Source organism: Gossypium hirsutum, chromosome A06, assembly GCF_007990345.1.
Source record: "Gossypium hirsutum isolate 1008001.06 chromosome A06, Gossypium_hirsutum_v2.1, whole genome shotgun sequence".
Lineage (NCBI taxonomy): Eukaryota > Viridiplantae > Streptophyta > Magnoliopsida > Malvales > Malvaceae > Gossypium > Gossypium hirsutum.
Genome location: NC_053429.1, coordinates 362,030 through 506,208, shown reverse-complemented (window position 1 = coordinate 506,208; position 144,179 = coordinate 362,030). Strand labels below are relative to the sequence as shown.

At 30.7% G+C, this 144,179-nt stretch overlaps 12 protein-coding genes, 2 long non-coding RNA genes and 2 pseudogenes across 20 annotated transcripts; 12 read left to right on the top strand and 4 right to left on the bottom strand.

Annotated features, from left to right (window-relative positions):
* Positions 1–11,652: 11,652 nt before the first annotated feature.
* LOC121230259 (protein WALLS ARE THIN 1) lies at positions 11,653–15,199 on the bottom strand. The gene is made up of 5 exons (XM_041114736.1): positions 14,890–15,199; positions 14,391–14,453; positions 13,784–14,309; positions 12,682–12,833; positions 11,653–11,908 (listed from the first exon to the last, which is right to left on the bottom strand). Exons 1-5 carry the CDS (start codon positions 15,111–15,113, stop codon positions 11,713–11,715), a joined length of 1,161 nt encoding a protein of 386 aa, XP_040970670.1. The 5' UTR covers positions 15,114–15,199; the 3' UTR covers positions 11,653–11,712.
* Positions 15,200–40,971: 25,772 nt separating this feature from the next.
* Positions 40,972–42,071, top strand: LOC121230258 (uncharacterized). Its single transcript, XR_005928201.1, has 2 exons — positions 40,972–41,389; positions 41,693–42,071. It is a non-coding gene; the product is annotated as an uncharacterized lncRNA (long non-coding RNA).
* Positions 42,072–47,387: 5,316 nt separating this feature from the next.
* On the bottom strand, positions 47,388–50,721 carry LOC121230257 (protein SHI RELATED SEQUENCE 5). The gene is made up of 2 exons (XM_041114735.1): positions 49,677–50,721; positions 47,388–49,466 (listed from the first exon to the last, which is right to left on the bottom strand). Exons 1-2 carry the CDS (start codon positions 50,233–50,235, stop codon positions 49,102–49,104), a joined length of 924 nt encoding a protein of 307 aa, XP_040970669.1. The 5' UTR covers positions 50,236–50,721; the 3' UTR covers positions 47,388–49,101.
* Positions 50,722–67,287: 16,566 nt separating this feature from the next.
* LOC121230683 (uncharacterized) lies at positions 67,288–69,803 on the top strand (annotated as a pseudogene).
* A 1,643-nt stretch (positions 69,804–71,446) lies between these two features.
* On the top strand, positions 71,447–73,291 carry LOC107942255 (LRR receptor-like serine/threonine-protein kinase ERECTA). The gene has a single exon (XM_016875881.2). It carries the CDS (start codon positions 71,788–71,790, stop codon positions 73,045–73,047), a length of 1,260 nt encoding a protein of 419 aa, XP_016731370.2. The 5' UTR covers positions 71,447–71,787; the 3' UTR covers positions 73,048–73,291.
* A 13,719-nt stretch (positions 73,292–87,010) lies between these two features.
* On the top strand, positions 87,011–88,686 carry LOC121230255 (B-box zinc finger protein 21). The gene is made up of 3 exons (XM_041114734.1): positions 87,011–87,372; positions 87,465–87,836; positions 88,386–88,686. Exons 1-3 carry the CDS (start codon positions 87,181–87,183, stop codon positions 88,572–88,574), a joined length of 753 nt encoding a protein of 250 aa, XP_040970668.1. The 5' UTR covers positions 87,011–87,180; the 3' UTR covers positions 88,575–88,686.
* Positions 88,687–89,945: 1,259 nt separating this feature from the next.
* On the bottom strand, positions 89,946–92,342 carry LOC121230256 (uncharacterized). Its single transcript, XR_005928200.1, has 2 exons — positions 91,538–92,342; positions 89,946–90,224 (listed from the first exon to the last, which is right to left on the bottom strand). It is a non-coding gene; the product is annotated as an uncharacterized lncRNA (long non-coding RNA).
* A 2,801-nt stretch (positions 92,343–95,143) lies between these two features.
* On the top strand, positions 95,144–101,521 carry LOC121230254 (kinesin-like protein KIN-7F). 4 transcript variants are annotated; one of them, XM_041114730.1, is made up of 16 exons: positions 95,147–95,292; positions 95,432–95,491; positions 95,657–95,712; positions 95,907–95,997; positions 96,108–96,475; positions 96,616–96,705; positions 96,798–96,898; positions 96,984–97,097; positions 97,192–97,273; positions 97,370–97,437; positions 97,518–97,583; positions 97,673–97,797; positions 97,894–98,230; positions 98,338–99,555; positions 99,657–99,946; positions 100,862–101,521. In XM_041114730.1, exons 5-16 carry the CDS (start codon positions 96,301–96,303, stop codon positions 101,181–101,183), a joined length of 2,988 nt encoding a protein of 995 aa, XP_040970664.1. In that variant the 5' UTR covers positions 95,147–95,292; positions 95,432–95,491; positions 95,657–95,712; positions 95,907–95,997; positions 96,108–96,300; the 3' UTR covers positions 101,184–101,521. The 4 variants fall into 4 exon arrangements, with proteins under 4 accessions (XP_040970666.1, XP_040970664.1, XP_040970665.1 ...); XM_041114731.1 differs by having other exon boundaries at positions 95,902–95,997; XM_041114732.1 differs by having other exon boundaries at positions 95,144–95,491; positions 95,902–95,997.
* A 4,318-nt stretch (positions 101,522–105,839) lies between these two features.
* LOC121230253 (probable LRR receptor-like serine/threonine-protein kinase At4g36180) lies at positions 105,840–109,518 on the top strand. The gene has a single exon (XM_041114729.1). The coding sequence runs from the start codon at positions 105,842–105,844 to the stop codon at positions 109,394–109,396; it is 3,555 nt and encodes a 1,184-aa protein (XP_040970663.1). The 5' UTR covers positions 105,840–105,841; the 3' UTR covers positions 109,397–109,518.
* A 2,924-nt stretch (positions 109,519–112,442) lies between these two features.
* On the bottom strand, positions 112,443–115,979 carry LOC121202949 (V-type proton ATPase subunit c2). Of its 2 annotated transcripts, XM_041114727.1 has the most exons (4): positions 115,903–115,979; positions 115,669–115,785; positions 115,303–115,588; positions 112,443–112,975 (listed from the first exon to the last, which is right to left on the bottom strand). In XM_041114727.1, exons 2-4 carry the CDS (start codon positions 115,745–115,747, stop codon positions 112,843–112,845), a joined length of 498 nt encoding a protein of 165 aa, XP_040970661.1. In that variant the 5' UTR covers positions 115,748–115,785; positions 115,903–115,979; the 3' UTR covers positions 112,443–112,842. The 2 variants fall into 2 exon arrangements, with proteins under 2 accessions (XP_040970661.1, XP_040970662.1); XM_041114728.1 differs by lacking the exon at positions 112,443–112,975 and adding an exon at positions 113,019–113,846 and having other exon boundaries at positions 115,669–115,962.
* Positions 115,980–116,651: 672 nt separating this feature from the next.
* LOC121230252 (protein DECREASED SIZE EXCLUSION LIMIT 1) lies at positions 116,652–121,751 on the top strand. Its single transcript, XM_041114726.1, has 13 exons — positions 116,652–116,805; positions 116,889–116,951; positions 117,045–117,116; positions 117,203–117,259; positions 118,198–118,370; positions 118,933–119,015; positions 119,126–119,207; positions 119,673–119,739; positions 119,988–120,070; positions 120,182–120,273; positions 120,683–120,789; positions 120,996–121,059; positions 121,276–121,751. Exons 1-13 carry the CDS (start codon positions 116,693–116,695, stop codon positions 121,372–121,374), a joined length of 1,155 nt encoding a protein of 384 aa, XP_040970660.1. The 5' UTR covers positions 116,652–116,692; the 3' UTR covers positions 121,375–121,751.
* Positions 121,752–122,068: 317 nt separating this feature from the next.
* Positions 122,069–126,940, top strand: LOC107942262 (protein RCC2). 2 transcript variants are annotated; one of them, XM_016875888.2, is made up of 16 exons: positions 122,069–122,724; positions 122,835–122,896; positions 123,019–123,086; positions 123,168–123,289; positions 123,457–123,562; positions 123,656–123,707; positions 123,944–124,061; positions 124,191–124,221; positions 124,316–124,339; positions 124,484–124,608; positions 125,019–125,100; positions 125,507–125,629; positions 125,718–125,771; positions 125,869–125,938; positions 126,299–126,332; positions 126,420–126,940. In XM_016875888.2, exons 1-16 carry the CDS (start codon positions 122,535–122,537, stop codon positions 126,752–126,754), a joined length of 1,596 nt encoding a protein of 531 aa, XP_016731377.2. In that variant the 5' UTR covers positions 122,069–122,534; the 3' UTR covers positions 126,755–126,940. The 2 variants fall into 2 exon arrangements, with proteins under 2 accessions (XP_016731377.2, XP_040970659.1); XM_041114725.1 differs by lacking the exon at positions 125,507–125,629 and having other exon boundaries at positions 122,074–122,724.
* Positions 126,941–129,650: 2,710 nt separating this feature from the next.
* Positions 129,651–133,101, top strand: LOC121230251 (protein IQ-DOMAIN 32). Its single transcript, XM_041114724.1, has 5 exons — positions 129,651–129,894; positions 130,679–131,044; positions 131,128–131,361; positions 131,461–132,733; positions 132,866–133,101. Exons 1-5 carry the CDS (start codon positions 129,808–129,810, stop codon positions 132,883–132,885), a joined length of 1,980 nt encoding a protein of 659 aa, XP_040970658.1. The 5' UTR covers positions 129,651–129,807; the 3' UTR covers positions 132,886–133,101.
* Positions 133,102–133,653: 552 nt separating this feature from the next.
* Positions 133,654–136,332, top strand: LOC121230250 (zinc finger CCCH domain-containing protein 6). 2 transcript variants are annotated; one of them, XM_041114721.1, is made up of 3 exons: positions 133,654–134,067; positions 134,816–135,025; positions 135,192–136,332. In XM_041114721.1, exons 1-3 carry the CDS (start codon positions 134,008–134,010, stop codon positions 135,345–135,347), a joined length of 426 nt encoding a protein of 141 aa, XP_040970655.1. In that variant the 5' UTR covers positions 133,654–134,007; the 3' UTR covers positions 135,348–136,332. The 2 variants fall into 2 exon arrangements, with proteins under 2 accessions (XP_040970655.1, XP_040970656.1); XM_041114722.1 differs by lacking the exon at positions 133,654–134,067 and adding an exon at positions 134,169–134,560.
* On the top strand, positions 135,411–136,332 carry LOC121230249 (zinc finger CCCH domain-containing protein 6-like). The gene has a single exon (XM_041114720.1). It carries the CDS (start codon positions 135,571–135,573, stop codon positions 136,105–136,107), a length of 537 nt encoding a protein of 178 aa, XP_040970654.1. The 5' UTR covers positions 135,411–135,570; the 3' UTR covers positions 136,108–136,332.
* Positions 136,333–137,211: 879 nt separating this feature from the next.
* Positions 137,212–138,386, top strand: LOC121230248 (probable methyltransferase At1g29790; annotated as a pseudogene).
* Positions 138,387–144,179: the final 5,793 nt, after the last annotated feature.

Below are 144,179 nucleotides of genomic sequence, written 5' to 3'. Positions count from 1 at the left end.
AACTTTCTCCAGTATAGTTCGATTTATGCGTTCTGCCACCCCATTCTGCTGTGGTGTATCCCAAACAGTGAAGTGTCGCATAATGCCCTCATCTTGGCATACTTGTAGAAATGGATCGTTTTTGTACTCAGTAGCATTATCTGATTGAAGTCGTTTGACCTTTCGACCAGTCTAAGTCTTCACCATCTTCTTCCATTTCAGAAATGTATCCAAAACTTCACTTTTTCTTTTCATTAGATACACCCATACTTTTCTTGAATAATCATCAACAAAAGTAACAAAATAGTGTATACCTCCCAAAGAAGACACTTTGGTAGGTCCCCACACATCACTGTGAACGTAGTCCAGAATTTCTTTCGTATTATAAATTGCTGGACCAAATTTTACCCTCTTCTGCTTGCCTAGAACACAATGTTCACAGAATTCCATTTTGCAAGAATTTGCACCTTTCAACAAGCCTTGCTTCGCCAATGTCTGCAAAGCTTTTTCACCAGCATGTCCCAATCGCATATGCCATAATCTGGTAGCCACTGAATCTACATCTTTTGTAGAAACTGTTGATGTTGATCTAATAACTGTACTTCCATTTAAAAAGTATAAGTTATTTCTTCTTGTGCCTTTCATCACCGTCAGTTGCCCAGCTACTACTTTTAGTAATCTATCTCTCAAAGTGATTGTGAGCCCTTTAGATTCTAGGGCCCCTAATGAGATTAGATTTTTCTTCAGGCTAGGTACATAGCGAACATCTGTCAAGACTTGGATTGAGCCGTCGTGATTCTTCAATTGGACTGTACCTACTCTCATTGTCTTACAAGCACTATCATTGCCCATAAGAACAATTCCATCTTCTAGCTCTTTAAGACTAGAAAACCAGTCCTTATTAGGACACATATGGTAAGTACATCCTGAATCCAAAATCCACTCATCCGTTTGACATGTCATTGCCATGCCAACCAAGCTAAAGTCTGACTCCTCATCATGCTCCGCTACACATGCATTAGAAATAGCCTTGCCCTTTTGTAGCTTAGGACAATTCTTTTTCCAATGCCCTTTTTCACGGCAAAAGGCACATTCATCTTTGGCAGGTCTCCCTTTGGACTTTCCCCTTCTACTAGATTTGCTGCTGTGTGAACGACCTCTTACTGTTAAGACTTCTGCAGTTGTATCTCTGTGATCTTTTTTTATCTTTCTTTCGAGTCTCAGATCTATACAACGCACTACAGACTGCATCAAATGTGATCATGTCCTTCCCATGAAGCAATATGGTGGTAAGATGATCATATTCATCAGGAAGGGAATTCAACAACAATAATGCATTGTCTTCATCTTCAAATTTCTCATCCAAATTTAGCAAGTCTGCTAAAATTTTATTAAATGAGTTTACATGGTCATCGACATACAGGGTGCATACGTGAATTGATAAAGTTTATTTTTCATATAAAGCCTATTTTCAAGACTTTTCGTTAGAAACTTTTCTTCCAGTGTATCCCATAGCTTCTTCGCTGATGTCTCCCTCATGACAGAGTACTTCTGCTCTTTGGCCAAACATAGGCGGATTGTACCACACGCTTGTCTATTGATCTTGGCCCACTCCTTGTCATCCATCTTGTCAGGCTTTTCTTCAAGGGCTATATCTAGCTCATGCTGACATAAGACATCCAGGATCTCACATTGCCACATACCAAAATTATTGGTACCATCAAATTTCTCTACTTCAAATTTTGCATTTGTCACAGTAGTCCTTGCTGATGACGATGCTGCTGCCATTTTTCTCCTCAATCCCAACTACTGTATACGTGAACAGTACCGTATACGTGAATAGTACCGTATACATGAATAGTACTATATACGTGAATAGTACTGTAAACGGTCGTATTCCTCAAGTACGAATCTGGCTCTGATACCAATTGTTATTCAGAAGCTTGTGAAAGAGTAAAATTATTGGACTAAAAAATTACACTAAGTTCAATTCCCAGAAAAGAGAGGTAGATCACGAGGATCACTTAAGTACCAAGTCTTTCCTAGCCAGAATATCCCTCTATCGTAATTTAATAGCACAATAAATCACTACAACCACACTCACAAAATATGAACAATAAATAGTAAAGAACACCAGAATTTTAACGAGGTTCAGCAAATCTTGCTTACGTCCTCGGGCACTATCAAATATATTTCACTCCAAAACACAAGTGAAGCTTTACAAATAGGGAGAGAGAACAATACCTTAAGTAGAGAATGGCAAATGTGGGATGATTAGAATGAGCAATGGTTGGCCTATTTATAATTGAGGTTCAAGGGCCACCTTGCAAAGTCCCTATTCACTTAGGGACCAAAAATTGCTATTATCCTATGCCCAACACTAAATAAATATTTGGTGTCCATAACTTTGACCTTTCCAAGGTATGAGTAGGTATGGGAAATATATGGGCAAAGTATGGGCAAGGAATGGGGTATATTCTAATAAGCATGAAATAAATCCATGTCAACCTAATAGGTTGAAACTTTTTTTATTAAATTCCCAATAGTTCTTGTGGAAGTGTTGTCCAAACATCTGGAATCAGCTTCCATACCGTCTTTGTATGTACATGACAACTAAAAGCAATTTCAAATTATTTGAGTCGTTGACTTGTATTAATATTCTAAGTTTGAGTTGATTAAAAAAATCAAATAATTTAAATGGTAATTATTTATTTTGAAATTTAGTCGATTGAGTCTTAATGTAGTTAATATCGATATTATTGTTAGTGTATAAAGATATAGATTCGGATACACTGAAATGCGTTTCTCCTCATTTTTAAAAGTTAAAGAAGGTTATAGATAATTCTAGACATTATATCAAAAAATTAAAATTTAAAAAATTTAATCAATTTTTACAATTCAAGTTAGAATTTTTTCATCCTAGTTATTATATGGTTAAAGTTATTTATATAAAGTGAAAGTCGGGTCATACATACCATTAAACCATGTATCATTTGCTTCTAATTATATAGTTAAACCACAAAGAAAATAATGTGAAAGGTGTTTGATACTCGTTGGGGTTAGAATTTAGAGAAGTCTTGCACATAGGGTTAGATGGTTGAGATACCCAAGAAAGAATGCCAATAAACCCAAATTAGCCCATTTGGTCCCTCTTTTTATCTGCTCGTATTGTGGAACATGTAATCTAATATAGTAAAAGTATTATGGAAGTCTTTATATTAAGAGTTAGATTGTATTTTATCTTTTTTATTCAAAGGATGGATAGATCAAAGAGTAAATTGGTCATTTCTTTTAAAAATTTCTTCCCTTTATATGGTTAAAAATTGGCGTGGTTGACAAATTAACCAAACAGTAAAACATGGAATGCCACGTATACCTCTTGTTGATGTACATGGGCCCGTTTTTAATAGTAAAAATAGATTTATATTGTGCCATGCAATGATTAAATATAAACTTAGTGCATTAATAAGATCAAAGAAAAATAAATAGAATAAAAAGAAACTAAATTGATATTTTGGGCGTGATTTAAGGAGTTGAAAATAAAGATAAAGTAATATATTTAAAGGTAAATTACATCAATTGCCTCTAAACTTTGATTAAAATTATAATTGTTATTAAAATTATTGAAATATTATATTTTGTCACTCATTCGTTAACTTCCTCTAAAAGGATGACGTAGCACGTTAATTTAAAGAGTTAATAACCAATTTTGTTAATAATTTTAAAAATATCAAATCGATATTTTAGTTATAGTTTAAGGGATAAATTAGTTATTAACCCTTTAAATTAATGTGCTACGTCATCCTCTTAATGGAAGGTAGCGGATGAGTGACCAAAATGTAACATTTCAATAACTTTAGTGACAATTATGTAACTTTTAAAAACTGGGTGACTTAAATATAATTTTAATCAAAGTTTAAAGACAAATGGTATAGTTTACCCTATATTTAAATATAATATTAAGGGAAATAATAAATTTAGATATGATATTTTTTCTCCAAACTTGAAAATTAAATATTTGGATTAAATTTAACGTGATTGTTGATATTAATTAATAGGTATATATATACTGATCTATAAGGAAATTGTATGAGTTTCTAATTTTTCTCTTTGTATTGAAATTAAAACATTAATTTCTCCATTAAAAAAACTAATTGCAATAAAATTAATTAATTTCCATTTTTATAAAGAAATTAATTAATTAATTAATTTATACTTTCATGGCCAAGGTATTCAACTTAGTGATAATATAATAAGACGTTTTAAGAAGGGTTTGTAATATGTCAAATTATAATATTTGCTCAATTGTTCAAATACGGCTAAAAATTCCAAAATCCATAATAATTATATGCTTAATAATTGCTTCAAAATAATTAGGGGAGATGGTTTAGGTTTTTAAAGAATACTAAGGATAATTGAATATTAGTTGGATTGTTTATATAGGAAGACGTGGGTTTAAGTCATTCAAGTGAATTATTCTCCTATTTAAAAGTTGGAGAAAGGCTATGAGTAGTTTTAAGTATTGTGTCAAAAAGAGCAAATTTATAATAATAATATAAAGATATAGATAAAAACGTATTAAAATAAAGATTCTTTTAGAAATGAGATCTCTATATATAAAATAGAGATTTATTGCAATAATATAAATATATAAAATATTTATATTAAAGGAGGAGGAGCTAAAGGATCATGCTTAGTGTTGGAACCAGTTTCTGCATAATCTATGGTTTCGATTAGCATCCTTTCTTGATTGAATTCATGTCCCGACATTTCTTTAGCTTCATTTGATTTTTTCACATCCTGCAAAATATAATCATATATACAACCTTAATCTAATTATTAATTATATATACTTTTTAAGAAGCAAATTTATAAAGATAATTAATTAATCTTTTTTCTCCTAAAAAAATGGCAATTGTTTAAGAAGACAACAATATTCAAAATTGTAAGCAGAGGTGAAGCCAACAATTCATTATTAGAGGGGTCAAAATAAAATTTTAAAAGTTTGAGAGATCAAATCTAAAATTATTGTTAAAAAAAGGCTCAAATCGAATACCACATAACTAAAAGGGATATTATGCCCCTTAGCTAAGGTGGCTAGAGCCACTGTTTGCCCTTCTAATTACGCCCTTAATTGTTGGTATTGATGCTCGTTCAAAAGTATCTCTTTTATTTTAAGATTAAGAATCTATCAAAGGAGTTTATTTTTCTCCCTAAAAATATATTGTTATATTATTCTATTTTTAGAGTTTAAAAACTTTAACGGTAAAATATCAACTAATATTATATATATATAAAACTTGAAAGATAGAGAAGAAACCTGAGGAAGTAAATTTTGGAGGGAAGAGGGGAGTAATTCCTCATTTAACTTGAGGTTTCCTATATAAAAATATATAAATACATATCAAAGAAGTTTTGTCTAAATTAATTAACCAAATTGTTAAAAAAAAAAACTTAAACAGGTAAAATATTGCCCTTACTTGTTGTAGGAACAGCAACACAAAGTATCAAAAAACAACATAAACCCAAAAAAAGTAGCATGAATCTAATATTAGAACTTTTGTTCTCCATGCTAATCATTAACAACAACCTTACAACAATGAGAAAGGAAAAAAGAAAATGGGGGATGGCAAAGGATAGCATTTGAGCTTTGGTAATTGGTAGTTTATATAGAGAGTATTGCTTTTACATTAATATCAAATTAAATCAATTATATCCTCTTTTAAGATTTATTTGAATGATACTTGTTTAATATGTAATTTGTATTTAATGTAGATTTGGATATACATTCTTAATTATGGATATCATAATTTTATTAAAAAATAAATAACTCTATTACCATACATATTACAACTATTTCAATATTGGTAACTTTATGAACACAAAGTGTATAAAAGGATTATTAGTTTTGTCATAAAAAATATTACACATTTTATTATACAATTATTGTTATGTTAATATTGCAATAAATGATATTATATCTTTCTTTTTTTAAAGAAATCAAATCGAAAAAATAAACTAACTACACATAAAAACTTTGAACGAGGCTGTTGCTTGCTTTAACGACCAGAGTAATTGCTAGAACCTATTTTGGAATATCTTCAAACACCTTCAGATTTTGTCTTGTATCAAAAGCCATTTTAACCAAACAATCAACAATATTATTAGACTCCCTGGGCATGGGTTGCATGCCCCAAACTCCAATATTGGCTAAACGTTGATGAATTTTTCTAATAAGAGTAGAGTTCGAATCATTGAAGGAAGTAACTTGACTGGTCTTGATCGCCTCCAAACAATCTGTTTGAATCATCACCCTAACAAATTACTTATCTTGGATAAGAGTTAATCTGTTATAGCCTATGATCCACTCGCCTTTTTCATTTAGTAATACTCCTCCAGCTATAACAGTTCCACAGCCTACATGTATTGCACCATCAGTGCATAAACTAAACCAATTATCTAGGACTACTGACCTCAATTATCTAGGATCCATGGGTCCTTCCATCATCTAATACTATTCCCATTACCAATAGACCAAAGCAAATTTTCTTGGAGAAGGGGCCAAACCTTAGAAAGGGCCCTCCAAAGGATAGAACAATGTCCCCGAGAAATACAATCCGACATACCTCCTTCATTCCATACTTGGATCTAAGAAAACAAACCCAGAGAGCGTCCGTTTTAGAACCTAAACTACACCCCAACTTTATCATACTATGTCATTTTTAACTAAACACGCATTTTCAAGATATTATAAATGTTAATTATTAGTTTTATTTTTTAAAGTCAGACTCCTAACAATATTTTAAAACAACTATTTAGAGTAGAAAATGAATGTATAAAACATTGACTTCATAAGTTCATTTTTAAAAATTCTAAATTTTTTTATTATTTTAATGAATATCAACAATTAATTTAAATTTATTTTGAACATTCATTAATTTATATTTATTATAATACAAATTATCTTAATTCTACAAACCTACAATAATTATATTCATTATCTTACTATATTCTAACATTTATTTCATTAAATCTCATATATATCATTACAAATATAAATAACAAATGCTATGAATTATATAATGTTTAAATAAAAACTTGCTAAACATATGCATGTTACCAATTTTATCTACCTTCTTTTATTTCAATGGAAAGTTTAATTAGAAATAAATGCTCGACATTGACTTTCTAATCACTTCTTATAAAAATCTTATTCCATTATTTACTTCGTATTTAATAATTTAAACAAAAACATATCATATTTAATCAGTAATAATATCTTAACTAACCATAATTTTGGGTTAATAACCCATAATTGTGTTTGAAATGACATTTTTATTAATTATTTAATACTAATTAAGTTGTAAACGTTTATATTAAAAATTAAATTACATTTTGATCTCTCAATTTCATCAAATAAAAAAAATGTTTTATTTTTAAAATTTTATATTAATATTTTAATTAAAACTATCAAATTATTTAAGCTAGTGAAATAATATGAAAATTAATTTTAAAATTTGAGTATAATAAAAAGGACTAAAATTAAATGTTAACTGATAAATGTCATATGACATGTCAGATTGCTTTGTAAGCATATTCCAACTAAAAGCAAGCATGGGTGTTACTTCTTTGTACCTAATATTGGATGAATGCTACATGGTTTTTAAAATTGGATAGGTGATCGGTTGAGTCAGTTTAATCGATTTAAATTTAACTCAATTTTAAATAAATAAATTATTAAAAATATTATAAAATTATATTCGATTGATTTTTATTTCAATTCCATCAATTATTTCATATTATTTTAGGTTGGTGTTAATTTTCAATTTAACCGGTTTGTTTAGCTTGATTTTAACAATTATGGTGTTGGATACAGTAACAAATCAATGTACATTCCTCAAATCAGTTTATCATATTAAATTGTCTTTTTCTTTTCTTTTTTCTTTTTGGTTCTAAAAGAGTTTTTCAAATATGTATGACTCAAATTTATCTGCTCTAACTTGGAATTTAGTCATATTGTCAACAAGATTTTATCTTGACTTGTTTACTTTTTTAAATTTAATTCGAACTGATTTATTCGACTCAAATTTCATTTCACTCGATTTAATTTGAATAAAAATTGAGTTAAGACGATAAAATAAGACTCATCAAATCGAATAACTTAAAATATTTTACTCGATTCAATCGAATGCTAACTCTTAATTTTCAATTTCAAGACCTCAACATTATCATTAAACAAATGTTTCGTTTGGTCCTAATTATATAATTAACCCCGAAGAAAATAATGTGAAAGGTGTTTGATACCCAAGAAGGAAGGCCTAGAGACCCAAATTAATATCTGCTCGTATTGGACCATTCAATCTAATGGCCTATGCTTTCTTTCCCTAAGGAGTGGTTCTGCCCAAGCTGTTCTGCTTCCATGTGTCATTGGCCGAGACTTTTATGGGCGGATCGTGAAACGTGCACGGTCTCCGTCGAAACTTTACTTTTTGTGAAAAATTTCACTATATATGGAAATTAAATATATGATTATTTACAAACTATTGGTTGAGATGGTAATAAATTTTGAGAGTACAAATTTTAATATTGAAAAATATATTTGTAGGATTAATTTATTTTTTAGTGCTTTGACTTGATATGGAACAAACTCAAGTCTATTGCTTATAATTATTAAAAATTCAAAACTACGACAAAAATTTTCTTTTGTGGGGTTGGTGGGTTAAAACATGGCTATTATTATTAGATAATCAAATAAAAGTACACGAAAAGAAAAAAAGGCATTTTGATAGTTAATAAAAATGACGTAGAATTCTGGAATTGTGTGGTATCGGGAGTATGGTTGATTCATAGAAGAAGAAGAACTATATTGGGTAGTAACTCGTTAAGGGTAAGTCCCTTATCTCATATCTTTTTAAGTTGGTTTGGAATGTTTATGTGTATTTCATTTGGTGCAAAAGAAATGGTAGATTTTTTGGTGAACTTGTAACTTCTGTGAATCATCTATTAGCAAGAATTCGGAAAGTGGTCTGTTGTCGTCTTACCGAAAAGCTTACTAATTCTTTGGATCGTTATAATATGCAATTTTGTTTGATTTAGAATTTGCTGAATTGATTTTTTTTGTTCTTTGATTCTTTGACTTGTTGTACAAAACATTGTTGTTCTTCGTTCTTTGTATCAATTTTACTGTTTCTTGGATAAAATACAAATACTTATCCAAAAAAAATGATGTAAATAAATATTGAGAACATTGCAAGTAAAAGTATTATATAAAGGGCCATGTATTACGAGTTATATTGCATTTTACCCTATTTACTAAAAAAATGGACAAGTTAGTCCCTATACATTAAATCAAAAAGCAAACTAGTCTTTTTTGTTAAAAATCTCATCCATTTCTACTGTTAAAAACTGGTGTGATTAACAAAATAACAAGGCAGCCACACGTGGCGTGACACAGGTACGTCATTTTGACATACAAGGACTAATTTACTCATTTTTTTAGTAGAAGGGTAAAATGCAATCTGACTCTTAATACAAAGGCCTCCATGATACTTTTACCATACATGGCACTTTTAGGAAGGGAACTCAATTTGATTCTTGGAGACAACATTGTTAAGAGAGATAGCCATAAAACTTAAAAATATTAATGTTTATGAACCATAAAACAAACAGAAAAAAAATTAATACTTTAAATTTAAACAAATGGTGTGAATTTTTTATTTATTTATAAAATCAATTACATAGTTATTCTTGTAAATATATAAGAATATATGCACATATATAATACTAACTATATATATTTTTCTTATATGCAATTTTTTGATACAATGCATAGAACTACCTATAACCCTTTCCCAACTCTTAAATAGGAGGATAATATATTTTCAACACACTCGAATCCATGATCTCTTACACTAACGACAATACCGATATCAATCAAATTAAAACTCAATCTTCAAAATAAAGTTAAAAACTATGTAGGATTTGCAGTTAATTAGGACAATGCATCGAGACAAAAACTTTGTGTAGACAAAAGAAAGAGTAATTAATTAATTGGAAGACAAGAAAGATAAGTAAAAGTTCTAAGAGAAACAAAATGATGCATATTCCATTCACATCATTAAAGCATATTTTGATTGCTGAAGAAAAAGAAAAGGGGATTATTGCCTTTGAAAAAGATTTTACTAATTAATGTGATAATTAAATATTCCCTAATGATGTCAATCTCTTTAATATTAATTAAAGCATTAATCTTGGGATCCCTTCACCCACCTTTTGCTTTTAACTCTATTTTCAGTACATAATTTAAGAGGTGGGGGATGAAGGATTTGAACCAAGACACTTCTAATTAAGTCAATCTTCTTAAAAGGTTCTTTAGTTCCTTAATTTTGGCAATTTTTTGCTTATCTCCACTAAATAAATAATATATATTTTTTATATTTCTCTAACATCTTTTTGTTTTAAAATTTATAGTTGAAACCCAATGCACCTATTTTGCTTTTCCCCTTGGTTGTTTCTAAAAGCTTTATGGGTCATATCACTTACCTATACTATATAATATAATTTAATATGAAATGATACTGTATTATATATTATATGTTTGTCATTTCTCATTGCATGTCATTTCTTTCGCTCCCTTCCAACATAATATATAAATTTAGTTACCTTCCAAAATGTAGGGTTTGGTGCTATGCTGTCGGTCTCTAATTTATCTTTATTATGAGCATTCATATATTTCCAAACAGCTTGTTTGGTATGATGGGAATTTGTTTAACTTTGGGTGAAGTATCGTCTGCTAATTGAATTTGATAATTTTTTAAATTTAATTTTGTTGATATATTGGATTAAGGGATGTAGAAATCGAGGGAGAGGATGAAGAACTAGAGAAGAAAAGGATTAAAAAAGGGGGTCTGGATTGTCCTCCTCTAAGAATTTGAAATTGTTTTTTAGGGGTTTTCAAGTCGATTTTTCAAGTTAGATTTTGTATCAGACTCTGAATCGGATTATTTTTGTTATCATTATATAACAAAATTTTAATTTTAATTTTATTTACATTCATTAAGAAATTTGTTAAATTTTAGGATTAATGTGGATTAAAAAAAATTTAGAGACTAAGGGCATAGACGGGACAAGCTCCCAAAATGGTAAAATTATCTTGTAACTTTTTTAATATTTTAAAAATTACAAGTAAATATAATGGTAAATTTGCACTCAAAAAATTATGATTCATTTTTTACTTTTTAAAAAAAAATTTGGCTTCGTCCCTCTTAGAAATTAAGTTGAGAAAACCTATCAAATTGAAGGATTAAATGTTAATTTATCATTTTAATTAAAAAAGGATTTCATATTATTTAAGTTCGTGGGTCCATTTGGATACATGCATGATGATGATTTTGAGCAATTTAACTTGATAATTTGCATTATCTTTTTATCTTTAAAACAAACCATAAGACTAACATATAAAAAAGCATATGGAGAATTTCAGGCCCCCCATAAGCCATCATACACAGCTGTGACAGTGATCATCATCATCTTTCAAAAACCCTCTCTGCTACTCAGAGAACAGCCATTGACGACTAAATTAAAAAGGAAAAAGAAAAAGAAAAGAAATTAAAAAAAAATCATACACACACAAACTTTCTGATATAGGGTAGTGCTTGGTTTTTTCCCCATTTGTTTCTTTCATTTTTTGCAGCAAAGCAGAATGGTTGAAAGTTTAGGAATTTTCTTTAGGGGTCAAACATTTTCCGTTGAAGGTGGCAAAAGTGGCTGAGTAAGGGATGTTTTGATATGGCTCGATGCTCTGCTGTTGCCGTGCTCCGCCGTTGACGATTGAATTGCGGCTTTTTCTTGAGCTGCGAATTTTCTTTCTTCGCTTTTACCCCATAGCACTAAATATAATCCCGTTATGATCAGCACTGCCCCTATGATACTGTAATATATAGTGTTTTACCACAAGGAAAATAGTGTTAAATGGATGAAAGATAATTAAAACAAGCAATCAAATTGTAAATACGAGTCTATATATTATATGGATAATTTGGACTTAACTAGTTGGTTTTAAATATGTTAAATTTAAGTTAGCGATGTGATCGGTATAGATGTTTTAAATTAACGACTAGGTTGTAAGGACGTAGTCAAGGGCCTCAACTTTTCTTGATTAAATAGTATAATTATAATTCTAGTATCTCCTACATGTATATTGTTCAATTTAATCTCTCTTAGTTTTTATTTAAATGGAATAGTTATAATTTTAATTTTTTCCAAAAGTTCAAAAAAAATCAATTTAAGCCATTTTAATACAAATTTTTTAAATTTTGGATTCCTGAATTTTTTTAGTTTTATCTCAGTCTCCCATCACTTGATTCTTAACTTCGCCCTTGCTAGGTTGATGGGAGCACTTAATTTTAAATGTGTGATCAAATTTTAAATAGTACCTATTGTAAAGATAATTTGGATCTAGCGCATTAAAAAGACAAATATCAATACTTTTTTAAGACATTGGATCTGAGTTGCCTATTTTTCCACATGCTTCACATTATATTCAAGCTAGCAGTTAACTAATAAATAAGTTGAGAGAAGGATCTAACTGATGTGATATTGGTACTTCGAAGATTTAAAAAGTACTGTAATAATTGGGGGATGTATAGTGTAATTAAGCCATTATTAATTGTTGAAAAAGGAGAAACAAAAGGACCCACTTACCCTCCCAAATAGAACTCTTCGCCTAAAGCAAGGGAAGACATAATAGCGACAACAAGAGTCTGAACAGGTTGATAAACAGCAACGAAGACAGGGCCACCTCTGTCAATGCACCATATTTGTACAGCAAATGCAATCCCCGATGCCACCACTCCCTGCACATTTCATTTCCACACCAAAAAATTTTTGGGTCTTAAAATACTATGCACATAAAAGATAGCTTTAGGCATTGCTTTTGTTATGCATGTACAATAAAGTAATTAATATGCACAAAGATTCACACTCTACAAAATAAAAGAAAAAGCCAATCTGTGCTAAGAATTTCAACAAAGATTATTTCTCTCTTCCCCATGTGCCTAAAATGTTTATTTTAGTACCATTTGGCCAATTTCCCAAGTAGCTAATGGTATTTGATAACCATCTTTTATGTTAAAAGATATATTTGGGTGTTAGAACCATTAATTGGTCGGGTGTTTATGTTGTTAAAAGTGTGAATAGTATACATAAAAGATAGGGTAAAAGTATAATAGAGTAATTGAGAGTTCGATTGCATATTTTGTATTTTTTACTAAAAAAAAGATAAATTAATCCTTATATATTAGATTAAAAAGTAAATTGATCATTTTGTTAAACATCTCATTCATTCCTATTGTTAAAATGGTCTATGTACGTCAATTTGAAGTACATGTATAGTATGCCATGTGATATTGTATGGCTATTCTATTAGCCATGCTAGTTTTTTACAGTACAAATGGATAAAATTTTTAATAGAAAAGACCAATGTATTCTTTGATCTAACATATAAAAACTAATTTATCCATATTTTGAGTAGAAAAAGTAAAATAATCTGATTCTTAATATAAGTACTTTGATAATTTTACTTAGAAATATATATTTAGGTGCTCAAAAAATCTAAGTCGTGACATAGTAAGTAACTATTAGGACCCGAAAACATTGTTGGAAAAGAGGTTGCAGGACCAATAAACTGGTCACTTGGCATAGTCCTCCGAAATAACTTAAACGTTAGATTAATAATCTAAACGTATCCCGAAACACAAATTCCCATTAAGAAAAGAAGAAAATTGCATAAATGGTTTCTACTAACCGCATAGAGAATAGTGAAGAGTTCACCACCAGAGTGAAAAACCCAAGCTTGAGCATCCCTTTCAAAAACCGCAGCAATAACAAGGAACTGAATGAGACCAAAGAAACATGTATAGGACGTAACCGAGAGTCTAGCCGGGTACTTCTTCAGCACCGGTGCTTGTAACACTAGCCAACCAGACCAAGACAAGCAATGACCGATCAAAAACAAACAACCAAGTGTCCAATTCTTTCCATTTGCGTCACCCAAAGAAACAAACATAGGTGGTGTGGGTCTATTCAATGGTGGTCTTGGACTGTATATGGTTGGACCTTGGTATAATGTTATCACTGATGCACCAGTCACGCATAAGGCTGTTCCTATTACCTTTGATATCCCATCTTTTCGATCAAGCCTCACTTTTTCTATCCTAAGCAAAGCAGCCATTAGAAAAGTAATGGCGGGGACTGAGTTTTGTATTGCAGATGCAAAGGTTGGTGATGTGTTATCCAAACCAAGCAAATAGAAACCTTGATTTGCTGTTATCCTGAAAAATAAAAATAGGGTTAGCTTTTTATGTTTTTCTTTTCCCATTGTTCTTTACATTTTATGTGTGTTTAAAGCATACCCGACAAGAGCTAAGAGGAAGAACTGTAAAAGAAAATTTAGTGTAATGGCTGGTCGGTCCTTCCTGTGGAACAAAGAAGAATCAAGTTAGGGTTTTAATTTAAAAAGCATATCATGCTTGTAGGTAAAAGTATTTGCTCTATATTAAGTGAAATTCCATTTTGTCCCTTTATTTAAAATTAGATAAATTAATCCAAATTTATTAGATTAAAAAGTAATATAATCATTTTTATTAAAATTTCATCTATTTCTACTATTAAAAGTTAATATGATTAATAAAATAATACCAAATGTACCTTATTTTGGCATATATGAATTAATTTTTAATAGTAAAAATGAATAAAATTTTTTATAGAAAGTCCAGTTTGTTCTTTAATTTAACTTATAAAGACTAATTTATCTAATTTTTAAATAAAAAAGACAAAATATAATCAAACTCTAATATAAGAGTTTTATAATACTTTTACCCATGTAATATATATATGTATATTTGTATTTACTTTTCGAGGAAATATGCAAATGGGAGGAGGAGAAGGAAAGCAATGATGTTTCTGTAGACTGGGAAGACGAGTTTGCTAACGCCCATGTTAAGGGCAGCTCGAGAAACAACATGGAACCCTGCATATCCGAACTGCAAGGCCAACATGGCCATATGCAGCTGGAGTCTTTCGGGAACCGAGCACCACATCCTCTTAGAGACGGCTGAACCACCTGCATCAGCCATTGAAGCAAAGGTCTTGAACTAAAAGAAAAAAAAATTTAGGGATTTTTACGAGAGAGATTAAAGGGAAGTTGAGGATGGGGAGCTAGGGAACGAGGTGCTGGTATATATATAAATACATTTGAAGAGTGGGAGAGAGAAAAGAGTTTTGGTCTAATTTTGTTTTTGGTCACTCTACTTATAATTTGAATCCTTTTAAGTTTTATAATAGTGTTGGTAGGTTTAAATTAATAACATTGTTACTTGCTACTGTTTACATAATGATGAAGATTTCCTTCTAAAGTAGTATTAAGTAATTTGCTGACATGCATACATATTATTTGTTCAAATACATATTAATTAGATTTTCACGTGATTCTAATTGTATAATTTTATTAATAACAACTAATAGTATTATCAATTTAGATTACCGATAATATGTAAGAATAGTAGCAAGTCAAATAGCTACATTTTTTGCTTTATTTAAATTTGAGTTCACAAATTTACTTAAAAATCTGAATCCATTTATTATTAATAAATTATCCTAGTATTAATATTAAAATTTAAATTTAAATTAAATACTATTATCAGTCCAATACCCAAATCTACAAAAAAAAATGATTTCAAAATTTCCAAAGTAAGTCTTTGAATATTGAGGTCCACAAAAATCCGGATTCAAATCCTTTAAAATTCTTTATCTATGCAATATCAAAAATCAAAAAGTGGATTCCTGCGTGTCCATTTTACAATCCATGACGATCAATCTTTTCGAAATTTATGGTTGTTCTCTCCACAACATCATCTCTGGGGTTCAAACCTAAGTTTTTTATCTGAAAATACAATGTGTCTTATCAATATATCAGCACTTGTTATTTGATCCTCTACTTTAACTTGACATAATTTATCATTTACTTTTACAATGTTATTAGTAATTCTAAATTGATAAGAATGTTATTTGCAGCTAATTAAATGGTGACACAAAATTTTATTTTAAAAAAATCTTAAACATTCAATTCACATATAAATTTATTATTTCTTAAAAATGATTGATTGAATTTTCACGTAACTCTAATTGTATGATCAAATAATAGTTAAAGATATCTACTTATAACATTGTCATATTAGATAACATTGTTATCAATTTGAATTTAGGAAAAATATTATAAAAATAGAGAGTTTAAATTATACCAAATTAAAAAAGATGGATTAAACCTCAAATTTCAATATATTAGAAGGACTAAAACTAGAATTATACCAAGAGATTTTAAAGTGGAGGGTGTGACCCACAATGGACCTAAAAAGACGTTATGTCAACTGGTGATAGCCCTTCAAATGTTTTTGGGTTGTCTCCCACATTCTTTTCCCTATTCCACACTCTCTTCATTAGCTGACATGACATTAATTGAAAAAAAAGTAAAGAAAAAGAAATGATTACTTACTATACACTATTATCTAAGAGGTTTCTGTTTTGGCTCCATGCCATTAATGATGATAATTGAAGGTGAGTGAGCCGCCATTGATAAATAACACGCACGAGGGGTGAATGATGGGTACACACCCCATGCGCCTTCATGCTCCATGAACCCCCCTCACTATTCTTTGTAATAAAATATTAATCAACCCATGTATTGAAGAATTCGGCAATTGGCCGTAAACTTCTTTTTCAACTATTTGGATCTTGAATTTTAAATATGGTTAAACTCAGACTTATAAAACGAGTTAAAACACTTATAATTATACTAAAAAAGAAAATATCCCAACATTTATCACCTGTATATAATCTCTAAGAGATCACAATTTCTTACTACCAATCCCTACCATTTAATAATCAAGGTTAAATTATGGTTTTGGTCCTCCCATTATGTTAAAATTTGATATGTAGTTTCTATAGTTTTTTGGGGTTCAGCCTAGTTTCCGTAGTTTAACTTGATATAATTTTATTTTTTATACTTTTATAATATTATTTGTTAATCGTTTAAAACTCATACTCTTTTTTGGAAAATACCTTTTCTAGCTCATTATGCTGACATAAATCATTTCTTATTAAAAAGAATGTTTTTAAGAAAAAATTACATCAGAATTTAAATTGAAATAGTTAATGTTATTAATTATTTAGATTGATTAATGACATTATATAAGTAGATACCAAATTATGCCAAATTAAGGTATAAGAATTAAACCTCAATTTTGAGCTTAGTAGAGGGACAAAAATTATAATTTGATAAATAATTAACATAACACAATATTGTGGAAAAGATCTATTGATTTATATTATTATTTTTTGTGTTTGACTAAGTTATTGTCATCCATCAATCACGTTTCTCATTCCTTTTACAAAGTGAGTGTATTTATGTATTTTTTATATTTTTTGGTAAACTACACCTAATGTTATTAAACTACTAGTAAGTTTATGTTTTAGTAATTCAAGTTCAATAAGTTACAAAATGGCCACTGAACTATCTGAAAGTTTTCATTTAAGTCACTAGGCTGTTAACATCACTATTGAATGGCCTTCTTAACTAAAGTATTATTTATTTTATTATTATCAATTTTTAATAAATATATTTATCATATATTTTTTCACCCGTATTACAGATATACTTATTTAATACAATCTAATTGTGTGTTTCTTTAATTTGCTCATAGAATAATCAAAGCAGTCTAATTTTCATTTGAAAGCCAAATAATTAACCCAACAACAAAGTTGTCAAACAATTCAAGATAATTAGCTCTAAGGCTTTTTCCAAATGAGATTAGGGTCCACTAGGTGCTTGCAAAAGAGAAGTTAAAAAAGAGAAAACATTTAGAGCAAGTAGAGGACCATGGTATATATGTGTGTGTATATATATATATATAAGAGTAGGTGCCATTGCCAACATGAGGAATCCAACTTTTCAACAATTTGTAACTTTTCTTTTCTCTTTCTGTTTTGTAAACAATTAAAAAAAATCATATGTACTAAAGAAATGATCAAAAGTTGTTTTAGTGTAGAGCAGGTTAATTACCATAATTAATTGAATTAAAGGGTCTTTAAACATAAAAGATGTTGAACCTAATGAAGTGTTTGCACTAAAAAGTTCCCACTCCCAAAGTATGCTCAATTCTGGGCTTTGTTTATGATCTCATCTACTTTGCTTTAAGGGACATGTTGACCCCTGCCAATTGAGACCACCATCATTCTAGATTTCAAAAAAGGAGGCTTGCCTTGCCCCTGCAAATATATAATTTAAGTTAATTGCATTAGATATCCTTAAATTATTAGTTAAATCTTGAATTGATCACAAATTTCAAAACCTTTTAATTGAATGTTTCTTTTCAGTCAGGTGCTTCCATCAGTGTAACATGTGATTTCATAAATGTTCCATAAACTTAATGTCAAAGCCGACGATTAAACTAACAGAAGGATGGAATAGTACTTTAGATTTCAGTAGTCAATTGGAACTTTTTTTATTTGTCTAAATTTAACCTCAAAGCTGATTACTAGACTAATGTAAAGGTTTGATTGGTATGATATTTTAGTTTTGAGGATTCAATTGGAATATTTGTGATGTTTAAGAATCAATTTAAAATTTAGCTCATATTTTAAGGGACTAGTGTTGCAATTTATCTTTGATTTTTCTAATGTCTAATCTTGAAATTTGAGTCTTGTGAATAGAGAAAATAATATTAAAGATGTTTTGTCCCTCCATTTAGGGGTTTAACATAGCTCAATTTCAAATCTAGTCGAGTCCAATTTAATCACCAAATACCAAAAGGTCTAAGACCCCAGAACAAACGATCTGAGTCTAACTTGACTTGTATAAATCAATCAAATACTAATCTAACCATTTAGGGGTTTGACACAGCTCAATTCTAAATTTAATCAAGTCTAATTTAACTACCAAATACTTAAGACTATAATAAAAAAAACGATTTGAATCTAATTCAACCTACAAAAATCGATTAAACACCAATTTAATCATTTAAAAGCCTGGCATAATTCAATTTTAAATTTAATCAAACTCAATTTAACTATCAAATACCAAAAAATCTCAACTCTTAGTCTCACTCAACCTACACAAACCGATTATATAGAAACTAATCAATCTAGTTGTGATTTTTTTTAATAAGAGATAGGGATAAAGATTATTTAAGTAGATGATTGACAGCTAGCTAAAATAGATTTTATTTCCTCGGGAGAATCTTCAATGCCAGACTCTGGTCGAGGTCTGAGTCGATTCGTTTGACTCAATACCACCCTCCTTTTTTTTTTTACTTTAATAAAGCATAGTACTAATTTCATTGATGGCAAATACAATGGCCATATATATAATTAGTTTATTTGATATTATAAAGTTTAATTTAGAAAAGGAAAGTCCATAAAACATGGGATCTCTTTTGAGTCTACGGAGCACAAAGATGGAATATCCCAATAATTCAAGATTAATGGTAGGGCATATGAAAAATGAAAGTGCACATTTATATAGTGGACTTCTATTTAATCTATTATTATGCCTATAAATAGAATAAAAAGAGAATGTTACACATATCAAACAATGTTTTTTTCCCTTTGGGAGTATTAGTTGGTTTATAAACATTTTTAAATAGAAAAATTTTAGTTAAATTTGATGAGTTTTGATAGTGACAAAATCATAACATGTGCACTAAGGATAGTTTGATTCATTGGCTAATATGATGTATATATATATATTTTTTATTTTGGTGTAATTATATAAAATAAAATTTTGATTTTAATTTAACTATACACATTAAATTTAATTTTGCTTTTAATTATATACGTTTTTTAATAAATAAATAACTTCATTCATTTATTTATTTATTTTCCTATTGGATAAACATATTTATTTGGATTATAAAATGTTGCTACATTGACATTTAGTAGTTTGTGAACACATGTAGTGCATTGTACATCATCATTTTAATGACAACAAATAATGGGACTATTAGTTTGAACCTACTAATAATATTATAAAAGTAGAGAGCCAAGTTATATTAGATTAAAGTTGAAGTATTAAATCTTAACTTTTAGTATAGGAGGACTAAAACCATAATTATACATATTCTTTTATCTAACAAGTTTTACATGAAATAAATCCGATTGAAGGTAGTAAAAAGTTATCATCCAAATAAATTAGATAATCCACCAAATCACTGATATTTTCTTTTTGAGATGAAAAAACATATATAAAATATAATTGATTTAAACCCCAAATCAAAAGTCAAAATCTTAGGATTAAGCATACTTATGTAATAAACTTATAAAAGAATAACAAAAAATCATATAAGTTATGTGAGTGAATGTGATAGTGCTTTTGTTTCTGTTGGGTCTCTGATTTGCTCCTTCCATGTTCTATTTGAATGAGAACGAATTTTTTGCTTGGGTCGTGGGGATGTTACGACCTCATGGACAGTTATTGTTTTCAACCTTTCAAAGTAGTGACATGTTTGATAAAACAATAGTTGGTGTTTGGTTAGAACTCTTTAACTCTTTAATTGATCATATTGAAAAGTTTAAAGTGTAGAAAATGTTTATCCTTGTCCTTACCTATTGAGAGAGCTTTAGAGCTGTTGGAAGATTGGTTTATGAAAGATTTTATGTGATAAATATTCAAGATTATTAATTGGATAATTTTAGCCTTTAAATAAGTATTTCAAGCTTATCAAAACACTTTTTGCTAATCACGTCGAAGGGCATATTTTGATCAACATTCTTCTTTAGTTGTATGGGGTGTGTTTAGACGCTCCCTTTTTAGAGATTTGTTATAGAGAAAATTTGTATGAAATAAGGTATAGAGGGAGAGTGATTTATACAATTAGAGCCGATATTGGGATTGTAATTATTCTTTGTGTAAAAGGTAGATTATGCTTGAGTCAATAGGTGATCCGAACAATTGGAAAATAAAATCATTCTTTGACCAAAGCTATGCAGATGTAGGAATATTGAAGAATCTGAACTGCGTTAACAAATATCGTGTGTCAATTCTCTCTTTACTTATCTCTTTGACTCACTTGCGCTTTGAATTTATTTTACAAACTCTCTTAATTTTGTCCAAATTCCGTTCCAACAAAAAATAAGACGAGGCTGCTTTTTTTAAATGGTTATATATCAAGTTTTGTTGTTTTACGAGTAGTACATACATCAATAGTGGAACAAAATACAAGCCAAAGGTCCTTTCAATTTCAAATCCCATCATATGTATGTATTTTTTTAAAAAAATTATATAACAAATAAAAATATAAAGATACCCTTAAAATAATATTTATTGTTTTATAAAAATAATAGATTTTATTATAATTTCACAATTAAGTGAGATTTAGTTTTCATTAAAAGTTTGTAAAACTTTTGATTTATTTGTCCAAAAAATATTTGCTGATAATGGATCAATGCAAGCATGCAACATCTCCTTAATTAATACAAATTATTAGTTATAATAATGTTTGCTATGACTTTGAAATTGGTCATGACATAGATGACCTTTTTTCTTTTTTTTGAAATTTCAAAATTAGTGAACTTTATTGGGTGACATATAATTAATTGCTGTTAAATTTCATGATTAACAAAGAATATGATATATATATTGGGGGGTCTGAAATCATTCTTTTTTCACACCATGTAACAATGATGTTGAGCACTTTGAAGACAACGTGAAATTACATTGTTTTTTTTTCCTATGGTAATGTGTCTCATCACTAATCTGCATGGAATGTTATGCCCGGAATTTCGTTTTTAAGGATTAAAATTAAATTAAATTTTTAAATGATTAAAGTGTAAATTCATGATTAGATTATATTATAATTTTATAAAATTTAGAGGAGTTTAGTATAATTGTATTGTTTTTGAAGGCTAAAATCACCGCCTATCCCGGTGTCTATTATTTTGTGATCAACCCCCAAATTTTATTCAGCTTTTTCATTAAATAAATATTTTACTATATTTTGTCTTTTTAAAAAAAATATTAAAGTATCTTTCATTTCGTTTTATAAAACATAAAGATTAATATTTTCAAAGTTCGTGGTTATTTCCTACGATAATATAATCTTCAGCGTTCGAACTAAAATTTTCCCCCTAAAAATGCAATATATATTACTACTACACTCAACGGTTGTTGGCATTTTGACTTATTAAGTTACATTCAAAAGTATAAGATTCATTTTCTAGATTGGTTAGATCTAATTAAAGTTTTCGGTAGTAATCTAAATTCGAATTTGATTCAACTTAACTTAATAATAAAAGGTCAAGAATCTAAAACAGTTTAACTCAAAACAACCTGAACTCGAAATGACTCAAATTTAAAATAATTTAAAAAAGTAATCCAAAATGACTCAAACTCGAGTGTTAAACCCAAATGAAAAAATATTAAAATTACTGGTACAAAAATGATCGACCTATAAACTCGACTAATAAACACAAATTATCTAAACCCAAAATCACTAGAAAATTTAAATTTTTAAATGACATAAACCTACCACTCGATTGACAGGTGCCTGTTTTTAGCTCATTAAGTGACCCAGGGCCACTAAATTTACAACAGTGAAATGCAACATTAACGTAGGATATCAATCAGCAATCACCAATATACCTATTGACGAAAAAACCAATCTAGCAAGGAGCCGAAAAGTATGGGAAAGCTAATCTCCCTGTAAAAACAAAGATCAATTGCAGTAAAAGCTACTATAGAGTTGAATCAGGCCATATCTCATTTGGCTTGGAGCTAGTCACTGTGATGCTATGAAACAGAAGCCTAGCTAGGTCAAGTGGTGATCCTTTATGCACGGCACTTGGTTTGTGGCTTAACCTTCAGCATATGAATCATTTAATCATATTCAAGTTTGGGAATATTTGTTGAACTGAATTTCACAAACAAACTTCCAAAGACATAATAAGTTAAAGAGGATTTTCAATAGGTGTATCTCTAGGGGATCATCAAAGCTTGGAAGTTTGTATTAAACCTTACTTACAAAAGTAGCAAACATTTTTTTCCCTTCACTTTTTCTTTTTGGACCCTATTTGTTTTTGGATATCGAAAACAACAATAATGCCAATGTATCCGATGTCATAGCTTTGATGAAATTGAGAGATTTTATTTTATTTTATTGGGTAAATTGCACTTAAGATCACTAAAATTATTAATAAGTTTATGTTTTGGTCATTCAATCTCAAAAATTATAAAAATGGTCATTAAACTATTTGAAAATTTTCATTTAAGTTATTGAACTATTAGAAAGTTTTTATTTAAATCACTGGGTTGTTAAGTCGTTTTTTTTAAAGTCTAGCTAGCAAGTTCCAAGCGATGATTTGACGATCGATACGGTGGATCAATACCCATCAACGAGTATAAGAACATACCTTAAATCTAAGTCAATCTGACGGTCAGTGTCGGAGATCAGAGAAGAAAGTTGTTTGGATTTTGGCCTACAGATTTGTGATGTTCAAAGTTATTTCATGAAAAAATTGATCTATAAAAGAAAAGGAGGAGAACTTTTGATTGGTTCAGACGGTGCAAACAGAGAAAGCCATACATCAACGATTTTAACAGCCTAGTAACTTAAATAACTTTCAAATAGTTCAATGATGATTTTGTAACTTTTTTAAAATTAAATGATCAAAACGTAAATTTACTAATAATTTAGTGATCTTTTAAGTGTATTTCACCCCTTATTTCACCCTTTTTTTTAGATTTAATTAGAACTAAAAACTCAACTCTATGCCTTTGGAAAAATCTCCTTAGCTATATATGGGTTGGCTCCTTTTGGGTTTTGCACTCGTTAGAGGATAAGCCACTACTACTAGTGATGCTTTTTATTGCTTTTGCTTGGCGCTTTTAGCACATAAAGTTATTCCACCCACCCACACTCACACTCAGATTAAAAATTTTCATGACTCAAATTTGGTCATGGCTTGCTTTCGAAATATATATATATTTAGATTTAAATTTAATTTCACTTGAATCAACTGCCCACGTAGACATTTTAATCCAATATCCATAAACCGGTCTAGTCTTAAAATAGTCCAATAAATCTGTTTCAAGGTAAAAATCATCTTGTCCTAACAGAATTTAAGCTAAATTTATTAAATCATGTAAATTATTCAACTCAATTCATGAACATATTTATTATCGGTGAGTTATGATATATAAATTTGTGTCAAAGTAAAATTTATCTTGTCCTAATACGATTTAAATCATATTTATTGAAACATGCAAGTATGGCATATATTTGGTAAAACTATGAACTATCTTCTTGTTTTACATGCTTTTGTTGACGGCAATCAACATGATTGATGGGTTCATGTAATTTTACAAATTACGTAATACTATATAGTGTAATTATTAAAGGAAGATCAATCCCTATTCCCATTCATTACCATTAGGCATCGATCCATGATTGAAAGGGATGTTCCCTTGACCGGTTCAAATATAATCATATATCGAATAGTCATTAATTGAGGTGTCAATTTCTTTTACCATTAATCAAACACAAAATCTAGTATTAATAGATCGAATTTAATGAATTAATTGAATTTTAACTGTTTCATCATCATGTGATAAGATAAAATTTTAGTTTAAAACCTTAATTTTTTTATTAATTCAAATAATTTTTTTTTATTTATAGAAGGATATTCTAACTTTTGATACAATTTCATTTATCCTTTCATCTTCTCCATTAGTAGCTTATTTTCATTGATTCTCCACGTAATTTTGATATGTTCTACTATTAATAAGAAAGCATTTTAAGCAAGAAAGAGTTTCCATCTTACACACGACCTCCTCAATAATAAATTAATTCAACCTTTTTCTCTGTTTAGAAATTTACATTCCGTAACATGTTATTTTTTGGTAATTGAAGTTGTCTAGAAATAAAGGTTGGTGCTTGCAATTTGGAATCCATCCTCAAAGATTTACAAATAAACGATCTTTCTCTAATTAAGTGTTGGGACATAGCCGCACTTCTATAAGAATTCCATCAAAACTTTTAGCAATACATAAGTAAATATGCTAGACCAATCTTTTATTAACCACTTCCAATTATTCCAATACTGTCTCAATGGCCTTTGCGATGGGCTTATTATTCTGCTCGATGCTTCTTGATTATCAAATGCTTCCACGAAATAGTCATAAAGCTCATTCAGTTGATGAATGACACCCATTGAGTTGGGCTCCACTTCCTTGAAGATAACTCCATTTCTAGACTTCCAAATCACCCACAGAACGCAAGAAAGTAACGAGTAGAAACTTTTTACCTCTTCAGCATTGATATCCTTCATTTGAAGCGATTCAAAAATCCAATCTAAGAATGAATGAATGATCAACAATTGAAATTGTCAACAACGTAAAAGAGTAGTGGTTAATCTTGTTAACATTTCAATGTCTATTTGAAGCCATTGGAAAATCCAATTCAAGAGTGAATGCATGATCAATAATCGAAATTGTCAACAACATAAGAGAGTAGTGGTTAATCTTGTTAACACTTCAATGATCAAGGTTCAAACTATTGATGTAATTTTCCCTCCCAATTCATAATTTGGTAAAAAAAAGATTTTAAAAATTAATTTTATTAATTAATCAATTAAGTCAAATAACTTAATTAAATTTTAATTGGATCAAACACACCCTAACGATCTGCTATTCCCTTCTTTTTGACTGAAAAATCTTCCTTGATGATTACACATTAAGTCATCAAAATGGACTAACTTGCTATTGGAAGTAATATTCTTTTAATAAAGGAGATGATAAGTTAGGATTATTAATTTAATACTACCATACTTTGGAATAAAAATCTATATGTCAATATCACTTTAGTTACAATTAACTTCTAAAGATATACTATTCTGAAAAATAAATATATACTAACATTATAAAAATATTTTTTTATAATTATATCAATTTCAATAAAATTAATCATTATATGTATTAAATTGAAAAATTAATTCAATTCTAATTAATTAACTATAATTAATCATAATAAAATTGATGAAAAACTCACACATTAACACATTATGAGACTCGAACTTAAGATTTCAAAACTCACACGATTTCAACATAATCATTAAATCGATTTAACGATATAGTCACTATATTTAGGTTTCTTTAATTCTCTACCACTCTGTTAACAAATTGTCTAGAGATTTAGTGAACAAATATCAATAGGTCACTCTCAAATGTCCAAAATTGTTTGCCATTATTGAAACCATTTTATTAGCAATCACTCTCATCCAACAAACATATCTCTCTTCATATATAGAATCAATTTTGACACGCACCATGCCAGCTTCTACCTTCCCCTGATATATATACATATCAATGGAACTTTCAAGGCTGTTATCGATGGCTTTGAAGGGTCTTATCTACAATTCTTCTTGTTCCCCTGTTTTAGGCAATAATGGAAGCTGATTTCATGATTATGGGGCATGAGAAAATTGAAAAACAAAACTTGATTCCTTTCGGAAGTTGGACCCCCAATGCCCAAGGAATCAAATATGTTGGAAATAGACTTGTCAAGGTGTGAGTAGAGGTGTTTATGAGCTGAGTTCATGTTTCGTCAAGTCAAGTTTGGGTTACGCCGGATTTAATTTTTATCGAGCCTATGTATGATACTAGTACATTTTATATATGCTCAAGCTCGGCTTGCCCAAAATACAAGTTTAAAATTTTGCTTTAATCTGTCTATATTTGTAAATGACTAATCCAAGTCCATTTTAAACTCATCCATGTTTTTTAAAAATATATATTAATTTAAATTTAATATTTGATCTTTAATCTTTAGATTGCTTTTCTTTTATTAAAATTATAAATTTAGATTAGTTTAACATTTTTTAATATTTCTATGGTATCTATCGTTTGAGTCTTAACTTGACTGGCATAGGTATTCTTGCCAATGCAGGAGTACGTGAGTTCGAGTGAGCTGAAGCGCATTATCCTCCTATTTATGGGTTGGGGAGGGGTTATGGGTAGTTCTAGGCATTGTGTCAAAAATAGTAGATACTATCAAAACCTATAATGAGATTGTTCATATATATATATTTATATTGTATCTTGAGCCTTGAATGTTGAAGTCTAAACTTGATTCATATTTTAAGCAGGTCTAATTTTTTTGCTCCAGTCCATTTTTCGAGTCTCGTACTTTTGTCCAAACCCTCTCATATTTTAAATGAGCTTTTGAGCTTTGATGAATAACCCAACTCATAAATAATTCTAATTTTAAGGTATAGGACTTGTATTTACCTTAGAAAAGACGGGGATTCTCTTATAAGATTTATATGAAGTTTGTATTTTTAGGTTCAATAGGTAGCTTTTCAGGTATGGTTTTTCAAAGATCCATATTAGCTATATAAGTTTGTAGACCCTTAAACTTGAAAACTTGATTCTATTAATTTGGATTTAAATTCGTCCAATTTGATTAACAATAAAAAGTCATCAATCTCAACTAAAAGTAACTTAAACCCAAAATGATCTGAACCCAAAATAACTTAATCTAAAAAATTTAATTTGCATCAAAATCATCTAAAATTAACCTAAACACTTTTAAAAAAAATGGGAACGGTGCACTTGCATGAGAATTTAAATCTTATATAATCTAGGAACATCACAAAACACTAATCCACTAAACATAAATCATGATAATATTATTGATCTTATAAACAAGTTTATAAGTTAAAGCAAACAATTGACACAAATACGATATTATCTGAATGGGCATGGATGAATACCTTATTATATAAAGGTATTTTTCGATCCAAGATATATATATATAATATGGTGACAGTGCCACAGCTTCCAATATTCCTAATGAAACCATCTTTGACACTTTGGGTTAATATTTCAATCTCTTTCAATGGGGTTATTGGTTTCCCACTTCAACCACTTTTAGCAATCCACGTTCATGGGAGTGACAGTCTCCATTACCATTTTCTCTTTAAGTTGCACTAAGTGTGAAAGTAAAGGGGACAATGGGGCACCCCCCCTCCCTCCAAGGACCACATCAAATGCCAAATATTGTCCAATTTAAAGGATCAAGTTGATCAAGCATAGCCAAAGCTCAATGGTTCAATATGTTTATTTGAGAAGATGGTAATGGAATCTTTTCAAAGGTGACAAAGAAGATACCTAGTTGGTCATTGTCAAGATACTCATCATATTTGGGGTTGGCGTGGGTCTAACAAAGAAGAATTCAGTGGGCGACATAGCTGTGGCCATTGGCTCTCTAGAAAGGGATCAATTTCTAGGCATGATGCTGTATTCAAAACCCACTCGATGTTTTCTTGGCATTTTCGGTTACCATTTAGATTAGGACTTCGAGAGGGCATGATTAGTCTTATCACATGCAGTGAACGAACTTAGCTTATACGATTGTTAAAAACACGACATGATACATTTAACGATGTTAATGTAATATGATGGACAACAAAAGATAATGTCAAGTGGCATCAATGCTATTGAAGACATTTGGAAATTATATAAGTTCAAGCACCCGCGAAGCAAGGAAATTGAAGACAAAAGACAAAAGAATAAATTTTTTAAGGGTATTAACTTGTGATTTCTTTAAAATCAAAAGAGAATATATAAAAAAAATTTGGTTTGGTGGGGGAAGACTATTGCCAGCCCCTCCCTCCGCCCCTAGGCTTAAGAGATGATTGTTACGATGGAGATAGTTAAAAATGTGGTTCTAATATTCCTACAAAAAATAATTATTTCCATCGTTAAAGGAGACAGATAAGCCTTGGCAGCCTCCTTAGCAAAAGGGTATAATAATCCTTTTAGTCTCTTTGAAATTTAATTATTCAATTTAACTCCTTTTTAACTCTTTATTTACATGAAAAAAAATTGTATATTTGGCCCCAAAACATTAATAATTCAATTACAACAAGTGTAGTTCATGGGCTAGGTCGGGTTGGGTTTATATGAATGGCATTAAAACCATACGTAGTCACCTAAGTTCGGTCAAGTTCGAAATATGAGGTTCAAATTTTGCTCAAACCCACTAATATTTGAAATGGCTAACCGAAGTTCGCTTATTCCTACCCATGTTATTTTTTATTTTTCAAAAATATGATTATTTTATTTAAGGTTAAATTCTAAAAATAGTTCTTGTACTTATCGATTTGTGTAGATTTAGTCCCTCTACTTTTTTTGCTCAAAATTGGTTCATCTACTTTCGAATTACTCCTTTCAGTCCTTCTATTAACTTTTTCTGTCAACTCTGTTTAAAAATTAGGTATAGTCACAAATTTAACCCCTCAACCTTTACTGCTTTTGTCAATTTGCCCACTCCTTTCTTTTCTTTTCTTTTTTTGCATTAATTGTAAAAAAATTATAAAATTTTATAAAATTTTCCCAAACATTTGAACAAATTAAAGATAGAAAAAGAACCAAAACTTACTATTAATCACTACTACTAAAGATTTTAACTCGTAATTCTTATTCAACAATAAGTACAATGTATATTTGTAAAAAATCATGATGAATCTAAGCTTAGTGACTGATGTTGTGACTAGTCCCTCTTTTAGTGTATCTAAATGACTTTGATGTATCCAAGAGAAATAGTAAATATATTTGCAAATAGCAAATTAGCTAAAGACTTGCCTCATTGAGTATTGGAGGACTTCATCTCTCCTCTATAAGATTCTAAATACTAAAATCTACTCTCTTGATTACCAATAAATTTTATTCGCTAAAACCTTCTACCAATTATGAATATTTACTTCATTAATTCCTTTTAAAATTTCTAAAATTACATGTTAATATGATGGTAAATTTACCGTTAAGCTTTAGGGACTAATTTGCAAAATTTAGGGGACTTCTCTGTAAAAAATAATTTTGACTAACAATCTATTTAAAGTTATAACGGTCCAAAAGCTCCTACAAATATAATAACTAGAAAAATAAGCCTATAAGGCCTAAATCTATTGCCCATTATGATATTGAGTTTTATTAATCCTTTTAATGACCCAAACTATATGGGCCCTATAAGGCTAGCAAATGATTATTCATTATTTTCTTAGTAGTCCATTTTTCTATAATATTGTTTTGTTGGTAAAAATATTGAATTTCCTTAGGGAGAGAAATTTTTTATAATGTTTCATAGTAAGAAATTTTATTTTGCTAAACATGTTTTTAGAGATTTTAAATTACATTATGTTCATCAAATGAATTCTTGTTTAATGAAAAAAAAAACATATTTTAATTTCATTGGTAATATTATAGTGAACAAATAAATACTGAATTTCGTTATCTATTCGAGTTCAAGCAATTAGAGTTATTGAGTTAGTTGATCGAATATATTAATATTTGGGTTTGAACAACTTGTTAATTTAATCGGACATTTTATGTATAAATATATTATTAATGTTTTGATATTAAATCACTTCTTCACTGAAAAAATAATTGTATCTGAAATGAGTTCAAATTTGAGTTTATGTATATAAATCATGTAAACCAGCTCGAAAGCTAAATTAGGAAAAAAAATCAGGGCATATTTGCTTATTTTTTAGGCTATTGCTTGGTGGTAAAGATGAATCTAAGAATAAAATTTTGAGTATGGCGACAATTTGAACTATGGATTCAAATATTCAATTTGTTTTTTCTTTATACAAATTTAGAAAATATTTGTATTTGAATTTTAAAATTATTATCCATTGCAAATTCGAAGTAGATGTATATAAATACATCATATATCTATTATATGAATCCACATTACTTATTTGAATAACAGAGGTGGATTCGAAAATTTGAATTTACCTTATAACTCATTATTTTATGTATATATAAAAATGAAGTTTAGCGGATTTGAATTTAGATTTTTGTGAATTCGGATATCCAAAAAAATGATTGGAAATTTTGAAATGGGATAATTTGATTTTGTACAATGTCATATATGAACTTTTATTTATGCAATTTTATATATGAAAATTTAATTTGATTCTGTTTTTACAAATCACTAAAAACATTATTGAATTAGCGTCATTTTATGTTGATGTATCGCATACACAAATAATTATATTAATCCAATATAAAAATAAATGCATGTGTTCATTTCTTTAAATGTGAACAATTGAATAAAAATCAAAGTTTCATATGTACATATAAACCACAATTCAAGTTTTATGCATATATTAATTGCAACAGATTAAAATTCATATATCAAATTGCACATTGAATCAAAGTTTGTGTATAATTTTGAAATTTATCTTTTTTAAAATTAGTTTTTTTTTTACATATTCAAATATTTGATGGATAATAGTATTTGATTCAAACTCAAATATGCATAGTAATGCTAGAATCATTTGTGGATAATAAAAAAAGTTAAGATTGTTATATAGATTTACCAATTCAAATTCAAATAGTTTCAATTTGAGTCTTGAACTTGATAAGTTTTTTCACATTGGAGCCTGAACTTTTTTACTTGTCCAAATTAGGCTTTGAAACAATTGTTCTCACGCTAAGGTTTGAATTTCTTTTAGTCCAATTTAGGCCTTCAACTTGACAATTATTCCTACATTAAGGTCTGAAAATTTTTTATCTAAGTAAACCTCTAAACTTGACAATTGTTTCCAAATTGGGGCTTAAACTTGTTGACACCATTTTTTTGACGGAAAACGGGGTCAACTTGGATTTTGAAAATGGAATGAAAACGGAAGTCGCCACCAATCTTTTTTTTTGATGAGGTGTGATCGGGTCACCTCGTAAAATGGTTGTTTTTAATAAACAATTTGATTTTATTAAAACAACGAGTTTGGTCTACGAAATCCAAAAAACGGGTACGGGAGTCGGTTACGCACGAGGAAGGATTAGCACCCTCGACACGCCCAAAATTGGTACCCTAGTTAATTATTTAATGTCTTTATGTCGAAAATTAAAAACTCGAAAAGAATTTAAAAATACGATCCTTCTTTATATTGCGTTATTTTTTTAAAAAAATTACTTGGATAAATCAAAATGAAAAATGCCTTCTTATCTCGAATTAACAAGATGTCACATCCAGTAAGTTAGGACACAACACCTTGTATTTTTTAGAGTAAGCTTGCCTTTTATTTTTTATTTAAACCTCATTTATTTTAATTTTAAAAGGATATTCGATTACTTAGAATCAACGAGAAAAATCGAAGCTCAGTAAGTTAGGGCACGATTTTCTCGAATTTTCTAAATACGGAATATTGCCTTTACTTTCGAAAAATCCTCATATCGAGAAAACCACGTGTCATATCCAATGCGTTAGGACACAACATATTGAAATCCCGATAATGAGTTTTTATTTATGTTTTGTATTAAAGAGCATTCTCGAGTATTTAGATTCAACAAAAAATTAGAACCCAGCACGTTAGGGCCCAATTCTCTCGAAGATCCCAAGTATCGAGTATTGCCTTTATTTCCAAAATTTTCCTTTTTTACGAATTTGGGTAAAAATTGATGTGACGGAATAACAATTACGATAATGCGAGTAAAAATAATACGAGCAAAAATAACAAAAATAAATATATAAAAAATCAATTATATACAATAACAAGTAAATAAACAAAAAAACTAAAACATTTTTTTAAAAATAATAATGGACACATCAATAAATAAATAAACATAAAGTAAAACAATAATGATAATAAAGAAATGAATAAAATTTTAAAAATTTAAAAATGTATGTATGAATTTTAAAAAATTTAAAATACAAAAAAGCTATGTAGGTATATATATATAATGAAAATATGTATGTCTATACGTATATATATATGTGTATGTATAAGAATTATAAAATATGAAAACATAATTACATATATATAAATAACATGCGCATGTGTGTATATAATGATTTAAATCAAGTAATACAAATAATAAGAAAAATATTAGGTAAATAAAATATACACATATATATAACTTAAAATAAATAATAAAGGAAACTCCCCTGTTCTTTTTTTTAAAACAAAAAAAAATAATAACTTAAATGAACTAAAGGATGAAAATTAAAATCAAACCAAAAATCCGGGGGTCCAAACTGTAAATATATGAAATATGTGGTAAAGGGACTGAGATAAAAGGCGCCGAGGACATGGGGGACCGATTGCGCAATATTCCCTGTTTGAGTAAAACAAAAACTGTATTGAATGTGCCGCAGAAATGGAGGGACCAAAGGTGAAAAATACCCATTATGGCAATAATGTGCAGATTTTTCTCCCTTGAATGACGCAATTTAGAATCTTGTATAAATAGAAAAAGATAAAGCCCTAAAAAGCATCAGCCTCCATTTCCCTTTTTTTTAAAAAAAAATTTGAGGATTTCAAATCCTCTCAACTCCCATTCCTCGGCCGTTCCGATTCGCCGCCACGGCCGGTGGCCGGCGTCGCGCAAAGGGGGCTCCCGATCCGCACGTTGAAGCACCTTTAAAGGTTCGAGCCTTGGAAAAGGAAATCGAGGAGAAAACAAGATCTTTGGCCCCCTCTCAAGCCCGAATCCGACGACGGCAAAGGACCAATCGCCGGCCGGTCTAAGGGCCGATTCAGGTGCACTCCCTCTTCCCTTTTTTTTTATATTTATTTTCCTTATTCAAATGAAGTTGCAAAAAAAAAGATAAAAAAATAAAATGAAAATGAATAGAGACCGGTAGAGGCTTAACCTTTTGAACTTCTATTTTTTTTTTGTTTTTGATTTCTAATGTGCGTTTTTTACAAGGGAAATTCCCCCCGTTACAAATGATAGATTTCGGCTTTTAAAGCCAATATATTTTTTTCGTTCCTTTTGTTTATTACTTCCCCCATCATTCGCATGCTTTCTTTGCTGTTGTGTTTGTTCTTGTTGCAGGTGGTGGGCACGGTGGAGTGTCAGACGCGTGGGGCGTGGTGGCCAAGGCAGAGGTAGCATGGGGCGACTGAACCTTGGGGACAGAGGGAGGAGCGGCTAGTTTTTTTTGTTTGCTGAAAATTAGTTAAGGTTGTGGGCTGATTGGGCTTTTAGGGTTTTAATTTGTTTGGGTTTAAATTTTGGGTCAGAGTTTGGGTTTGTAAATGGGCTGTTACTTTTGGGTTTATTATTTGGGTTATTTTGTTGGTATGGGCCCGGGCAAAATGGGCTCGTACAGCTGCCCCTCTTTGCTTGTTGTCGTGTAACGAGAACGGAGCAAAGACTAAGAAGGCCAATTTTGCCCGGTCTCACCGAGTCTTGATTTTATGGTGCTTATCTTCTTCAAGTAACCTCATTTCAATCCACTGCGTCTTCTTACTTTGATCCACTTCACGGCAACTTCAGATACGCCTTGTAGCTTCAATCTACTTTGTTACGACTCCATGGGGATGAGATTTGTGTTTTTAGTCTGCTCCACTACTGCTTAGGGAGATAAGACTGGATGTGATCTACTCCGCTACTGCTTAGGGGAACAAGATCTGTAATCTTCACTCTATTCCACTGTTGAATGCAGGGAGATAGAGTTATCGGCTTCAATGTACTCCACTGTAGTCAGGGAGGTAAACTCTGCCATCTTCGATCTTCAATCTATTCCACTGCCAAATACAGGGAGATAGAGTTATCGGCTTCAATGTACTCCACTGTAGTCAGGGAGGTAAAATCTGCCATCTTTGATCTGCTTCGCTGCCAAATACAGGAAGGCAAGATCTGCAATCTTCAATCTATTCCACTGCCAAATAAAGGGAGATAGAGTTATCGGCTTCAATGTACTCCACTGTAGTCACATGGAGGTAAAATCTGCCATCTTCGATCTTCAATCTATTCCACTGCCAAATACAGGGAGATAGAGTTATCGGCTTCAATGTACTCCACTGTAGTCACATGGAGGTAAAATCTGCCATCTTCGATCTTCAATCTATTCCACTGCCAAATACAAGGAGATAGAGTTATCGGCTTCAATGTACTCCACTGTAGTCACATGGAGGTAAAATCTGCCATCTTTGATCTTCAATCTATTCCACTGCCAAATACAGAGAGATAGAGTTATCGGCTTCAATGTACTCCACTGTAGTCACATGGAGGTAAAATCTGCCATCTTTGATCTTCAATCTATTCCACTGCCAAATACAGGGAGATAGAGTTATTGGCTTCAATGTACTCCACTGTAGTCAGGGAGGTAAAATCTGCCATCTTCGATCTTCAATCTATTCCACTGCCAAATGCAGGGAGATAGAGTTATCGGCTTCAATGTACTCCACTGTAGTCACATGGAGGTAAAATCTGCCATCTTTGATCTTCAATCTATTCCACTGCCAAATACAGGGAGATAGAGTTATTGGCTTCAATGTACTCCACTGTAGTCAGGGAGGTAAAATCTGCCATCTTCGATCTTCAATCTATTCCACTGCCAAATGTAGGGAGATAGAGTTATCGGCTTCAATGTACTCCACTGTAGTCAGGGAGGTAAAATCTGCCATCTTTTGATCTGCTTCGCTGCCAAATACAGGAAGGCAAGATCTGCATCTTCGATCCACTTCCTACCAATATAGGAAGATAGGACCTATTTACGCCTAGTGTTTAGGATGACATGATCAGAATGAATCAAATGCTCCTAACTAGATGTGTATGTATTATATTTGTAGAATGTCATGAGAATGATCCATTTTTAATGCTTAGGTTGTCGTTCCTCATTGTTCATCAAGGTTCTATCACTGATGCCTTCTTGTTCAGCCAGTACCTTTGACAGAAAACCTAAAGAAATAGACGCTATTTAGACTATCATTTCTCAAACGTTTCCAACCCTTAGGTTTGGTTAGTTCTAAACAATAGTCCTATTTCAGGTCCTCGTATTATTTAGAAACTTTCAGAGTAATATGCAGAACTCCTTCTGCATGTGTATTGTCAGTCCATTAATCGTTATTTCAATGAAAAATGCTTGAAAAAGATTATCAAAATGGACAAAATGAAATTTTGTTGAGAGCAAAGCTCTAAACAAACAAATCAATCAAGATAGCAAATTTTGCTGAGATACGAGATGAATAAGATGAAAAAGATTATCACAATGGATAAGATGAAAATTTGTTGAGAGCAAAGCTCTAAATGAACAAATGAATCAAGATAGCAAATTTTGCTAGAATACAAAATGAGAATAAATTAATCAAGATGATGTATTTTGTCAAAAATACAAAAAATGAATAAAATGGAAATAGGTGCCCCAGATATCGTAGCATGAGCTTCTCTGCCCCAAACTTCTTAAGGACCCTTTTGAACTTGATATGTGTTTAGAAGTCCTAGAAGGCTTTGTTGATGCCCCAAGATGTAGCATCTCTCCTTCTTATTAATTCAGAAAGGGCAAGACTACCGCATGCCCCACCTTTGAACAAAATTTGAACTGCCCATTCATGGGTTTTCAATTCAAAACCCTTTGGTCTCAAGGCGCCCTTTGCGAGTTTTCACCTTGGCCTCTCCTTTTTCTTTTTCTTTTTTCTTTTCTTTTTTCATTTTTTCATTTTTCTTTTCGTTTTTTTTCCAAGTGAAGTATTTATTTCTTGAATCAGAATTCTCGAGATTAGGCAGGTTCTTGCCATCCATCCTGTCAATATCAACGCTTTTTCAGATAAGGCCTTCCACATAAGGTCCTTTCCAGTTTGACATAGACTTTCCTATGAAGTCCTTCTGCATGGGAAGGATCTTCCTCGATATTAGATCCCCTCATGGAATTCTCTAGGGTGAACCTTTTTTGGTGAGCTCGCATCATTTACTTTTGGTACATTTGACCATGACGGATAGCTGTTAACCTTTTCTCTTCAATTGTATCGGACCTGGATCCATTCTACTTCATCCAACTTCAACTTTGACAAGGCTCGAAGGGAAGGAATATCAACTTCGATGGGTAAAACTGTCCCTATTCCATATGCCAATGAGAAATGAGTTGTCCTGGTAGAGTTTTTTTGTTTTTGCTTTTGTTTTTATTTGGTTTTTATTTGTTCTTTTTTTTGGGCCTCCACTAAACTGTTCATTTTGAGGGCAACATGGTGTTAATCTTGAACAAACTGCAAACTTCTGATGTCGTGCCGTTGTTCAAATTCAATGCATTGTCTAATATGATCCTTTTTGGCATTCCATATTGACATATGATTCTTCAAGAAATTTACCGAGTGTCGACTTTATGATATTGGCATATGAAACAACCTCTACCCACTTGATGAAGTAATCGACGAACACAAAGATAGATCGATGACCGCCAGAAGCTTTTGGCGAGGTCGGCCCAAATAACATCCATGCCCCTCATAGAGAAAGTCCATGGAAAATTCATAACATGAAGAGATAAAGGAATCACATAAATCTTGTCTCCGTAAATTTGGCACTTGTGGCGTTTCTTGGTATAACTGGTGCAATCCCCTTCCATGGTGGGCCAGCAGTACCCAAATCTCATGATTTGCTTGGCCATTGCAAAACCATTAGCACGTGTTCCTCGTCCAAGATCTTCTTAACCTCAAGAGCATCCACTTGTCTAAAAACATCTTTGAATTCTTAGAGTAACTCAATGACGTCTCGCTTTGTCTCTGCAGTGATACAGGCTCTAATCTTCACCTTTTTCTCTTCTCCTAAGCTCACAATTCCCCACTGAATTTTTTTTTGTAAGGTTGGATCTATTTTTCGACTTGCCTTACCATCCTTAACAAATCAGGAGATAAACTACAGTCTTGATCATCTTCGAAGTCTTGAGGATCTTCTAGACACATATCTTGCTTGAAAGAAAGTTCTGAGTCAATAGCAGTGTCGCTCATATCATTGATATCTGGAGACCTATTCTAGGGACGAAGGAAGTCTCAAAGAGCTAACGAATCAAAGGGTAATTACCTGGTGGTATGAGCATGAATGAATTGGAAGGAACAAAAGAATATTTGCCAAAACAAGACACAAAGATGCATTTCGTTGAAATAAAGAAAAGTGGACATGTGCCTTTTCACAAAAGGATTTTCTATTGCTCCCAGGCTTAGAACAATAAGAGCGTTCCAAACATTACTCTGAAATGGTCCTAAAAATTACAAGAATCTCCTCCATGGTCCAGTTGTTTAAAACGCCTCTAGGGATGTAGAAACAAATTCAAGATAGGTTTTTTCATTTTTTAGTTCTTTTTCAAAGGCATACACATCTTCACCTTTCGAACCATCGATATGTTCAAAGAATTCCAATCCATCTGGTTTTGTACTAGAGTTCTAAACTCGACGTACTTTTGGATTTTAGGAAATTTATTGTATGCAATGAAATGTAATGTTGATGCATGAACACGTATTTTTGGATTTTAGGAAATTTATTGTATGTAATAAAATGTAATGTTAATGCATGAACGCGTATTTTGGATTTTAGGAAATTTATTGTATGCAATGAAATGTAATGTTAATGAATGAAGAGATACGTGCAATGAAATGTAATGCAGATGTATGAATGCAAAAAGAGACATTGATTCTTGATTCAATTCTATTAGAACAACTTTACTAGAAAACAAATCTCTTTACATAAAGCGGATACATATACGGCTTTGCCCTCATATGCGGAGACATTCGATCATTTTCTTCGTTCGAGCGTTAAGATAAGTCTCACGAACTCTTCAAAAGGGACGTATCTTATATCTCCTTTTTACTCAATCCGGGCCGTGACTCGTTGCTCACTAAACCTCATGGTGCTCGTTGGCTTCTCTTTTAAGAAAGTTCAGCGGCGCTCGAATAATCCTTGTCACTTTGAATTCTCGGGCAACGGAGCAATGGTTGTGTAGTCCTCCATTAAACTAAGATCCCTCTCTTATCACGTTTCCTTAGACCATATTCGGACAACCGTATTATTATCCACTTTATCAAGAAACTCATTTCCTTATGACAAGCTCTCTATTTAACAACCGAACGTGAATCAACACCTCTTTTTATGATGAAAATGCAATGCAATCATAACAAAAAGAAAACAGGTTAGTACCAAGCAAAAGCAAGCAAGAATAAATAGAACACCTATTTGGGTGAATACTAGGGGTTCGAAGTGGTTCTACCTAGGGTGGGCTCCTAAGGTTCACTACATGAGGTTTGGTTCTAAAGTAAGGGTACCTGAACCAGCAGATTCCTCGATCCTCACCCATTATAGGCTCATATGGACCGAGTTCAGTTCAGGGGAATACATTTCCCTATGGCCATGCGGAGATGAAAATCTCACGAAGACATAGGTACGGATGTATCCCGGAAGCGATTCACTATCCCATGCGGAGGTGAAAACCTCACGAAGGCGTAGTTTCTCACTCCCACTTAAAAGGGTATGACCAGCGGTCATGCAATGCAATGTGCAGAGGTATAAAATAAAATACAGAGAAAAAAAATATAACTCAAAACAAAAGAGATGCAATGAGAGGATCGTAAATTTAAATCGAATTTTCCACTTTCAACAAAAAGACAAGAAGTAATCAACACGTGGCTTGACTCTCTTATCTTCCCCAGCGGAGTCGCCAAGCTGTTGACACCATTTTTTTGACGGAAAACGGGGTCAACTTGGATTTTGAAAATGGAATGAAAACGGAAGTCGCCACCAATCTTTTTTTTTTGATGAGGTGTGATCGGGTCACCTCGTAAAATGGTTGTTTTTAATAAACAATTTGATTTTATTAAAACAACGAGTTTGGTCTACGAAATCCAAAAAACGGGTACGGGAGTCGGTTACGCACGAGGAAGGATTAGCACCCTCGACACGCCCAAAATTGGTACCCTAGTTAATTATTTAATGTCTTTATGTCGAAAATTAAAAACTCGAAAAGAATTTAAAAATACGATCCTTCTTTATACTGCGTTATTTTTTTAAAAAAATTACTTGGATAAATCAAAATGAAAAATGCCTTCTTATCTCGAATTAACAAGATGTCACATCCAGTAAGTTAGGACACAACACCTTGTATTTTTTAGAGTAAGCTTGCCTTTTATTTTTTATTTAAACCTCATTTATTTTAATTTTAAAAGGATATTCGATTACTTAGAATCAACGAGAAAAATCGAAGCTCAGTAAGTTAGGGCACGATTTTCTCGAATTTTCTAAATACGGAATATTGCCTTTACTTTCGAAAAATCCTCATATCGAGAAAACCACGTGTCATATCCAATGCGTTAGGACACAACATATTGAAATCCCGATAATGAGTTTTTATTTATGTTTTGTATTAAAGAGCATTCTCGAGTATTTAGATTCAACAAAAAATTAGAACCCAGCACGTTAGGGCCCAATTCTCTCGAAGATCCCAAGTATCGAGTATTGCCTTTATTTCCAAAATTTTCCTTTTTTACGAATTTGGGTAAAAATTGATGTGACGGAATAACAATTACGATAATGCGAGTAAAAATAATACGAGCAAAAATAACAAAAATAAATATATAAAAAATCAATTATATACAATAACAAGTAAATAAACAAAAAAAACTAAAACATTTTTTTAAAAATAATAATGGACACATCAATAAATAAATAAACATAAAGTAAAACAATAATGATAATAAAGAAATGAATAAAATTTTAAAAATTTTAAAAATGTATGTATGAATTTTAAAAAATTTAAAATACAAAAAAGCTATGTAGGTATATATATAATGAAAATATGTATGTCTATACGTATATATATATGTGTATGTATAAGAATTATAAAATATGAAAACATAATTACATATATATAAATAACATGCGCATGTGTGTATATAATGATTTAAATCAAGTAATACAAATAATAAGAAAAATATTAGGTAAATAAAATATACACATATATATAACTTAAAATAAATAATAAAGGAAACTCCCCTGTTCTTTTTTTTAAAACAAAAAAAAAATAATAACTTAAATGAACTAAAGGATGAAAATTAAAATCAAACCAAAAATCCGGGGGTCCAAACTGTAAATATATGAAATATGTGGTAAAGGGACTGAAATAAAAGGCGCCGAGGACATGGGGGACCGATTGCGCAATATTCCTTGTTTGAGTAAAACAAAAACTGTATTGAATGTGCCGCAGAAATGGAGGGACCAAAGGTGAAAAATACCCATTATGGCAATAATGTGCAGATTTTTCTCCCTTGAATGACGCAATTTAGAATCTTGTATAAATAGAAAAAGATAAAGCCCTAAAAAGCATCAGCCTCCATTTCCCTTTTTTTTTAAAAAAAAAATTGAGGATTTCAAATCCTCTCAACTCCCATTCCTCGGCCGTTCCGATTCGCCGCCACGGCCGGTGGCCGGCGTCGCGCAAAGGGGGCTCCCGATCCGCACGTTGAAGCACCTTTAAAGGTTCGAGCCTTGGAAAAGGAAATCGAGGAGAAAACAAGATCTTTGGCCCCCTCTCAAGCCCGAATCCGACGACGGCAAAGGACCAATCGCCGGCCGGTCTAAGGGCCGATTCAGGTGCACTCCCTCTTCCCTTTTTTTTTTATATTTATTTTCCTTATTCAAATGAAGTTGCAAAAAAAAAAAAGATAAAAAAATAAAATGAAAATGAATAGAGACCGGTAGAGGCTTAACCTTTTTGAACTTCTATTTTTTTTTTGTTTTTGATTTCTAATGTGCGTTTTTTACAAGGGAAATTCCCCCCGTTACAAATGATAGATTTCGGCTTTTAAAGCCAATATATTTTTTTCGTTCCTTTTGTTTATTACTTCCCCCATCATTCGCATGCTTTCTTTGCTGTTGTGTTTGTTCTTGTTGCAGGTGGTGGGCACGGTGGAGTGTCAGACGCGTGGGGCGTGGTGGCCAAGGCAGAGGTAGCATGGGGCGACTGAACCTTGGGGACAGAGGGAGGAGCGGCTAGTTTTTTTTGTTTGCTGAAAATTAGTTAAGGTTGTGGGCTGATTGGGCTTTTAGGGTTTTAATTTGTTTGGGTTTAAATTTTGGGTCAGAGTTTGGGTTTGTAAATGGGCTGTTACTTTTGGGTTTATTATTTGGGTTATTTTGTTGGTATGGGCCCGGGCAAAATGGGCTCGTACAAAACTTTTTTTTTTTCAAGTTATTTCTTGAAAGCCCTAAAATTCAAACCCAATGTAAAAAGACATTTGCCAAATTCAAACCCAATATAAGAACAATTACCTCATTCTGTATTTAATCCAATTCAAGATACCTGACTCGCGCTAACAATCCGTAACCTATATGCCAATATCAAAATGGTCACGCCATTGTTTCAGCAGTTTTGACTTTGGGTGTAGGCTGCAGTGCATGCAATGTGGTTAGCTTTACATGCAAACAGAAAAGCAGGCCTGGCCATCTTTTTTTCGGCATGGAAAATCCCAACCATTTTGCCTTCTTCATGAAAAATAAACAAAACTGAGTTTTTGGACCACAAATCAGCCACAACGCCAATAAACCAAAAGATACTAGCAGTAGATTTCGCATGCCAATGGCGAAGACGATATGTCATATGCCAAAACCCTTAGTTCACAACCCTATTTTTGTCTACTGTCGGAAACCCTAGATGCTATTGTTTGGACACTACTGCCCTTTTTTCTTTTTCGGGTTAATTCTATTAGACATCACCAAATTATTACTTCCATTCTAAATTGGTCTTAAATGTCAAAAACGTTCTAATTAAGTCTTCAAAATTATGGGTGATTTCAGTTTAATTTGGTCGGGTTTTTAGATTTTTTGAACCGTCCATGATAATTTGATTTGATTTAGTCATGTTCTCCGTTTTCTATATTAATTTTGAGTTTTAGAGTTTTTTTTTAAAAAAACTTATTTTTGACAAAAATAACTATGTTTTTATAATTTTTAGATATTATTTGTTATTGTTTCAAAATCCTTTTGATAAATATTTCTATAAAAATTTAATTTTTCAAATAAATAAAAAATTTCAATAACTCTTACATAGTTTTCTTTTTAAATAATTTTTATGTAGAATTTTAAAGTGATTTTTATTTAAATAGAAAATATTTTCTTATACATCATAAATATTAAATAAAAATAGAATTCAATTCAATTTGAGTAATTGTTGTTTTTTTAACTTATATTCTATAAATTGTTCAAACACTTCGGTTTTGGCCGATTTTTGATTTTTCAGTTTTTTCTTACTCAACCCTTCTCAAAATATTAGTTTTGTATCAGTCAAATCCTTCCATTAGCCTAACCATTAAATGCTAATTTGGTTCTAACTTGAACCATATTGTAAAATATGTGTGCACCTACCATATAAATAATTTGAGTCTAACATATTAGAAAACTAAACAATATTACTAAAACTCATGATAGCAATGTCTGTTTTAACACATCGTATCCAAACAATTCATTCTATAGGTACACATATATTTAAACATGCTCCATGTAAGAATTAAGCTAACAGTAAAAGCTTAAGCCAACAGTGAGACAATCGGAAAATACTTGATCAATATTTATACTTTAAAAATTCAATAAATACTTTAAATTAAGAATCGAATCTAATCATATTTCAAGGATGTCAGTGGAATCAACCACTTCTTTTCACCGTTCCTCATCACACGATAAGGATAAATAGGGACCAAAGGTCCAAAACCCATCTTTTATTCTTGCAGTTTTGGATTCAATAATTAAGGAAGTTTCCATAACAAAATATAGCAGCAACTGTGGCAATTGAGGATCAGTGAGTATCCCAAAAACACTAAGTTTAGCTTTGGTCAGCTAATGGGCCTTTTTCGTTTTACTCAAATTATACAGCTATATGCCTATATACATATATATATATATGCTCAGCTAAGATGATATATCTCCAGTATCACAAAACATGTTGACAATAGCAAACACAATATTTTCTTTTCTGATTTGGTATTTGAGTGTACATGATTTTCTTTTCTTCCACTTTAGCATCTGAGTTTAGATCTAATATTCATTTTAGTACTTTAGCTTTTTCAGTTTGATATTTAAGGATTTTTTTTAATTAAGCACCTTAGTTTAGTTTCAATATTTTACTTAATAATTGAGTTTTTTCCTTAAATAAATACCTATATTTTTTCCCTCTAAAGCACGTATGTCAAATATTCATTAGACTATATAATAATATTTAGTCTAAGTATGAAATTAAACACTAAAATTAAATTTAAGTACCAATTAAATATTAAAATTAAACTCATTATAAGTTAGATAATTATCGATTAATGGGTCTTGCCCTCTAATTTAAGACAACTAAAAGACATTAAAACACACGTTCAAATCAAAATCAAATATTACATAGTATAATAACTTTTAAAAGAAAAACTTATGTATAGTAAAATTTAAAGTAAAAAGATATTTAAATACAATCAACATAGAGTTAGAAATTGATATATAAGTACTTTAAGAACCTCTGTGAACAGATAATATTTTGATTTTTGTGACTTAGTGGGGGCAATGGAAGTCTTATCAATGAAAAATTAGGTACCATATTCTCCGGATGCATCTAATTTAGGGTAATGAGAGTCGATTCCAAGTGTCAATGTGCAATGAAAGCATGCGGCAGCCCACATGTGAATGTCAATTCACTATCGGGTCAATGTTAAAAAAAGTATTCCATATCCCACCAAATGTTAATCACTACATATCAATTTAATTTCCTCTTCAAATCCATTCATAATATTTTAGAAAAATATCAATTTATAGTATGTTTTAATTTAAGTTTCGGGTTTATTATTTTAAGGGGTTTTTTTATCTTTTTCGAATATGGTTTTAAAGCATCATTTAATTGGAGTTGATAAATTTTCTAATGATTCGATATTATTTTTAAACAAAATTTTAAATGATAATTTTGTGAGAAATTCAAGTTCTTTAAATAATAGATTCAATAAAATAAAAATCTCCCATCAAGACGAATTGTTTTTTTTTTTTCGCTAGATCCAAATCCACAACAAACAAAATTGAAGAAAAATAAAAACAAACAACACAAAATAATGCCAGACCAGCTTGTGAACAGAAACCAAAACACAGAAACAACACAACACACAAGACCCCCCAAAACTCAATGAATCGTGTGTAAAACATGTTTATCTACTAAAGAATTGTAAACATTTGTACTAAGTAGGGTTGGAGCTCATACCCTACAGAATATAGGACAATGTGGGCAACTATATTACCATCAATTGAGAAAATATTAATTCATTGAGGGGTCAATCAATTAAGAGCAAATGATGTTTTAAAAATTTTTCCCAAAAAAGTCAAAAATTCTTCAATAATTACAATTGATAACAATTGAAATCTTTATTAATTGATTTATAATAAGTAGTTATAAATATGCCGAATTTTCTATTTTTATTTGTTAATGAATTAAATTGATAAAATTATCATAAATTAATTCTAGGCTACATAATCAATTAAGTATGGCAGCTTTATAGCTAGGGAAATGGCCTTGGGATCTAAAATTAACTAATAATTAATATTTCGTGTTACTAAGGTTACGATAGGTGGGGGGCACTACGCCCTCTAAGTTAATTTTCCTTTTTCTTTTGAAAGGTCTTTTCATACAATGCCTTTCTCTTTAATTGAATTTTGCTAATAAATGAGGTTAGTAAGATAATTAATTCAATATTTTATAACAATAATATTGGGTTATCGAAAATATAATATTGTACTAAATTTAGTAAAGAGAAAGGATTATATAAAACTGTAATTTCATATCATTCATGTTTCATTTTAATAAGGGAATGACAAATCAGATTTTTCTTCCTGATTTTTAGTTGGATTTGAATTTTTTTAGGAGAAAAAAGCTGTAAATCAGGAGGTTGTCATTCCCCTATTAGAAAGAGATAGGGATGATATAAAATTACAGTTTCATACAATCCAATAGACATTTTATTTATAATTTTTGTACCAAAAAGAATTATTTATATTTTTCAAGGATGAAAATATATATTATTAAATATAGTAATCTTAAAACGACACTTGTTTGCAATATCATGTATTAATTTACTCTTTATGTTATTATTTGAAACTTGAAGTATGCAATTATCTTATATATATAGCATTAGTTTATTATTTTTTAAGAGATTATAAATATTTTTTTAGAGCAAAGAAATTATAAATACAATTATAGGTAGATGGTTATAATTAGAATCAATTATTATAATTTATGATGAAATTAAAATTAATATAGATAGAACTCATATATACAATATGCATATATCAAGTATGGAAAGTGATTTTATATTGGGATGAAAATCAATCTAATCTATAGCATTTGGATGATTTTTTGAAATATAAGTTGAGAAATCGTGGTTATTCCAATGAAAGTTAATTTTATTTTTATTAATTTATAATTAATTAAATTAATTTTAATTTTTTATGATGCAAAATAGTGAAAATATCTTAAAATTTTATATAATAATTATTTTAAAAAATTCTACATAAGAGTTTTAATTATTTTTATTTACTTGAAATTAATCATTTTAAAAATATTTATAAGCCAAAAATCCATTAAATAAAGCTTCCAAAAATTTAAAACACAAAATTTGTATAGAAAATGAAAAAAAACCCAATTATTATTATAAATAGTTCGAAAATTTTAAAAAACTCGATCAAATCAAACCATACTCACCTTTAACTTTTATTATATTTAATTTTTTCCAAGGAAAAAAACAAAAATAATGGAGAAATAAATCTTAGTAAATTATGTTTTGATAATAAGAAACAATTTAATTTAGCTTAATTATTTTTTTCATTATAATAATTTCTTGTAGTAATCTAGCAAGCAAAGTTTTCAATAATGACCTAATTACAACAAGGAGCACTATGAAAATAAGAGAGTAATTACCCACGCCTAATACTATTTTAAATTCTTCCATTGAAATAATCATTTATAAGTTCAAAAAAAAAAAGTAATTTGGTGGTGAAAATTACAGCAAACTAGGTAAAAAAATTTGTCAATTTTTTGGCCAAATTTTAGCTTAATGACAAACAGATCTAGTAAAGTAAATTGCAATCCTAGCATTCATGCTAATGGAAATGATTCAACATCCACAATTGTCGAGCAAAACCAACCTTTTTATTTTGATTTTACTATCAAATATTATTATTCGGTAAATATTTAATGCACCGTTCGTCAATATATACATCTTATGCATCATTCGTGGATAGTAAGATGATATTTCATTACTCATGAAACAAAAAATAGTACATCGATCACTTAGAAATAAATATTAATAACTTTGTTTAAATATAAATATGAAACCCGAAATTTGATATAAAGCTTAAATTCTAAACCGTAAACTCTAAACCAAATAAAATTATAATAATTACAATTAATATTTAATTATACTTAAATAAAGTTATTATTTAGTTATAAGTCCTCCATTATTTGTTATTGTACCCAATAATAATGTGTTGTGTTATTATTTACTAATGGTATATGAAATTGATACAATAATCATACATAAATAATAATAATTATTATTATACAAAACATTGTACTCATTCTAGTTAACATGGTTTTCCCAATTACTTGGGAGTTAAATTTTTAGGCTTTTTTTTTATTTTCTTTTTCTTGTCATGTAAGGAATTGGTAGATGAAACAGTGTAGGTAAGGGAAATTGGTAAAATGGATACGTAATCTTGAGAAAAGGATTAGCGTTGAAGGTTTGGGCATGGAGATCCCAGTCTCAAACCTATTGATTATCAACGCATTGCTCGAGCTGCTCACTATGTACCAAATGGTGGACAAATTGGGAATGATTCTCTCAGGAACCTCCCTAAGACGATTAACAATAGACTCAATACTAATACAAAAAAATAAATTGACTATTTAATTAAAATCAATTAACTATTGCTAATGAACTTCATATGTGTTTAATTCAATTAATTCATATGTTCACTAAAAAATGTAATATTTAACAAATTTCAATATTTATAATCATTCCCCTATTATCTTTAGCAATGTGACCCTTTTTTATTCTTTTTTGAGAAAAATGCACAAGGAGATGATGCTTCTAGGTCAAGTAGGCTGTAAATGCATTAATTCCTCAATAATATTTTCTTATCTTCTTCTATAAAACTCCACGAATCTTTTATTACATTTTTTTCTTGTTTTCCCTACGATCCAATAATTATTATTATTATTATTATTATTATTATTATTACTAGATTTAAGCATCAATACTGAGGACAATGCTAGCTATTATTCATTTCATGATCATAAAGAACCATCATGTTCTGACCCTTCCATAATCCCTCCTAGAAATAACAAACATTTATGTTTATTTTATAGTTTAAGAAGATTACTTTTTCTCGGATTATTTTTCGAGTTTGAACTTAAATTTTCTTTCCTAGACATGTAATGTGTATGATCACTACCTTCAACACTTTTTAATTAAATAGATTAATATTTGATATTCTAATAATTTATAATTATACACACCATTAGTAAATCAAATAATAACATTGAAAATAAAATTAATTTAATTTTTTTTAAATAATGACTCATCATCTAGCTCACTGATAATCTATAGAATTGTAAATTATTAGTGCATCAAATATAAATCTTTACATATATATTTTATTTTTTTATCTGAAACTCTTTTGTATCTACTAATCACATTAGACATCTACTAAATCAGAAATTAAATCAGGTCAGATTCTAAACGAGGAGCAAAGCTAGTATCGGATAAATCTAGAAGGCTAGCAAAACAGAAGCATCTCTATAGATGTCCATTTAACACCTTGCGTACCTTAGCCTACTATCATTAGTCTCAAACTAAATATAAACATAAATCACATGCATATATATAATTTGCAATGGAGGGTCACACCCATGCACGTCCTATTCAAGTAGCTTATATATATAAATGCTAAATATTTGTGAATATATATGCATAAATACATATACATTCTCAAAAAATATATATTTAATGCAATGTATAATCCTATGCCTAAAACCTAATATTTCTTTTCTCGTCCCATTTTCTTTGCAACCAAACAGATTCAAGAAAGCAAACACATTCACATGTTGCACTAAGTACACTCAAATCAAAGAAACATAATATATATTTATGTAAAGTCATTGAAAATCTGGATTTAAATTGAAAAAAAAAAAAACATCCCATGTTATCATATGGATTCTATTTTCATTTAAATTATGAGCTTTCTAAGTTTTGGTAGATGATAACATATTTCGGAGAGACAAATGCTCGTTAAAATCAAGACCTTGGATGTGGGAAGAATTGCGTACCGGCAATAAAAGCATTGATCGGAGCTGGGTAGACCGAAGGATCGAGCATGTTCGTGCCTATATTACTTGAAGTAGCCACGGCTGTCGTCGTCGTATCGGCCATGAGATTAAGTTGCTGTTGTTGTTGAGAGTTTTCTCTGCTGCCACTGCCGCCACCGGTGTAACGAGATTCAGGTCCTTGGTCATAGAGTATACCTTTAAACACATGTCCGGCAATGTTCACCGCCGTTTGATAAGCGAATTCTTCATCAACATCGTCCATAGCACTTACTTTCACGCACCGGAACACTGCTTGTGAGCTCACTTCCGGTGGGAATTGCCCCAGTTCCAACCCTAATATATATATAAAGAAAAAGCAGACCTTAATAAATAAATAAATAAAACAGGAACCCGAATATTATGGAAATTCTTAGTCAGTTTTACCATCAAATAGTGGCTGAAATAATGGAATTTAAAAATAAAAAAAAAAACAGGTGGGGATGGTGAGCTTTTGTCTACAAAAATATCACCATTTTTAGACCATTCTCAAGGTTTCTTTTTTACCTGAAGTGGTGGTTGTGGTGGTGGGTGATAAACGAGTACAAGCAAGTGAAGGAACATCTGTTACAACAACACCACCTTGATTCTCTTTCTGTCTTTTAGGGATCTCACCACGAAACTGATGTTGTTCTTCTTGTTGTTGTAAAGTTGCAAGTTGTTGTTGTCGTTCACGTCTTTTAGCAGCAGGAACCCAAGTACTTTTAACATGTGTTTGACACTGAAACCCTCGGCTTTTACAACAAGTTCTACACCTTAAATGTAGACAATCTTTCTTAGCTTGGTTACCACAATCTTGACAATTTATTCCTCCTTGTCTTAACCTTGAAGATGATGATTCATCGGATAAATTAAACCCACCACCGATAGTTCTTCGACTAGGACCCGTCCCAAACGGGTAGGTGCTGCTCACCACGTTTGCTTGCTGCGGTTGCTGATAATAGTACTGCGGCCATATCTCGAACCCTTTGTTGTTACTGTTGTAGATCTCTTCGTTTCTATATAAATGTAAGCTTTCTTCTTTATCTTCTTGTTTGTTTCCAGTTAAATAGAAGAAACCAGCCATTTGTTGGATACAAAATCTATCAATTTGGACCCAAAATCCATAGCAAAACACACTATCAAATACCCCTTTCAAACCCACCCAAGATCAACTAGTGGGTTTTTATGGGGGGATTTAAACAACAACTGTTGGGGTTTGGGTTTTGACCTGATCTTTCTTTGTTTTGTTTCTGGTTCTGTCTGAAAACTCTGAATTAGTTGAATTTTAAGTACAAAGGACCTGTTTTTTTTTGTTCTTCTAGGATGTTTTTTTGAGGTTAAAAATATGATTTTTCTTTCCGGGTAGAAATAAAATAAAGAAAAACAAGGAAGGTTTTTTTTTTTTGGCTTTCTCTATCACTTCAATTTACCCACCAATAATGGCACGGAATTTAAGCCACTGCAACGCCGCCATGAGAACTGCCCTCCGCCCTCTGCTACACCCTTACCTCATTTATGACAAAAACCAGCTCCCTCTCTCTCTCTCTTCCTAAATTATAACCAAATATATATATAATTTTGATTTTAATCTCTCTTAATCTATTTATACTATATTTAATCATTTTAATTAATATTAGAAATTTTTAAGTTTTGGTCATTTAACTTTAAAAAATTATAAAATGGTCATTAAATTATTCAAAAATTTTCATTTAAGTCACTAGACTATTCCAAAGTTTTTATTTAAATCACTGGACTATTAATTTTTTTTTTTTAAAAAAGTCAAGCTAGCAAGTTGCAAACGACAATTTGTCAATCTGACCGGTGGATCAGTACCCATCAATGAATAGAATAACATACCTTAGATCCAAGTCGATCAAATGGTCTATGTTGGAAATTGGAGAAGAAAATTGTTTGGATTTTGATTCTCAGATTCATGATATTCAAAGTTGTTTCATGAAAAAAAAATCAAATTGTAGAAAAGAAGTGAAAGGAGAGCTTTCAATTGGTACATGTGGTGCAAATAGATAAGGCCATACAACAATGATTTTAACATCTCAGTAACTTAAATGAAAACTTTCAAATAGTTCAATAACTATTTTTGTAACTTTTTGAAGTTGAGTGATCAAAACGTAAACTTACTAATAGTTCAGTGACCTTAAGTGTAATTTACCCTTAATATTATTATGATGACATTTTTGTCTTTTTCATACATTTATATTATTTTCAAATAAAAGAATTAAAAATTACAAATCCTCAAATTGAACATGTGTTTAATAGTATTAAAATACAAATTTGTTACCACTTCACCTATATTTATTATTAAATAAATTTTAAAAGAAAATATTTTTAACATATAATATTTTATTTCACTCACATCATGGGTGTAGTAAAATCTAGCTTTAATAACATTATCAACATTGTCGATTAAGCCTTAGTTTAATTGACACTGTTGTTATTGCAATAAATAAGTTAGTTGTTGTTGTTACAATAAAAAAGAGGATATGAGTTTGAGCGTGTTTATATGCGTATTATCATCTGATTTAAGAGTTTGGAAGAATTATAGATAATAATAAAAATTGTGTAAGAAAAAAAAACTAACTACGAAAAGAATCCATGTTACCGTTTTAAAGCGGTAGTTAATCGCCTTATAAATTTGGAGCTACTAATAATATTAGATCTAATTATTAATTTTATTATCCCTCCACGGTACGAAAGTTAAGAAGTTAAATCTTTTTACGTTAATTTATTAAAATTTATTTTTACGAAAAAATTAAAAGCTAGTCTAATTGTTAACAGCAACTATTAATTTTTGTTAATTTTTTACATATAAATAATTGAATTGTTAATTTTTGGGTCAAAAATTTAACGGCAATGTTTAATATTGTTACTCAATTGAATTAATTTTTTTATTTTTTATAATGTGAGAATCGAATTTCGAACAAGTTAGAACTAGATCAATATTGTTATAAAAATTGAAAAACTTAAATTAAAGAAGAATTATATCTGAAATTTAAGACTTAAGAGGGACTAAAAAAGAAATTAGACCATGATAAACATGTAAGAACATGAATCTGTTCCAGTGGGCAGTTCTCTACAGTTTCTCTTCCAGTTTCAATGAATCTAATCAAATAAAAGTTTGAATCTCCCCTATTGAACTTTCATCTTATGGTTCAGGTTTATCCACGTGGCACGCATAAATTATTCGTCCTTTTACCGGAAAACCCGCATGTACTTTTCTGACTTTTCCTGTAATTAAGATTTGATTTTTTTCTTTATACTATTTTTTAATTGATACTCATACACATAGATTATGAATCATTTAATTATTACAATATATTTCAACATATTACTTTTATTAAATTAAAAAAAATCATTAAATATATATATCTTTATTGAAAAAGATAAATTACGCCCAAAGTCACTAAATTATTAGTAAGTTTTTATTATTTACCTTCAAAACGTTACAAAATGATCACTGAACTATTCAAAAGTTTCTATTTGAGTCACTAGGCTGTGAAGTTTTTTTTTTAAATCTAGCTAGCAAGCTTCAAATAATGATTCAATAATCGATACAGAGTAAAAGAATATACCTAATACGTTAGATCCAAGTCAATCTAATTGTCAATGTTGGAGAAGAAAATTATTTGGATTTTGATTTGTAGATTCATGATGTTTAAAGTTGTTTCATAAAAAAAAACTAAATTGTAGAAGGGAATGGGAATGAGAGCTTTCGATTGGTGCAAGAGGTGAGAATAGAGAAGGCCATACAACAACGGTTTTAACAGCCCAATAACTCAAATGAAAACTTTTTAGTAGTTCTGTGACCATTTTATAACATTTTGAAGTTGAGTGATCAAAACGTATATTTATTAATAATTTAATAACCTCGGGTATAGTTTACCCTAAAAATTATAAATAAATTATAAAATTTTTAAAAGAATTCAGGGGATGGTGTGGAGCAAGGAATGCCATGCCATTACACTTTAACAAAATCTAAGTTTAAATACCAAATTGAGAAAAAAAAAGTTACCACGTTTTGAGACTAATGTTAACAAAAAAAAAGTTAAGGAGCAAAGCGGAAAACATTAAGAAGTCCAGGGGCTAAATGTTAATTTATCCCAAAAACAATAAATCATATTGGTGACAACTTTTATTTTCTCCACCCTGTCTCCAGAGGGAATTTGTTTTCTTTCGTCAATCTCTTTATTCTTAATTATTCCAAAAATTTCTCCATGTAAATCATTATTTGGAAATCACATTTTTCACAATGAATTTTGCTTCTAAATCTTTGAATTAATAATGTAAATTTAGAATTCAAGTCTTTTCACAAAATTAATTTTCATATTTTAATTATTTTTATTAAGGAATACATGCATAGCACAATGGAATAATGTTTGAATTTTCGTTATTCTTCATGTTATTATTTTCATGTCACATGACACGCCGTAAATTTAATAAAATATTATTTCTAGGTTCACATCCAGTCAACCTAGACACGAATTTAAATTTATAAATTAATTCTTTTAATATCTCATAAATTTTATATTTTTATGATCATTTTATAATTCATATTTAAGATTTGTGATTATTCTTTTTAACAATATTATTTTTAAGATTTTGACTTGCATTTTTCTTTAAAATCGTAATGTGCCTTACCATACGTACAATACTTGATATTAGTATTTCATTACTTCTAACAATATCCCATTCGAGCATAAGATAAATAAAACTATTTGGCAAATATATATTTTTTTATTTTAAAAGGTAAATTCATTAATTCATTGAATGAATGAAACCATACAACTCAAAGGAAAAATAACAACAATCGTCGTCCTAGATAGTGAATGGCAAGCTTCATCAACATAACAAAAGCTTTAAACTCAGTATCAATAGAACATTATGACAAGTTGCAACAGCCTATGTCACAACTCAAGCACGGCATTTCTGAAGTGATTGCAAGCACTTAATACGTACGGTACGAAAACCAGCCCTGGGTGGTCCAAAGCGGCAAGCAAAAATCGACAAAAGTATCGAGCATTCGCCAAACTAGAGAGGATGATAACAAAATCATCCCTAAAATCAATTGCAAAATAAAGATTACATGCATAAACAATACCAAAAAACAGACTAAAAATCAATTATTATTAAATCAATAATCTAAACAATTCAAAATCCAGTTATTGAAAGATTGCTTTCAATATCATTAATTCACATTACAAATACGTGTGATAATTGTTCAACCTATTATTAATACACTCTTTCTTTATCATATAAGTAAACAACTTGTGAAAAAGCAACCAAAGACAATTTTGTTGCTAACTAAAATTATTAATTCTCATTACTTCTACATCCACATTGAATTTCATTTTCATTTCATACGTGTATTTTATAAGATGTCAATGGAATTTATTGATATAATCTCTTCCATATATACTCATTACGCTTCTCACTCTCATATCTTGCTATATATGGCTTATAAATTTCAATATAAAATTAAAATCTTTCAAAAAATTTAAAATTAAATTTTAGGTTCGAGTTATTAATCTTATATAAGTGTACAAATTCTTTTCAAAAGTAAAGCCAAAAAAATTATTTTAAAGGTAGAGATGAATAGTAAATTTTGGAAGAGTCAAAGTACAGATTTTATCATCATATTAATTTATAACTTCATAAAATTTGAAGGGGCTAAATAGTAGATTTACCATTTTTGGCTTATATCGGCCCCCAATTCTCTTCTAGATTTATTTTGGTTAATTAATCATTCATTTCAGTACTTGTAATTATTTATTTTTTTTAAAGGGTTAGCTAGATATATTCTATTTTGTTTGTTTTATAGTTTAAATTTAAATGGAAAATTATTTAGTACATTGTAAATAAATTTTTTAGACACCGTGAGTAGTAGGGTTATAAGGATAATACATGTCCTATTTAGGGTGTATTAAAAACTAAAAAATAATAATTAAAAAAAATTAAGAATATGTGACTGTTTTTTAATTCCGCTTGTGAAGTAAAAAAATTGTATTTCTAGTGGATGAAATAATTACCTATTAAAAATTTGATAAATAAAGTACAGATAACTTGTAGAGTTTCATTTTAACTACATTATCAATGTATTTAATAATAATAATCTATAATTATGATGTAATTTTAATTTTTTGTTTAAAAAAACATTTTCCCCTTTAGGATAATTTCGGTACAAAATCTAAACTATGTCACACATTTTAAATTAATCTTTAAATTTTAAAATGTTTTAATTATATTATTAAATTATTGATGTTATATTAATTAGGTCCTTCAATTATTAAAATCGTTAATTTAATTATTAAATCATAATATATCAAATCTTACGTGATATAATTTAATATAAAAATTTTGAAGAAAAATAAGACGTTATCCCATAACTTTTAAAAGCATAAAGTAAAATTGATAAAAGAGAGAGTGAGCGGTAAAACTTTTGTAAAAAGCCTTCAAAAATCTAAAAATCAAAATTTTTACAATATTTATTTTTCTTTAAACTTTTTATTTAAAATTATATCACATAAGATTTGACATTTCATTTAATGGTTAAACTAATAATTTTAGTAACGGAATGACCTTATTGATATGATTTCGATAATTTAATAATATAATTAGAATCTTTTAAAGTCTGATGCCGAATTTAAAATAAATAAATCAATAAAATAAAATAAAATAATAATGCCTAAGTAACTAGAAAAAATTTAATTATTAATATTATCAAACAATCACGTGGAAACCGCGTGAAATTAGCGGCCCCTAATTATTGGATTTAAAACTAATTAAGTATATTATATTAATATTAATATGAATTATTAAGAAAAAAGGTACGGACGGCGGCTTTTGTCCCCCAATCGTACACCATAAGCCGCTTCACTAAACAGGCTTTTCCCATGCCTAATCAAACCTTTTTTTTTCTTTTCTATATAATTAAGTTAAAATAATAATTTCTAATAGCATTTGACAAAAATTTAACATCCTAAAATGTTTCCTATTTTTCTAATATTTAAGGCTTAAAATAGATGTGTTTATAGTTGGGGTTATTTGTCAAAATTCAAAGCTTCGTGCAATATTTGAAAACGTATGGATGATAATATCAAGTTCGAAAAATGGACTTAGGTAAAAAAAGAATTTTTTTTTATTTAATTAGGTTTAATTACATTTGTATTCACTCAAATATTTGTAAGTTTTTTTTTGTTATTCAACTCTGAAAAGTTACAAAATAATTATCCAATTATTCAAAATTTTCTTTTTTGGTCACTAATTTTAAATGGCTAAGGGAAAGATGACGTGTCAGCTTTTCAAATTTGGCATAATAATAACATTAACCCTTAATATTTATATATTGTATTAATTTAGTATTGATTCTAAAAAAAATTAACCTTTAATGTTTACACATTGTGTAATTTGGTCTTCTTCTTTTTTTGTGATCCCTTCACCTAAAAAACTAAAATAAATAAAATAAATCTATCAACTAAATTTGATTGAAAATATACAAAAAAATAGAAACACCCAAAAATCCAAGATAATAATTTTCATCTTTTCTCATTTTCTTAAAACCAAATCTTTAATGTCACAAAAAAAGAGAGTAAATCTATAAAAAAAAAAAGAGACCAAATTACACAGTGTGTAAATGTTGAGAGTTAATTTTTTTTAGAATTAAGATTAAATTGAAAAAAGTTATAAATATTGAGGGTTAAAATTACTATTATGCCAATTTTAAAAGTTGTCAAGTCATCTTTTCATTAGTAATTTAATTGCAGATGACTGAAAAATAAATTTTTGAATTATTGCGTGACCAAAAAAGAAAATGTTGAATAGTTAGCTGACTATTTTATAACTTTTCATAGTTAAGTGACAAAAAAAATCCTAATAATTGAGTGATTACTAATGTAGTTTACCCTTTAAAATATAAATCAAGTTCAAACTTCAATATTTAAAACTCGACCATAAGTCAGTTTTGTCCATTTTCAAGTTCATAATACTAGTGTATTTCAAAGACCACAAGGAGCATATTCGTTTACCAACAGTCAATTAACTATTTTATTTTTAATTAGTAATAATATAAAATTTTAATATTTATATCTTAATTAATTTAAATTAATTAGAGAAAAATAATTATGACATAGATATGATATCATCATTTTTATCATGATAATTTTAATTTTGACCCACGATAATTTTAACTTGACACCTATCACTTTATGATTAAGTCGTCAATTTTTTTGTCAACAATATATAATTTTAATATTTATCAATTAAAATATTAATCAATATATTTTAAGTTGATTGTAATTAGGGGCCCGAGACAATGATTAATCCCATTTTTTTTTCTTTTTCTTATTTGACTCTACTTTCCTTTGTTAGCTTCTTGTCTTCATTTTCTAATACTTGATTAGATAGTTAATTATTTGATTATGTAAGTATGAAACATGGAGCTCCTAACTTCGATGAAAAATATTGGGGGCTGATCTCTTTGGTCATTTTTAAACCCTAAATTGCCTTTTTTTTTTGGACAACAATGAAAAGAAATACTACAAAACAGCCCCTCTTCGAGGTACGATGAAAGCTACCTTCTTTTGTATTTTATTTTATTCTCTTGAACTAAATGAGTTTTTTTTTCTTACAAAACAGCCCCATTCTTTTTTCTCTCTTTTTTTTTCCTTTATATGTTTTTTATTTTCGGTCCTCGTTTTTTAAAATATTTAATTATGACGGTAAAGATATCATGGAGGTCCTTATATTGGTAATCAGATTGTTATTTGCCTCTTTTGCACAAAAATGAGCAAATTAGTCTTTGATGTTAGAGTAAAAAGCAAACCATGGTCATGTGGCATGTACATCAGTATGAGGTACATGTGGCATGTCATATCTCACAATTTGACATTCTATCAGTCATACGTATAGAATTTTTAATAGAAAAGATTAAAATTCTCCTTTGATCTAACATACAGAGTTTAATTTGCCCAAATTTTTATTAGAAATGACAAAATATAATTTGACTCTTAGTATAAGGACCTCCATAGTACTTTTATCATAATTTAAACAAAATAATTAATAGTATTGAAAACAAAATATAATCCTAAATTTGAACATAATAGAGAGACCAAACAATAATTTAACTATACAAATTTATAACTAATTGAGAATCTAGTTTTGGAATAATGGTGTAATTAGAAAAATAGTTAGGCTAGTTTTTGTTGCATGGTTCATACTTGAAAAAGTTTTGGGACTTCAACCCAAAAAAAATTTAGTTACACCTAATTAATTATATTGGTAATTTTAACCCTAATCAAGTAGACTCGAATTTAAATGTTCAAAATTGCCGTATTCAATGATGAAGTTAGAGGGGGCTGACAGCAACCTTCACCTCAAAAATAATAAATTTATTTTAAAACCCTTTTAAAAATTATAAAATTACAAATTAATATAGTAATAAAATTTTATTTTAATTTCTCAAATATTTATAATTTACTTTCAACTTTTCTGACTTCACTCCTACCCGTACCTAAACTTTTGCCAATGCTAATCGTCAGCTACCCGCAAGTGTTATAAAGTAAGGTTTGAATAGGATTAAAGTTAGGTTTAGGGTTTTAATTAAACTCATTGTCAAAAGGTTGTTTGGGACCTCATCGAGCCATTAAAAGAGAAACTAATTAATCTTGCAAGTTGGACTAATTTAGGTTTTTCTTTTTTGACAATAGTTGTTTAATGTCATATTAGGGAAGTTTATATTAGGTCATTTTCAATTGAGTTATCATTATGACGTGTCACTTCTTACCATTATTTTGTTTTTTGCTTCTCTCTTTTACTTTTTTTAATCACATCAAATATGTGGTTATGATTAACAAAGGGAAAGGATATGTAAATTATCTCTAAACTAATTTATTTCTTACAATAATTGTTATGTTTTTTTTATTGTACTCGAATAACAATCTTTTTTTTATTTTGATTTTTATTCAAATACGTATTTATTTTCAAATAAAAAATTACTATTTACTTAATGGTCTAGAGTTAGCACCTTTAGTCAGATCAATGATAAAAATTCAAACACATGTCAAAATCAAATTTGAAAATGTCATTTATGGGTTAATTTCACCCCATATTAAACTATGGTTTCGATATTTTAAAAAGTTTTAATAAAAATTTTAAAGTATCAATATTGTATCAACCGTGTCCTTCTATATTAATAAACATTAGCTTGACTGTTGACTGTTAGCTCGGATTTGACGTGGGGAATCTTTAAAATGCATGAATCAAATTTAAAACAATATGTACCTATTGCCTAGACATTTTAGATCTTACCTGTTAAAAAAGGAGAAAGAAATAGCCCCTTAACATTTAATGACACACCTTCTTTTTAACGTGTCATATCTAAATTATCTACTCATATACACATTAAAATTTGATCCACATATTCGAATTGGTTTTTAATGCCCAAACTAACGTTAGGCTAATAAAAAGGACTTGATTGATAGAACTTGGTTATAGTTTGAGATATTTGATGAAATTAACTCTTTATTTATATATACTTTATGTTAAATTCGAGTTAGTATTTAATGTCTAAACTTATATTAGACTGATAAAAGGATTTAATTGATATCATATCGACACTTTAAAGATCCCATCAAGATATTTTGAAATGATATAAATTAATGTAGAATTTGAGTCATATTTTGAGAATATCTAGTGAAATTGACATTTACCCTAGGATAACAAATATTCTAATTACAAATTACTAGAGGGATTAAAGTGGATGATATAGCATCTAAATTTGAGTAGTAGATTGATGATCAACAATGCTCCATAGGCATTTCCTAGTAAATTAATTAACTTCACATCATATAAATAAGATTACATAAATTCAATTTTCTTTTTTTTATAACATATTATAATTTTACACACCAGATTATATATAAATAATGAAATCATCCCAAAATAGATATAACGTAAGGGATAAGTTATATACTAAAAAGTGGAATGGTACTTCATTTATTATTCAATTATTTTATGAAATATTATTTTTATAAAATATTATAAAGTAAATGTACTCTTGTATCTTCTTTTAGCCTTTTACCGACATCCAATTTTTTTTAATTTCTTATTCTCCTTTATTTTTCCTTCTGTTCTTATTTAATTCTTTTTACCAAATTTATGGAATGAAATTTAAAAGAAAGAAGAGCTAGAATCAAGTAAAAGTATAATATATTAGAAATCGGATTTTACCTTTTTTTTATTTATTTAAAGAATAAAATGATCATTATATTGTAAATTTTATTTATTTTTATCGTTAAAATTGACGTGATTAAATATTTTTGTACAAGAATTATTTTTCAATAATAAAAATTGATAGAATTTTTGATAGAAGAACCGGTTTACTATTTGATCTAAAATACAGATATTAATTTACTCATTTTTTAATAGAAAAAAGGCAAAATATAATCTAACTCCTAATACAATGACTTCGATAATACTTTTATCATTAAAATTATTAGAGTATAAATTAATTTTTTCGAATTGAATTTAAATTAATAAATTTAGATGAAATAAATGAAACATTTGAAATTATCAAATCATTTCAACTTTAGATTTATTTTTTATTGGATTGATTTTGGTTTTTGCGTTTGAATTTTTTTAAATGATATGTGGAAGTCTCCATAATTCTGTTCCATTTCCATTTTACTCTCCAACGGCGCCTGCTTTTATTTATTTATTTGACATTATTAGTACATTAAGTAATGGTAGATCCGGTAGTCATCATCAAAGCTCACCAAATTATATGTCAAATTCTATCTTCGACTAGAAACTTTAGTTTGAATTTTTTTCATTCTCTTAGTAAGGTGTGGTAATTTGATGTGTGCATATAGAGATATTGAAATAATAAAATACAAAGAAGTTAGTTTAATTTATATTTGTAAGATTTTACTTCAATAAGAATTCTATTATTAAATTCGTAGTACAAATAATGATTTAAACACAATTTTTAATTTCACTCAAACGATGAAAATAACGTTTTCACCGATAGGTAATTGAAAGAAGTGGGGTAAACTTCTTTCCTAGCGTTTGGACTAAGTTTAAATTTTGGATTCATCAATATTGAAGGGCTTTACTCGAATACCATCGTGACCTTAATAGGATTCAACCATAAAATGAATAAGCACACATGATTATACATTTTAAAACAAAACAAATTTTTCTATGGAAGAAAATTTATCTAATTACTTGAAATCACATCAATAATTATTTCCACATAAAATGTCACGTCAACATAATAATGGTTGAGTCCGTCACTATTCATGGACACTTTAGCATAGTAAAAATGGATGATGATTTTCATTGGTCAATAAGTTTAATTGATAAAAATTTCAAGTTTGAGGACTTATTAGGTATGTTTTTTTTAAAATACCTATCACTCATATATTACATGTATTCATGATTCTGACATTACAGTTCATACTTACGAGAACAAGATATCAATAGATTAATTGGGTTTCAAGGAGTAAAAAAATTAACTAATACATAATCGACATATGGTATCTCAGAAATGACCAAATACATCCCTTTTAAGGTCCTCAAACAACAAAACAGGACAACTCTCTCCTCTTATAATTTCAGCTATCTCCCTTCTTCTTCTCAAACTCAAGATTTTCTAGAAAACTCAAATTCTAATTATCTTTACTCACAGCTCTTCACCTACCTTATATCGACAAGAATAAATATACTAGTTTGACCGATATTAGAACACAATTAATTGTGGTAATTTTGGGTATATCATTATCATTCTGATTAAATGTTTTTACAGTAATATCAATTCCAACTTTTTTTCTGTTCTTTTCCTTTCATGGGCGGTGGGAGCTGACTAATCATCTCAATGGGACAAAGCTAAAAAGCTTAGCTTAGCCATATTCATTTAGCCAAAGACTATAATTATTTGTAGTTTTCTACCTGCTCCCTTTGAAAGAGAAAACAAAAACAAAATATAAAATTGGAAACACAAAAGTGTATTTCATCAAAGCCAAATTTTTTGTTGTACAAAAGACCAAACCATTTGACCTAAGGAAGACCTATCTCTATGATCAAATACAAACTGTAATTTCACTGTATTTCTATCGGATTTTGAACATTTTCTTGACCCAAAATCTTTTTAAAAGGGAAAAAAATGGTTATAAAATTAGTATGGAAAAGAAACATGAAAAAGTCAAATTCTTGTTTTAGACCTTGTATTATATTTAGTTTGATGGTTTACTCTCTCTACTTTAATTTAATACGTTTTAATCCTTCTACTATTATTAATATGTTATGTCTTAGTCCCAATCACTAACCAATTAAAAAATTTAGTTATTCACCTTAAGTGAATTTAAGAAAAAAAAATCCTTAATATGAAATTCTAAGTCAACCCCGATTTAATTTTTTTTTAATTTAATGTCATGTTAGTAAATTCGACTAAAACATAATATTAATATCAGTGAAGAAGTCAAATTATATTAAATTAAAGTATTAAAACTAAATTTCAAAGTTGAAATTAATATAAACACAAACCTAAGCAAATCCTAAAGTTTAAAACAGCACCTTGAGTCACATCAATAAGGTGAAGTCAGGAAATTGTTTTATGGGAGCCAAAAATGAATAATTTTATTTGAAAAGATCAAAAATGTAATTTTATTATTATATTAACTTGTGATTTTTTAAAAATCAAAAGAACTATATAACACCCTCTCCCTTTGCCCCTACACTTAAATTATATGATTTGCAAATTTGATTTTTTTTTTATAATTAAGGTATCTTCTTTATCTATTTTATGGTACATGAAAATTAATATTTTCGAGGTTCATAGCTATTCCTTATAACAGTTTCATTTTTAAAGTTTGAACTTAAATTCTTTTCATGAGAATGCAATGCGTTTTATCACTACACTCAATATTTATTGGTTGTGAGTTTAATCCAATTTTTTTTTATTTTTATTACATGTGTTTTCACTCATTTTAAAGTTGAAGATTAATTTTATTAGAATCAAATGTAATATTTAAATAAAACCTTCCTAATAACAATAACTCTAAAATTCAAACTCGATCGAATATTTGAGAAAGACTTATTCATCATCACAAGCATATTTTACTTTCCAATGAAGATTCAAAAAAGGTGGGGGAATACGTGAAACAAGCTGCATAATAAAAACCACTGAAAAACTTTCTCCGATCATCTCAACATATTCATTGTTTGAACCTCACACATGTAGGGGTCCTCTCAGATATAGAGAAAGGTGTCTGTCTCTCCTTCAATTAGAATAAATCAGAGCTGAGCCCTACCCTATATATGTATATATAGCCCTAACAAAAGCCGCCCAAGTTCAACCAAAAAGGATGGCCGGGGGAGACACTTGGTCCAATTTAGGTGAAGATTTTTAAAGTGCAATCGGTGGGGATGTAATATAGATTTATAGCCTTTATCAATAGTACTTACTCTTAACTTAAATTTCTTATTACATCCTCAATTAAATTTAAATGATTAATACAATGAATCAGTACTCATCGATGAATAAAGGAAAAATTTTATATCTAAATCGACCTATAGTCAGTGTTAGATATCAAGAAAGAAACTAAATTATAAAAAAGAAGGGGAATGAACGCTTTCGATTAGTGCAGACAGTGTGAATATAGAAGGTCATACAACAATATAGAAGGCCATACAACAATGATATTATCAGCTCAGTAACTTAAATGAAAATTTTCAAATAGTTTAATGACTATTTTGTAACCTTTCTAAAGGACAGTGGTGGATTTGGCATGTGCCAAGGGTAAAACACTTAGATGTAAACTGAATGACTAAACTATGTCTAGATTAGAAATCAAATCTATAGATTTTTTATGTACGTTCGAGTGAGGTCTTGGAGGTTTTTCATCAAGATATAGCTAGTGAAACTCCATCTCAATTGATGTAATTTTTTTTCACTAAATATATATACTTATCCGAAAAAAACATATTATAATATTGTCTATTGATAATTTAAAATGTAGTTTCACAAAAGACATACAATTCTATCATTTTGGGCCGTAGGGGAGACTTGGTAAACTTCAGACTAATATGCTATGGTCCCCCACTTCGGCCTTTGTAAATAAAGAGAGAGAGAGAGACATGGGGGATGTGGGATAGGGTTAGAGTGGACCCACTGGGCTTTTTGCATGTGATGGGCATGATTGAGATGATTTATACATAGGGGTGCATTAGGTTTTTGCCTTTTTTAAGAAGATAATTTTGATACATCATCTTAAAAATATTCGAGACTTCAAAAATAGAATTGGAAAGACGAAATAAATGCGTTTAACCTTGTTAAGGGTTAGTTGATTGTGTTAAATAAAGTCTGTGAAGTGTTATATGTTAAGAGTTAAAGTAGATTTTTTTACATGTGTAATATTGTTTAAAGAAACAATAAATTCACAAAGTGAAAGTCCTTTAACGAATGCATAAGAAAGCAAACTAAATTTGATTGCACATGGATGGATTCAAACCCTATGCTCTAAAAATTTAAAAACTTTTATAGGTGATAATGCTACCATTTGATATACTCAACCTCCCCCCAATAAGGGTGCAGTAAAAAAATTATTATTTTAACTTCCCTTATATAATTAAAAATTTACAAAAATATTCAATGCTTTACTTTTGGATTTTGTTGGTAAAAATATAATGGAAAATTTTGTATTAGGAGTTAGATTATATTTTATCTCTTTTACGATAGATCAAAAAATAAAATAATCATTGTCAAAATTTCTATCTATTTCTACTGTTAAAAACTAATATAATTGACGAAGTAACCAACTATTTACACGTGTTGTATGATATGTACTCATGTTGACGTATAATGACTAATTTTTAATAATAGAAATGAATAAATTTTTTAACAAAAAAAATTAATTTATTTATTTTTTAATAGAGAAAACCAAATACAATATACAAATTGTGACATAATTGTCTCAAAAGAAAGGTTACCCACAACTTGTTATCACATGCCTAATCTACTGCTAACTTTTTTTTCACACAAACCCAAAGGCCCTCTTTAGCTATTAACAAGAGATGCCTCATAAAAGAAAAGGGGAACAACAAAAATTTCCGTATTTCTCCCGAAACACAAAAGCTTTTTTTTTCATTTTCCATCTTTTAAAAAGGTTGATACTACTACCACGATTCCTTTAAAGCAACACTCAAATTATTGTAGGGTAAATGGGGCTCATCAACGTATCTGGAGTTGGTCGGTTTGATCAGAATTTAATAGTTTTTTTAGAAGTAACATAATTTTTTCGATTAATTATTAAAATGACCCAACTTAAAAATTATGTACGTTAATGACCTATGTTTTACAATGCATATCAGTGTCGCTATTTCTATTGGCGGCACTACCCCGTAATCACTGAACAATCATCAGCTTTTTTAAAAATATATTTTTGGGTGCCATCAGATATATTAACGGTACTGGACTGAAGTGTGAGTATGTAAAATATTCAGGGGTTGATGATTTTTTAGGGATATATTTGGGTTATTTAAATACGAATTATATATATATTAAGTTTATTGTTTTTTTTTTTAAAATAAGAAGGGTTTCTTTTTATTATTCTTATATTTTTATGTGTTATTTAAATTTAATTTAAAAATGGGACAAACTTAACATGCAAATAAATCAAAATTTTGAAAAGTATTTAATTTGGTGCCGCCATACCTTAAGGTGACACCCTTTTTTCAGCCAATCTAAAAAAGGTAATTGCTTCATTAGGTTCTTAAACGTTTTAGATAATCATACTTTAGTCTAGTGTCGCCAATTTATCTGGCCGCACCCAAAATATATGTATTTTAAGTCTAATGATTGTTTAGTGATGACGGAGTGGTGTGGCCAATGAGAATGGTAGTATCGGTGTGCACTGTATGAAACGGGTCATTTTCGTATAAAATTTTACATCTAGGTCATTTTCTTAATTAATCAAATTTTTTGGATCAATTTAAAAAAACGAATTTAAATGAAATAATTTTAAAATATTATTATTTAATATTAATTATAAAATAATAAAATTATATTTTAAAGTTTTTTATTAAAAAGTGAAACGAATTATTTAAACAAATAAAATAGGTGGATTCAAGTTCGAGACCGAAGTTTGTTCCCAATAAGACCCTTAATGCCTCTTAGAAGTTTTGGGCAGGTTTGCGCAAAATCCAGTATAAAATTGGAAGAACTATCATGAAATTGGGCCTTTAGCGATAGGTCCAATATTGCCTAATGGAATCTAGCTACGAGTTATATTTGCAAAAATAAGGTCTTGTAAATTTGATATTTTGATCATTTATATTATATAAATTTGAACACACTTAAACATTCGTTGTTTTTAATAATATTTATAGTATAATCATTCAAATATTTAAAATTATTAAGTCCTTGAAGTGGTATAATTATATATAATTTTATTGGGTTGGTATTTGATATAATAATATTATTATGTCATTCAATTTAACCCTTTCGATATTAATTAAAGATTACTAATCAAGAAGTGATAAAGCTGCTTTTAAGGCCATTACCTTCTTTCTAAAAAAATATATCTATTAGTATTTGTAATTTACCCGCTTACATACCTCAAGATATTCCCTTTTTTCTTTCTATTAATGCATATTGTCTATTATTTTAGAGCGTTTGACCCAATTCTTTAGGCATTGTGTAACATCATTGAAGAATATATATAATTGCTACTATGACCCATTTCTTTCAAAACGGTAAGCTTCTCCATGCATTCAACTTAATTAACTATTGTGGTACTTGTCCCTAAAGGCGAAGCCCCAATGAGATTAACAAACTATAGACCAATTCGTCTTGCTCCGTGGTTAACAAATGTATTACCAAGGTAATTGCCAATAGATTGCAAAACTTACTACTTTTTGCACATAAGTAGCAGCCAGTGTTCCTTTATAAGAAGGTAGGACCATCATAGATAATGTGCTACTATCACAAGAGATAGTGAAGGAAAGCTTTTGAGTCTAAAAATTGAGATTTTCTATTAGACACCTTACACGCCATGGTGCTTCTTACACCTAAATCAAAATTAAATTAAATTTACAGTATATCAAGTATGGTTAAGCAACAGCTGATATGGAAGGTTATTTGATGGAAATAACCCATACACTTATGAATGATGAGCCTTTTTTCTTGGATGTTGATATAAAAGATATGATTGATAAGTCTTTCTTTGATGGTTTGTGTTCACTTTTGGCAAGTTCACCAAATAAAAGTTATCAAGATCAGATGACCGAAACAATAACAATTGAAACTCAAGATGCAGGACTTGGAGAATCATATGAAGTTGCAGGGTCTTGCAATTTGGATGAGCCTTGTACTTTAAACAGTGAAGACCGAGAAATTCCATGCAATGAAGATGTTATCTTCTCCAAACAGCTACAAAACAATGCCAGTTTCCTTAACTGGACATGAAAAACCCGACAATCCTTTATTTGCACACGTAAAAGATAGTGAGGATTTGCCGTGTGTAGAGGGTGTAGCCCCTGAAGGTGATAGTTTTGTATCCAATGGTTCATCCAATAGCCACAATAGTTGTCCACAGGTGAATCCTTCTTCAATTAAACAAGAAGTGGATGCTTTACGCGCGATTGTTCATCATCCACCACCAGAAGCAGAAGAGTTACTTATTGAAAGTGATGAAGATGTTCCTTATTTCTCAGATGTCGAGGCAATGGTATTGGTATGCCATCAGCTATTACTGATCATGTCACTTTAATTATTGTCATCGTTATTTGATCCTAATTTTATTCATGTTTTTTTTAACAGATCCCTGTGATTGACTTGGATCCAGATGACCAAGATTTATGTGACTGGGAAGGTAATATAAATTCACATCAATTCGATATTGGCTTTAATCTCAAATGTTGCCTTGTAGATGAAGAATCCAATATTTCCTTCTCTCCGTGCAGTCGCTAGATATCAGCACGAAGATAGTAAAAGAGCAACTATAAGGCTAGAGCAGTGTCCCAATTCTTACATGCAAAGGGCCATTGCATCCAATGGAGCCTTTGCTATTTTATACGACCGTCATTCCAATCATTATTAAATTAAGAAACCTGAGGTATTCTATCCTTTTACCAATTACCATTCTCATTAATGCTGCCTTTTCCAATATGAATGATATTTTCTAAACACTGCCATGTTGTTATACGGATATGTATATGACACCGGTATGATTAGTCTTTTCTAAGTTTTTTTCATGTATTTGGATGATATTTGGACCTTGTATACCTATATCCGTGTGCCGGACATAGGTACTTCATGTGAAATGAAGACTCCGAGCAAATATGGGAGATTATAGGGTAAACGTATCATAGAGGTTCTTATATTAGAAATCAGATTGTATTTGTTCTCTTTACTCAAAACATGGGCAAATGAATCTTTGTATGTTAGATTAAAGAGGAAATTGGACATTTTTGCTAAATAATTTTCCAAATCTATTGTTAAAAACTGATATGACTTATTTACGTATACTTTATGTTGACGTATAGGAACCAATTTTTAATAGTAGAAATTGATAAAATTTTTAACAAAAAGACCAGTTTACTTTTAAAGCTAATATACATGAACTAATTTACCTATTTTTTAGTAAAAGAGAAAAAATGTAATCCAACTTCTAATATAAAGTCACTGTCCTTTTGCGGATTATAATTTTGATGGATTAAAATTTCTTTAATACTTTAATCTTTTTGATTGTGTAGATTTTATTTGGTAGAACAAAAGAAATTTTCATTGTTGACATTGACTTAGGAAGACAAGGATGTGCTAACAATGTGTAAAGGCAGCACGTAAGATTTATCATGTCTTTATATATATATATATATGCATGTAGTAAAATTATCATAGAGACAGATTATATTTTGTTCCTTCTATTTAAAAAATGAGTAAATTAGTCTCTGTATCTTAGATTAAAGAATAAATTGGTCTTTTTGTTAAAAATTTCTTTTATTTCCACATTTAAAAACTGGTTTTTGTATGTCAAGTACGAGTGGCATGTCATGTGGCACGTCATATGCCACCGTCTAATTATTCCATTAATCACATTAATTTTTAATAGTATAATTTGAATGAAATTTTTAACAGAAAAGATCAATTTGCTCTTATACTAACATATGAAGACTAATTTACCCATTTTTTTTAAGAAGAGAGTAAAATACAATCTGACTTCTAATACTTGTATGTATGTACATAGGCATGTATAGTCAAGTCATTATTCCTATAAATAGCTATATCATTTGAATGTTTTGCCTATTAACATGTAATAGGCAATTATCAACATGGAAGAAGATGGATCTTTCCATCTTAAAAACCTCGGCATATGTTCGATATCGATAAACAATGAAGTAGCTCCTGGACATAGCCCAAGTCTAAATTCTGGATGTTTGATTCAGGTACTATTTTCATCTTCCTTTCGTAAATATATGCGGTAATATGTATCGAACATTGTGACATACATATTTTGATGCTGCAGACCTTTTTTTTTCTCGAGTTCGTCAACAATTGTTGAGCTGTTAACGATGATTTTCTCGAACCAGACATGTGTGAAGCAGCATTTGAATAGCGTGGCTGAAAAAAGGGTAAGCTTGTGAGCCCTTTGTTAAAGCTTTGTGCTTTATGAACAAAGATGATTTACAATTGGAGCCATTGCTCACCTTTGTTTTGTGGTTAGTTTCATGTAAATTACTGATCACTTTTTACTCTTGTAAAGTATATAATTTGACACAATGATAAATTTAACCTTAATGTTTACTCTTTTTTTTTTGGTTTATTTGACTTTTTTTTAGTTAAATTTGGTCCTCAATTTTTAAAAAATTAGTATTTAACCTTAATGTTTATATATATATTTTTGTCTATTTGGCTCTCTTTTTTTAGTTAAATTTGGTCTTTAACTTTTAAAAAATTAATTGTTAAGTCATTTACCATTTACGAAAGAGTAAAAGAGTTGAATTGCTATTTTTTTAATGGAAATATTGGCTAAAGGGTTAATTATTTAAATATGATAGTCTGCATAGTAATTTATTTATATATTTTTTTTAATTTTATGAATTTTTTAAAAATATATTTTTATATTTATTAAATTATTTGTTGATATGGCATATAATATAAACAGTGTCGAGCTAATATGAAGTTTAACGTTTTAGTCAACATTTTTATTAAAAAATAATTTAAATTTTTTAAAAGATTAATAATCAATTTTAACTTAAAAAAATATAAACATTCATCATTAAATTTATATTTATGTCATATAAATTCACTTATGGTCTTCCAAAATTGCACCGAAGTCAATGACAAATTCACCACAATTTGAGACTTTCAAACTTGTAAATTTGATTCAACTTTCATAATGAAAAATTAAAATTTTGAATATATTTAATTTTAATCTAAAATTATTTGAGATAGAAATAATTGAGTATTAAATTCGAATGACAGAACTTGAAATAATCTTAAACTTGGCACGATCTGAATAATTTACCCAATTTAAAAAATCAACTAGCAAACATGGAAGTTGAAATATTCTCAATCTTTGTATTTTTCGTGTATTTGAAATTTAATTCATTATTTTTTTCTCAAAAATTTAATCCCTCTTAACTTTAATGACATAAACAATTAAACTTGTATATTTAAATCTAAAAAAATGAAAATTTTAAATTCTCAAAAATAAAAATAAAATATCTAAATTTCAAATATATAAAGAATACATTTAGCGAAAACCCTAATGGCTAGAGTAAAATTAATCAAATTAGAAATTATATGAATTCAAAATAAATATGTTATACTACCTCAATGAGTCCCCTACACGTATCCTTAACATGCGAACTTCATGCTATACACGTGTTCTCGTTAGATGAATTTCACACTAAGCGAACCTCAAATATCGAACAGTGAAATAGCAAACTCTCACTAAGTCATTTTTATTAAAAACGCATAGAACCTTGAACCCATTAATTATCTAACCATCTTAAAATATCATATCATCAATCTAAAATGTCATATTACCGCCACTAAAAAAAAATTGTGATCAAGATTTGTCTCGCATATGTAAACTCACTCACAAGATCATTGAATACTCATCCAAACTTTTAGAACCTTCTTCCCCAATTATTCTCACTTCTAAACTCTCTTCACCACCACCATATACTAAGACTCTTCACCCTAAATCAAGATGAACCGCCGTCATCTCCATCATTTAAACGTCCTTGTTGGTTCTACTTATCAACAAAATAAAAAACTTTAAAACTTAAATTAACCCGAATAAAATTAATTGTATTCATATTGACCCCAACCAGAACCAATCCCCTAAGTGTGAGACCCTACAAGATCTAGACCATGTTCAAATCACAAATCGTAAACTCAGGAGTGCACATGACATGAGATTCACCAAAATAATATATTTAGTATATACTGATACACTCAGTATCAACCGTTACTTTCGAATCTTGAAGAAGATTGTTCATACAATATAATATTTACACATATATACATATATATACACACAGACAATAGCCGTACGGTACAATCAAAACCTCTCCATTTTTCCCAGTTTCCCTTATTCAACCTCAGATCCAAAAAAAGATGTTTAAACCTATTGTTTTCATGTTCATATTCACAAAGCTGTTCTTTTCTGCAAATTCCAAAACACATCCAGCTGATATAAAAGCACTCAATGCTCTCAAAAATGGCGTCGACCCTCGTTCCATTACACCTGGATCTTGTTTAAGTTCATGGGATTTCACCATAGACCCATGTGATAACATCTTCACCGATCATTTCACTTGCGGACTCAGGTGTGACCGAGTCGTTTCAGGTTTGGTCCGAGTCACTGAAATCACCATTGATCCTGTTGGTTACTCTGGTTCACTCACTTCAGTTCCATGGAACCATCTTCGTTATTTGAACACGTTGGATATATCAGATAATTCGTTTTCCGGGTTGGTTCCGAACGAGTTCTCGAATTTAACTCGTTTGCGTCGACTCGGTTTGTCTGGCAACTCATTCGCCGGCGAAATACCTTCCGTTCTTGGCTCACTTCATCAGCTTGAAGAACTTTACTTAGATAACAATCGGCTCCATGGAGCTATTCCTTCAAGTTTCAACAACTTAACAAAGCTGAAACGACTCGAAATCCAACGGAATTATATCTCCGGCGAGTTTCCCGATTTGGGTTCACTTAAAAATCTTTACTTCATCGATGTAAGTGATAATAATATCTCCGGTGGAGTTCCGTCGACGTTGCCATTATCGCTTGTTGAGCTTTCGATGAGGAACAATAAATTAAATGGAAATATTCCCCATGACATCGATAAGGTCAGGTTCTTACAAGTCTTGGATCTCGGTCACAACATGTTTTCCGGCACCGTACCGTCAGTTTTGTTCCGGCATCCGTCCTTGGAACAACTCACGCTTTCTTACAACGAGTTCTCGTCATTACAAGCACCGGCAGTCGACATAACTTTAAACAGCAACTTGATAGCTCTCGATTTAAGCTACAATAAGCTTCGAGGTTTGTTGCCGACTTTCATGGCGTCGATGCCGAAGCTGACGGCTTTGTCTTTGGAACATAATGAGTTCACGGGCATGATACCGGCTCAGTACGCCGTGAAAGCTGCTGTTGCCGGGAATGACAATACGTCGTCGTTCGAGAGGCTGTTGCTCGGTGGGAATTACTTGTTCGGACCGATTCCGGGGCCGTTGTTGGGTCTTAAACCGGGTTCTGCTGACGTCAGCCTGGCGGATAATTGCTTGTATCGTTGCCCTGATGCCTTCTTCTTCTGCCGCGGCAGGGATCAGAAATCGGCGGTGGATTGTAAGAGCTTCGGTCCTACTATTCCTTAAGAGATCGACTAACATTTGTATTATATTTGGCATTGTTCTTATTATTAATGGTTTACAATAGAAATTTTAGAAACACAGTTTTGTACCTTTTGTATGCTGTTTTACATTTTTTGAACTAAATCTAAAAATCAGAGTTGAATCCAACTTTTAAATCAAATTAAAGCATAGAACATTGGATCCATCATTAGAAACCACATTAATAAAAAAAGTAGTCAAGATGACACAAATGAACTTTTTTAGCTTACCTCGTCAGTCACAAGTGTAGAACCTTTTCTTGCATGGCTCACATGCACATCATCAATCTCTATCCATTATCGCTCACCCAAAACTTATTGTGCCTCCTCAATAGTCCATCATGATGGGACATGTACCATACATGTATTAAAATCCCAAATTAAGAGAAAGTCACTTACACTTATAAATACTTCGCTCTAGCCTAGAGGAAGAGGTTTCTCCCTTTTCTTCTCATTTGGCTCCTTTCACCTAAAAAACCTAGATCAAAGACACCACAAACCCAGCTTCACAGCCCTCTGCATGCCACCCTTGAATCGTCACTCAAGCCTTCTCTTCCTTCTTATTCTCAATAAATTCTTTTATTTTTATTTTCAAGAATTTAACCTAAAAAATAACATTATAAACAACTTAAAATCAACAAAAAAAAATTAAAATCATTAATAATTAAAATTACAATTTTAAATTTCAAAATTAAAATCACTATATTTATTGAACTAAAAAAAGAAAATTAAAAGTGATTTGAAGCATATTGGTAAAAGTATAATAAAGATTTTTGTCTTATAAATATATTTGCTTTTTGTCCTCTTTACTTAAAAAAGAACAAATTAATTCATATAGGTAAGAATAAAGAGCGAATTGATTATTCTATTAAAAATTTCATCAATTTATATTATTAAAATTCGATCAAATACATTAAAAAGAAATACACATTGCATGTCACATGTATCTTTTCTGATTATTCTGTCAATCACATCAAATTTTAACAATAAAAATAGATGAAATTCTTTAATATTTTATTTATTTTTGCAAAATGCAATACGAGTAGTGGAGTAAAAGGCCATGGGAATTGTGCTGTTTTCAGGATTGGGTATGCATTTTGAGGTCTCAACCATTGCTTTGGGAAGTTGAAAAGCAATAACTTAGCTTATTATTGCAGAATTTTGCGGTAATATTATAGTATTTCCACCATGTGGCTTTTGATGCTTTTGCTCGCAAAGTATAAATGGGGTAGATATCTATAAATACTTTTTTTACAATATTTAAATATTTTAAAATTTCAATAGGTTTATTTATTGACATTAAATTTGAGTTTTTTTAATACAATAAATAAATGGGAGAAATAGCGCAATCAAATAATTATTTATGGAAATAGCACGAAAATATTGATTGGGGTATCACGTAATGTGTATGATAAATCTCAAAATTATATATAAATGTTGATTTAATGTGTAATTTATATATGAATTTTGATTTGGTAAAATTATATACAAGAAATTTTAATTGTAGTTCAAATATATATATAAAACTTCAAGTTTTAGTCAACTATACATATTTATATTAGATAAATATGCAATATGTATACACTTGAAATAGTTCTATATTGATAATAATGTTACTGATTTGTGAAAATTGAATAAAAAAATTATGTATAAAATTGCAAAAAAAATTCATATATAACGTTGCACATTTGACCAAAGTTAATGTATAATTATTTTCGTAGAAAGACCTCTTTGACCCTTCGAAATTTTGATATTGAGAAAATTAGTCACTCTCAAAAAATTTAGAGCAATTCAGTCGATGTTAATTTTGAAAGTAAGTAACTAATGACAATTAATCATAATGATAATATTTTTGGTCAATTGTACATATTTTTATTGGTATAATAAAAATTTTAGCCTTCAAAGTTTACGCATTATGTCAATTTGGTATTGATGTAATAAATTCACCTCAAAATATTTACACATTCTATTAGTTTGGTCTTCATTTAACAAACTTAGCCTGCAATATCTACACATTCTGTCAACATTTGCAGAGAATATATAAACATTAATGGCTAAATTTATTATTATATAAATTAAAATTATATATAGTTGACGAAAAATATTAATAGTCATTAATTTTTCTTAAGTACTCACTTTTAAAATTGACATAAATTAAATTATTTTAATTTTTTTAAAAGAGACCAATTTACGATAGAAGAAGTGCTTTTATCGAAATTTTAGATGACTCATTAGGGCTATTCTATGCATTTAATTTCCTTTTTAAGATTCTTTTGTACGGTGATTAATGTTTGCATTTAAGGATCCAATTCCATGGTAATGTTTTATTAAGGTAAACATTTACCAAAACGTAGTGTTCATTGATTGATTGCTAATTAATCAATGCTTCCATTCATAATTTTTCATTAGCTCTTAAATAATAGGAAAAATATGTTTATGCGTGTCAAAATTATATCATTATCATTACAATAACAACTATATTAATTAAATTAAAATTTAATTTAATAAATTTGGTAAAAAGTTCATACTTAAAATGGAATGTTTGGTAAATAATTGGATAGTTAAAACATATGAGTAGTCCATAAATTATTGGGTATGGTTTTTATTACTCAACTATGGATTCTTTCTCCTCAAATAAGAAATAAATAAATTAGATTCATTCATACAGAAAAAGCACTAAAATACTACTACTAATGGTAACACACATTTATGAAAGAAAAGAAATCAATCTTATAAAAATAATGCGAAATAAAACTTAAGAAGGGTCTTTAATGCAATGTGCCAGCAATTAGAGCAATGCACATGAAAGTTGTACATTGGAAAGAGTTATTTTTTTATGCAATTCAATCTCACACTCACACCCATCCATTTAAATTACCACACACATATAATTTATTAATTGAATTGTGACTTTGAGAACGAGGGGAACACTCCTAGCCAAATTAATGGATCAAATATTGGGGTTCCATGGGAAAGAGCTACTAATGTTTGTATGCACGACTGTTTGCAAGATTTTAGGTTGGAGTTTTGTAGATGGAATAAATAATATTAAGAGAATTTTATTAAGAGTTTAATTTGGCTCAAATTTTAAATTTAATTGAGATTTAATATGATTATTGAATACTTTAAACATTTATTATAATATGTGCGGAAAATAGAGGGTTGGTAGCAACCTTGGCCCCAAAAATGAAAATTTATCTATATAATCTCTTTAATGTGTATGAAGTCACAAGCTAGTACAATGATAAAAATACACTTTGATTCTTTCCAAATTTTATTATTCATTTGTGCCTTTAAAATAGTTTTCTGACTTCACCTTGGACTCTAAGTTGTGTTATTTATTATTATATAAAGCTTTTGATTGAATTGGTGTCACATATCAATCTAATCTCAACTTAATTGTAAAATCACCAAAAGTCTATTCCTTTTACAAAGCAACACATATTATTTTAAGGGAATTTATATCTTTTTTGTATTTTAATAAATCTAAAAAAATACATATACATAACAAAAATTATGAGATTTAAACCCAATACATCATAATATTAGCTATCTAAATTCATCATTTAAACAAAACTTATATATAATTTTTGTAATTTTTATTAAATTTATTACATAAAATTTCCCATGGTTTAATAGTTATTAAGCAAGTCTAAAACAGATATGTGAAATGTCAAAGCATGCTAGGGTATTTGTAGACCAATTCACACGAGAAATGCAAATGTATCAGCAGTTTTCTCGCTTGGCAGGGACTGAGTTTTTGGCAATGTTTACCCTTTGCCTCAAGTAATAAAACCATTACCATGGATAGCCTTAAATGCAATAATTAAATGCATAGAACTGCCACACTAATGAGTCATTAAAATTCTGAATGGGTTAACCCGTATTTACTTGATAATTAGGATGTTCACCGTCTCAAGTATGGTCTGAGTTCGAGTTACGCTAGTCACATTGCTATTAAAATTTTACTTTCTTCTTATAATTCACCAAATTTTTTTTAATGGGTTAATTATTGAACTATCAAAATATTTTATTGTAACATATTTAATTATATCAGTTTTGAGTTTGATTTATGCATAATTTTTAGTCTTTACCTTTTATTAAAAAAAAAGGGTAAATTACACTCAAGATTATTCTAAAATAGAGTTTGTCTATTTTGGTTATTTTAATTTTTTTCTTAATTTAGTCACTCTGATTAAGATGATTTTTCGAACTAGTTACTACTATTAAAAATTCTATTAATCCACTAACAAAATGCTAATGTGACACTCTAGTCAATTAAATTAAATGATGACACGTAGCATTATTTAACTTTTAATTAAAATTTGAATCTTTATAATTAAAACACTTCTTTTTTTCTTTCTCTTCTCTTTGTACCTTCAAAAATGGAGAAACATTTGCAAACAATCTCTAAAATGTTGATTTCACTATCAAAGAAGACCTCAATAGGCAAATGGATTCTTAAAAATAAGGTTCTTGATGTGACAAATATATTGATTCTCCTTTTTTTTTCTCCTTATTTTCTTGGCAACCAAATAGAAAAAAGCCATTTAATCAAAGAATATCCAAACTGTAAATGCACTGAAAAGTAAAGGTCGAAATTTAAAATCCACAAAATTGATTCACATAAATATTTTGAAATTAAAATTATCAATTAAATAGAAAATGCGTAATTTCATATATGATCTTCAAACTTCATCGATTTAATTTTTTCAATAAATATATATTTATATATATAAAGGTATGACAAAGATCAAAATAAAGAATAATGAAAAATATATAATAAAAAATGCCATAGATCCAGGGTAGGGTTTTGATTTCTTCGTAGGTACAAAAAGAAGAGAAGAAAATGGTATTTTGGAATAATTATAGGGAGTTCTCCAAACTTTAGTTAAAAGTAAAAAAAAAAAATAAAGGGTGTTACGTGCCGTTATTTAATTGGTTAAAGTGTCACGTCAGCGATTAATTATTGGATTAACGAAATTTTTAACGGCAGTGACTAATTCATACAATTATCTTAACTAAAGTGATTAAATTGAGAAAAAAATTTAAAATTACCAGAATAAAATAAACTTCATTTTAAAGTGACGTTAGTGTAGTTTACCAAAAAAGAAGGGATTAGGAAACACTTTTTTTAAGTGTTCAATAAATTTTAGGGATAATATCAAATTTATACATTAACTTTGGCCCAATGTGCAATTTGATACCTAAACTTTGATTTGGTGCAATTATGCACATGAAACTTAAATTGTGATTCATATGTATACATGAAACTTTGATTTTGATTCAATTGTACAATTTAAAGAAATAAATAAAAATACGTTTATTTTTATATTGGATTAATGTAATTGTTTGTACATGCAAAATATCAACATAAAATGGTGTTAATTCAATAATGTTGTTAATGATTTGTGAAAATTGAATCAAATCAAAATTTTATGTATAAAATCATAAAAAATCAAAGTTCCTATATGATATTTCAATTTTTATTGAATCAAAATTCTTTTATATTTTTAATATTTATCCCTAAATTTTAAAGTTGAGTTATTTAAATTTTTAAAATTGTTGAAAAAGAAAAGTCGATAATGACCAACTTGTTACTTAAGCTACAAAACATTCAATAAATTATTTATTTAGAGCGTTAAAAAATCAATTAATAATTTAAATTTGAGAGTAATTATTTGTAATTGTACATATGTGATATGTTTGGTAATTATTGTAAATAATGATTTTCATAAAATTAAATATAATTAAAGTACCTCAATTACACCCTCAAATTTTTTATAGGATTTAGAATCGGAGAAATATGCAAGTAATTAGTCGAGATAGCTTTCAATTTTTTTAGTAAACCTTTATTCTTTCTTTTTTAGATATAATTACACACTACGGAGCAAATACGTTTATCGAATTAACATTGCTTATAATTACGAGGCAATGATTTTTTTTAAGGGGGAGAAGGTGAGAAGGGAAACAAAGCTGCATGAGGCATGGGTCAAAAACAAGATCTCAACTCTTCTCGAATGATAAAATTCGAATACATATAGATCAATGATCATGGAAGTTAATGAGATACTTAACGCTCAACTTAAATCAGTCTTAGTTGCCAAAATATATGAGAGAATATTTGGTATATTGTTAATGAAATTTTTAAACTTCAAAATTAAAAAGTTGATAAGTGTTTTATAAAGATATTATAATAAACTATTAAATATATATATATTAAAAAAATTAAGCAATGTTTTTTAACACTGCTTGTAAAATTAAAAAATTAAAAAATATACTACCGGTGTATTAAAATTCAACTATAATATATTAGTAACAATATTCATCAGTAATGAAGTCTGACTACATAATGTTAATGCTGTATATATATCTGATAATTGGGCCATCATATTGGCCTGCAAGTAGTTCTTTTGTTTCTTCAAATTCAACTTTAGTTTTTAGCCCAACATTTACAGTGTCTAGAGTTTAGATTAAAGCTGGATTGGATATTTGAGCTCTATCATAGACTTACTCATACGTCGGGTCACTCGTTGAAGTCCGAAGGCTTGCTTAAAAAATAGATTTTGATAAAATTTAATTCCTATTTTTTACATGGGCAGAAGCTTAGGTAAAATTCTTGAACTATTTTAACTCAAAATTTTAAACTTTGGCCACTCAAGTTTTTAAAATATATTTTGACCCTCAACATAAAATTCTTGGCTTGATTCATAACTAAAATTTGACCTAAACCAAAATAATAATAAAACGGTAAACTACAGCCAAAATCATTAAATTATTAGTAAGTTTACATTTTAGTTTTTGAACTTCAAAAAATTACAAAATGGTCATTAAACTATTCGAAAGTTTTTATTTAATTCACTGGATTGTTAAAACCACTTATGTATAGCCTTATTTGTTCACATCGCCTGCACCAAACGAAAGCTCTCATTCTTCTTCTCTTCTACAATTTAGTTTTTTTTTCTCATAAAACAACTTTGTGGGTCATGAATCTACAAACCAAAATCAAAACAACTTTCTTCTCTAATATCCGATATTGACCATCAAATCGACTCGGATCTAAGATTTATTATTCTATTCGTCAATAGGTATTGATCAACTATACCAATCGTTGCATTATTGCTTGGAACTCGCTAGTTAGGCTTTTGTTAAAAAAATTAACAACCTAATGATTTGAATAAAAAATCTCAAATAATTCAGTGACTTTAATAAAAATTTTCGAATAGTTCAATGATCATTTTATAATTTTTTGAAATTAAGTATCTCCAACATGAATTTACTGAAATATTTGGTGACCTTAAATGTAATTTACCCTAAAAGAAATTCTAAACCATATTAATCCAATTCAAAACCAACTCCATCTGCCGTATACCCTTTGAAAGCCTCTAATAAAAGAAATGTCAACCCCTATCCCAAACTATGAAACCATTTCAAATTGTGGATCAACATCCCTCGAAAATTGTCATCTTCATGCATTTGCTTAAAGGAAAGAGGTGGTTAACTAAATCATATCATTCTCGTATATATACATGCTTTTAAAGTTTAGAATTTACGATTTAGAATACATATAACATTGTTTTCCTAAACTTTTTTCAGTCACAATCATCATTATGGTTAAACTTTTTTGAAGGTTGTGTGAGTGGTCCAACACTTCACCATCATCATCAAAAAGTGGGTTTGGCTTAGATCTGGCGTGGGATCTCTACTCACTGTGCCAACTTAATACACCCTCAAGCTTAGCTTCATCGATGCAATAAAAGCTCACCTAACCCATATTTACACACTTCTGGCTTAGAGATTTGGACTTTTCCAAAGCTTTATTGTGATTCTACATTAGATGCAACAAGAATGTTGGCAATGTCTTTTAAAGATGTAATTTAGACATTTTAGCTGCTCAATTATTTAATTCAGTCTTTGTTTCCTTTAAGTTTTTTCACTGTGGCAGAGTTTGATATTAAGTTTTGAGGGATTTGATTTTTTTTTTTAAATTCAGAGATGTAATTAAAGTTTTTAAAACTTTTGTAAGGCTTAATTGGAATTTTAAAAAAATTGAAAGGTTTAATAATAAATTTTTAATTTTTAAGTATCGTCGTTTTGTAGAAATCAAATCAGACTGTCAGTTCAACTAGTTGAAATGAGTGGATTGTTTTCCACACTTCCATCATAAAAGTTGAATTGAAAAATTAGAGAAAAATCCAATAAAATTAGTTGCTTTTCAATCAAAATTCACTTAAGCCTTAATTTAAGATTAGTTGGGAGTGATGTATAAAATTATTGTCTTTTGGGTAATAAGATAAGAGAGTAAATTATTTTTAATAATTAAAGTATCATCTATGGGAAGTTTAATCCTTTGTATTAAAAATGCAATATACCTTATTATTGCATCTGGTGGTATTGATTCTTAAAAATTAATGTTGATTCCGTATATAGAAGAATTCGGAAATTTAATTATATTTCTATTAAAAAAAGGAATGATTGTACTTAAATATGTTAAATTTACGAGACATAATGATAAATTTAACCTCAAATATTTAATCTTTTTGCTAGTTTGATCCTAATTTTTTTTATCACTTCGATCACCAACCTTCAAAATATAAGTCGGTTTTTTTTTTTAAAATGAAAAAGTTGATTGGACTATGAAACTTTTAATGGTATTAACATAATAACTTGCATAGCAATCCATATTTTCTTCATAAAAATTTTCCATGCCAATAATAAAGTACATATAAAATATCACACGGACTGCTGAGTCAGTATTATTAAAATTTTAAAGCTCATCCAAAACAAAACAATTTGTTTAAAATTTGAAAGCTTTCAAAAAATTAAGACTAAATTAACAAAATAAGTAAATATTATGGACTAAACTTTCTATTTTGCTAATTTATAACCAAAACAACTCTTGGAAGACACAGATGGGTGTGTAGTGGGGAACCCCACTATCGGTAGAAAACCCTTCATTTATGGGGGGCAAATGGGTAGTAAATCCCTTATCTAACGCATCCTATGTATTAGTATGTTCATTATTAACCTTGAAACAAATAATTGAGGATCACACACCTCTGAGTCTTTACTGCTACCAAAGATCCTTTGCTCCCCATACATATATGCACACTCCTATCCCATTATTTTATTTAACTAATTTTTAGAATATTCTTCCTTTTTTAGTATAATCATAGGTATTTTCATCTATTTTGTGATATGAGATTAGTCTTATTCAAACTAAAAATAATATTTAAATAAAACTGTTCTAACAATAATGATTTCAAAACTCGAATTTGACCCAAATATACTTAGATCAATATCTTATAAGATTAATTATTTTGGGTCTCTCAATGAACACTTTTGCTTCATCTACCAACAAGTGATTGAATGGTAAGATACATTACACATTCTAAAGAGATAATATAAGTTCAAACTTGAGATGATATTATTATGAGGAATAAACATAAACTTTGAACATAAATCATAAAATGAACATATAAAATAAAAAATTTGCTTCGTCTAATAATACTTTAAAGAATAATATATTTTTTTAGTAAAGAATAATAATTTTTAAAAAAAAAACTTAGCTTCATCCCTACATATAAAATTGAGTTATAGAGAAAATTTTAAACTAATAAAAATACCATATAACTTGTACCATTACAAAAATCATATCTATTAAAATATAAAGAACATAATAAAAAATTCAACCCTATATGCATAATTATTTATGTTGAATTGTCAAGCTCATAATTATTTATTGATAAACATATATATATTGTATGTTATCCTACATGCTACAACTCAACCCTCCACTCAATAATGTATATCCTTAAATCTAAAACTTGTTTAAGCTTTTGATAAATATGAATATAAAATTTGAGCATGTTTGAGGCATGGCATCATCAAACCCCCATATACCCTGTTTTTTAAAGTTTTTGTACCTACCCCTCCCCTCTACCTATAGCAAAATTAATTTAAGAAATATAGTATAATTTCAGAATCTCCAACATTCAATTTAAATAATAATTTTTGAATATTGAATTTGAGATTGATGTTAGTAGTAGACAATGATTTTGGTGGTAAAAAGTAAATTAATTGTTCTGTTAAAAATATTTTATAATTAAAAATAGTTCTTTGTAAATTAAAATGTGGTACACGTGATATGTCATGTATCATTATTTGGTTATTCTGTCAGTCATATTAATTTTTAATAATAGAAATAAATAATTTTTTTATGAAAATAATCAAATTATTTTTTAATCTAATATATATTATTTTATTTATTTTTGATAAATGAGGCAAAATGTAATCTAAAATATTTTTATATAAATTTTGGTCTTTCAATAATAATAAAATTAATGAGAATGTGAAAAGTTGAAACCATTTCCAATAATGGAGGCACGTGGGAGGTTTGCTTATTTATCCCTTTTTCAAAGAGAGAGGTAGAGAAAAATATCTTCTCTGTGTAGAAGTTATAAAATAATACTAATGGATGGATAATTTTTTATAATTTATATTTTATAGAGTCAAATATAAATAAATGGTTAAATTTTATTTTATTTTTTGTTACATTTAATTTATGTATTTTTTTCAAATTTTAAAATTTTAGTTCTGATTAAGTGGATTATTAAATTCATTAAGTTCCATTATTTTTAAAATTTTATGTAACAAATATATTATCATATGTATAATGTCATATCAACTTGTTATTTTTACATATTACTTATTGATAAGTCAATTAATGGAGTTAGCTATCACTTTGTGTTAAAATTTGAAAAATATAAAGATTGTGAATAATTATATTAAAAAAATATAGACTAAATTTATAATTTTATACATAGTACACAACTAATTGCAAGATTTTACCAAATGAATTCAATTGTTGCAATTTGGGTCATCTCTAAAATTTTAAAATTAAAAAAAATTCCAACTAAACTTATAATTTATGCAAAGTATAAAAATTAATAATAAAATTTGACTACAATAAAAAGATATTCTTGATGAATACTCCAATATTTACCCTTTAAAGTCATAATAATAATTATTTCCAACTGATATATTTTATATATTAAAAATAAAAAAATAAATTATCGGTTGTTATTATATTTAATATACAAATAATATAATTGTATACTGATTTAAAAAATTGCAAAGAGCAACTACTCGCTGGAGTGGAGTGGCAGCCCATTAGCTGACAATTTCTTCATGACGAGGCTAACTGATCACATGAACAATCCAGACTCTTCTTTCGTCTATTTCTTGACCTTTTTGGTACGTCTGAATATGCAGTCAAAATTATTCGTGATTATTTCATTTAATAATATTATCTTTAAATAAAAATATGTTTAGAAAAAATTTAAAAGGATGAAAATTAAATTATAATTTTTTAAAAATTCTAAATATAATTCCTTCCAACATTTTTTAAAAGAATTAAACAATTTTTTTCATTTTTTAAAATATTAAAATATAGTTTTCTGATAAATAAATTTATAATCCAATAATTTATAAGGGAGTAAAACTGCAATTATCTACTTTTTAGGAGGCTAGAGCATCCTTTATATTCCCACCTCCCTCTAATTGGAACTCGAATTTTCTTTAAGAATATAATGTAGATTATTGTTACGTCTAAGATTTGATGAGAATTCATAGTAATTTTTTACCATTAGAAATAGATTGCTTTTTATCTTGGATCATAGTAGGTATCGTATTGGTTAGAGTTGTCAATTTTTATTTGAATTTAAAAATTTAATTAGATTAATTTAAATTCAAATTCGACTTAATCATAAAACTCAACAATCCAAATAAATTTAAACTTAAAGACACACTAAACTCGAAATTGATATGATTCAAAATTATTTGTACTCAAAATGATACGAAGAGGTAATTTAAAATAATTTAAACTTTTAATGATTTAATCTAAAAAGCATAAAATGATCTAACGAAAGTGATCATTAAACAGATTTTAAGAAAAGCGAATTTTTCTCTCCACATTCTAACTGGTCTTATGAAAGAATTTTCGCTTAGAACCTGTGTTTCTCATGCTGTCCTATTAAAAATACTGATGAGATATGATAGGATAATTAGATAAACTTAACCTCAACATATGCTTTTTATGAAAGTAAAATTTTAAATTTTGTTTTAAAAAAAATGTAGAACTAAGCTAATAAAGCCTTTACACTATAGTCAAATGTTGAAATTTTGAGTTTCGAATATTCATATTCGAGTTTTACTATGTGTAATTATGTATATATAAATTTTGGTTCGAATTTTTTTTTCATTCTTCTGTTTGTTGTAATAATTTATTTTATTTTAGAAATTTATTTGAAGCAATATTTAAAAAAAATTATCATGTCATCACCATTCATGGATAAAAAACAAAAGAGGAATACTCATGAAATTTATAATAAAAAATAATAATAAAGTCAAGATTACATGTTGTATTTTCGTTGGCTAAATAGAATAAGATGGATGATTTCCTTTTTCTTTTTAAAGGTGGAGATGATTAATATGTTTGAACGAAAAGAACCTATATAATATTTATTTATTTCAACTTTCCAAAAGTTAAGTAATCAATTTCAATCCTCTTAATTTTAAATTATTTATCAAACTTTAAAATATTTTAATTTAGTCTTTAAAGTATTAATATCTATCTAAATTAAGTTCATCTATCAGTTTAATCATTGGCTTTGGTGTTAAATGTGTAACTTAAATTTAGTGTTGAGCATGCATGAATCAAATTATAAGCACATATATATCTATCGTGCATACATGTATATCCACCATATGGATGATTTAAATACGACATGAAAAAAAAAAGAAAAAGCCTTTATAAATTTTGTTGACATTGTTAGTTCTTTTTAACACATTAATTCCAATATGTATTTGTGATAGGTATACAAGTGTTTACAATTTAATCTATGCATTTTAGATGCGTTCCATGTTAATTCCGAATTGCCATGGCAATGTTTTAAAAATTGGACGATGGTCAAACTTATAATGCCACCAGTTCTTGGTTTAACTGGTTTGACTGTCAACTTAACCATAATCAAATAGATAATTAATATTTAAAAAAAAATTATAAACTACTTCAACTTTCTATTTTTTATTCTAATTTTCTTTTTTTAAAGGTTCTTAGCAAGTTGCTCAAATGTCAATTTAATCTCTTTGTCTAGACCAATCTAACCAATTGGTTATTAGTGCAACTAGCCAAATCTAGTCTAGTTCAAACAATATTGCATTTAACTCCTAAATTAACGACTAGACTGATGGAAGAACTAAATTGATACTAATCTTTTGATGATTCAATTAAAACGTTTGAAGTTTAGAGGCAAATTTAAAATTGCGTAAATTATACCCAAGATCACTAAACTATCAGTAAGTTTACGTTTTAGTCACTAAACTTCAAAAAGTTAAAACATGGTCAATGAACTACTTGTAAGTTTTCATTAAGTCACTAGGCTATTAAAATCGTTGTTGTATGGTGTTTTCTGTTCATACCGCTTGCACTAATTAAAAGCTCTCCTTCCTCTTCTTTTTAACAGTTTAGTTTTTTCATGAAAGAACTTTAAATGTCACGAATTTACGAACTAAAATCCTAACAACTTTCTTCTCTTGATCTCTGACACTAACCATCAAATCGCATTGGATCTAAGGTATGTTCTTCTACCCGTCGATGAGTACTGATCCACTATATCGATCATTGAATTGTCGCTTGGAGCTCACTAGTTGGACATTTTATTAAAAACAAATAGTTCAATGACTTATATGGAAACTTTCAAATAGTTTAATGATCATTGTGTAACCTTTTGAAGTTTGATGACCAAAATGTAAACTTATTAATAGTCTAGTGACCTTAGGGATAGTTTACCCTTTAAAATTTGAGTTTCGATTCAGAGACCTTTAATGCAATTAACCCAAAAATTAAAAAATAAAACAAAACTCACCATTCAAAATGAAGGCAAACCTACCCATATTTCTGTGTCTCTCTCTATCCTAACATCGAACCCCAATTCCCAACTATGAATATCACCACCCCAACCCCCCCCCCCCCCAACTATATCAAACTCAACCCATTTTTATATACTCTCTGAATATGTAACCTTATAACCCTCTCTTCTATCAGCACCCCAAAAAAATGAAGATTCAGTGCGACGTGTGTAACAAAGAGGAGGCCACTGTCTTCTGCACCGCAGACGAAGCCGCCCTTTGTGACGCCTGTGACCATGGTGTCCACCATGCCAACAAGCTAGCTTCTAAACACCAACGTTTCACCCTTCTCCATCCTTGTTCTTCTTCTAAACAAGTCCCTCTTTGTGATATCTGTCAGGTAATTTTTAAACAATTTTATCACTGTCTTGAAATTTTCGTGTTAGAATTTAATGTTTCTATTGTTGGGTTTTTTTCTTTTTTTCTTTTTAGGAGAAACGAGCTTTCTTGTTTTGTCAACAAGACAGGGCGATCTTATGTAGGGATTGCGATGTCCCTATTCACTCAGCAAATGAACATACACAAAGACATAACAGGTTCCTTCTTACAGGTGTTAAACTTTCATCAAGATCAGCTACTTATAATACAACATCATCATCATCCGACGGTGGTGATTCAGTCCCTGAATTCAAAGTTAACAACCCCATCTCCTCCATTTCGCCACCAAATTTCAATCCATCATCAAATGAAGTTGATGGTTCAACAAGTAGTATATCTGAGTACTTAATTGAGATGCTCCCTGGTTGGCATGTTGAAGATTTACTTGATTCATCTCCATCTCTATCTACCTTTGGTTTCTGTAAGGTTTGCATTCATTCTCCACCGTTAGATCTTTTTGATTGATTTACTTTTATTGAGATCTGAATAATGGGTTTATTTTCTTTGGTGTAAACTACACCACAAAGTGATTAAATTATTAATCAGTTATAAAATAATCATTGAGATATTAAAAAAATTTATCTAATTCACTGGATTGTCAATAATTTGGCTAACAAGCTTGAAGCGATAATTTAAAGATTTGTCCGGTGAATTAGTATTTATCGATGAATAAAAGAATATTTTAGATTTAAGTTGATCTGACAACAACGTCGGGATCAGAGAAGAAAGTTGTTCAGATTTTAATTTACAAATTTATAACGTTGAAAATTACTTTATAAAAAAATAAATTGTAAAAGAAAAAGGGAAGGGAGTTTTCAATTGGTACAAACGGTGAAATATAAAATGTTATATTGTAGCGATTTTAACAATGCAGTATGATTTAGATAAAATATTTTGAATAATTTAACAATTATTTTGTAAATAGTTTAGTGACTTGAGTTAGTTTACTTTTTGTTTTTTCTTTCTTTTTGATAGAATGATGATGGGATGTTGCCATTTTTTGATCCTGCACAATCTCTTTATCATCTTCCTCAAATGGAAGGACCAATTGGGTTCAACGAAACAACCATGAAAGGTAACAAGAGATGGACAAATGATGCTTTTACAGTCCCACAAATCAATCCTCCTCCTACTGTTGTAACTAAGAGATCTAGGCCTTTCTAAAAGGAACTTCAAGTTGTTATTTTTGCTTGTAATTTTCCTTGCTTTGATGTTTTTCATTTTGTATTCTTCTCACTACTTTGTAAATATCAATGAAAAAAATTCTACTTTTTTTGTTTTGTTTTGCTTAATCTTAGTTGATGATTTATCATTGTCTGAAAAAACTGTTGAAGTGCCAACAGGACAATCAAAGGAACAATCAATCAAAAGCCCTTTTGGTAGGGAGAGACGTATCTTTGTAAGAGGGTACAACAAAAGAAGAGGAAAGGTGACCATGATTGTGATCAAGATAAAGAAAGGACGGGTATACAAAAAGGGATGGTCTGGATTTTTGTCTTGAACTAAATTGCAGGGTCATGGCGGGCACAAGCATACCCCCTAAAGACTAAAAAAATGGATTAGAAGTCGCTGCATTTACTTTAAAAAATTGAGTAAATTAATCTTTCTATATTATATTAAAGAGTAAATTATTCATTTTTGTTAGAAATTTCATCCATTTTTACAGTTAAGAATTGGCCTGACTGATGAGTAATCAAATAATTACAGGTGTTGTACCACGTGTGCCTTATGCTTACATATAGGGACCAACTTTTAACAAAAAAATGGATAAAATTGACCTTTTTTTTACCTAACGTATAAAAACTAATTTGCCCTTTTTTTTTAGTAAAAGCGGTAAAATACAATTCAACTCTTAGTATAAGTACCTTTATGGTGCTTTTACCGTGTTTTTGTTATTAATCGTAATCAAATTGAAATCTTTTAATAAATGAATTAACAAAAACTTTTATAATTGACCTATGAATATATAGGTTAAAATATGATATAAGTCTTTATACTATTTACAAATTTGGAATTTGGTTAATGTGCTTTTATTTTTAGGAATTTAATCTATTTGCTTTTCATATTTGAAAATTTAGGTCCAACTATTAACACTATTAAATTTGCTTTGTTAAATTTATCTTGTAATTTAGTTTTTTTTTGCAATTTTCCTTCTTTTTTTTTACCCTTCCACCTAAAAAGCTTAAAAAAATCAATTATATTTGATTGAAAATTTTTAAAAAACTGGAAACACCCAAAATTCACGATAATAATTTTTATCTTTTCTTATTCTTTTAAAAATTAATCTTCAATGTCACAAAGAAAATGAAAATATCAAATTTCATAATATATTGATGTTGAGAGTTAAAAAATTTTCAGAATCAAAACTAAATTGACATGATATATAAATATTGAGAGTTAAAATTGTTATTATGCCAATTTTCAAAAACTATCACTGTTAGTCCGTTAATGACTAAAGAAGATAAAATTAAAAAATTAGATGACTATTTTATAATTTTTCATAATTTAGCAACTAAAAAAATAATAGTAGTTAAATGATCACTAATGTAATTTACCCTTTCGTATATATGCTTTGCTTTTGATAGCACAACGTTTTTGTTCATCCTCAAGACCGAAAAGAAGATAATTTTAGGATTTACATTAATTATAGTCCTCTTGATTTCATCGTTTTGAACGTGCTAGTAAAATGACAAAAGTTGTTGTTGTTGGTCAATATGGGACCAAAAGGTTTCATCTTTGTGCCGACCACCCACATCATAACCTACCTTAGCTAACTTAAAGCAGATCCCTGTCATATGTGCCACCATCTCTGCCCTGCACATGCCCGAGCAGGCTGTATAATTAGGTCTAACAATGGATTGGGCCAAAACTAGTTTTGGACTTATTGAGGACCATTACACTTCTATTTTTTGTGGATTACATCTTTTATTGAAGGACTAAAATATGAATGTGTTAAATCATTATTTAGGTTTGAATTTGACAATAATTCTTAATTGGGGTTTGAATTTCCTTTTTTCAAATTATCCATTGAATATGATAATTGTTCCTACTTTAGAGCTTGAACTCTTTTTTTGTCCAAGTTAATATTTAAACTTGGTCATTGTTCTTATATTGGGACCTAAACTTAGCAATTGTTCTCAAATTGAGGTCTGGACTTGGCTATTATTTCTTCATTGAGCCTAAACTTTAGGGTTTTAAGGGAATATCATGGACTAACTTGGAAAAAATTAAGGCTCCAATATGATAACAATTGCTAATTTCAAGGCCTAACTTATACCAAAAAAATAGTTCAAGCCCTAATATTGGAGCAATTACTAAGTTTAGGGTCTAACTTGAGAGCAAAAATAAGTTCCGACCTCAATATAAGAATAATTGCCAAGTTTAAGTCCAAAAAATAATTTAACCCATTACAAATTTAAGAGGAAATTATTTTCTTTTGTTTTAATTTAATTTTAGAACTCTTTCATCCATTCATAGTTTCTTATTATCTAATAGATTATATGAAAATCACAATGTGACACCCATTCAATCAGTAAAGTAATAATATAAATATACTATTTTATTATTATTTGATATCTGTATTGGACATATATATTAAAAAAATAGCATTCAATGATATGAAAAACTTGAGATTTGATGCATTATTTGAGATTTGAACTTAGTAATTGTTCCTACATTAAGATTTAAACTATTGTTTACTTAAATTAGTCCCTGAACTTAGCAGTTGTTCCCACGTTCCTACATTGAGGCCTAATGCAGGAATAATTGTCTAATTAATGCCCTATTGTAAGAACAATTGTCAAATTTAAAGACTGACTTAAATAAAAAAAAATTCAAATCCTAATACGGAAACAATTATGAATTTGGGGTCCAAACATTTTTGAAAAGTTTGAACTTGTGATTCAAGTTCTATCAACACAAATTCCAACATTTAAGTGCAATATAATAGGAATTTTCTTGTATATATTCAAGATCAAGGTAAGGCAATCAAACATTGCATACAAATAGAAGAAACCTTTTATCACATATATGACATTGATTATTATGCAATTTGTGGAAGATAGTAGACATATAAAGAATTTCAATAATATATATGTATATATGAAAGAGAAATATGATGCAGAAACCTGAAAATTAAGCAGCATGGGGAACTGGAGATGCATATGCACCACCTGATCTAGGTGTAGGGTTCCAAACACCATAATCCTCTACAAAATAATTAGGTTTTTCATACTCCTCTATACCTGCTTTCCCCTGCAACTCCTTGTTTTTGATCTCATTGAAGGAAATAGATGTTGCTGATGAAGATGGTGACAATGGCGATGATTCATCAGTTGCTATTATGGTGATCATCGATGTCATTATAATAACCATCATTGTCACAATAAAGATATGCATCACTGACCTCTCACTTAACCTAGACATGCTTATCTTATGTCTTGCTTTGGCCCTTGTGAATTGCAACCTTTGATTTCATCTAATAAGACTTCAATATCCTTTTTAAAATGTATGTCATATTTTTCATTTCAATGGTAATGTGTATCTACATGTACAGGGTTAATTCACTTTTTAAGGTCAAAATTTGGCAATTTTTCCCATATTAGGGTTTGAGTTTTTTTTGTCTAAAGGCCCTTAACTTGATAATTGTTCCTACATTGGGGATTAAACTTTTTTTATTCAAGTTAGACCTTGAACTTGACAATTGTTCCTACATTAGGGCTTGAAATTTTTTGGTCCAAGTTAGTCCTTGAAAGACCTAGAGTTTAGACTCCAATTTGGGAACAATTGCCAAGTTTAGCCCCCAATATTGGAACAAATGCCAAGTTCAGAGTGGATAAAGAAAAGTTCACGCCTAATGTGGTAACAATTGCCTAGTTCAAGCCTTAATGTAGGAACAATTATCAAGTTTAGGGTCTAACTTAGATCATAAAAAAAGTTCAAGCCCAAATGTAGAAAAAATTGTCAAGTTTAGGTCCTAAATATTAATTTAACCTGTATGTATATAATTTATGAAAGTTAAGAGTTTGTATCGTGTCAACCTCAGAAAAAACAATAGCAATGCTCAGAGTTATATTGATTTTCCTTCTTATCATGCCCAATAGATGATTGTAGTCATCGTTTTTGCATGTGCTAAATATTGCAAGCTAATATTTTGTTAGGTAAAAACACTTAGATCTCTCAATTTTGATATCGAGTAAATTGATCTCTTAAAAAATTTGAGCAATTTAATCTCCATCAATTTTAAAAGTGAAAATTTGAAGACAATTAATCATAACATTAATGTTTTCTCTCAATTGTATATAATTGTGATTGGTATAATAATAAATTTATCCCTTGGTGTTTATATATTCTACGTGAACGTTGAGCTCATGTATAAATGTTGCCTGCTAAATTTGTTAAATCAAGATCAAATTGATAGAATGAGTAAACTTTTAGGGCTAAATTTGTTATTATACCATTCAAAATGTGTACAATTGACAACAAACATCTATGTTGTAATTAGTTCTTAGTTGCTAACTTTCGAAATTGATAAGGATTAAATTGCTTTGATTTTTTTTAGAGGAACCAATTTATTGAATATTGAATTTGAGAGGAGCTAAAGAATTTTCTTTTACCATTTTGTTATAATTTTTATATTCCATTGTTTAATTATAATTTTAAAATTAAAATAAATTTAGTTATAAAATTTTTTTATGACATGTCATTAACTTATCATTTTTAGTTATTAATTAGGGTTTTTGTACCAAAAAATCAACCCTTTAAGATTGTGGAGGTAACCTTGGAAAGTTGACAAGATTATTAGAGTTGTTCAATAGTAAGGATGTCTTGAAGAGTATAACTTCTAGATCCAAATTCAAACATTGTTAAGGAGTCCCCTTCTTCACATTTTTTTTTGAAACACACAAATGCTTACCCTTTCAGTTGAACAAACAATGCCGTGCAAGTAGCTCTCTAGTTATATAAATGTTTGGTGAGTGTAACTTCCATGTAATCTCCACCATGTCCACCATCTTTGTATCTTCTCTCTCTCCCATTATTCACTAACGTGTTTACATAATTTCTCTCGTTCCCATTACTTATTACTTTCAGTATGTTCACTCCTACTTATGTTGCAACCCCCTTTCATTGAAACTTAAACATTCTTAAATTTTCTCTATAACTTTCTCTTTACAATAACTATAACCATTATAACTTTCATCGTTCTTAATCATCCAACGTTGTACTTAATTTTCAAAATCTACTCTAATCTTTATCTTTGTCATCTCTTTATGATGCTTTATTTCATTGGTTTATAACATCTCCTAATCAACCCTTAACCTTTGACAAACAATATTCATTGGAAGAGAATATTACTATGTCTAAATTCACTCAAATCTTAATATTCCATTGCCAATACTCAAAGTCAAGTTTCTTTCTCCCAAGCATGTATAGGTTGTCTTTAAATTTGTTTTGATTTATATCTTTTTATGTTTGAACTTATGTGAATATATTTCAATTATCGATTCAATTACAGATTGCAATCATCACAACCCTTAAAAAGCTCTATCAAATTTAGTTTATGTACTCTTTTTACATTTGAAATTTAGTTATACTTTTTTTTCAAGGAATTTAGTTCCTCTAACTTTTGAATTTAAAAATGTAAGCACAATTGTTAATTGTTAAATTCAAGATCATAAGAACGCCATTTTTTTTTTGTTACATGGTTACTAAATTTTAATTTCAAAATGTTACAACAACAAATTGAATAGAATAATTTTAATAGTGTTAACAGTTGGACCTAAACTTTAAAATTTAAAAAGTAAATGGATTAAATTCTTGAAAATAAAAGCAGAAATTTCAAATACAAAGAGTACAGGGACTTAAAACATATTTTAACAAAAAAATAAAAGGTAAAAACACCTCTTTGGTCCTTCTCAATTTCGATATCGAGCAAATTGGTCACTCTAAAAAAACTTGAAGCAATTTAATTGCTATCAATTTCAAGAGTGAGCAAATAAGTGCAATAACCACCACGTCAATGTTTTCCATCAATAGTATATAATTTTAATTGGTATAATAACAAATTTACCCTCACTTGGGGGCTAAATTTGGTAAATCAGAACAAAACTGACAGAATGTGTAAATGTTACAAGTTAAATTTGTTAAATCAAGACCAATTGACAAAATGCATAAAGTTTGAGAGCTAAATTTATTATGATGCCAATGAAAGATATGTATAGTTGACAAAAAAAACATTAACGGTTGTGATTAATTATCCTTAGTTACTCATTTTTGAAATTAACAGAGATTAAATTGCTCTAACTTTTTTAGAGAGACCAATTTACGCAATATCAAAATTAATAAAGAGTATTGAGGTTTCTTTCAATAACATTTGAACTGGGTCGACTGGATAGACCAAGAATCGGCTAGAGATGGTATTGAACTAGTTGAATCATGAACTAGTACACACCAATTGAATCAAATTAAAAAACAGTTAAATCAGATTTTTAAAAAAAATATATATTTTAATATTTTTTATCGAATTAGTGATTTAACCAATTTGATTAATATTCCGGCTCTAAAAATATCGGTTTCTTTTACCTAAATAAAACTACGGATTAGATCAACAATGAGATAAAAATGGGATGATGGTGACAGTATTCAAAACAAAGACTATGCGGGTCAAAAAGGTAATTTCGTCAATGTTCCTATTTTAGTTAAGAGTTTAGCGGTTATATTTGAAAGGTCGGTACCGTTCCAAGTCAGAAAGAGAGGCCGAAACGAAGAAACCAACGGCCATTGCAAATTTGCCTTGGCATTTGCCATTGCCGCCTTCTTCTTCTTCTTCAACTCTCTTTCTCTTCTTCGTCGTAACGCACTGTTAGAGTCACATAGAGATAAAGTTTAGTTAATTTTGTTTCTTTTTTTCTCTTTTGATTCATCCATTTTTAGCGGTTTCTCGCTACGTTTGTTTTCTTGGATCATTTTTACTCACTACAAATGTTTTCCTCTTTTTAATTAAAGTCTCATTCTCTTTTCAGTTTTTTTTCATTTTTCTGAATTGAAAGCTCGAAGCGCTTCGTTTGAATTGAAGCTCGAAGGTGAGAGGATCTGTTTGATTATGTTTGAATTTTTGAAATGGTTTCTCGTTTAGCATTAATGTAGATGTATAGTTCTTACATTTTGATTTGGAAATTGGAAGCATCAATGGAGAACATGTAAGTAATTGAAAATTTGACTTGAGATTTCATGCTTCTGAAATGCAGCCCCGCGAAACAGAAGGCTTCGAAGCAGAGGAAACGACGCGATTTCTGGTTCTAAGGTGATTTCTCTTTGCTTTTGTATGCTTGAATAGAAGCTAGAAGGTGTGAAGATTGTTTGAATCGCATTAATTTTGTTTAGAATTTTTGAAATTGTTTCTCATTCGAATTAACGTAAATGTATAATTCTTACGTAGATCAATGGAACATACAAGTATTTGAAATTTGACTCGAGGTTTCATGTTTTGAAGTACAGAAAAGGCTTAGAAGCAGAGGAAACCACGCGAATTCTGGTTCTAAGGTGATTTCTCCTCGCTTTTTGTTGCTTGAATTGAAGAAGCTCCAAGGTAAGAGGATTGTTTAAATCGCATTAATTTCATTTTTGATGTTCGAATTTTGAAATTGTTTCTCATTTAACAGTAATTCTTACGTTTTCTTTTTTTTTTTAATTTGGTAGGTTGAATGGAACATACAAGTATTTGTAATTCGTCTCGAGATTCCATTTTTTAAACTACAGCAAAAAAGGCTTCGAGGATACAGTGCGTTTGAAGGATCTTTTTAGGCAGGTTTAGATGGCATTGAAAATTTGATTATATTTTTGTGAAAAAGAACAAAAAAGAAGGGTTGGGATAAGGGAGAAACTGGGAACAATGAGTGAAGATTCAGAATTTCAAGAGCCAGGAGAGAAAATTTTCGTTTCTGTTAGAGTAAGGCCATTGAACGATAAAGAGAGAAAATCTGATTGGGAATGCATTAACAATGACACCATTATTTTCAAGAATAGCTTGCCTGAACGCTCTATGTTCCCTGCCGCTTACACATTTGGTACGCATTTCCCCTGTTTTTTATTTTTCCATTGGGTTAACATAGTAAACATAATTTGCTTGTCTTTTCATTGTCAAACAATATTTGGAATTGAGATTGTCTTCTAATCATGGTAATCTTCACAATTTTATTGTGAATAGACAGAGTATATGACTGTGACTGCCCTACGAAACAAGTATATGATGAAGGAGCTAAACACATTGCACTTTCAGTACTAAATGGCATCAATTGTAAGTAATCTTTGTTTCTATTTCATGGTATGTATAACTATTTAATAAAATGGATGTTATTAGTGATGGGTTTTTTCTTTTTTTACCTTCAGCAAGCATATTTGCATATGGGCAAACAAGTAGTGGAAAGACATATACAATGAGGGGAATCACTGAATATGCAGTAGCAGATATATATGATTACATTGAAAGGGTAAAATGATAAATTTTGGGATCAATTTTTTTCTTACTATAATGTAGAATGGAAAATGACATTTTTGTTCTGATCAATATCTTAGCATAAGGAAAGAGAATTTGTGGTGAAATTCTCTGCCATGGAGATTTATAATGAAGCTGTGAGAGATCTCCTTAGCTTGGATAGTACCCCACTCAGACTCCTAGATGATCCAGAGGTCAAATTTCTTTTTCCATTCTTTAACCTTTACGGTCGCCTTTCTGCATGAGCATTACCTTACCAATACTGATACCGCCGTTTTCGATTCACAGAGGGGAACCGTTGTGGAGAGACTAACCGAGGAGACCCTAAGAGACAAGGACCATCTTGAGGAGCTCCTTTCTATATGTGAAGGTGAAGTGTTTCTAAAACACCGTTGATCTTGTCTCATATTCTTTTGTTTCACTGGATGACATTTTTATATGCATTTTGGCATATATACTTGCACAGCTCAAAGGCAGATAGGAGAGACCGCTTTGAACGAAACTAGCTCGAGATCTCATCAGATTTTACGGCTAGTAGGCATCCTGTACTTGAGTATAAGCCTTGTTTATCAATGTTGTGCTAGTCTTACAGCTACATTTAATGATATTTGCAGACGATTGAAAGCTCAGCTCGTGAATATGCAGGAGCCGAAAATTCAAGCGTTCTTTCAGCTTCCGTGGTATAATACAGTTACCTTCTTAAAACACTAAGGCAGTTGTGTTGTAAGTTGAATAAGTAATGAAATTTAACTTGGGTTTTCCTATACAGAACTTTGTTGATTTAGCTGGAAGTGAGCGTGCCTCTCAGACCTTATCTGCTGGTACAAGATTGAAAGAAGGCTGCCACATAAATCGGAGTTTATTAACTCTCGGAACTGTGATTCGCAAACTAAGGTTAGCTTTCTTTTTTTCTTCAATTTTGGCATCTTTAACACATATGCACAGCATAATATTGTTTATGACCATTTTACAAGGCACTATATTTTGCAGCAAGGGAAGAAATAGCCATGTACCTTACAGAGACTCTAAGCTAACACGCATACTCCAGAATGCCTTAGGAGGCAATGCCAGAACAGCCATCATTTGCACTATGAGTCCCGACCGCAGTCATGTCGAGCAATCGAGAAACACTCTCTCGTTCGCGAGTTGTGCTAAAGAGGTAACAACTAATGCACAGGTCAATTTAGTTATGTCAGATAAGGCATTAGTAAAGCAATTGCAAAGGGAATTGGCTAAACTGGAGAATGAAATGAAGAGCTTGGGCTCAGCTCCAGTCAAACGTGATACTGCTAGCTTGCTAAGAGAAAAAGAGCTACTCGTTGAGCAGGTGATTGCAGGAACTTGTATGTTCAACGCGGGAAAATAAGAACATGTCATAACATACACGATTTACTCATGTTAAACCGTGCTTTTTCTCTGTTTGAGAATCTACAGATGGCCAAAGAGATTGAAGAATTGACTCGACAACGTGATCTAGCTCAATCTCGAGTTGAGAATTTGCTTCTGTCGGTTAGAGAAGTTCAAATGCTAAAGAGTGGAGAATATTCATCGAATTCGTCAGAAGTGACCAATGTTCCATGTACGGTTGATTACAGCAATCATAAGGATATTGTTACACCTAGTGTGCCTATAACCAACAACAACCACCAATATGATGGGCATCCAGAGAACTCTGAAGAGGAATGTCATCTCGATGGCATTACTACGAAGTTCGTTGAGCCTGATCCAAGCAAGGGTTGGGACAAGGTTGCTCAAAGAAAAGATGAAAAGTTCGAAGATAACTGCAAGGAAGTTCGATGCATTGAATTTGAAGATTCGAGTATTGAGATGAATGAAAAAGAAAAAGTTGCCTCTTTGAATCCTGAGAAAAATGAAGGGAAACCAACCGTTGAAACCAATGAGTTATGGATCGATCTTGTGGAAGATGGAAAACCGGCCACGAAGGAGGCTGTTATCAAGGAAATCGAAGCTGATAATTTATCAGCTGATCCTGAGGAAGAGCAAGGAAAAGTATCCCTAACCGAGACAGAACTGAGTATCGAAAAGCTGGAAGGTGATGACTTGTCCAGTAATCCAAAGGAAAATGTAGAAGATTTACGATCAAGTCATGTTAATAAAGATGAAACTTGTGACGCATTGAAACAAAAAGTACAGGAACTACAAAAGACCATTAAGTTCCTTGTTAGGTATCACATTATGGGGGATTCACCTTCTTTATTAGATGCAGCTAGCTCCGCTAGTAGCATGAGTAGGAGCAGAAGCTGTAAGGCGATCGTCACGACAATGCCATCTTCACCTAGGTTCGAGAAATCACAACAGAATGAAACCGTACCCTCTTTCACAGAAGCTGAAATGGACTTCATCGAAAGAGCTAAAACCCTTTCTCAAAAGCTTTCTAACTCGAAAGACGATAACAGAAATGCAAAGATGTCTAGATGTAACTCTCAAGCTTCTATTACTAGTGGTTCCACTGAAGAACAAAGTGTAAAAGATGTTGATGTGGAAGAAACCTGTAGTGAAGTCAATTTTCCTCCTCGACCATGGAAATCATTTGCTAGTGGTTCCAAGAGAAGAACTTCCTTCTCCATAGATTTTTCTGAAGGTGGTAGTGACACAAAAACACGTCAGGAAAAGCAAATTGATAAGAATTTGGTGATAAATATTTCCTTCCTTTTCTCCATTTTTTTCTACTTCAAAATGAATACATGCTGCAATGCTTTGTTGTTTAGCTACTAACATATGTTTGATGGTAGGTACCTGAAACCAAGACTGAGAACTCACAGGAAACTAACCATTCTACGAAACTGCACTCGAGTTGGCCTGAAGAATTCGGGAATCTGCAGAGAACGATAATCGAGCTTTGGGATAAATGCAACGTACCATTAATCCACAGAACCTATTTCATCTTGCTTTTCAAAGGTGATCCTTCTGATTCTGTGTATATGGAGGTAGAGCTTAGAAGATTGTCTTTTTTGAAGAACTCAATGTCTTCATTGGGAAGAAATGGTTGGAAAGATAGTCCAATTGACACAGCTGCTTCAAGGTAAAATTTCAAGATTCTCTTGGATACAAGTAGTGTATAATGCACATTTATCTCTACTTAAACCAAAAACTCCAACTCAAATTCTATTTAGTTTAGTTGAATCATAAATTATGACTTAAGATTCCCTTAATTGAACATAGCCCTGCACATTTAGCCATATTTGTCATACACTTGTTCGAACTTATGTTATGCACATTTAGCTTAAATTCGTCTTTATTAACTCAAATTCAAATTCGACCAACTTGATTTAATTTAATTCAATAATTTGAATCAGCCAACTTAAATTCAAATTGATCTAAACCTAAATTTGATCCAAACTTAACCAAAAAGTGTTAGCTGTAATTATAATGTATATTGCACTCCAAAAAAGTGTCGAACCTTGAAAACAACATTGTTGAAAGAGATAGCTAAACTCTAAAACTTAGACCATAAAATGGACATGAAATATATAAAAATAATATCCAAGCTCAAAATAATTTGAACAAATAATTTAAATAACTAATAACATCAAATTCTAACGGAAAACAACTTTAACTTAGAACAAACCATACCGAATTTAAATGTCTAGATTATGCATTAGGGCCGAATTTAAATGTCTAGATTATGCATTAGCGGTGAAGGGAGGGGCGCTGCAGGGTCCGGGGCACCCTAAATGAGAAATTGCTTCTTTAAATCCTTAAATTTATAAAATATTAAGTTATGATAAAATTATAGTTTTCTCTCCTAAAAATGCTAGAATTTCAATTTAGTCCTTTTGAAAATCATAAAGATATAAGTCAATATAGGTTAAAATTATATTTTAGCTCTCTTAAAAATATATAACTAATCTCAATTCCTAGAAAAATTCTGACTTGAAATATGGAAACAACCTTTTAGACCTGATTGAATATAAAGTAATTGGTTTAATGGTGACAGTGCAAAGGATTTGATGCGTGAGAGAAGAATGTTATACAAGCAAATACAGAAGAAGTTCTCGAAAAAACAGAGAGAGGAACTATACAAGAAGTGGGGAATTGGGTTGAACACAAAGCAGAGGAGCTCACAGTTAGCCCGCCGTTTATGGACAAACACACAAGACATGGGACATGTGAAGGAAAGTGCAGCTCTGGTAGCCAAGTTATTGGGTCTTGTGGAACCAAGTCAAGCACCCAAGGAAGTAGTTGGACTCAGTATCTTGCCCCGATCCGTAACCCGAAGATCCAGCAGCTGGAAAAATGTCATTCCTCCTCTGTTATAGAAGAAGGTAGAGCGCAGCACACCATATTACGGATAAAACTTTAGCTCCAGTCACCAGCAGCCTTAACGAGACCTTGCTCATGCGCGGATTGTGACATATACACTATATAGATTGATATATATATATATATACTTTGCAAGGTGGTGGTGAAATGAAATCATCTCAATTTCTAAATTGGGAGCTGCACATTGACCAGACTTTTTAGTAATGGATTCAATTTGTTGTATTTTATTTTTTACTATAAATTCTTATTGTTGTATTTGATGTGTGAATTGCCAAAGAATGTAATCATGGAATGGAGTTTTTATTTGATTAATCACAACATTTTCATGGCTTAACTCTGTTGAGGTAATTTTAAAATTCTAGGATAGTTGAATTTACTTAATAAATTAGTGTTGATGTTGGATTGAAATAGAAGTACGTGACATTTGATCATATACCAAAAACATATCAATCATATCTTATTGGCAGGGTTTGAACCTGATGATATAAATCAGTGTGGGGGAAGAGATGTTATAGTCTATGCCAATGTCACGCTTCCATTTTATGAATTCAATTGTTGTAAAAAATTTATTATAATTTAATTCATTAAGATATACGACTTTTTACTAATAAAGTTTAATATTACATAATCTCATAAATTCTTTTTTTTTTCATAATCAATATTAAATGATCCTTTATGTAAAGACCGGTGCTTCAATCAAAATTTTTTTTTGAAAATTTCTACAAGTAATTGCTAAGATTTATTTAAAATCGTAGTTAAATTTCTTTTGGTACTTAAATTATCTTCTTCTTTTTTTATATTGTAATGAATAAAAATAATAATTATGAGTCGGTGAATATTATTATATGATCATATTGATTCTCCATAACTGTATCATTTCGGGTCATCTATTAATTTTGATCCGAATTCAAAATTTTATTTTGATTAATCTAAATCTATTTCCAACTCCATATGATTTATTAACTTAAACTTGTCAAACTTGAACATAAATAAAAATTAATTAAAAATTATTGTACTAAAAACTACACGAATCCGAGTGTTAAACACAAATGATAATAATCTTACTAAAGCAACGAATGATTTAAATCCGAGTAGTTGATGAATAAGCAACGCTAATACTTGACAAAGAACCGAAGAGAGAATCATTAAAATTAATTGTGATGCATCTCTGGGATAATCCCATGGCAGGTATTGTGATGGTGTGCCGTGATTCAAATGGTGTCATAGTTGATGCCTGAGATTTTATTCGAAATTTTCTCAATTCAGGTCCTTTTCTTTCCTGTTCTTTTTTTAGTAGCAGTGAAAATAAACTAATTGATAGGATAGCCATTTATACTAGCAGGAGCGAAGCTAGAACAAATTTTTAGGGGCCGAATGAAATTTTAATTTTTTATAGTTTATATTTTTATAATTTTTAAAGGATTAAATCAAACTTTTATAATTGGAGTCAAAGTACAATTTTATCTTTACTAATTTAAATTTTTAAAAAAAAATTAAGGAGCTAAATAAAAATCTTTCATTTTAGGGGGGCCAGACTATTGCCAGCCCTCCTTTATCTGCCTCTGTACATTAGGAGATGAAACTATTCACCTATTTTTATCTCGGATTTTTAATCAATTTACTGATTGGCTAGTTAAAATAACTTCTATAATAAGACATGTTTGTAAGTTTTTTATATTCTACCCTACTTAATGGGTCTCACACTTTTATATTTTAATAAAATAGATAATGCTTTTATCTAGTTTAATTTAATGTAATCGAACTGTTTTGTTTCTCTTCACTAAAAAAAAATACTCGAATATCTTAAAATTCCAAAATAATCTAAACTCAAAATTATTTGAAGAATAAAATATTACTCAAATATATAAAAGAAAAAGGTGATTTTAGAAGAAAAAAAAAACAAATTCTAAAATGGGCCCTCAGGCCTAGCCAGGTTTTGAAGAAAGGTGGGCACCTTTAAAGCAAAGAAGTGGGTCATCTCCCAACGGAAAGCCCTCGGAAAAAGCATATGGGTAGTCACAGATTTTTTTCATCCCATAATTCGGTTTGGTTCGATTTTTATTTTTTAAATATGATAATTTAATTTTTTACATTATTTTATAAATTTTCAAAATCTTGTATTTTAATTTTTTGAAAAGTAAATATATAAAAATTTTAAGGTATTTTTATTATTTTAAAATGTTTAATTTTATAAAAAAATTTAAAATTAATTATAAATTAAAAAGATAGAGTTGGGCTCAATTCAAGTTATCACAATTTTTTTTTTCACAACGCAGGCCAATAATGCACTCTGCCATTACTGAATATATGTACTTGTTTTTGAGAAATAATATATATAAATATATTTAATTTGTGTCTTTGTGTTTGCTATCTACTGTCTATCCAATTTTTTTTTTTTTTTATTTTACAAATATAGATTAAATTTTAGAAACGTATACGTAACTTGAATCTAACTTGTTATAAGTTTGGGAATTAACTCGTTTTCTGAAGTTAGCTAATTATTAGTTAAAGAGTAGATTATAAAAATAATCACTTTTGTTTGTCTCGGATTACATTTTAATCATTTATGTTTGAAATGTTACATTTTAACCACTTACGTTATGGTTTTGTTATGAAGTGGTTACTCTATTGTTAAGCTCCGTTACCTCCCTAATAGCGGTCTTACGTGGCAGTTCAAATGGGTTTTTAATACCAACTTGAATGTCTTACGTGACAATCCAAATTAAGTTGGCATTTAAAACTCATTTGGTCTGTCACGTAAGACTGCTGTTAAGAACGATAACGTAAGTGATTAAAACGTAACACTTTAAATAAAAATGACTATTTTTATAGTTTAATGATTCTTTTTGATAAATTAACAAAGAATGATATTAAATATAAGTGTATTAAAAGGAAGCATCTTATCTTAAAACATGCATTAATAATATTCTTCATGATAATGATTGGCTGCGTGTTTTCTGCATTGCAAACTTTGATTTTTGCATATTTTAAGACCCAAGGACCTGAATACAAGGACCAAAAAGCAAATTAATTTTAAAACAAATCAATTTTGCTGTGTGGATGGATGAGGAGTTTGATTTTTAATTAGTTTGGAATTTCAATGAAAATAATAATAATATTGAAAGAGTTTATTTTATGAATGAAGTATTACTTAGATTCGACTTTATATTTAATCGAGATCATTATATCTTTCAGATATTGAAAATCATTGATTAAAAAAAATATATTTCGAAAGGATAAATCCAGTATGTTTCAATGTTCGTGTTGTAGTTTTTGTTTCATACCTATATTCAATTTGATATTTTAGTTTTATGTACTATAATCCGGTTATGATAATTTGGTAGTTATCTAACTATTGGTAATTTTTTTTCGATTATTTAATTATAAAAGATTATAAAAATAGTCACTCAACTATTTGATTTTGATTTTTTTTTCACCAATTGTTAAATGATTGATGACATGATAACTTTTAAAATTGACATAATAACAACTTTAACCATCAATATTTATACATTGTGTAATTTGGTCTTCTTTGCAGTTTTATTTTTCTTTGTAACCCTTTTGTCTAAAAAGCTAAAAAACAAATTTATCAGCTAAATTTTATCGAAAATATACTAAAAATGAAAACACCCCAAAATTCAAGATAATAATTCTTATTTTTTCTCATTCTTTTAACATTTTTTTTAAATTAACCCTTAATGTCACAAAAAAATTGTAAAAAATACCAAATTATAAATCGTGTAAATATTGAGGGTTAAATTTTTTTAAAAATAAAACTAAATCGACACAATGTATAAATGTTGAGGGTCAAAGTTGTTATTATACCAACTTTAAAAGTTGCCAAGTTAATTTTCTATTAATAATTTAACTATCAGTGATAAAAAAATAAATAGTTAAATAATTAAGTGACCATATTGTAATATTTTATAATTAAGTGATTGAAAAAGAAAATTTACAAATAATTAGTTCACTACCTACCATTATAATTTACTCTTTTATTATTCATTTATTACTAATATTGTACCTTAATCCAAATCTTCAAATGCAGTACAATATGGACTAAAATCAAATTTTGACTTTTTTTGTCTAATTATTAATTTATGTTTATAGCAATTAAAAGTGTTTTAAATGCTAAGAGAAGCCCTTTTCATTTTGCCTCCTAGTTGCTTCCTCTTTTTAGGAATATAAAAAAATTAGAAATTAATCCTTTTAAAGAAAAGCAAGTTTTATTACCATTTAAGTCTTGAATTATATTTATTTTATTTTAGTATAATATGGTTAAATTAAATTGAAGTGATGAATTGAATTAGTTAAATCGAGAATAAATCGAAATATTAGTTTAAAAGTGAAATGTTAGATTGTTTGATTCATGAATTGTTTCGAATCGGTTGAATCAAAAGTTGAATTGATTTTTTTATTTTTTTAAAAATTTTTATGCTTTTTATTTAATTAAATTCAACGAACCAATCAAATAAATCAAATAAAAAACAATGATTTGATTTGTTTAACTATTGGTCCGATTTTGAGTGCTTTAATTTTTACGGTAAATAATTAATAATAAAAAATAAAATTGAATAATTGAAAATTATTTTGATTTCATAATTAGATAATAATTAAATGGATGTCAGCAGTGGGTTTTAAAAAGTGTGGAAAAATGGAAAAGAAAAAAAAGAGAGAAAGAAGTCACCTTTGTTGTGCAACGTATGGCGTCGTTTCCATCAAGTTTCAATCCTTACAGTCACTGAGTGGTAGCACACGCTACCTCTGTACTTCCACCATTCCCACCTCTCTAAAGCTCTCCCACTTCCCCATAATACCATACCCAAACTCTGTTTCTTTTTTTTTTTTCTCTATGGAAATAACGGCTAATGCAATATTCTTCTTCTTCCTTACCCTCTTCACCTTCAACCTCGTCATCCCATTTTGTTTCGCTCAGCATCACAGCACCGTCATATTATCAGAGATCCAAGCCCTGACGTCATTCAAACGGAGCGTTTTCAGTGACCCATTCGCCGTTCTCGATGGTTGGGATGAGTCCACGCCGGCGGCTCCCTGTGACTGGCGAGGTGTTGTTTGTTACAACCGCCGTGTCTTCGAGCTACGCTTACCTCGACTTCAACTCGGTGGTCGACTCACTGATCGGTTATGCGAGTTACGTGAGCTAAGGAAACTCAGTCTTCATTCTAACAACTTTAACGGCTCTATCCCCGACGCGCTCTCTCGGTGCACTCTTTTACGCGCCGTTTACTTCCAGTACAACTCGTTCACCGGTAACCTCCCCAGTTCTGTTTTTAACCTCACGAATTTACAAATCCTTAATGTGGCTCATAATTATCTCTCCGGTAAGATCGCCGCCGTTATTCAACCGTCTCTCCGCTACATCGATTTATCTTCAAACGATTTCTCCGGTGAAATGCCGTCGAATTTCTCGGCTGATTCTCAACTACGACTCATCAACTTCTCATACAACCGCTTTTCCGGTGAAGTTCCGGCGAGTATTGGTAAATTCCAATATTTACAATACCTCTGGATCGACTCGAATCAGTTGTACGGAACTTTACCGTCGGCTATAGCGAACTGTTCTTCGTTGATACATTTAAGCGTTGAAGACAATATGCTTAAAGGGCTACTTCCGGGAAGCATTGTCGCCGTTCCGAATCTTCAAGTGCTTGCTCTATCGCGTAACGGACTTTCCGGTCCGGTACCGGAAACCGTTTTCTGTAAATCGTCGGGGAATAAAACGGCGTCTTTGAAGATCGTGGAGCTTGGATTCAATGAGTTCACTGGAGTCATTAAGCCACGAAATAATGGAAGTTGCTTTGCGGTGCCGGCTATGGAGGTTTTGGACCTTCACGAGAATCACATCCATGGCGGTTTTCCATCTTGGTTGACCAGTTTGACCACGTTAAAAATATTAGATATTTCTGGAAACTTCTTCACGGGTTCATTACCGGTCGAAATTGGCAACCTTTTAAACATACAAGAGCTTAGAGTAGCCAACAACTCGCTAAGCGGTTCAGTTCCGAGTCAACTCCTACAATGCCGTTCGTTACAGGTCATTGATTTTGAAGGAAACCGGTTCTCCGGCAACTTACCGGTCTTTTTAACCGAAATAAAGACGTTAAAAAGCCTATCTTTGGCCGGAAATTCGTTCTCAGGTTCAATTCCTGTCGGGTTTGGTAACATTTCAGGACTCGGAACGTTGAACTTGAGTGGAAATAACTTGACCGGAACCGTACCGGAAGATATACTCCGGTTGGGTAATTTATCCATCTTAAACCTTAGTCACAACAAATTTTCTGGCCAAATTCCGAATGGGGTTTCCGCTTTATCAAGCTTGGTGGTTTTAAACTTAAGTGCTTGTGGATTTTCCGGGAAAATTCCTGGAAATTTTGGGTCTTTAATGAAATTAACATCTCTTGATTTAAGTAAGCAGCAACTTTCCGGTGAATTACCTATTGAACTTTTTGGGTTACCAAATTTGCAGATCGTTGCTTTAAACGAAAACAAATTATCCGGTGATATCCCTGAAGGTTTTAGCAGCTTGGTTGGTTTGCAATACTTGAATGTCAGCTGTAACGTGTTCACAGGTCAAATTCCAGAAACTTTTGGATTTCTTCATTCATTAATGGTGCTTTCACTGTCGTATAATCGAATTTCCGGTATGATCCCGTCGGAGCTCGGTAATTGTTCTCAGCTTCAAGTGATTCAGCTTCGTTCGAATCGATTGATCGGCAATGTAACGGCGGATTTCTCTCGGTTGTCTCGTTTAAAAGAGCTTGATTTGGGTTCTAACAAGTTAAATGGTGAAATCCCAGAAGAAATATCCAATTGTTCTTTGATGATTACTTTACTTTTAGATGGAAATCGCCTTACAGGTAACATACCAGATTCATTTTCAAACATGTCTAATTTGAAGTACTTGAATTTATCTAGAAATAATCTTGAAGGTGAGATTCCAAGTGGATTAGGTTCTTTATTCAATGATAGTTCTATATTTTCAATGAATGAAAATTTATGTGGTAAGCCATTGAAAAATGACTGTAAAAATGTGAGAAAAGAGAAACAGAGGAAGCTGATTTTGTTGATTGCTATGGTCATTGGTGGTATTGGGCTATTTGTCGTGTTTTGTTGCGGTTACATTTACAGTCTTCTACGGTGGTGGAAGAGGTGGATGACCGGAGAGAAGAAGCGGAGTACTGGTAGTGCTAGTTCGGGAGAAGATCGAAGTCGTGGAAGTGGTGAAAATGGTGGTCCGAAACTAGTTATGTTCAATAACAAGATAACGTTAGCAGAAACGTTAGAAGCGACGAGGCAATTCGATGAGGAAAATGTGTTGAGTAGGGGACGGTACGGACTTGTTTTCAAGGCTACGTTTCAAGACGGGATGGTGTTATCGATCCGTCGTCTTGTTGATGGAACGATTGATGAAGCTAATTTTAAAAAAGAAGCAGAATTGTTAGGTAAGGTAAAGCATCGGAACATAACGGTTCTCCGAGGATACTATGCCGGACCGCCTGATTTACGACTCCTTGTTTATGACTACATGCCTAATGGAAACTTAGCTACACTCCTCCAAGAAGCATCTCACCAAGATGGACATATGTTGAATTGGCCAATGCTTCATCTTATTGCCCTCGGCATCGCTCGTGGCCTATCGTTTTTGCACTCATTGTCGATACTTCACGGTGACATTAAGCCGCAAAACGTCCTCTTTGATGCCGATTTCGAAGCTCATTTATCTGAGTTCGGACTCGAGAAACTCATAACGGCAACCCCGACGGAAGCTTCAACATCATCAACCGCGGTTGGTTCTTTAGGCTACGTAGCACCGGAAGCTGCTCTAACGGGTCGACCATCTAAAGAAGCCGATGTTTATAGTTTTGGGATCGTATTGCTCGAAATACTCACTGGAAGAAAACCAGTGATGTTTAGCCAAGATGAAGAAGATATTGTGAAATGGGTGAAAAAACAATTGGAAAAAGGACAAATCTCGGAGTTGCTGGAGCCAGGGTTGCTGGAGTTAGACCCAGAATCAAGTGAGTGGGAGGAGTTCTTGTTAGGGGTTAAAGTGGGACTTCTTTGTACTGCACCTGAACCACTTGATAGACCAGCAATGGCTGATATTGTTTTTATGTTGGAAGGGTGTAGGGTTGGAGCAGAAGTTCCATCTTCAGCTGATCCAACCTCTCTACACTCACCGGCTTGAAATTTTTATTTTTAGCTTTTTTGCAATAGAATGACTTGCCTATAAGAAAAGTCATTCTTCATCATTGTGTTGTATTAAATTGGAGAATTTCTGGTTAGATTATTTCAATGTCCTTTTTTCAATTTTCGTGAATTACAATAAGTGAATCAACAACGCGACTAGCTTAATTCATATTAAGGCGATAAACACTCGAATTATTAAATATAATTTAAAATTACAAATTTTAATAGACTTATTTGAAAATAATGTGCTTATTTTATCGATTGAATACACATTTTTAATATACGTTGTCGATTAAGTAAAGGTGACGAAACGGCGCCGTTTGAGGACCCAGCAGGTAACCTCCCGCCAAAAGTATAAAACGTCTAACCTGAAAAGGCCACGTGGCAAGGCAAAGATAGAAAAAAAAAAGGGATGGGAGAGGAGAGGAGAGGAGAGGAGAAAGTAGCCGTTAAATGAGTCAGGACAGAATAAGTTGCTTGAAATTGTCGGAATTTTGACGTTTTTCAGACAAAAATATTTCGTTCAAAATAGATTTAGATTTCTTAATGCCACGTCGGATTCTCATTGTTCTGTTTGACTGGCACGTGGGCAACTTATGATGACGTATTCCGGTCCCACCGGAACAGTGTAAATTGAAGTGTAATGGATGGGAAGTGGGAACAGTTGTGTAGTAGACTTACAGGTTGTGAGTTGAGAGTTATGTTACCCATCTAACCCCACCATTCAAACCCCTCATCACTTCTAACACTTTTCCTTCTTCTAACCTTAGCTTACTAGTCAAATCATTTGAATTTTAGATTTTAATCATCTCAATTTCACATTATTTGAGTTTAAATTTCTATACATTAAATTAAAAAGTTTTATGCTTCTTACTAGGTGTTATTTAGACAAATATCTAGTTTCGACTTTTGAGCGTTGGATTCTTTACTCATTTTATGTTAATTGCTTGAGCTGAAAAAAAAAAAACTCGTAAAAACTTTGAGAAAAGAGGAAAGTCCCTTAAAAGATTTTTGAGGTTTATTCCATTATGTGTATAACTTACTAAGCCTTCCATATATTTTTCTTATTTTGGCTAATTTGCTCAGTAATCTGAACTATTTATATTTATTTGTATTTTGGCTAGTTTCTCTTCGATATATCATTTTCGAGTTTATGTTTAAAATTGATGGTTTAAATTGCGGTAAAAAGTATTATAGAAGTTTCTGTATTAAGAGTTAAATTATATGTTGTCTTCTTTTACTTAAAAATGAGAAAATTAGTTATTATACATTAAATCAAAAATAAATTAATTCTTTCTGCTAAAAAAATCATCACTCTCTACTGTTAAAAACTAAATTAGTTGTTAAGATGTGTACCTTATTTTTAATAGTAAAATTAGATGAAAATTTTAACAGCTTTTTAATATAATATACAAATGTGAATTTACTTATTTTTTTATTAGATAAAATAAAATACAATTTGATTCTCATAACTTTCATAATATTTTTACCTGTTTGTTTTAACAATTTAATTAGATTAAATTGAAATTTAAGTTAATAGGATTTTTTCAATAATTGAAATTAAAAAATAATTAATTCTTGAATTTAACCACTAAAAATTTAAAATAAAAAAAAACATACAAAAACTAAAAATAATCAAACCAAAAGTACAAATGCATAAATTTATAGCAGAAATTGCCCAAAATAAAATTAGCGAGAGAGTGAAAATGGAATTAACCATGGGTGTTGTAAATAAGAGGGTAGGTCCCCTTCAATCAAGTCCCAAGAACTCAAAAATACAAGAAGGATAAGCTATTAACAGCATGTGCAGTGTGTAGTCTGCTGAACTCTGCACCTCTGTGACTTACCTTTTACTCACTTTTTTAATTTTTACTTATTCTCTTGGTTGAATTGTCACTGTCAAAAGGTGGCCCTATAAGATATCATGTACACACTTTTTTGACCTTTTTAACCACTACCCAACATTCAATGTGATAAAAAAGTTAGAAAAGGCAATGGAAAGTTGTATTTACCCAATGAGGCTTCTCTAGCAATGAAACCGTTTTGATTATGTGTTTTATATAATAAGATGGTGGTAATACTCAGGATTCTTAAATTGAGAACAAAATTTATTAATTTTTTATATATATATATGATGCTTGAATTCGAATTTTTAATTAAGGGATATCGAATTTCTTATTAAATGAAATACATTTAGATTTTCTAATTTATAAACGAAGATATGAGTGCTATAAATATGACAAACGAAACAGTGTAGTCCCAAGGGCCGAAGGAGGTTTTTGCCAACAGGCTTTCGTTTCAGCCATGACAGCATCGGATAGATCAAAGCCCGAGTGGGCGTCAGCCATTAGTTTGAACATTGTTCCCCTTAATACGTTGATTCTTCCTTGCTGTTGTTTGAAGATTGAAACCGAAACTTGGTGACAAAAGCATGAAGGGTCACCAAAACAACCAAAGCCGAAAGGGGTATTAACACAATCAACCCCAACAATGAGAAGCCATTGACAGCACAGGGACAAAGGCAAAGGGGTAAGCAATCAGTGGACTTGGGCTTCCCCAGATAGTAGATTTGTCATTTAAAAGAACATTTAATTTTTTAAAATTTTTATGAAATTAGGTGTTAATATAATAGTAAAATTACAAATTGATCTTCCAAAAATTTATAATTAATTTTTAACTCCCTAAAGTAATTTTCTGGCTTCATTCCAGAACAGCCCCTTCAAGACCATACCAACAGCATATACAACCAAAGAAAAACATAAAAAGCATAATGATATATGTAAATATAGAGGACACCCAATCGAAAAAACAATACAGAGAGTAGTGGCCGGCAAGAAGAAGCCAACGACCAGCATAGAGAGGCTTCTCAATGTTGGAACCACCACCCCCTTTCACATTGTACGAGGAGTCAACTATGGTGGAGTCACCACAAAAGAGTAACCCAACACCATGATGGAGCCCCCAAGTTATTTCTTAAAAATCTAAGTCGACTAGTTTAAAAGCTCAAGTTAGACAAGTAATCGAATCGAATTTAAATGAACCGATTAAGAATTAAGTAGATAAACAACTTTACCAACCAAGATTTAATATACAATCCAAACTCCAGCATCTAAGAAACAATGAAAACACCAGCAAATGAAGAACTAATGCAAGCACCAAGTCTACAAGGCTCCACATTGGATCCCCAAGCACATAATTTAATAAAAACAAAGCTACAATTTTTATTGGACCATCTAATTTATATATCTCTAATCTATAATCATCAGCCCCTTTGAATTTTTTCAATCTGCAGAAAATCTCAAAGGCTGTAGAAAAGTACTTTTATGAGCAAAACTTATATTATATACTTCTAACCAGCAAATCAAAATAATATATGGAACAAATTCTTTCGGTAAACCACAGCCAGTGATATAAGAGTCACAATGAGTAATTAGGCCTTTTCTATCACTCGGCTCGTGACTGACCAGCTCTGGATGAGAGAATAATGCCGACGATCAAGCCATATAGTGCCAATGCCTCCGCAAAGATAAGAATGAGGATCATCCCAACAAAAAGCTTTGGCTGTTGTGCATTAGCTCTGCAAAATCCAATTTTAAATAATAAGACAAGTTTCAAAGTGAATAGTAGCATACAAACCAAACGGTGATATAGCACTGACGGTGATATAGCAGTGGTTTAAGGGATATGAAACAATAATAATTTTTAAAATAAATTCATCTTTCCTTCTCCAAAAAAATCCAATTACACAATATTATAGGAGTTTCGAAGTTAATACAGATTGCAAAAGTAAAGCAACGATAGTAGTAATGAATATCGACTTAAACAAAATGACTATTAGCATGCAAACCCGACAGTGATATAGCACTAGTTTAAGGGATAGAAAACAATAATAATTCTTAAACGACACATTGTTCCTTCTCAAACAATCATAATTCACGAGTACCCTAACAGCATTTCAATTTGTGCATTAGCTCTACAAAATCCACTTACACGATAGGACGAGTTTCAAAGTTATACTATTTGCAACAGTAAAGCAACAAATCATCAACAACGGTCATAATGAATATCATCTTAAACAAAATGAATTATAGCACTTGTTTAACGGATAGATAAGATAAAAACTCTTATAATACGTTCATCTTTCCTTCTCGAACAATCATAATTCATAAGTACCCTAACAGCAACTCAATCTGCATTAGCTCTACAAAACCCAATTACACGATAAGATAGGAGTTTCAAAATGATATCGATTACAAAAGTAAAGCAACGATAGTGGTAACGAATATCAACTTAAACGAAATGACTATTAGCATACAAACCCAAGAGTGATGTAGTACTAGTTTAAGGGATAGAAAACAATTATAATTCTTAAAATACAGTCATCTTTTCTTCCTACACAAATCGTAGTTCTTAAGTACCCTAACAGCAACTCAATTTGTGCATTAGCTCTACAAAATCCAATTATATGATAAGATGAGTTTCAAAGTTATACTATTTGCAACAATAAAGCAACAAATAATCAACAACAGTCATAATGAATATCATCTTAAACAAAATGAAATATAGCACCAGTTTAAGGTATACAAAACAAAAGTATAGATTAGTTTAAGGGATATGAAACAAAATGAAATATAGCACTAGTTTAACAAATATCATCATCAACAACAGTCATAAAGATTAGTTTCAAAGTAACACTACTTGCAAAAATAAGCAACAAATCCTCAATAACAGAACTAATGAATATCAACTTAAACAAAATGAAAAATAACATATAGCACTAGTTTAAGGGATATATAACAAGAATATTGCTTAAATTACGTTCATTTTTCTTTCTCAACAATCATAAGAACCGTTACAGCATCTCAATTTCTGCATTAGCTTTACAAATTACACAATAAGACAAGAGTTCAAGACTGATAATACTTGCAAAAATAATGCAAAATAAAAAAATATAAAAATAGTCAACAACGGTACTAATCAATTCAACTTAAAAAATAAAAATAAGGATCAAATTATGGGTTTGGTCCCTCTACTCAAATATCAGATTTAGCACATGTACTTTATTTCACATAATTTGGTCTCTTTACTTTTATAATGCCATTATTTAGTCCAAATAATTAAATTGCTGACACATGAAAGAAATCGTTTCAAAATGGTGAATTAGAAAAGGGTTTTTTGAGAAAAAATCTAGTCAATATTTTAATTGAAAATAGTTACTGTTTTTAATTTTGACTAACTAATTATAAAAATAGAGAGATCAAGGTATGCAAAAATTAACCAACAAGGATAAATCCCAAATTTGAGCATGGTAGATGCACCAAAACCATAATTTGACCAAAAAAATAACAAAGCACTAGTTTTAAGGGGATAAATTCAGTTCAATGCCTAAACCAGACCCCACTTCAATTTCTCCAAAGCTGCATCTAAGCAAAAACCAATTAATTTGCAGGGTTAACAAAGATAATATAAATAGAAAAAGCTCTACTTGTGATCATCCATGGTAAATAACTTTTTTGAGTAACTAATGACATTATAAAAATAGAGGGATCAAGTTATGCCAAAATTAACATACAAGGACTAAATCACAAATTTGAGAATGGTATAGAGAGACCAAAACCATAATTTGAACCCCCCCCAAAAGAAACATATAGCACTAATGTAAGGGGATAAATTGAGTTCAGGGCCTAAACCAGACCCTACTTCAATTTAGGGGGTTAACAAAGCTAATATAAATACAAAAAAGCTCAACTTATGATCATCCACACAAAAGCATCAAGGCCCTAGATATAATAATACCAACATTCTACATAAAAATAATGCAACAAAACTGATACGACCATAAACCATAAACCAACTAAAACATAAACTGTTTCATTTAATCAAAGATTCAAAAAAAGCAATTACCTAACACCAGCATCACCTACAATTCCAATAGCCATACCAGCAGAAAGACCAGCAAGTCCACAAGCTAAACCAGAAGATAAATGAGCATACCCATCGAAAAGGTAATAAGATTTAGCCTTTGGGTTAATCCCAGTACTGATTATAACAGCGATGATTAAACCATAAATACCCAGCACACCAGCCATTACCACCGGGACGATCGATTTCATCACCAGCTCCGGTCTCATTACACCCATTGATGCTACACCAACACCACTTTTCGCTGTACCATAAGCTGCTCCCATACCTGTGAAACATTGGATCAAAACCCAAACTCCCAAAATCATAGAAAGGTCATTTGATTATTCTTTTTTTTTTTTTGCTTACAAGAGAAAACGAGGGCAGCAGCAGCACCCAAGAAGCCGAAGAAAGGAGCAGTTTCATCGCCGCTGAATGTTGAAGCCATCTTCTTTTTGGTCCTTTGAAGAGAGTAATGAATTGGATCTGAAAATGTTAACAAAAAACAAAAAAGCTTCTTTTTATTGTACAAATTCTAATCAGGAGAGAGCTATAATTGAAGGTGGAAAATAAAAAAAAAAATTGTAGGGGAACAAGGACAACCTCAAATCACTGAAATAAGTGGAGAGATCATAGAGCTTTCGCTTTAACAAGGCTCATTTTTCTATTGGGCTGAACTCATTCTATTTGGGTAACTTTATAGCATTTAAGTCCCTGGACTTGGTAATATTTTTCAATTTTGGTTCATAAACTTTTTTGTCAACATTAGTCTCAAATTTTGACAGATTTTTCTAATTTAGTCCCTAAATTTGGATTATGTTAAAGTGTGATAATATGTGACACTGTTCAGTGGCACACCATGTGTCACTTTTGATTATTTTGTTATCCATACCAGTTTTTAATAATAGAAATTGATGAAATTTTTAATAAAAAGGATCAAATTACTATTTGATCTAACATACAAGGACTAATTTATTCATTTTCTAAATAAAAGAGATAAAATGTAATCTAACACCTATATAAACATTTTTATTATCAAAATCTATATAAAATGAAATACTAAGTAAGAGATAATGTAAAAATGAAAAGAAAATACAAATTATTCTCTAAATCGAATCATTATCTTAAGCCATGTAAAACATGATACTTACAAGAAAAATTAATATTCAATAGAGCTAGAATTAAGTGTCAAATTGCAAATTTGCTACTATTTAGACTTGGCTCGGCTCATTTCCACCCTAGTTTGGGGGACCAAAGAAAAGTACTAAAATGCTAAAATGGTTATAGTTTGAGATAAATTGAGTATTAATCCCTTTAATTTTTTTACTGAAATAAATTCTATGGCAGTACAATTGGTCCTCCACTAAAACACTCAAAACTCGAAAGCAAGCAAATGAGCTCTAAGAGCAAAAGACCACCGCCTGACCCAGTGGCTGTGCTGCGAGGCCACCGTGCTTCCGTCACCGATGCTTGTTTCCATCCTTCGAGACCCATTTTATTCACTGGGTAAATCCCAAAATTCACTTCTTTAAGTTCTCTTTTTTAGTGATCAACACAAAAAAAATGGGGACTATTCTTTTTTTTTTCAGTTCATCAGATGGTGAGTTGCGGATTTGGGATACAATTCAGCATCGTACGGTATCATCTTCATGGTTCGTTGTTATTACTTCTTTGTTTTATCGACAAAATCGATTTTTTTTTCTTTTGCTGGGTCGATTAATTTGACTGTTGTTGTTTCTTTATAGGGCGCATAGTGCTGCTCATGGGATTATAGCTGTTGCTTGTAGTTCTTTGTTGGAGACCAATAAAATTATCAGGTGTTTTTCTTTTCTTTTTTTAAGGGTTTCTGGGATTATAAGCTAAATGGGTCTTTTTTTTTTAATGCTTTCTTTGATATGTGTAGTCAGGGTAGGGATGGAACTGTTAAGTGTTGGGATATAGAAGAAGGAGGTCTCTCAAGGTAATGAATTTACTTTATAATTGTTCTTTCATTGAAAATGGTACCAAGGTTTATGGACTTACTAAAAAATTAAAAGTACATGGAAGCCTTTGTATTAGGAGCCTTTGTATTAGATTTGGATTGCATTTTGCTCCTTATACTAAAAGAATATGCAAATTAGTCCTTTTATGTTAGATCAAAGAGCAAATGGATCCTTTCTGTTAAAAATTAGTCTGTCTAAGGAAATAACTAGACAATGACACGTTGCATGTCACATGCACCTCACTTTGACTTAAAGAGATCAATTTTTAATAGTAGAAATAGATAAAAGTCTTAACAGAAGTATCAATTTGCTCTTAATCTAATGTACATTGATTAATTTACCCATTTTTTTGAGTAGAGGGGGCAAAATGCAATCTAACTCCTAGTACAGGGGCTTCTATGGTACTTTTATAAAAAAACACAGTTCACCGACCATTTATTGATAAAAGGCCTAAATTTCAATGCTATGCTATGAATTTTATCCATGATGTTATTTAAGGATTTCTGCACGTATTCTCTAACAATGGCAACAATAATTTAGAGATTAAGTGACCAAAGTCTTTTTAAAGTTTATCATGTTTTGTTAGTTTGTAAATAATTGTTGACAGTTGAAAATATAGAGAATGGAATCAATCTGTTGTTCTGTTGGTGTTGTAAGTGATTAAATTTCCCTATCTATTATATTATTTCAAGTAGAAGTTCTCCTTCTAGCTGCTACCCCACCCACCTTTTGTCAAATTTGAGGCACTATTTTGTTATTAAGTTTTCATTTTTTTTGGTTAACTAAGCTTAGTGGTGCATGCAAAGTATCTGACAGAAATCTTTCACAATTCATCATTTTAATTCTGATGCGATCCGCCAGTAATATCTGTTTATGAGTTGGAATTTCACCTTGTTACTATTTTGGTTCTTGACAGGACACCTTCACTTACAATCAGGACGAATTCTTACCATTTTTGCAAGCTTTCTTTAGTGAAGAAACCTGTTGCTAATACAAAGCAAGGGGATGGAACTATTGATATAGAACTTTCCAATGATAGTAGAGGAGAGATAGCAAAAAATCAAGAAGAGGGTTCCAACTCCTTCGAAGGTTAGTCTATGAGGTTCAGGCTGCTTGTAGACATAAATATTGTAACAAGATAGTCCTTTCTCTATGGTTTTAGATTCTCGATGAGTTTCTAGTTTCAGAAATAGACTCAAGCGACAACTTTTTATCAACCAATACTTAATCAGGACTGAGCTTATATGAAAATGAATGTGCTCTCTTATAAAGTAGAAAACAAATGTTAGAAACTTCATATGTTGATATGGAAATGGGGAGTGGAATGGTTGTAGTAATATTTCTCTTATTGTTGTTTAAACAAACCTACTTGCAATTCTGAAGCAGCCACTTCTTCTACTACAGCATATTCTGGGACAATTCTTTTGGTTTTCTTTGTTAAAGATATAGCAAGTTTGGTTCTAGAGGCACCTTTGTATGTTCTAGACCGTCCTACATTTGAAGTATTGTCCAGGCCTAGTAGTTTTTAAGTGGCGAAATCCTACATTATATTTCTCTTGCCGCTGCTCTTTTCATTTTTCCAGCATACTTACATCTTGAATCCTTGATTGCTTGTTAATTTTGCTAAAAATTCATTGGCATGTCCTACCAGATCATCTGCAAGGTGGATTAATAGAAGAAACATCTGTTGAAGGACTTAAGTATGTGGCTATGGCAGGCGAACAATCTTCTGAGGTCAACATGCTTCCTTTGAATTTATTTTTCTATTCAATTTACTCTTGTTTTCTTTCTGCTTATTTGGGGTATCCTATTACTGATTGGTTACCATATCTTTATATGTTAAGATTGAGCTTTGGGATCTCAATACAGGTGAAAGGTCTGTACGGCTACCTCAAGACAACTTTGTTGGATCTATTAAGCAGAGAGGTTGATTTCTGATACATTACTTTTGACTCTGGACGTTGTAATTTTTACATTGATTGAAATTTCTTGTGATGGAATTGGTTCTGGTTGTTTTTTCTTGGGATAAGGCAACATTTAGTCCTTGAACTTGGCAACATTTCCCAGTTTTAATCCATGTGATGATGTGGCACTCTGAAGTTGTGCCATGTCACTGCATGAGCCAATACTGGGAAAGTTTGTTAAGTTCCAGGGCCAATGTGGACCAAAAAGATGTTTAGGGGCTAAGCTGAGAAAAGTTGCCAAGGGCAGGGTAAATGTTGCTTTATCCCTTTTTTTGCTATTTAGAAACATATTGGTGTATCTGTATTTGATAACAATGGTCTATGGGAAGTTATGTGTTTTTCAATGTCCTTTTTTATTGGTTCCATTGTGCTTGTTTTTGATCCTTGAGGTGTTTAAAATTAAAAACTATAACTGGTTTTTTGGCAGGAATGTGCATGGCAGTTCAATCATTTTTGCTACCCGGATCAGAGGGCTTTCTTAATGTCTTGGCAGGGTAGGTGTCTCCTGCTATTTCCGTCTGTTGCACTGGAGTTGTTTCCAGCAACTTCCGTGTTTCTCTTCTCTGATCATTCTTAAAAATAAAATAAAAGAATTATTATTTTTAGATTCATGCTCTTCAAATTGTGGAATTAGTGTTCCAAAAAAGGGTTGAGTTAGGTTTTGACTTTTGATATGGTGGCGACTTTTGGAATAGTTATCTAAGATATTCTCACTTAGGGATTTACTTGATTTATTTTCTAGTTATGAAGATGGTTCGATTCTTTGGTGGGATATACGGTACCCTGGGGTTCCTCTAACTTCTGTGAAGTTCCATTCAGAGCCAGGTGTGCCACCCAGAATATGGGAGACTCCTCATGTATTAGGCTTCATCTTATTCTTCCTTCACTAATTTCTTTTTCTTCATAAAATATGTTTTATTCTTGTTCTCTACACAGTTCTAAGTTTATGCATTGATGGATCCTGCAATGGAGGTATCTCCGGGGCAGCAGATGACAAGATTGTACTTTACAATTTAGATTATCCCACGGTAATTCTTGTTGAAACCCCCCTATGAACTGGTTGCTAACAAGATATATCGCAACCCCTCTAGCAGCCTTCTTTTAGTTATGACCAATGCATTTTTGTTCAAAATCGTTAGCCAAATTGATCCTATGGTGTTTATTTATGATTATTTGCATTTGAATGCTTTTGCGGATTTAGTAATGTCAGAGAGTGATTGGATGAACCATAGTGCTAGCTTTGCGAGCATGTTTTTTCGCATTAATCTTAGTCTCCATCATGATAGAGGCAAACAAAAAGTGGATTCCTTTGAATCCTTCAATACGATAAAAGGCCGGTAGAGTCCTTTGCTTAACTATAGTTCTGGCTTCACAGAGCATAACGCATAAATCACGCTATTTTCTCTTTTGCGTCTTATCATGTTATTCTTCATGTAGGGTTCTTGCATTGTTAAGAAAGAAATTAGTCTGGAAAGGCCAGGCATATCGAGCACTGCAATTCGGCCTGATTCTAAAATTGCTGCAACTGCTGGCTGGGACCATAGGTTTGTATCCACCTTGCATCCTCTTTTTAAATTCCGAATCATCTATATTTCGGATGTTCTTCAGGCGTTCATCCTCAAAGTGAATCTCGATTACTCGATATAATTTGCAATTTTAGTTGCTCTAGGGGAAATCATGCAGTTCGATCTCAGATTATCTGCAAAGGGTTGCTATTAACTTGCTTTTTTAACTTCACTCATGGCTGCAGAGTTCGAATATACAATTATCGCAAAGGAAATCCTCTAGCAATTCTGAAATATCACCACGCTACGGTATGATGAAAGATTTACGAGGCTAAAATTCGGACATTTTATTTGTTCTTTTAATCCATCTGCTGTGACCTCATTCAATGTATTCATGATCTGACGGCTATAACTCCCGTATTTATAAGTCCGCATGTATCATGCTATTCTTCACTCGCATTAATTATTCCATGTTATTTCATCATGTTGTACTAAAGTCGAAAATGAAATTATCTACCCTTGCAGTGTAACTCTGTGTCGTATTCAACCAACTGCAAGCTAATGGCCTCCACATCGGAAGACACGACTGTTGCACTATGGGAATTATATCCTCCTCAAACTTGAAACTGAACTGGATGATATATATACACATATATATATCAATATGTTCATATTGTTTTATGCCGTCTCAGGCAGGTGCAGGTGTCACGGTATGCTTGTGAGCAAGCCATCCAAAGGTGTCTCGGCCTGTGACAAAGGGTCTTGGTATGTTAAAGAGAAGTTACTGCGATAATTGAACTCGGTGTTGAACCAACCAATGTTAAGTTAATTCCGTTAGGTTGATTAAGATTTAAGTTGGTCAGCTAATGTATGGGGTCGATTGATTATACTGGTTTTTTTATAACCGAGCTAGTCGAAATGATCGGATGTTCTCTCCTCTTGTAGGGCAGTTTTTTTCCCTCTTAAATCAAGTTTTAGAGCAAATCAGGTTGGATTTTTCATTAAGGATTTCTTAAGTTTGCTAGCAAACTCAAACCAGCGATTTAACAATTAGTACATCAATTGACGAGCAGAAGAATATATTTAGATACAAATTGATTTAACGGTTAGTATCGGATATTGAAAAAGAAAATTGTAGAAGAGAGTGAAAAAAGCTTTTGAGAAATATAAATAACAGACAGCAGCATATTGAAATTAAACATAAAATGAAATTGGGGACGCCCAATCCAGGTTCATCTTCAGTGGGTCTCGGCTGGCGGAAAATTGATTAAAAAGGATAATAAATAATAAAATGGAACGTTAGATTTGCACTTGCAGTAATGGGAACCCTTTTGATTCCTCGTAAAGCAAAAAAAGAAAAACCCTAAGGACAACCACTTTCATTTTCAAAGTTCAAAACTTGAAAAAAAAGAAAAGAGAACAAAATCTAATCAATTACACTCTTTCTCTCTCCACAATTTATTTCCCCTTTTATTAAATTTAATTAGAAAAAGGTGTCCCTATTCTTGGGAACCCTCGACAAGCAATCAAATCCGCTTTTTTTCCTCTTTGAAAAAAACACCATAAATTCACTTCCCAATTCCTTTGAATTAGGGTTCCGTTTTCACCTTCTTGCTTAAACCCCCAATCGCCCCTAATCCCCCGCTTAATACCCTGTGTTCCCACTTTCCCGCCAACTTTGACCTTTCTTTAGGGCCGTTGATTTCTTCCCTTTTTTCGAATTCGAACCGTTAGATTAGATCTGCTCTCACTCGGTCAAAGCTTTGACTTTGTATTGCCCGGGAATGTCGGGGACTGAAATGGAGAAGAAGGTGGAGGGGGAAGAGAAGAAAGGAGGAGAGCTGTTGTTTTGTGGTTCCACGTGTTGGTATGTTATTGGTCGGCGTAAAGGTGCTGTTGAAGGCAACTTGGTCTCACCTACTCGCCTCCGTCCTTTAGTCGGTGTTGACATCCGGTTCGTTGCCTCCGGTTGCTGTGAGTTCAAAATTTTTTTTCATTTTGCTTTTTTTTTTATCTTACACTTGCTCATTTAATTTAAATTTAAAACTTTTTTTTAAAAGCATAGCATTCCCTTTTTATTGTAGTATCGTGTCATTGTGTTGCATTGGATGTTGAAGGGCGGTGCTACACTTGGGGTCGCAATGAGGTATGGAAAGCTCAGTTTTTTATTTTTTATTTTTTATTTTTAGGAAAAAAACAATGCTTGTGGATAATGTTGCTTTAATTTGGTTAATATTAGTTGATAGAGCTTTCGCTTTTTATGTATAGAAAGGGCAACTGGGTCACGGAGATACAATCCAGCGTGATAGGCCAACTATAGTTTCTGAACTCTCGAAGTAAGCACTTATTTTATCTTGTTCTTAACATTAGTCCACTATGTTCCCTTTTTTTTTAATTATGTTGTACCTTTGTTGAAGGTATAAGATAATCAAAGCTGGATCGGGAAGGAACCATACCGTCGTAGTTACGGAAGATGGTAATTCCTTGGCCTTTGGCTGGAATAAGCATGGACAGCTTGGTTCAGGTTCTACACGAAATGGTAGGTTCCGATGATTTTGATTATTTCTAGTACTATTACTCTAGGTATTTAGTTTTCTTGGTTTACTATTGGTTCTCGTAGAATGCCATGTATGCCTGCTTCAGCATTCGTCTCTGAACTTCTGCTTTATTTATTTGCTGGTTTATCCTCTTTTTTTTTTTTTGTAGAAATTGAGTCATCTCCTGTCCGTTGTCTTGTTTCTCAAGTTACAAATACTGCCTGTGGAGCAGACTTCACTGTGTGGTTGTCATCGGTTGAAGGAAGTTCTATATTGTATGGTTTGTGGTCTGTTAGTGTTGTTTCTTCGCTTGCATGCCTGTTTTTGTACTTCATTACTGATTTGCATGCTTGTTTTTTGGTTTGCAGAACAGCAGGGCTTCCACAGTATGGTCAGCTTGGCCATGGAACGGACAATGAGGTATGTAGGAGAAGCAATTTGTCTTTCTGGCATGTTTACCCAGACTCTTGTTGAATTTATATTTTGGATGAAAATTCTTGAGTAATTGTAGTCAAGGGTCTCGTCTGATAATGTTTTTAGATAATATTTTAATCTTACACGTTTTGAATCTATCTATGGCCTTTTGTAACTGATATATTTATATTGACTTGCTTTTTCCATGAATGTTTATGTGGTACTTATTTTCTTTCTTACAGTACAATTCTAAGGATAGCTCAGTGAAGCTTGTTTATGAACCCCAACCACGCCCTAGAGCTATAGCTACTCTTTCTGGGGAAACCATTGTCAAAGTTGCATGTGGGACAAATCATACAGGTTCATGATATGCTTCTCTATTTGATGTTTACTGCTCTTTCATTGAGTGTTACCCCCTCTAACCCTTCATCCCCTCTTCATCTTTTACTTAAACATGATCCTCATTTTTTTCTTTATTTTTGCATCCAGTTGCTGTCGATAAGAATGGCTATGTTTACACGTAAGTTCACTGTTGATTATTGCGGAAATGTTTGTTATTTCCCTTTTATTATCCTTGTCCATGAACAATTAACATTTTTTGTGTGAATATCTAGGTGGGGCTTTGGCGGTTATGGAAGGTTTGTAGCAAGATTCACGCTACTTTTGGCTTCTCATCACTCCAGCATTTGATGTGTTTCTACAAGGCTTAAATCCTTTATTCCTACTTGTTTGTTTTTCCTGTTTTAAACCATGCATGTAATTCCTTCATCACTGATATACAGGCTTGGGCACAGAGAACAGAAGGATGAGTGGGCTCCTCGCCGTGTTGATGTATTCCAAAAACACAATGTTCTTCCTCCTAATGCGGTTGTTTCAGCTGGTTCTGTAAATTCAGCATGTACTGCAGGTATTGTTTGTTCTGTAGTTTGTGGCTCAAAGCTAATAGAATGGTAGCTAAAACTCTATTATGAAGGGTGAAATGATAGTTGAAAAGAAAGATGAAAGGGTGGTTGCTGTTTTTAGATTTCAAGGTGAGTAAAGTTTGGTAGAATTAGTGGAATCACAATAACCCCATAGGTATGCATGAATACCCAGGTAGACCACCTTGGCTTTGAAGGAGTCAGGCTAGTCTCATGGAAACCCCTTGATCTATGTAAAATTAATTAGGTTTATAAGGTGTGCAATTACTCAAAATTGCAACTCTGCCCCTGAACTGCCACAACCCTCTTAAGATTTTAAGAAATGCTTTCTGTTCTTCTTGGTAGTTGTTTTACAGTCACTGTTCGGTTTCATTATTGTGTTTTGCTTGTTGTCCAGGTGGTGGGCAGTTGTATATGTGGGGAAAAATAAAGAATGCTGGTGATGACTGGATGTATCCTAAACCACTCATGGATTTAAGGTTTGACTGTGCTATGATGATTGGTTGATTTTGCTTACGGTTTCAGTATCAGCATTATTCTGTCTCGGTTACTGCTCTTTTGATGATCATCAAGCTTTGCATGAAGTTTTCTTAATATAATCTACTGTTTAACTTAGCTTGGAAGCTTCTATTCTCTTGTTGCATTTCATTCTATGTTTTTTAAGCATGCTGCATCGCCTTGTTTTGTTATTTCCAAGAGAATGGAAGAAATCATTAATTTGATGTTATTGACATCTTTTGACTGTTCTATTGTTTTTCTGTTTATTTTGCATATATGCTTTATGTGAAGTTTTATGATATTTTTAGGGGGGTTGGAGTACTAAACTTCACGCTCTAGTTTTTGTGGACATGTCTAAGACACGTTTAATTACCCCCTTTTTCCCAGTGGCTGGAACTTACGTTGTATGGATTCAGGCAATATGCACCATTTTGTTGGTGCAGATGCCTCTTGCATAAGTTGGGGCCAAGCTCAGTACGGAGAGTTGGGATATGGTCCCATGGGACAGAAGTATGTGTCTGATAGTTGTTACCTATCATAACAGCTTTTTAAGTCCTTCCAATGTTATATTTATTTCATAGTGTGGTCTTCTTTTTAGGTCTTCAGCAGTTCCGAAAAAAGTAGACATTTTGGAGGGCATGCATGTTATCAGGTGGATATAACTTGCAGTAAATTCATGCACCGATAGTAATACTTTGAATTATCTCTGGACAAGAATGTATTCACAAGTTCTGTTTATCTTTGTATAGTGTTGCATGTGGTATGGGCCACTCGATGGTCATTGTTGATAGAGAAAATGTCAGCGACCGTCTTGATCAGGTAAATTCATAATTTTCTAAAAGCTTTTCACTTATCCTTTTATTAGAGATCATGCTCTTTTTTCGGGCCTGTATGGTTTTAGTGTCGGTCTTGGAATTTCTCAACTTTTCACCTCTTCCCTCTGCTTCAAATTTATAAACTTCGTTAGATTATTGGGTATTTTGAGTTCTTGATGATGACTACTAGTAGCTCATCTCACTGAACCTTCAATTTCAAGTTTGAACCAAGGAGAGGTTTTAGATTTTTTGTTGCTCACTGCAGACGGCATCAATCTGGTTTCGATATCACGCACTAGCTGCTGATTTTAGTAACTGTTAGAGATATTGAAATACAAAGGCTAATGTTTAATGTTTTGCACAGCTGGATGTTTATGACGGCAAAGCTACTGCTGAAGGTATGTGTCTCGGTCTCAGTCTTTTCTCTTCACATTTTTCAGCTGTTACATTACAAACTAACACGGACACAATCACTCTTACTGCAGGGACTGAGGTACCTGATGCCAATGCTACGTTTCCCAAGCAAACTAACAAAAGGGGTGCCAAGAATACTTCCGATTCTTCGAAGAATTCGAAGAGGAAGAAGTCAAAAGATTCATCTGATTCAGAGGATGAAGAAGAGAACAGTGATGTTGAGAGTGACAGCAGTGGAGAATACATAAATGGTAAGGCTCCCAGCAAAGGCCGAGGTAAGGGTGCTAAGAAATCCATTTCAGGTGGAAAAGGTACTGGACGAGGTCGTCCTTCTACAAACAAAACTCCGCAGTCCTCTGGAGGAAAAACAGGTAAGAGAGGACGACCAAGGAAGTCGCAAGTGTGATATATTCCCAGTCAGTATGGGAAAATTTTGTTCTCTCATTGTAGAGAAGTGTACTTTTTTCTTGCATACATTGACACCCTGTATTTGCAGTTTTTAACAAGACTTGTTTTTCATTTTGTTCCTTTCATTCCCAACTATGATACTTGATGAAACAACATGAAGTAGTACTTCAATTGTTCTCTTTTACTATGAACTTGCACCAGACTATGTCCATTGGTTTTAGGTTGGTCAATCTAAATCAAGTTAATTTGGATTTAAAATTTTATGATTCTTTCGAATTTGAATCATTTCAGGATTGGATTGCTCGGGTTCAAGCCATTTGGGTTTTTTGGGTTGGGGCATTTCAACATTTGTTATTGGTGCTTGGCATTCGAGTTCAAATCTTTTGGGGTTATTTGTTCGGGTCATTTTCAGTTCAAGTCATTTTAAATTTGGGTTTGGTGGGTTTAAGGTTGTTGGCTTGTTGGGTTGTTTGTGAATAATGTTCCTATCTGGGAGAGATATTAGCGGGTTTAGTTTGATATAAGTTGCTCTCTATATTTTTATAATATAATTAGTATGTCTAAATTGATAATACGTAAAAATATTGTAGAGGCCTATCGATGTATTAAGTGTCATATTGCATATTGTTCTTTTTAGTTAAAATATAGGCGAAATAATTTCTGTATATTAAATTAAAAGAAAATCTTTCTATTAAAAATTTTGTTTATTTTTACTATAGAAAGCTACCATAATTGATAGAATGATAAATCGACTTTTTAGTTGTACACAAGTTTTAAATATAGTGGGCAAATGTAATCCAATTTCTTGTATAATTGTCTCATGATATTTTTGCCCACAATTAGTTATTGTTGTTCAAGTGATATTTTAGCCCACAATTAGTTATTTTTGTTCAAGTGATAGCGTGAAGTTTATGTGAAGTTTATTTTTTATTATTATTCTATCACATAAGGCTGTGTAGAAATTTAATTTATTATGTTTAATTAATAATAAATTTATATGTCAATCAAGGACATGAATTATTGGTTTTTAAAAAATCCGTATTATTACTTTAAGAGAGAGAAGTAACAATGTTACCAATTTAGATCTATTAATAATATTATAAAAATAAGAGAAAAAAATGTTAAATAAAGGTAGAGAAATTAATTTTCAATTTTTAGTATAGTAGAAGGACTCAAACCACAATTAACTGATATTTGTTTAGTTGATTGGCAATGTGGTCCTAGGTTCCTAGCACAACCAATGATTTGGGATTGGATTTTTGTTAGTATAAATAATAATGGGATGCAAAGAAGCATTCCAATTGAAAACATAGAAGACAAAGACAAATCTAAAAAGTGCAAATGCACAGCATCTAAATATAAGAATATACACTTTTACAGCTTGGTTTAGGAAAAATAAATAGTTAAATTTAAAAAATAATAATAATAAATTAATCCGTTAAATAAAAAATAATTTTATTATTTTTCTTAAAAATTTTATTTATTTTGTACAAATCAATTTACTTTTTAATTTAACCTATAAGGATTAATTAATTTATTTATTTAATAAAAATAAAATATAATCTAAAATTAAGCATCAATGAAAAAGATTGATTAATCAATCCTTAAACAACTAATTGAAAGAAAATAGCATATATTTCTTGGTGGGGTTCCCACTTCTCCACTTTTGACTTATACCTCATGTTCATATCATTGGGCAATGGGATCCCACATCGGTAAGAATTCATCTAATTTCGCTGTTAATTCCAATTTAAATTAATTTGGATTCAAATATTTTGAACCATATCCTCACACGTGTCGATACCATCATTTTCGTGAGAAAATGGTTACTTGTTTCAAGCATGTATGTCACCCACGTCCCCACCTAATCTACTTATTTGGTCTAATTGCAATTTCAACCCCTTTATTATATTACAATTTGGAATTTAATTTCTTTGTTTTAAATTGAAAAATTTAGCTTTCACACATCTGGACATGTATTATGTTCATATTTGCAATTATGATTGTATAGAAAACTAAAAAAAAAAAAAAAGAAACACGAAAAACTTGGGATGAAATTGGAAGATTGAATTGAATTACGATAATAAGACCTTTTTTTATCTTTCTTAAATTTGATATTGAATAAATTTGTCATTCTCATAAAAACAGAGCAATTTCAACTTTGTCAATCCTGAAAGTAAGCAACTAAGGGCAACTAAGGGCAATTAATCACAACGTTAACGCAGTGGCGAAGTCAGGGGGCTAACAGGGGCCCCCTTAAATGAGTAATGGTAAAATTGCACTTTGACCCTCAAAAATTATAAAATTTGATTTAATCATTTAAAAATTATAAATATATAAACTATTAAAATTATGAAATTGCATTTTTAGTATCATAAAAATATACAACTTAATTCCGACCCCTTAAAATTTTTTTGCCTTCGCTGATGCATTAATATTTTTCGTCAATGTACATTTTTTTATGAGTATAATAACAAATTTAGCCTTTAAAGTTTACACATTCTATCAAATTGTTATTGATTTAAAAAATTTAACCCGAAACATTTACACATTCTATCAAATTAATCATAATTTAATAAATTTAGTCTGTAATATTTACACATTTTGTCAAAATTAATACAATATATAAACATTAAATGTTAATTTTGTTATTATACCAATCGAAATTATTTAAAATTGAAGAAAAATATTAACTCCGTGACTAAATATCATTAACTTCAAATTTTTGAAATTAACAAGAATTAAACTACTCCAATTTTTCAAAAGGAACCGATTTACTCAAATAGCATAATTCATAATTGAGAGGGATGGAAGGGGTGTTTTTACCATTAAAAATTTTCAAATTTTGATTTTTCTTTTTTGTCTATAATTGGCGGATTCCAACGTTCAGAAGTAGCTAGATTTAAGGAGCGTGTTTGAAGTCCGTGTTGTGTTTTTTCTTTCCCTTTTGTTCTTTCTTTGTTTTACAATTTCCAACAAAAATATTATCTCTCGTGTCTTGTCTCTCACAGTCTGTTATAGTAAAAGAAAGAGGCACCAAAAAAAAAAAACATGGGAAGATCCATTTCCTGTTTCAAAATCATCACTTGCGGCACTGATTCAGCTGATAAAAACGAAGACTTTATCGATGTTCCTCAGGTATATGTTTTATCCTTAGCCTTTACGGCGGCTGTTCGTTGGATTTAAGATTTCATGGTTTTTTTTTTTTTTGTAATTGATGTTTTTAGTTTCTTCAAATGAAGTTTTTAGAGGAATCGAAGCTTTAGAACTTGACATCTTACACTATTTTGAGATCCAATTGCTTCCACAGTTTATGAATTGAAAATGTTTATTTTTCAGCTGCAGTTTCCAAATCTAGCAAGTTTTTTAAGGTCAAATTGTATAGAATGTCTCTGTACTATGTGATTTTATGGATTTAGTCCCTATACTATAATTTGATCATTTCTTGGCTATTTCGTTGAATAGTTTGACATGTAGCATATACACATTGACATTTTTTTGTACAGCTGAATGAATATCATTCGTTTATGTCTTGTTGGCTTTAGGATTGAAAATACATATTTTGGAAAGAAGAGGGACTAGAAATTTAATCAAATTATATTAGTGGGAGTAAATCTGTCTAAACCGCATAGTATAGGGACCTTCTATAGAATTTGACTGGTTTTAACTTTGGTTCTAAGTTCTACTGTAATTTTCAGACATGGAAAATCATAATGTGATACGAATTCGAGATTTTTTAGTTCAGTCGGATGTTATTGATCGGAAATGGCTGACAATCTTCGAATTTGGAAACTTAACAGTGTAGAATCTGTTAACCATGTTTTGTCTCATAGACAAAAGAATATTCCAACTTGGTGCTTACAAGCCGTATGAATTTGTCACCCTTTAAGCTGAATTATACGCTGTTCAAATTTTATTGCAGGACAAGAGATCGAGTGACAAAAAAGGATGGAGTTTCCGTAAGAGATCTGAACGGCATCGGGTGCTTAGCAACACTGTGGTACAAGAAGCTTCTACTGGACTGGAGGAAAGTCCTGAAGCTGCTAGTTATGTTCAACAGTCCGATGTCTCCGTTGCTCCTGAGAAAACCTCCACTGTTCAGTACACCGAAGAGAAACTTCAGCCAGTAGCACCAAAAGATTACGTTGAAGAAAAATCTCAATTATCGACCCAAGAGGACTCGAAAGTGTCCGAACCTGTTGTTGCTGCCACAAATGAGGCTAAAGATGATGCTAACATGGATGAATCTGATGTTGTAGTCGTCCAGACTGCTATTAGAGGGTTCTTGGTGATAATTCATTCTTAAATCGAATTTAGATTTTACTACTTGGTGGTTTTCATAGTTTTAATCTTACGGCTTTTCATTTGCAGGCACGCAAAGAGCTAGGAAAGCTTAAGAACTTAGTAAAGTTGCAAGCTGCCTTACGGGGGCACTTGGTTCGAAGGCATGCTGTGGGGACATTACGGTGCATTCAAGCCATTGTTAAAATGCAAATGCTAGTCCGTGCCCATCATGCTCGTTTGTCTCAAGAATGTTCCTATTCCGAAAAGAATGCTGCTTCTACTTCCATAGAGAAGTTGCTTAGCAATAGGTTTGCTCGTCAGGTATGTGAACGTGGCTTCATGTTCTTTTTAACTGTTTTCTAACAGCTGTGTCTCAAACATGTCTACCCGAACATTATGTTGAATTTTCTTCGACTGTAGCTGCTGGATTCAACGCCTAAGACGAAACCTATCCACATCAATTGTGATCCATCAAAACCTAGTTCTGGTTGGAGCTGGCTGGAGAGGTGGATGTCCACGTCATCATCTGAAAAGACATCAACGGCAGAGTTACCTAACGAACAACTCGATGCTACAGTTCCATCCGAAGCTATTTCTGAGTCGAACGATGTAAACAAGACAATGGTTTCATCAGAGAGTGAAGAGAATCTAATCACCTATGTTGCTGCCGACTCTAAGTCCGAGGCCTGCCTGCCCACTTCTTCAGTAACAGGTGATTTGGAGCGAACTCGGATTGACAACATGAGCACATCCGACCTGAAAGAGACCTCGCTGGATCAAACAATTGAAACAGAGGCTCATTGTCTCGATGTTGGAGTTGAATCTTTGGATGCCGTGTCGTCCGGGGCAGATACAATAAGCAGGTCAAAGGAGCCAAACATCGCAGAAAATCCAGTCCTACGTGATCGGAAGGGTCAACATTATGGCTCGGAATGTGGCACCGAACTTTCTGTCACTTCCACCCTCGACTCACCTGATAGATATGAAGTTGGAACCGTAGAATATGAGAACGGAGTTAAAGTTTCCGAACAAGAAAATTGTAGTTCTAACGGTGCCAAGGATTTGAATGTCAAAGAAAATGCTACAATTGCAATCCTGGTGCCTGGTTCTTCTCTATCCATTGCTAACCAGCCCGATAAACTTGATGACACTAAAGGTGAACCGGCGAATTTAGTTGCTGTTGACTCCCCTCGAGTAGAACATGAACCATGCAGATTATCCCCAGAAGCCTCTCCTAGGAGCCATATGACGGTTCCGGAATCCCAAGGAACGCCTTCTAGTCAAGTATCTATAAAAAGTAAAAAGAAGAAAACTGAAAAGAGCGGTCAAAAGCGCAAGTCTTTTTCTACTGCTAAGGGTTCTCCAACTGCAAATCGTGATAGTGGTGCAAAAAGTAGTACGGAACAACCATCCAAAGATCAAAGAAGCGGGAAGAGACACAATTCTTTCGGTTCAACAAAACCCGATAACATCGATGAGGAACCAAGAGATAGTAACAGTAGCAATTCGCTTCCCCGTTTCATGCAAGCCACGGAATCTGCAAGAGCTAAAGTTAATGCAAATAACTCACCAAGATCAAGTCCCGACGTGCAAGATGGAGATCTTTATATCAAGAAGAGACGTTCCTTACCTGGTGCTAATGGGAAGCAGCATTCTCCAAGAATCCAACCATCATTGGGTGTAAAAGGAAATGGTATGGTTTGAAACTTTACTGTTATATAGTTAGCTGATATACCGTCACGACATTTTCAATTAGGATAGAACGGATCCAGCCTTTTTTGGTTTCGGTTCTGGTGGGGTTGATAGAATTTCTTTTCCTTTTCAGATAGAAAATGGCAAAGGTGAAGGCTTTTATGCGAAGCAACCGTATTAACATGTTATCATGGTAATCGACATTTCGGATCACAAACCAGTGCAGATTGTTGGTCTTTACTATCTAGTTTTATATATATACACACACACATATATATATACATATTATCATGTATAACTTTCTGCATGGATGGTATGCTTGTATGTTTGGTTCAACAGTGTATTGTGTGATATTATTGCTTTCCTGCACCAAGTTTTTGGAATGTCTTTTATGAGTATTGGTCATAAAGTCTTTGAAACTATCAGACGTAGATCAGATTATAATAACGTTCATGCAGTAAGTATATTTGTATTTACAATTTGATTTATATACTTCATTGATACAATATTAATATTTTGAAGATTTAATCAAAAGGTTTTGAAATTTAGAGATTGATTTAGAATTTAGGTTCAAATTTGAGGACTTGGGTGAAAGTAACCCCACAAGAAAAGAAAACAAATTTCTTTTAAAGATTAAATGATATTATTTATCACAATTCCATTTATTATGTTTAATATATAAAAAATAATACTTTCAAAAAAAGAAATATGTTTAAAGTATTTATTTTTCAAAATTGAAAAATAAGATTAAAATGATTTTTTTAATAATTTATTTAATTAAAAATTTTGACCAGTTGAATTGACTACTAGTGACTTAACCTATACAACTATTGATTGGATTTTAAAAATAGCAAAATAGAAAACAGAAAGTAGAAAAAGTGTAGTCAATATAGATATATATATCTCCGTGTCAAATGTCAAATCTTCAACCCCAAAACACAATTGATTTACAGTACCTTTGCATTTGCAAATCCAAACAACGCATCGCTTCACCTCCACGCGTCAATACCTGCATGTGCCAGCGCCCTCCATTCAACAGCATCTCACATAACCCTACGAAGAGGGGGCAGAGGGGCCTGGAATATCTTTTAATTAGGGTTTTCCCAATGGAGGGTTTTAATCTATCGAACCCTAAATTCGATTCTTTTGGGGGATCGAACTCTAACATTTGTTTTTGCCGAGAATTGAAAATGATAAAGAACCATTTCTGAGGGGCTTTAAAAAAAACAAACTTAGCTTAATATCTATCTATCTATATATATTCGATTCGTAAATATGCGAGGAGTACGCAAATCCAAAAGAGTTACTTGGGCACCGGATCTTAGCCTCTTTCAGGTAAAAAGTTGCATTAATACTTTCGAAATCCCTAGATTTTGAGCTCCGTTTCAAGCTGAGATAGAAAATAAAAATTTAAGTGGAAAATTTTAAGTTGAATGTACCAAAACATTGGAAAATGAATCTATGTTTTTAATTTTTTTTCTAAATTTTATTCTGTTACACTGTGTTTCGAATTGCATTTGATGTGTAGTTTATCTTGATGGCATTGTTATATGAAATCTTTTGAAGGTGTTCATTTGTAATTTAGTTTTGTACTTTTTTGGAACTGTTTTCACTGTACCAAAGAGTGTTCTTCTTTGTGTCACCCTAAGATCATCAACTGAAAGCTGAACTAATTTGAAACGAACTTGATAATGTATGCATCCAACACCAATGTAGGTATAGTGTTATTCAAGTTTTAATATCCACGGCTGAGCGAAAGTCAGGGCAGAGCATGCCAATGACGGAGCTGTGGTGGATTTGGCCGTATCGGCCCTGCTCCATTACCATGGTGTGTACCAGGGAGGGACTAAACCTTGTTTAGTAACTAATACTAGTTTTGATGGTGCAGAATCGTAACAGTATTAGGTGACGAATACAGTGATAAGCATCTGAAATTCACCTTGATAATTTTATTAGTCTCAGCTGATTCTTAGAAGGCAGAGTTTGTAACTCTAAGAGCAAATGATATATACTCGAGCCTCTGTGTGTATATATAATTGAGCCTTTTGCAACTCTGTTTTAATTGAGCAATGCTTTTCGACAGATAAGGCTGTTTTTATCAGAGGAATCACCTTCACAAGTCGGGTCGGGTGCTCAAGATCACCTCCAAGCAAAAACCTTTTCGGTATCCCATTTATATGGGGCAGCCGTGGATGACTTTCTGCCTCCTGGCTTTGAAGGAGCTTCTTCAACAAATCATTTGCAGATTAACTTGTCGGAAGTCCCCGTCGTTAGTTGGAGGTTTCCTCTGAGAGTAAGATTTTCTTTCTGGTCATTTCCATTTTAGTTTAAAGGTCGTACGTAGCACCACAAGGCTCTTGCTATCAGCAGGTCTGGTCAATGTTATATTTCAACTTTTAGCTTCATTTATAACTATTGTTCTTGGCATTGCTGTGAAAGATGAATTTGTGTCGTCACAGTTCGTATTGGACGTGGATTGGCAAGTAGTTGCTGGAGAGGAAAGTAAAGAGGTCGAGATTCAAAATCAGAGAGAAGTGAGAGTGCTCGAAGCTGTTTATCCGCGCCCATCTGCAATTCCCTCAAAGTCTGATTCTCTTCATGTTTCTAAAAGCTGATTCTCTTTACGTTTTACTTTTCAATGAACCTAAAATCTTCTTATCGTTCTGCAGCCCAACTCCTCAAATACCTGTCACTCCTATCGAAGACGAGGATGCAGCAATTGGAACACCGTTGGGCGTCTTAGCACCATTCCATGCCCCCATTAGTTCACAAGCTGGTGTACCAGCTACTGCATCTGCTGCCCTTACAACGATTGACCACAACAATGAACGTGGAAACATGATTGATCCTATCTTGCTCGTCAAAATTCTCAGCAACCCGACATTGATAGAGAAATTAGTTACTGATTACAGGCCTCCTTTTGACCTGCCACCACCTGTGAACGTTTCCGGTCCATCTTCCACCCCATCCCCCGCAGCTACTTCTGATGGTTCGTTTTATGCTTGGTCAAATGGGGTCGGAGTAGCACCCTCAAATAAACAAGGTCCTATTCCTGCTGTCGGAGTTCCGCAGAAGAAAGATGAAAACTATTACAAGAACTTAATTCAGCAGCATGGAGGAGAAAGACAAGGAACGACACAGAATTTCGATAACCGACACAATCACCAGCTAAAACCGAACCAAGAAGTAACTAGTAACCCCAAATCGAGAGATTCGAAGACAAGGATAATGAAGCCGTGTTTGTACTTTAACACTGTCAGAGGATGCAGGAATGGAGTCAATTGTGCTTTCCAACATGATACATTGTCCCAGAACAGCGTTCCGGATGCTCCGAATGCTAAGCGAAAGAAAATGGATAGAGAGATAAGCAGTTAGGTAATATTATATATATTTATATGTATTAATAAGCTTACCTTTTATTTCTAAGCTTAGCCTTGTTACCTTTTATTGTGTTTTTTTCTTAGAAGTGGTATTTAAATTATTAATTTTATTTTATTAAGAAAAATGATGTAATGTAAGACGTGTAATGTTCTTATTGTCTTATATCATGTTTTGAGGTAAAATGAGATGAATTGATAGTTTAGATATAATTTTTGTACATATGTCAGCTTTTGATCTTAATGATGGTGGATAATTTCTGTCCATTAGATCTTAATGGTGGTGGGGCCTACTCCACCTTGATGTTACCACGTGTACGGACGATTAAAATAGGAGCCGTTGATCTAGCTTACTTTAAATGTTTGGAACCGTGACAAGTCAACACTTTGTTCTTTAGAATAACCCCAACCGACAAACTTTTGCCTACTTCTTAAGTGAATTTAAGCTCTTTGTTTCTCTAAATTAATTAATTTAATTAATCACGCACTTAAAGTATATAACTTTGGGTTAATGTAAATTTTAGTCTTAAATTTGGCAATTTTATCCACTTTGGTTTTTGTATTTTTTTTATCAAATTTGGTACAAGAACTTGACAATTTATTTTGGTTTTTAAACTTAGATCTCATCAAAATTTGATGACGTTGCATTTTGAAGCATTCTGAAATTTGGTCAGATCATTAAACTTTACATTTGTGAAGCTTAGGAATTAAAATGAGTCTAATTGTCAAATTTAGATGGTAAAATAGACCAAAAAAAAAATAGAGGTACAAAAGAGGACTAGTTTAAAGGCTAAAAGATATAATCACACCATTTTATTTCAAAATATCATCCTAGTGAATTCAACAAAAAAAAAATTAGTTGGAGTTAATAAAATGAATCTGAATTTTAAAATCTACAAAGTAGGTAAACTAAGTCCATGAAAATAAAAGTAAAGAAATTGAATTCTAAAAATGTAAAAAATATAGGGACTCTGAGTGAATTTAACCCAAAAGAATAAGAAAATATCAACTTGATCCACTTCACAAATCTAAATCTCAAAAAAGCACCAATTTTTATTCTCTTTCTTCCTCATTTCACTCTCTAACAAAGCCAAAGCCAAACATGGGTTCTGTTTCACTGAAACTTGGAGATGGAACAGCAAGATTCAAGCGTTCAACACTCTGTTCATCTGCTGTCAACATTCTCATGCTTTTTTCTGTTCTCGCCACCAATCTTTTCGCTTTATACGTGTTCACTTACTCACCAAAACACCACACAATCACCCCATTTCACCACAAGAACATCACTTTAATCTCCCAACATGTCTCTTTAATCATAAAACAAATCGATTCATCTCAAAAAAAGCTTGCTCGAATTGAAAACCAACTCCTTGGTTACCAAACACTTAATGTTTCAAGACCCAACCTTGCAAATGAACTCAAATTGTTCTTACAACACCACCAGCTTCCATTAGGGAAAGATTCAAGGACAGGGATAACTGAAATGGTGGCTTCAGTAGGACATTCATGTGAGAAATCAGCCGATTTGTTGTCTCAATACATGACATACAAGATTTCTGGTCCTTGTCCTGATGATTGGAGTCTTGCACAGAAGCTAATTTTAAGAGGGTGTGAACCATTACCAAGAAGAAGATGCTTTGCCAAGACCTTTCAACTTGGTCTGGTCTTGGTTGTAAGAACATCAAATGTTTGAATAAAAAACCGAATGGTTTTGCCTTTGATAGACAAAAATATGTTAAAGCTACAAGCAAGAATGATTTCCTTATTGATGATGTGTTAGCTATGGGGAATAATGGGATTAGAATAGGTTTTGATATTGGAAAAGGGTCTAAAACAAACACTTTTGCTGCTTTAATGGCTGAAAAAAATGTGACAATAATCACCAATACACTCAATGTTGATGCACCATATAGTGATTTCATTGCTGCAAGAGGTCTTTTCCCTTTGTTTTTTAGTTTGGACCATAGGTTTCCTTTCTATGACAATGTGTTTGATTTGATCCATGTTACAAGTGGTTTAGATGTTGGAACCAAACCAGAGAAACTGGAGTTCTTGATGTTTGATACAGACAGGATCTTGAGAGTTGGTGGGTTGTTTTGGTTAGACAATATTCATTGTGGTGATGATGAAAAAAAGAGGACTTTGACTCGTTTGACAGAAAAGTTTGGGTATAAGAAGCTGAAATGGGTTGTGGGACAGAAAATGGATGGTGCTGTTGGGTCTGGAAAACATGAAGTTTATCTTTCTGCTGTTTTACAAAAGCCAGTGAGAATCTAATTGAGGTAAGAATATATAAATATATATATATATACACATACAGAATTTTTGGGGTTTTTTGTTTTTTGGTCTTAAATATATGAAATTTATTCTATAAATTGGAATAAAATGCCTGAAATTGTTGCCTTTTATGTAATCTAAAGCCTTTTTTTTTTTTGGTGCCCTTCAGTTTCCTAGTTTTGTATTTTAGTTTGATGATAGTTATTTGAAGAAATTAGAATTACACACATGTTTTCTTCATCCGCATTCGAACACGGGATGATAGTATTTGAATCTATATTCTCTAAGTGTCAAATGAAAGCTCTTGCCACTACTTTAAATATATTTTATCGATAATTTAAAGTCATTGATGAATTTTGATTTTTCAAAGAATTTTATTAGTTGGAATGGGTTTTCAATGTTTAGTATGAAAAAGTTGATTTTCTTGGAATGTATTAATTTGGTGTAGTTATTTTCCATCAAATGGGAAGTGATTCTATTGATAATTGGTAAGAAAATTATTCTCACCTAGATGGAAAGTTATAAAAAGATAAATTACACCAATTATCCTTAATTTTTATTAAAATTATATTTTAATTACTTAACTTTTAAAAGTTATATAATTGTCGTTAATGTTATCAAAACGTTATATTTTTGTCACTTATTCGTTAACTTCTTTTAAGAGGGTGACGTGAAACATTAATTTAAAGGGTTAATAACTAATTTAGCCCCTGAATTATAATTAAAATATCAATTTGATACTTTTAAATTTTTTTTTAATAATAATTCTAAAAAAATTAAAGGGAATAGCCACCCAAGTTTTAACATGTTCCTATTTTGGTAACTTAATTTTTTATTTGTTAATTTAGTCATCCTGTTAGATTAATTATCAATTTTAGTCACTCCACCAAATGCACTGGTCACTAAATGAAATGTTGACATAGAAATCTTTTGATTGGTATAATAACAATTTTATCTCTTTAACACTTTCACGTTTTGTCAGTTTACTCCTAATTCTAAAAAATTCAACAAATTTAACTCTCAACATTTATATATTTTGTCAATTTAGTCCAAATTCAAAATTTTTATAATTTTAAAAACTTGAAAATATATAAAATTTATTATAAAATGACATAAAAATATAAATTTATAAATATATATCAATTACATAAAGGCTTAAATATGAATTTGATTGAGGGAATCAAATCAATATTTCTTAAAATTTAATAATTTTTTTTAGGGATTCAACAAAATTTAACTCTTAATTTCTCTTGAATTTTTTAAATTATTATTATTTTTCTTTAAACCCTACAAGCTAGACGAGTCACTTGAATTAATTTTTTGATTCAATCACAACCAAATCTAACTAGCACCATAATCAAATAGTTGGTTGAATGATTCAAATCAGAAAGCCTTTACTTATTGAAACATTTCTAGCTCCATTTCGGTGGCAAAGTGCAGTGGCTTTGAGGGATTCAAATGCATAAGGCTAAGTGATGCTTCATTGATAAGTTTTTCCTCATTAAAAGAAAACGCAAAACTGAGTTTGGGTGTGCCAACAAAAAAAAAAGATCGATTTTGGGTGTGGGTTTAATGGTGAATGCTCGATGACGAAGTGATAATGTAGCTTGGGTCTGGTAAAGTTAGGTATGAATTTGGTATGGTATTTGAGATTGTGAGGTTTGGGTGGAAGTATGAGAACAATGGGAAACTTGAAGATAAACAGGGAATGAGATAAAGGGATGAATGTTGTTTTACAAAGCTTCTCTCTTTTGTTTGTTTGACCAGAAAATCTTGTAATAGGAAAGAAATTTTTGAATTTTTTTCTTGTAATTTTTTAATCAAGATGCTATGCAGTTGCATAATTTTTAAAAAGTAGGTGATTGAAATATAATTTTAATAAAAAATTAAGGAGAATTAATGTAGTTTATCCTTTTATATATATATATATATATGACAACACAAAATTATCCACATTTTGGTTTAGGATATTAATATTTACAGCTTAAAAAATTAAGGTTACTTTGGAATCCTAACCATTCTCTAGCTTTTGACAATGTATCATCATATGCACTATTTAATCGAACTTCATCCAACTTTTCCACATGCATTATTTTTAGAAAATATAGCTCATATATGAATGGTTATATTTAAAAAGTAAAATCTATTTAATTCTAAAATTTTGAAAATTTTTATTGTCAATCCTTACCATTGTATCAACAATTTGATGTGGTGAAAGTATTTGGCAGTTCCCTCAATTATAAAGATTAGATTAAATTAGTCTCTTTACTATTAAATAGATCAATTTAATCTATATATTATTGAAAAGAATGAAACTAGTCAAATTTTAATAGAGTTTAACATTTTAAAGCTTATATAGTTCTGCAAAAGAAATTTTTGTTTGGAATCTAACTACAACTGAAAAAAAACCCATGTCATTTTTAAAATTTATATGATTCTACAAAAGAAATCTTTTGTTAAAATATAACTTATTTAATTCTTTTCAATGCATAGAACTGGTGGAGGAAATACAGTAAAACAAAGAGTATTTACCTATTAATTTTCGATGAAAATTATCGAGAATAAATATACCAAGTGATAAATTTTGATTTGATAATTTGAACTTCAACATCAGCAATCTTATTGAATCATAACAAGTTAACAATGCAAGTCTATTCAATTTGAATTTGAAACTGATCCAAACTCAAAATATTTCGAATCCAATTTGATTTAAATCTTAAGTTGACATAAATGATTTGAACGTGAAATGATTTAAATTCAGAATGAATTGAACAAGTAATAATCAATTGAAAAATTCTATTTGACTTGAATCTAAAATGTCTCAAATTTAGAACAATAAAAATCTAAAATAATCCAAATAAATAAATAGAATTGACACTACCAAAGTAATTAAAATATAAAACAATCCGAACTTGAAAAGACTTAATTCTAAAATGATTTAATCTCAAAATATTCGGATACAAAACTAGCCAACCCATGAGCAGTATAGATGCAGCCATACAGGCTCATTAATATGAATAATTTTTCTTTAACTTCAAAGATGGAAAAGATTTTAAGCTATTTTCATGAATTATATGAAACGTAAACATAGTGTTAGTCAAATATATTCATATTAATGAGCCATGGGTCAGCATCCAAAATGACAGAGGCAAAAGAAAGCTGTAACTAAAGCCTGCAAGCATACGATATTGGTCTCTCTACATCAATGGGGGATCCGACATTGCTTTGCTTAAAGCTTAAAACACTCCTCCGAGGTATATATATAATCATCTTTGACCCTAAATAAATTTTGGGTTGCACCACTTTAGGGCAAAGGACCAGCCATCTCAGAAACACATTGATAATGGAGTACACCTATGCGATGCACTTCATATTTGAATAAAAATCTAAAGGGTTAACATAATTTTTACACTGAACTTGACAATTAATTTCATTTTAACCCCTAAAGTTGGCAAGCAAGTCCAATTAGCACCTTTGCACTTCAGATTAATATAAAATTCTAAAGGGTTAATACAACTTTATTCCCTTACAATAAAGTCCGTGTTGGTACCTAAACTTAGCAACTAGGTCAAATTGGTCCCTAAACTTAGCAAATGTAAAAATTCGATGACATGGTATTGTGAGATTACACTATGTCATCACCCACTCTCAGAGTGTCACATCATCAAATTTTGATGTAATCCAACCTCAAGGACTAAAATGGACTTAGTTGCCATGTTTAAGTGTCAAAGTGGGCAAAAAATGGATAGGTACTAAAATGGACCTAATTGTCAAATTTAGGGACTAAAAGGAATATTAACCCAAATCTATTTCGTTGGCTGATTGAGAAAGAAGTGGAGGACATCTGTATTGTGTTTGGTCAATCATTTTAATGGTGGATTTCAGATTTTGAGGGTTGAAAAAAACCCAAAGTACATTCCCTTTGGCACACCATTGTACTAGTTGTATGATTGGCACTGCAGCAGCTGGATTACATATTTTGGGCGGCTCCAAAGATAACAAATACTGATATCCAGACAGATCCTTCCTTTAGTCGTTGAAAAAAAATTGAAAAATATTATAGGGTTAATTCCATCAACTGACCCCCAAGCTTTAAAATGTTTTAATTGAGTCTTTAATGTATTTGTGTCATATTAATAAGCTACTTTTGTTATAGCTTAGACATTAACTTAGGCTTTAACTTTTAACTCAAAATACGATATGGAGCATATTTAAAATATGTGAATCAAATTATAAGCAAAAACAAAGCTAGAAATTTGTTTTAAAAGGGGTACCATTGAATTATAAATTTGGGGCAAGTAGGGGTGAGTACTGGGAAGGGAGATAAAGTGTAGTTTTACCAATGTACTAACTTGTACTTTTACAATTTTTGAAAGGATTAAATGACAATTTTACCATTTTGGTGAGAGCGAAGGCCCTTATTTGCCCCTTTGCCTTGCTCTCGATTGTAAATGCACGTGTATTGCAATATGGATGGTTTAAATCTGACATGTTAAAAAATTGCACTCCTAATTTTTAACATTACTTTACTTTTTTCAACATGTCAAATCCAAGTTGTTTATACGATAAGTACATACGTATTTATAATTTAACTCACATGTTTTAAGTACACATCAAATCCAAACTTGCATTTAATGCCTAAATTGGCAACCACACTAATGAAAAGATCTAATTGATACAATATTATTATTTTAAAGACTCAATTAAAACGTCTTAAGGTTTAGATATCGATTTAAAATCTAGACAATAGTTTGGGACCATTATATGCATTTAACCCGATATTTTTATATTCTAACCATCTATGATTTAACCACTATATATCATCATTCAGGTATGGGGTTTCTTTCAGTATAACTAACCCATATTTTTATATATATTCGTTTGGGACCCCATTTTTGTAGTCCAATAAAAAAATTGAACGAAAAATAGAGTTTCAGTTTTAGGTTTGGTAAATGATTCTCAATTTCCATCAAACACCCATGTGATCAGTGTTTTATTTAAACCAGAAAAATACAGAAAAGAAAAAAAGATTAAGACAAAAGTTTCCCCGTATAATACGGTATTGTAACATGCTTTTAATTGTGTATTAGTGTCTGAATAATGAGTTTAATTAAAACATTACAAAGCATGTAAATCACTGTCTGAATATGACAGGGAAAGTGTTGTTAGAATAACATTCAAATCTTTGTTTGGTTTAGTTACCTCTTTTTGCATTTATGACATATCTTTTCAATGTCACTATCTCTGCATGTTGAGAACGGATTTTGGAAGATCTTTTATAGTTGTGAGGATGATATATTCTATGGTAAACAATTAATTTGCCTTCGACTTCTAAGTGTGGGTTTGATTAATCTAACATTATCGATAAGCAGCAGTATAACATGCCATTAAGTTTAAGGGATTTACTTAAAATTAAAAAAAAAAACTAAAAATTTAAAAGTTTAAGGGATAATTTTGTAAAAACACAAAGTGCTATTATATTATCTTATCTTATATTCTCTCAATCACAAAAATAAAAAATAAAAAATCTTACATTTAATTGAATAAAAAAAATTCAATATTACCAACAATGCATTATTAAGTAATCTAAATAAACCTAAAATGAGATATGCCTAAAAGAATATAAGAGGAGATGAATTTAAAGATAACAAGAAGCAAAGAGCATTAAGGCTAAACCTATATTGATATCATAATCTAAAGGCATATTATCCCAATCATTTTCAATCATTTGCTATATGGAATAATTAAGTAAAAGAGTATATTATGGAAAATTATTAGCACTTTCATGTAATT

What these genes read in the sequence shown, in the direction of transcription:
- LOC121230250 (XM_041114721.1), top strand. Translation starts at nt 134,008, where the DNA reads ATGCGAGGAGTACGCAAATCCAAAAGAGTTACTTGGGCACCGGATCTT. An exon ending in CGGATCTTAGCCTCTTTCAG is followed by an intron (nt 134,068 to 134,815) that starts GTAAAAAGTTGC and finishes GCTTTTCGACAG; the next exon opens with ATAAGGCTGTTTTTATCAGA. An exon ending in GTTGGAGGTTTCCTCTGAGA is followed by an intron (nt 135,026 to 135,191) that starts GTAAGATTTTCT and finishes GTGTCGTCACAG; the next exon opens with TTCGTATTGGACGTGGATTG.
- LOC121230253 (XM_041114729.1), top strand. Translation starts at nt 105,842, where the DNA reads ATGGAAAAGAAAAAAAAGAGAGAAAGAAGTCACCTTTGTTGTGCAACG.
- LOC121230249 (XM_041114720.1), top strand. Translation starts at nt 135,571, where the DNA reads ATGATTGATCCTATCTTGCTCGTCAAAATTCTCAGCAACCCGACATTG.
- LOC121230251 (XM_041114724.1), top strand. Translation starts at nt 129,808, where the DNA reads ATGGGAAGATCCATTTCCTGTTTCAAAATCATCACTTGCGGCACTGAT. An exon ending in GCAATAGGTTTGCTCGTCAG is followed by an intron (nt 131,362 to 131,460) that starts GTATGTGAACGT and finishes CTTCGACTGTAG; the next exon opens with CTGCTGGATTCAACGCCTAA. An exon ending in ATTGGGTGTAAAAGGAAATG is followed by an intron (nt 132,734 to 132,865) that starts GTATGGTTTGAA and finishes TTTCCTTTTCAG; the next exon opens with ATAGAAAATGGCAAAGGTGA.
- LOC107942255 (XM_016875881.2), top strand. Translation starts at nt 71,788, where the DNA reads ATGTTTAAACCTATTGTTTTCATGTTCATATTCACAAAGCTGTTCTTT.
- LOC121230255 (XM_041114734.1), top strand. Translation starts at nt 87,181, where the DNA reads ATGAAGATTCAGTGCGACGTGTGTAACAAAGAGGAGGCCACTGTCTTC. An exon ending in CTCTTTGTGATATCTGTCAG is followed by an intron (nt 87,373 to 87,464) that starts GTAATTTTTAAA and finishes TTTTCTTTTTAG; the next exon opens with GAGAAACGAGCTTTCTTGTT. An exon ending in CTACCTTTGGTTTCTGTAAG is followed by an intron (nt 87,837 to 88,385) that starts GTTTGCATTCAT and finishes TCTTTTTGATAG; the next exon opens with AATGATGATGGGATGTTGCC.
- LOC121202949 (XM_041114727.1), bottom strand. Translation starts at nt 115,747, where the DNA reads ATGGCTTCAACATTCAGCGGCGATGAAACTGCTCCTTTCTTCGGCTTC. An exon ending in TGCTGCCCTCGTTTTCTCTT is followed by an intron (nt 115,589 to 115,668) that starts GTAAGCAAAAAA and finishes AATGTTTCACAG; the next exon opens with GTATGGGAGCAGCTTATGGT. An exon ending in GTAGGTGATGCTGGTGTTAG is followed by an intron (nt 112,976 to 115,302) that starts GTAATTGCTTTT and finishes TGGATTTTGCAG; the next exon opens with AGCTAATGCACAACAGCCAA.
- LOC121230257 (XM_041114735.1), bottom strand. Translation starts at nt 50,235, where the DNA reads ATGGCTGGTTTCTTCTATTTAACTGGAAACAAACAAGAAGATAAAGAA. An exon ending in CACCACAACCACCACTTCAG is followed by an intron (nt 49,467 to 49,676) that starts GTAAAAAAGAAA and finishes TATATATATTAG; the next exon opens with GGTTGGAACTGGGGCAATTC.
- LOC107942262 (XM_016875888.2), top strand. Translation starts at nt 122,535, where the DNA reads ATGTCGGGGACTGAAATGGAGAAGAAGGTGGAGGGGGAAGAGAAGAAA. An exon ending in GCCATGGAACGGACAATGAG is followed by an intron (nt 123,708 to 123,943) that starts GTATGTAGGAGA and finishes TCTTTCTTACAG; the next exon opens with TACAATTCTAAGGATAGCTC. An exon ending in AAATTCAGCATGTACTGCAG is followed by an intron (nt 124,609 to 125,018) that starts GTATTGTTTGTT and finishes CTTGTTGTCCAG; the next exon opens with GTGGTGGGCAGTTGTATATG.
- LOC121230254 (XM_041114732.1), top strand. Translation starts at nt 96,301, where the DNA reads ATGAGTGAAGATTCAGAATTTCAAGAGCCAGGAGAGAAAATTTTCGTT. An exon ending in GCGTTCTTTCAGCTTCCGTG is followed by an intron (nt 97,584 to 97,672) that starts GTATAATACAGT and finishes TTTCCTATACAG; the next exon opens with AACTTTGTTGATTTAGCTGG. An exon ending in AAGAGCTACTCGTTGAGCAG is followed by an intron (nt 98,231 to 98,337) that starts GTGATTGCAGGA and finishes GAGAATCTACAG; the next exon opens with ATGGCCAAAGAGATTGAAGA.
- LOC121230252 (XM_041114726.1), top strand. Translation starts at nt 116,693, where the DNA reads ATGAGCTCTAAGAGCAAAAGACCACCGCCTGACCCAGTGGCTGTGCTG. An exon ending in GAAGAAGGAGGTCTCTCAAG is followed by an intron (nt 117,260 to 118,197) that starts GTAATGAATTTA and finishes GGTTCTTGACAG; the next exon opens with GACACCTTCACTTACAATCA. An exon ending in TGGATCTATTAAGCAGAGAG is followed by an intron (nt 119,208 to 119,672) that starts GTTGATTTCTGA and finishes GTTTTTTGGCAG; the next exon opens with GAATGTGCATGGCAGTTCAA.
- LOC121230259 (XM_041114736.1), bottom strand. Translation starts at nt 15,113, where the DNA reads ATGGCTGATGCAGGTGGTTCAGCCGTCTCTAAGAGGATGTGGTGCTCG. An exon ending in TTCCTCTTAGCTCTTGTCGG is followed by an intron (nt 14,310 to 14,390) that starts GTATGCTTTAAA and finishes TTTATTTTTCAG; the next exon opens with GATAACAGCAAATCAAGGTT. An exon ending in TCTTCACTATTCTCTATGCG is followed by an intron (nt 12,834 to 13,783) that starts GTTAGTAGAAAC and finishes TGAAATGTGCAG; the next exon opens with GGAGTGGTGGCATCGGGGAT.